The following is a 144,179-nucleotide window of genomic DNA, read 5'->3' as shown; positions in this document are numbered from 1 at the left end:
AGTCAAGTCCCCCTCTCAATGAAAATGAGCCCAAAGTGAAGGGGTACATGTAAACGTACATAAAACCCTTCTTAGAAGGCTACCCGCTCCGCTAGGTCAGGAGTGATGATGTTCAAGTCATGGCAACCATAGTTTTTCTTCACAACAGGGATGCTAGAAGGACGGATGGAAGAAGGGTATACACTAACATCCCATGTGCGAGAGTTAGTTGTAATGATCCGACTGATCCTTGTGCTTTCTAGATCCCCGTTCCCATAATTAAGACTCCACGTATGTGCTTTCACTGTTTTATGACTTGCGAGGATGATTAGTTCGGGTTTGGAAGTGTTCGGGTTGAAATCGGAACACTTAGTTCCTTAATATTGACTTTAAAAGGTTAAGTTTGACTTGGGTCAACATTTCTAGTAAAGGCCCTCATAACCGGGATTTGGCGGTCTCAATAGGTTCGTATGATGATTTTGGACTTGGGCATATGCTCGAATCGGATTTTGGATGACCCGGTAGCGTTCGACGCATAAAGTTGAAAGTTGGCGCATTGAAGGTTTTAAAGTTCTTTAAATTTGGTTTGGAGTAGGTTTTGGAGTTATCGAGGTCCGTTTGGAATTCCGAGCCTGGGAATAGCTCTGTATGGTGATTGAAGGCGCACACAAGATTTGGTGTCATTTTGCGTAGTTGAAGTATGATTCGGCACGTTCGGAGGAAGTTGGAAGAACTTGAAGTTCATAAGTTGATTCGATTTGGTTTGGAGTGTGATTCTTAATGTTGATATTGTTTTACGCGTTCCGAAGGTTCGAGCGAGTTTGTCTTATGTTTACGAACTTGTTGGTAGTGAGGTCTATTTATTACAGGACTTGGGCCATTTTGGTTCATTTATTATACTTCTTGGGCGATTTTGGAGCTTCTTAAAGAGGGGTTTTCACCTAGTACTTGTAGGTAAGTAATTTCTATATGAGATGAGTTTAATACATGTATTTTTGGCATATAAAGTGTAAAAATTATGGGTTCAATTGAAAAACCTAAATTTTGATAAAAATCGGATTTAACCATGAAAATGATGGTGGAATTGGGTAAAAATTATATATTTGCGTTCTTGAGGTTATGGGTAACATTTATCTTCGAAAATTTCGGGAATCCAGGCTTCTGGGCCTAGGGGTGAATTTTAGAAAACTTTCAATTTGGGTTGGGTAATTACTCTAATAGTTAAATTGTGAACTTTTGAACATGTATTGATTAATTTGTATAATATTTGACTAGTTTCGGATTGTTCGGCACCGAGTTGAGGCTTTAGAACGAATTTGTGGGCTGGAAAGTGAGCTTTGAGACGAGGTAAGTCTCTTTCCTAACCTTGTAAGAGGGAATTTACCCCTTAGGTGATTTAAATTACTCTTTACTTCTAATTGTGGGGGATACGTACGCACGAGGTAATGAGAGTCCGTGTGTAGCTACTAATTATGCTTATGTCTTGGTAACTTAGGACCCAAATCATGAAATACTTATAATGTTTGCACCCTACTTGTTAATTAAAGTGCCTAAATTACATTGAAACGTGTTAAGGATTTGTAAGGACCTAATTACACTTACTTGAGTTTTTGGCGGGTTACTTGACCGTTAATAGAAATTGTGCTTCCGTGTGCATTAGCCTTGTAATAACTTTTAAATCAGATATTCATGAAGTATCCTCCCTTCTTGTGGAGCGGGCCGAACGCCTCGGCAGTAGAATAGATGCATCTATGATTCATGCCGCTCGACCATCGGTAGTGTACACATTATTCTGGATCGGACCGTATGACATCGGCATAAATCATGCGTGATAATACTCAGAACCTAATTATACTTGATATTATTTTATGGCTTGAGCGGTTATAATTATTTAATGATAGAAATTGACTTAGAATTTATTATTAGTGAAAGGATTGTTATTCACTGCTTGTTATCGAGTTATATTTATTATTTACATAACTCATACTTATTTAAAATTACTGTATTTTATTGTTAGCACAAAGTAAGTGTCGATGTCGACCCCTCGTCACTACTTCTTCGAGGTTAGACTAGATACTTACTGGGTACATGTTGTTTATGTACTTACACTATACTTCTGTACTAATCGTGTAGGATCTGAGGCATGTTCATCTGGCAGTCATATCATCGCGCACCACCATTACGCCGAGGCCTAGTGGTGAGCTGCTTCCTGAGCCTTCTGCAGCACTTAGAGTCTCTCTTTTGTATATGTTTTCTGTCTACTTTATTTCAGACAGTAGTTAGAGTTTTGTATATTCTACTAGTTTCTCATACACTTGTGACACCAGGTCTTGGCACACATACTAGTAGACATTATGGTTTTTGAGTATTTATGTCACTATATTTGCCCACTCAGTTGCCTTCGTTTTATTTTATTAAATTTAATACTCTTAATCCCTTAATAAATGGAATTTAATTACTTGAAAACTTATTAAATGAGTAATCGCATGGTCAGTTCACCGTTGGCTTGCCTAGCGGCGACATTGGGCGCCATTACGACCTATAGGAGAAATTAGGTCGTGACAACATGGTATCATAGCACTAGGTTCATGTAGGTCTCACAAGTTATGGGCAGGCCTAATAGAGTCTTGCGGATCGATGCGAAGACGTCCGTACTTATCTTCGAGAGGCTATAGGGTGTTAGGAAACCACTCTTTCTTCATCTCCTATCATGCAGTTGATGTTGTGCTAAGTATATTTATCTAATTCTCTCACAGATGGTGAGAACACGCACGACGGAGGTGCCCAATCATGGAGGAGTTGCTCCCCCAGTTGCTAGAGGCCGAGGGAGGGCTCCGGCCCGTGGTAGAGGACGAGGACATCCTAGAGTTGCCCCAGTTGTGCCACCAATGGATCTAGTAGAGGATCCTATTATTGAGGAGCAGGGCGAGGTGCCCGCAGCAGAGCCAGACCTAGTGGATTTCATGTCCGCGTCGGGATTCCAGGAGGACATGGGTCGTATGTTGCGGTTCATGGATTCTATGACTCAGGATGGTTTATTTCCAGCAGACCCAACCATATCTCAGACGGGAAGGGGAGCACAGACCACTACCGCTCAGCCTCCAGGGCAAGCAACTGCCGTTTATCAGACCCTGGGAGCACTACCCGTGGGCGGGGCTCAGCCAATTGCAGTACCTATACCTGAGCCCAGACCAGCTACGGTCGGCGATCCGTAGAAGTTATTTGACAGATGGACTAGGATACATCCTCCTGTCTTTGGGGGTGAGCGGCACGAGGACCCCTCAGGACTCTATTGATCGGTGTAGGGATAGACGGCACAACATGAGGATATTGGAGTCCCACGGGGTAGACTTTACCACCTTTCAGCTGGAGGGCAGGGCTCGTAGATGGTGGTAATCTTATCATCTCGACATACCAGCAGGTTCTCCTCCCATCACTTGGGACCAGTTCACACGCCTATTCCTAGACAGATACATTCACCCTCTCAGAGGGAAGAGTTGCGATTTCAATTCGAGTAGCTCCAACATGGTGAGATATCGGTGATCGACTGTGAGGCGAGGTTCTCTGAGTCATCTCGCCATGCACTTATGATACTTCCTACCAATGTAGAAAGAGTACGTAGGTTTGTTGCCGGGTTGCACTCTGTATCTAGGCCACCATGGCCCGAGAGGTTGAGATAGGGACTTCTTACGGGCTAGTTGTGGAGATAGCTCGGAGGATCGAGGGTTTCCGTCAGCGGAGCCGAGAGCAGGCGACGAGGAATAAGCAGTTTCGATATTCTAGAGAGTTCAGTAGTGCCCCAGCTGGGGGAAGGGGTTAGTCCCGCAAGCCCACATACTAGCACCGCCACCTCCTTGGGGTGCTCTAGTGCGGCCTTATTTCAGCGCCATTCCAGATAGCTCCTACCGTCCACCAGCTATTCACGGTTCCTTCAGTGGGCTTTCAGGCCATCAGGGTCAGACTTTAGGTCAGCAGTCTGTTGTACCAAAATGTTGTTTTAAGTGCGGGGATCTTGGTCATGTGAGGAGGTTCTGCCCTAGGCTTCGGGGGATGCGGATGGTAGGTGGGTAGGGGCCGCCCTAGAGGTGGAGGGAAACTAGGTGGTGCTACAGCCATGTTCTATGCCTTTCTAGCCAGACCAGATGCAGTGGCCTTAGATGTTGTGATGACATGTATTTTTTCTGTCTGCGGTAGGAATGCTTGAGTACTATTTGATCCAGGGTCTACATATTCATATGTTTCATCTCCGTTTGCTCATTTCCTAGGTGTTCCTCGTGAGTCCTTGGGTACTCATATTTATGTGCACACTCTAGTAGGCGATTATGTTATTTTGGACCGGGTCTATCGGTCCTGTATCGTGACTAGATATAGCCATTATGAGTTTCTAGTGATGTCTTTCGGGTTGATTAACGCTCATGCGGCGTTTATGGATTTGATGAGCCAAGTGTTCATACCATATATTGACTTATTTATCATTATCTTCATTGATGACATTTTGATCTACTCGCGTAGCATAGAGGAGCACGAGCAGCATTTGAGAGTGGTGCTTCAGACCTTGCGGGAACAGAAGTTATATGTTAAGTTCTCCAAGTGTGAGTTTTGGTTGGATTCCGTAGCATTATTGGGGAATGTCGTATCAGGTGAGGGTATTAAAGTAGATCCCAAGAAGATCGAGGCAGTTCAGAGTTGGCCTCGTCCAACCATAGCGACCGAGATCAGGAGCTTCTTAGGGTTAGCGGGTTATTATCGTCGGTTTGTGGAGGGCTTCTCATTTATTGTAGCATCTCTGACTAGATTAACCCAGAAGGGTGCTCCATTCCGATGGTCCGATGATTGCTAGGCGAGCTTTTAGAAGCTCAAGATCGCATTGACTTCAGCACCAGTATTAGTGTTGCCTTCCAGTTCAGGGATGTATACAGTGTATTACGATGCTTCACGCATTGGTTTGGGTTGTGTATTGATGTAGGAGGGGCGAGTTATTACATATGCTTCACGTCAGCTGAAGCCCCACGAGAAGAATTACCCCGTGCACGATTTGGAGTTGGCCATGATAGTTCAAGCTCTTAAGATCTAGAGGCATTATCTTTATGGGGTGTCCTGTGAAGTTTACACCGATCATCAGAGCTTGCAGTATTTGTTCAAGCAGAGAGATCTCAATTTGAGGCAACACATGTGGCTTGAATAACTGAAAGATTATGACATTACCGTCATTTATCATCTGGGCAAGGCGAATGTTGTTGCGGATGCCTTGAGCAGAAAGGTAGAGAGTATGGGTAGTTTGGCATTCATTTCAGTAAATGAGAGGCCACTAGCTTTGGACATTCAATCTGTCACGACCCAAACCGATGGGCCGCGATGGGCACCCGATACCTTACTCAATAGAGTACCAACGTTATGTATCTTTCGTATCATACTATCATAGATAAATGAGCTGGAGAGGCTGTCGTGAGATAAGTAGAATAAAACATGAGGAAACACTCAACATTGGATGATCCAACATGTAATACAAACTCATACATATGACATACAGGCCTATAAGACCAAAATGATCACCCGTACACTGAACATAGGCCGACAAGGCCATACAATCTTTCATGTACATAACATATGTCTACAAGTCTCTAAGAGTAGATAAACACCATAAATGTCGAGACAGGGACCCGTCATACTAATCAATTCATGACCAAATCATACTGACCAAATAAGCAACTCTAGAGCAAATAGAGCACACCAACACCTTCCGCTGAGCTGATAGCCTACTTGGAGGACTCTCAACTTGTCCATCGGGACCTTCGGGCATGAAACGCAGCGTCCCCAGGCAAAAGGAACGTCAGTACAAATAATGGACCGAGTATGTAAGGAATAAAAATCAGTAAATAAAAGACATAGAGAAACATGGAGTAAAAGACTCAACATGTAAGTCTCAATAGCTTTGTGAATCATTTCATATTTATAATGTCATGCATGTGTATAAATGTCATACCATGCATAGGTATATGCGTTCATGACATCATCAAGCCTTTGAGGGCATCCCATCATATCATCTCGACCACTGTGGGCAAATCATCAACGTATACCAGCTAATCAGGTGGTGGTGCGTATATAACGCCATAACCTTTTCCCATATCCCATATACATATAATATACACGTATATAAATCCATCTGGTCATGGGTCAATGTACATGTATAAATGCATGAAATGCATAAGAAGTGCGTTAATAAGATTTCTCGGAATGTCATATGATCAATATGCCATTAGGATAACTATATCAACTACATATTTTTATGAGATCCATAAACAGAAGATATAATAATAAGACACATGGGGAATCAAGAATATAGACACCCCTAATATTTCTATGAATAAAGTCATTTATAAAAGTTGCGTATTTTGCTCGTTTCGTTTGTATCATTTGGATCATGCCAAAAGGAACCTTAACATACCGGGATTACTTAAGCAATTGAGACCTGAGACACATGAACCCTCTTGAGAAGGTTCAAGATTTTATCATCTTGGACATGCTTGAGACGTTTTTAACCAAAAATAAAACATACATCAAATATTCACTTGCTACAAGATGAAGTAAACACTCTATCTCTTAGATTTTGGTGATTCATGGAGACTTTATACACAATCTCTTATATTAGTGGTGTGGGCCTACTTTAGAAGACTTAGCCTTCTAAATGCCACCTTTTATATGAATGTATGAGTCATAATTTCCTAAGGCAAAAGTTGCCACGTTGATGTCCAAGAGGCTTATCCAAAGATCTTAAGTAATTACCCACCAATTTCTTAATTGATTTGTTAATCTCCCACTAAATAATAATTAATTAATTACCCACATAATTAGGAATTATCTCAAATTACTTAAAATACTACTCACTTTTAACACACTTTATACATTATATTGTCATGGTCGTGTGGTACCTTGTATGGCACTAGTCCATAAATACCGGGTATTATAGCTTGGACCGTATTTTATCTCAAAAAGTCAAACTTCGACAAAACTTATTTTCTCCGATTCGCTTACCCTCTCACCTTCATGAATTTACTTATCACTTGCTTGAAATAGCATAATACTTATAATCTCAAAATAATCTCATTCCCGAGCTTACGTCGATTAACTTACGACGAAACTTTAACGTACGAAAATGCGGGATGTAACATATCATTTCTGAGCTTTCATCAATTTACTTATGGCGTACTTTCATGTATGAAAACATGGGGTGTAACATCATCCTGCCTTAGGAACATTCGTCCTCGAATGTTGACTGATGCACTATATCATTCTCATAACCCATAGCTCTTGCGAATACTTTAATACTCTCCTTGCCATTTAGGAAACTGTTCTGTGAATAAATCCAAAGGCCAGGGCATTCCCACCTTTAGGCCTCTTTCTCACACTACGGCCTGTGGTCGGAATTCTTCCAATCTCGTAACTTTTGCTACCTTCTGTCATGCAGCATGTACGACTTTTTCCTTGTATGTGCGCCTATGCGACTCTTCCCTCCAGCTTTTAGCTAATCTCCAGGCGTCACTTTGGGAACATATATAGAACTTGACAAGATGTCGCTTTGGGCATCTATAGGTGTACCGAAGTTCTTCGCCTGGTACTTTGTCGAACTTACGAATATTGCTATATCTTATTTCGTAGACCCGGTTATCTATCCGTATGACTTTACTATATCTAGGTAGGTCATACTATACCATAACTCTTACTTCAATTTATCATTACTGAGGCCTGCTACCAAACTTCAGGTTACTCTCTCGCTGCTTATCATATATGTATAAATCTAAGTCCTTTAATGCTTTCTCATTACTGTCCATCTTAGGAATGATGGCCAAATCTCATCTCATACTTTGTAAATTTTATCCATCCATTGTTGATTGACCTCAATGTTGATCTACAATTTACCACTGATAACTTGAAACTTCTTACGTAATACATTACCACTAGGGCTTACGTCTCATCGGGGAATATCTGAAGTGACTTGCCTAATCCACCTAGGGGCGATACTATACTTCAATAACCATTTTCTTTTCATAACATTCCAACGTGACTAATCTTATGGGGGTACTCTAATCCCGTATCGTCCATAAAATCCTTTTTTTCTTCAAATCATTACTCAATCGAAGATCCAAACGTATCCTTTATCTATCACAATTACACCCTTATTCTACTACCAGGGTAGCATTCCATCTCTTTTAAATGCTATTAGTCTTGGACTCCTTTGAATTCATGCAGGCTATACTGAGTTTTCTATAACTTAGAGAAACCATTAGCTCTTTTGTTTTCATGGGCTTAATCCCGAGGACTTATCCATTGTCGTCACCTTCTCACTCACCCTTTCTTATCCTTACTCCTGTCTTCCAAAAACCTTGTCGCTTTCCCATACTTTAGCTTGCGACCTACACATATCTATTTATACTACTCCTAACCTTCCTTCAACTTGATTGCATTATAGATTTTCTTATGTTATTCTAGAACATCAAGCGAGACATTATATCGTCTCTAACTCTTCTTTATTCTCTTAACTAGACCTCTCGGTACCTAGAAACCATGGGCTGAAAGATATGCCACTGATGACACCGCTAGCATTCCCGGATACTGAATCCCAGTGCTTCTAGCCTTCTACCTGAACTATGGACTATTCACAACCTTCTGCACTTGAGTATCTCGTACGTTGTTCATATTTACCTTACTTACCTTAAAATCTCGCATCACATCTTCTATCTCTTTCATGACCTTCCTTTCACATAGGTATAATTCGCATCCACATACTGACTTCTTATGAGGCTGGTACTTTTCATAGAATATGGTTGTTGTACTCTTGTACTTCTGATACTAAGAGTGATTCTGCAATATTTTCAATCATGATCTCTATAATTTTCTAGGTCCAATAATCAGACTCCTGATTTACTTAGTTAATGTAACTCTTTAGTTTCCTCTTCCCTCTGACCAACCTTTATGTAGGCTTAAGCTATCTTCCGATCTGCGGCTCATAGTGTTAGTTATTATTTTAGCCTTTCATGGATGTTATGGAATATCCATGATACAATCTTTTAACAATTCAATCATTTGTCTATGACCTGGACTCAATTCTTTCTTTTAACTTATACTGGAGTCTTCTACGATTGTATGATTGTCAACATATATGCTGCATGGATAATACTCCGAAATCTTAAGTGCGTCCATAACATAACTAACTCTGGATCATTGATCGAATAATTCCTTTCGTTCCTTCTCAGCTTTCTTTAAATGTAAGCAATTACTTTTCTTGGTCGTTTTGCCACTTGTTACATGAATACTTGGCTCATCTTAGTGCCCACACATATTGGAATTTCATATAACCCATATGATCTTGAATATCACCTTTTGATTTTTTTTCCGTTCATTAGCCACGACAGATGCCACTTTCTTATGGAGTGCATACAATGTTGTTGTGAGACTGTTGTTGCAAGAGCATTTCCTCTTTAGGTCACTGAGCTTAGGTTAAAACCTTCTTCCTTATTTCCTCGGCTAGTCTTTTGTTGTAGTATTTAGGGAGGACCCTCTGACTCTTGTAAAGTTATGAGCTTATTACATCGTATACTCGACGGAATTTTTTTTTATGTCCTTCCTTTCCTATAACTATCCGTAATTACTTACCTTTACGCCCTTATGCTTGTAGGGTTGCTTCTGAACTGATATTTTGACTGTCTTCCTGGTGGCACTCTCTTTTATTTCTGTAACACTCATATGGTACCTTTAACTACCCCAACTTCTATCTGAAAATTTATCAAGGGTCACGATGTCATATCTGCGAGACTGAATTCCCTATGTTGGGGTTCAGTATGTTTATCTTGCATGATCTATTGATTTGTCTGTATCTTCTTGTCTAGCCATAACTAGGCTTTTCCTGAATCAACTACTAACTACTCGTTGGCCCATTCTCATATCAATATTTCGCGTAATCTTTCTTAGGTTATTTCCTTTGTCTTAACTTACGTCTCGCACTGGCTCCTTATTTATCAATAACATCCCGGACAGGAACCCTTACTTCCTTTCCTTGACGTTATGTTTGCATAATGTTCTGGAATCGTAGCATATCTGTAGGATTTGAATAAATGCAATCTTGTTCCTTTCGCCTTTTCACCGCATTCTTCCTTTACTATTCCATTAGTTACCTCTTCATCTTTGGGTTTTTTTTATTTTTTGATCTACCGTTGTCATCCACGTATCACATCTTACTTATAGTGCTTCATTAACTCTTTTCTTATTTCCCTCATAGCATTTATGTTTATCACTTTATTCTGAAACTTCAACAAGACATTCTTTTCCTTTTAGCTCTCCTTGATCCATCCCCTGGCTCTTCGGGTTGCCTAACATTCTCGCTTTACTAGGGACGGGAACTATACTAAGATAATACTTATCATTCTAGGATTCCCGCTGCCTATTTTCTGAATATTCTAGTATTCATATATGACTATACAATTCTAATGTGCACTATCTGGGTGTCTCACAAGGAGATCCATTACCACGTTTGCACTATCCTTCGTAAATGTCAACTAACGCAAACAATCCATTCACCATTTTGGGTTACTCTAACCCCAGCCGGATCCTGATATACCGTCCTTCTCTTAAGCCATATTTGTTAGCTACCATAGAGCATAACTGAGATCGGTATGGCCAATTGTACATACATCTGTTACTGTTGAAGGTAACCCAAAATGCTTATATTTCTCTGCCTTAATTATAATACTTATAATCTTCATTAACTAGGTACCACGTACCGTTATTTACCTTGATTCTATTACTTGTTGAAACTGTATCTATCTTCAGATTCTCTTATTGCTTTTCACCATATGGGTGGATAAATATTCATGTCTTAAGGCTCCTTATCAAGAAGCTTACACGTCTTAGTACACACGTTCTGCTGAAAACCTCACATTTATCCATCATAAGAATGATGCAAAATCGAGTTCCTCTAACTCAACTCTTCCACCACTATATCCAATCGCTTACCAACTGTCCTTTGGATATAGGTATCATCTTATTATGAATAAAATAAAATTTAGGGATTTAAATTTTTACAAGTGAGCACTACCACATGATCTAGAGTAAGAAGAAAGAGTGACAATTCTAAATGCCTTGTAGCCTCCTACTTATAAGTGTGGTACACAATACACCTATAAACAAGACTCTACTAGTCATGGCTTGTAGACTCCCTAGGTCAGAACTACTCTGATACCACTTTTGTCACGACCCAAACCGATGGACTACGACGCGCACCCGATACCTTACTCAACCGAGTACCAACGTAACATATCTTTCGTATCATACTATCATAGATAAATGAGCCGGAGAGGCTGTCATGAGATAAGTAAAATAAAACAAGAGAAAACTCTTAACATTGGATGATCCAACATGTAATACAAACTTATACATATGACATACGGGCCTATAAGACAAAAATGATCACTCGTACACTGAACATAGGCCGACAAGGCCATACAATCTTTCATGTACATAACATATGTCTACAAGCCTCTAAGAGTAGATAAATACCATAAAGGTCAGGACAGGGCCCCGCCATACTAATCAATACATGACCAAATTATACTGACCAAATAAGCAACTCTAGAGCAAATAGAGCGCACCAACACCTTCCGCTGAGCTGATAGCCTACATGGAGGACTCTCAACTTGTCCATTGGGACCTTCGGGCATGAAACGCAGCATCCCCAGGCAAAAGGGACGTCAGTATAAATAATGTACCGAGTATGTAAGGAATAAAAATCAGTAAATAAAAGACATAAAGAAACATGGAGTAAAAGACTCAACATGTAAGTCTGAATAACTCTGTGAATCATTTCATATTTATAATGTCATGCATATGCATATAAATATCATACCATGCATAGGTATATGCGTTCATGACATCATCAAGCCTCTGAAGGCATCCCATCATATCATCTCGGCCACTGTGGGCAAATCATCAACGTATACCAGCTGATCAGATGGTGGTGCGTATATAACGCCATAACCTTTTCTCATATCCCATATACATATAATATACGTGTATAAAATGCCATCTGGTCATGGGTCAATGTATATGTATAAATGCATGAAATGTATAAGAAGTGCGTTAATAAGATTTCTCGGAATGTCATATGATCAATATGCCTTTCGGATAACTTTATCAACTACATATTTTTCTAAGACCCATGAACAGAAGATATAATAATAAGACACATGGGGAATTAAGAATATAGACACCCCTAGTATTTCTATGAATATAGTCATTTATGAAAGTTGCATATTTTGCTCGTTTCTTTTTTATCATTTGGATCATGTCAAAAGGAAAGAAGGGATAGCCTTAACATACCGAGATTCCTTAAGCAATTGAGACCTGAGACGCATGAACCCTCTTGAGAAGGTTCAAGATTTTATCAGCTTGGACATGCTTGAGACTTTTTTAACCAAAAAAAAACATACATCAAATATTCACTTTCTACAAGATAACAAGATGAAGTAAACACTCTATATCTTAGATTTTGGTGATTCATGGAGACTTTAAACACAATCTTTTATATTAGTGGTGTGGGACTACTTAGTAGATGACTTAGCCTTCTAAATTCCACCTTTTACATGAATGTATGAGTTATAATTTCCTAAGGCAAAAGCTGCCACGTTGATGTCCAAGAGGCTTATCCAAAGATCTTAAGTAATTACCCACTAATTTCTTAATTGACTTGTTAATCTCCCGCTAACCAATAATTAACTAATTACTTACATAAGTAGAAATTATCTCAAATTATTTAAAATACTACTCACTTTTAACACACTTTATACATCATACTATCATGGTCATGTGGTACCTTGTATGTCACTAGTCCATAAATACGGGGTATTATAGCTTGGACCATATTTTATCTCAAAATGTCAAACTTTGACGAAACGTATTTACTTCGATTCGTTTACCCTCTCACCTTCATGAATTTACTTATCAATTGCTTGAAATATCATAATACTTATAATCTCAAAATAATCTCATTCCCGAGCTTACGTAGATTAACTTATGATGAAACTTTAATGTACGAAAATGCGGGATGTAACATCTCATTTCCGAGCTTTCATCAATTTACTTATGGCTTACTTTCACGTACGAAAACATGGGGTGTAACACAGTCCTTGGCTAATAGACTTGTGATGTTGGATATTTCAGAGCCTAACCGAGTTCTGGCATACGATGTCGCCCAGGCTTCACTATTCGAGCAGATCAAGGCTCGCCAGTACGACGATCCGCACTTGTTGGTTCTCAGAGAGACGGTACTATAAAGTGGTGCCAAAGAGGTTACGTTCGGTGAGGATGGTGTTCTGTGACTCTAGGGTCGTCTATGTGTCCTTAATGTTGATGTATTGAGGGGAAAGATTTTTGAGAAGGCACACAATTCTCGGTATTCTATTCATCCAGGTGCTACAAAGATGTATCGCGACCCGAGGCAATATTATTGGTGGCGGCGTATGAATAAGGACATAGTTGAGTACGTAACAAGGTGCCTTAATTTCTAGAATGTTAAGTATGAGCATCAGAGGCAAGGTGGCCTACTCCAACAGATGGTCATAAATGAGTGGAAATGGGAGCGCATTACTATGGATTTTGTAGTTGGGTTGTCGCGGACCTTGCGGAAGTTTGATGCAGTTTGGGTCATTGTCGACAGGTTGACCAAGTCAGCACACTTCATTCCGGTGGTGAACATGTATTCTTCATAAAGATTGGCCCAGATTTACATTCAGGAGATTGTTCAGTTGCATGGTGTGCTGGTCTCCATTATATCTGATAGAGGCCCTCAGTTTACTTCGTATTTCTGGAGGGAAGTACAGAGTGAGTTAAGGACTCGGGTAGAGCTCAACACAACCTTTCACCCGCAGACCGACGAGCAGTCGGAGCGGACGGTTCAGATCTTGGAGGATATGCTCAGAGCATGTGTGATTGACTTCGGAGGGCAGTGGGATTGATTCTTGCCTTTGGTCGAGATGGATCTATTTGAGGCTTTATATGGTCGGCGATGTCGTTCGCCCATCAGATGGTTTGAGCCCGGTGAGGCTAAGTTATATAGTACTGATTTGGTGAAGGATGCCTTGGAAAAGGTAAAGTTGATTCAGGAGAGACTTCGCATAGTACAATCCAGACATAAGAGTTACGCAGATCAGGATGCGCGTGATTTATCATTCATGGTGGGTGAGAAGGTTCTCTTGAAGGTCTCATTGATGAAGGGAATCATGAGGTTCGGGAATAAGGGCAAGTTAAGCCCAAGGTTTATAGGACCATTTGAGGTGTTGAGACAAGTTGGGGAGGTTGATTATGAGCTTGCCTTGCCTCCCAGTCTATCGGGAGTTCATCCAGTTTTCCCCGTGTCTCTGCTCCAAAAGTATCATGCCGACAGGTCATATGTGTTAGACTACAGCATGGTTCAGTTAGATGAGATCCTGGGTTATGAGGAGGAGCCGATTACCATTGTTGACAGGCAGGTTTGCCAGTTGAGATCCAAGAAGATTTATGTGGTATAGGTTCAATGGAGGGGTCAACCAGTCAAGGAGGTGACTTGGGAGACCGAGGAGTACATGCGGAGCAGATATTCACACTTATTCGGCACTCCATGTACGATTCTAGACACGTTCGAGGACGAACGTTTGTTTAAGAGGTTGATTGGAGTGTGATTCTTAATTTTGATGTTGTTCTACGCATTATGAAGGTTCGAACGATTCTGTCTTATGTTTACTAACTTGTTGGTATATTTGGTTAAGGCCCCGAGTGGCTCGGGCGAGTTTCAGACATGGTTCAGATCGAATTGGGCCATGTTGAAGAGCTGGGAGTTGTTGTTGCTGGTGCGACCGCTTCTGCGGAAGTTTGGTCGCAAAAGCGAGGTGAACCTCGTATAAGTGGCCAGGCAGAAGAGAGGTGAACCTCACATAAGTGGCTTGGTCAGGCTGGGCGGGAAGTCGCTGAAGCGGAGAAAGAGCGCACCTGTGAAAGCGCAGGTGCGAGTGAGAGGACCGCAGAAGCGGTCAGGGTCGCATGAGCGGTACGAATGCCGCAGAAGCGGGCTTTTTGTCTGCAGAAGCGAAGGTAGGCCAGTTGGGGAGGGCCGCATCTTTGATGCATTTTCCGCAGATACAGAACCGCAGAAGCGGCCAATTCCCCGCAGAAGCGGAAACCGCTGGGAGGCAGTGAGGTCCATTTATTACGGGACTTGAGCCATTTTGGTTCATTCATTATACTTCTTGGGCGATTTTGGAGCTTCTTAAACAAGGATTTTTACCTAGCACTTTGAGGTAAGTAATTTCTACATGAGATGAGTTTAATACATGTATGTTTTGGTAGATTCTTAGCATTAAAGCGTAGAAATCGTGGGTTTAGTTGAAAAAACTAGGCTTTGATAAAAATGGGATTTAACCATGAAACAAATGGTGGATTTGGGTGAAAATTATATATTTGAGTTCGTGAGGTTATGGCTAACATTTATCTTCAAAAATTTCAGGAATCCGGGCACGTCGGGCCGGGAGTAAATTTTAGAAATCTTCCAATTTTGGTTGGGTAATTACTCTAATAGTTAAATTATGAAATTTTGAACATGTATTGATTAATTTATATAACATCTGACTAGTTTCGGATTGTTTGGCACCGAGTTGAGGCTTTAGAATGAATTTATGGGCCGGAAGTGAGCTTTGAGACGAGGTAAGTCTCTTGCCTAACCTTGTATGAGGAAATTTACCACATAGGTGATTTAAATTACTATTTGCTTGTAATTATGGGGGCTACGTACGCACGAGGTGACAAAAGTCAGTGCGTAGCTACTAATTATGCTTATGTCTGAGTAGTTTAGGACCCAAATCATAAAATACTTGTAATGTTTGCACCCTACTTGTTAATTAAAGTGCCTAAATTACATTGAAACTTGTTAAGGAATTTCTAAGGACCTAATTACACTTACTTGAGTTTTGGCGGGTTACTTGACCGTTAATAGAAATTGTGCTTCCGTGTGCATTAGCCTTGTAATAACTTTTAAATCGGATGTTCATAAAGTATCCTCTCTTCTTGTGGAGCGGGTCGAATGCCTCAGCAGTAGAATAGATGCATCTATGGTTCGTGCCGCTCGACCTTCGACAGTGTACACATTATTCTGGATCGGGTCGTACGACCTCGGCATAAATCGTGTGTGATAATACTCGGAGCCTAATTATACTTGATATTATTTTATGGCTTGAGCGGTTATAATTATTTAATGACAGAAATTGACTTGGAATCTATTATTAGTGAAAGGATTATTATTCATTGCTTATTATCGAGTTATATTTATTATTTACATAACCCATGCTTATTTAAAATTCATATATTTTATTGTTAGCCCATAGTAAGTGTCGACCTCGTCACTACTTCTTCGAGGTTAGACTAGATACTTATTGGGTACATGTTGTTTATGTACTCATGCTATACTTCTGCACTAATCGTGTAGGATCTGAGGCAGGTGCATCTGGCGGTCATATTGGCGCGCACCCCAGTTACCCCGAGACCTAGTGGTGAGTTGCTTCCTGAGCCGTTCTGCAGCACCTAGAGTCTCTCTTTTGTATCTGTTTTCTGTCTACTTTATTTCATACAGTAGTTAGAGTTTTGTATATTCTACTAGTTGCTCATACACTTATGACACCAGGTCTTGGCATACATACTACTAGACTTTATGGTTTTGGAGTATTTATGTCACTATATTTGCCCACTCAGTTGCCTTAATTTTATTTTATTAAATTTTCTACTCTTAATCTCTTAAGAAATAGAATTTAATTACTTGGAAACTTATTAAAGGAGTAATCGCATGGTCAGTTCACTTTTGGCTAGCCTAGCGGTGACGTTGGGCCCATCACGGCCTACATAAGAAATTGGGTCATGACATTAGCAGAAGGGAACTTCTCTTCAAAGTCCTTAGTCGTAATAAGCTTTTTGGGGATAATGGTGCTCACTGTAGGAGGAGCATAATCATTAGTGCTTTCTTTGTTCTTTGAAGAACTAGAGTTTCTGGAGGAGGAGGCCATAGTTAGTAGAAGAAAATAAGGGTTTTTTCTGAAGAAGGAGGTTGAAAATAAGAGTGAGTTGAGTAAAGAAAGTCTGAGAGAGTTTGGGAAATTATGAAGTATAAAAGAGGAAGACTGACAAGTATAAGTAAAGGAATAGGCGGTTAAAATCGTGCCCATGGTTACCTCAAGAACCGGCGAAAGTATTATTGAATCGTGGGATGACGCGTGTTCGATACATTAAATGCGGAGAGACGTGCGTCTAATCAAGCGTCAAAAACTTTTCAAAAGGAGTCAGTAAATTTCCCGTCGAGAATGGTATCTTTACCAACTTCCCGATATTACAAGGATGTGCCACCAAAAAGTAGGGGGACTATCTGTATAGGGTAAAATCTGTCAATATTAAATGCTCGTATAATAGAGTAACACGTGAAACCAGAGACAAATAGAAAGCAAGTCAGGTAGAAGTCAATACCGGGGACAGCAGTCTCGGCTAACACTAGGAAGCCCCCGAAGGAAATGTTACTTATTAAGACAAATGAATACCTGTCACCCGATAGCATTCAATGAAGAATATTATGCAATATTAAATACATAATTCGTTATAGAGAATATGGAATTCATAGCCTGTCGTTACACAATATTCAATGACTCCAATAATTATTATTTAAGAGAGGCTTGATCCTAGGACCTTGTTCCCTATGTGTCACTATAATTAGGAATTCCAACAATCATTGTAGAGGAGAATTTTCTGACAATCTTATACCATATACTGTTCTAAGCTTAATAACATTTTATCTTCTTGCTTATTAATATCGTTATTACCGCTTCCGGAACCAAGATCTTTGTTGTCTTATCTCAATTTCAACGCTAAGTCTTACATTCTTATTCAATTTATTTATCATTTTTGGGATCAAATCGATTCGTTTGTCTATAAACCACGTATAAATTTAATTATACCGTCTTACGGGTAAACACTTATGTATTCAAAATTCGTCCTTTTGTCCTTCTCCTAATGAAAGTATTATTGCAAATAGTTTAAAGGACATTTTAATTATTTTATAAAAATAATAATGCTTATCAACATTTGTTTAGCCACCAAATATAAACCGTACGTGTATTATCAATTTTAACACATAAAAACATTTTTCAACAATTAATACTTATTAGTAACTACTTTCAATTACCTAATCACACTTACTTTGATAACTTACTTTTTTTTTTCTTTCCTTTCTTCTCCCGTGAGGTCAGGGTGGATCTAGCCTTAAGTGTGGGTTTTCATGAACTCAGTAACTTTTGTCTAATTTTATATTTGTATTAAGAAATTCTACTAAATATCTATAAATATTGTATCGTGAACTCAGTTATTATTGCATGTATAACTCGAGGTCATTGTAGAAACTTATGAACTTTAAATTTTGGATCCGCTTCGTGTCCGAAAAAATTATCAGACGAACATATTTAAGAAGATCAACAGCTGTGTACTGCAAATCAAGCTGTTTCATTAATTGTTGATACCGTAAACATTTTGGACTCCACGTCTTCACCAAGCAAAGATTGCAAAGTCCAACAAATATGAATATTAGCATCCAATATGAATTTGTTGCGACCAAACGTGAAGTAAGAATGTGTTTGAGAAAAAAATGCAACCAATTTTTTTGGAGAAATTAAGAAGGGAAAATGTATAAATTTGTCCAAATTTAAACCTCTAGAAAATATAAATAACTTTTAATACCTTTGGATTATATTTGCATAATACTAGCACACGATTTAATGAATTAATATAATTAGTGAGAATTTATATAGTCGCTCTAACTTATTTAGTATTGAAGAGTTGTTATTGTTCTATTAGAAATTACACAATTTTGTCATAGGTTAAATTTTAATCTACTCATACCTTTGTTTTTAGTTTTTTTATATTTGTCGTTATTATTAATGAAGCTCCAACTTGCAATAGGTGGACTAGACATCACAATTCTTCGAAAAAAGTTCATATTTACCCACTCAATTTTTATTATAGATTAAAATAATCCTCAAGTTAGAGCTGCATTACAATCAAGAAAAAAAAAACTTTTATAATGATAGGGATAAAATTAGATAATTTTTTAATAAAAGGTAAAATTACTCAATTTCGTATATCACATAAGCAATTGACCCGTTTTCCAGCAATGTATACGGGTGAAATCGAGTCCGTTGGACATCTCGGTTCTCGATGAAGTAAACGGAGAAAAGGCATGGCCGTAAAGAACCAGAATCGGGGCAAGGAGCCCTCGAGTCGGGGTCCGGGCAAAACACCTGCCCTCGGAAGAATCGGTGCCACGTCCCCAGGTCCGATTAGAATCCCAAAACTTCGGAGAGCATTACTAGATAATCGAGCACGACTAACAAAGGGCCGTGATATCCGTGCCTAGTCGGATGTCACGGCGTGAATCTCGGCACAAATTGGCAGAAAATCAATGATTAGCAAAACGAAAGATTTTTACCTTTTATGGAATTGTACTTAGGGTAAAAACTCCCCTACTATATAAAGGGGAGCCAAACTATTCATTAGATACATTGTAACACGCATATCAAGACAATATACTCTTATTTTCTCTGTTATTCAAAGTTCTTACTTTTGTTCATCAGTTCTTCATTATTATGAGCCCGAGATCAAAGGCAGGCATTTCATTAAGTTGTTACTGAGTCTGGGGTCACAGTCCTTAATTGGTTTGACAATTTATTACAATTTATTTGTTTAATCTAACGTTATTTATCATTTGTATTGAATTATACGCATATCCTTAAAACTACATATAAATTCAATTGTTATCCGCTTTTTAGGGTAAACGGTTTGGCGTCCACCGTGGGGCTAAGGATAATAGTAGCAGTTTGATACAGATTTTCATAACACATCTATTTTACACTTATTCTTTGAGCTTCTAATTTCAGGTCAAATTAAAAATGTCAAACTCTCAATTTGCCCATTTGAACGTTCATGTTGAGTCGGCCACCACGCGAGAACAACAACATGGTGCCCAGCAACGAGGGGACCCATGTTGACCCCAACGGAGTCCCAGTCGCGGATCCGATGGATGCTAGCTCACATGTGGCTATCGAAGCAAATTTACCTATTGACCCCGAAAACAACATTCACATGGGAGCCCAATCGATAGCCCGGAGTTACACACGACGGCGAAGATGATGGGATCAACTTGCGGGTGATCTTCGAAATGTTACAGGCTCAACAGGAAGCGATAGCCTAGTTGCAGAACCAAAGTCGTGCTCCCAGCGGAGTTGAGTCTGAACCATCCCAGGAAAACACTCGCAGAAATGAACCGGCCACAAAAAGGCCGATTGAAGCTGAACCCGGGACCAACCCCGAGATAATAAAGGTGCTCGAGGAACTGACAAAATGAGTGAAATTCGGAGAAAACAAAATCGAAGCCAACGACAAAAAAGTGGAGACCTATAACTCCAGGGTTGATCAAATCTCAGGAACACCACCAATACTGAAGGACCTGGATTCCAAGAAATTTGTCCAACAGTCTTTCCCTCCGAGCGCAGATCTGAAGCAGATCCCAAAGAAGTCCCCTATGCCTGAAATTCCAAAGTACAATGGTACAACTGATCCAATTGAACATGTGACCTCCTACACGTGCTCCATCAAAGGGAACGACTTGGAAGATGACGAAATCGAATCCGTTCTGCTAAAAAGTTCAAAGAAACCTTGTCGAAGGGAGCTATGATATGGTATCACAACTTACCTCATAATTCTATTGACTTGTTTGATATGCTTGCAGATGCCTTTGTAAAAGCGCACATCGGGGCCATCAAGGTCGAGACCAGAAAGTCAGAAATTTTCAAAGTAAAGCAAAGAGATAACGAAATGCTCAGGGAATTCGTGTTGAGGTTTCAAATGACACAGATGGATCTGCCTCCGGTCGCGGGTATTGGGCTGTTCAGGCATTCACCCAAGGACTCAACCCCCAAAGCTCATTGGCTTCGCAACAGTTGAAATAAAATATGATAGAATACCCGACGGTAACTTAGGCTGACGTCCACAACATGTACCAATCAAAAATCAAGGTCGAAGATGATCTACTCGGGGGGCCCTCCGGATCCGTTTATCCCGTCAAAACTAGTGACATATCCAAAAAAGTTGTGATCATGAACCAAGATCGAGTAGAGATAGGTATCAACCATAAAATAGAGATCGTAGGGTTAATGGGTCCGGACTCAACCCTATGAGAAGTGAAAGAAGGAATAACCGAGGTCATAATAACCGGGGATTCATGAGTAAAAACAGTTTCGACAGACCAATCGGGTCTAAGAAAGCACCAAGGTTTTCGGAATACAACTTCAGCGTCGATGTTATCGGTATCGTATCTGCCATCGGACGCATCAAAGATACTAAGTGGCCTTAACCATTGCAGTCTGATCCTGCCCAAAGGGACACCAATCTAATATGTAAGTATCATGGCACTCACGGCCACAGAACCGAAGATTGCCGACAACTGAGAGAAGAAGTAGACCGGTTATTCAATAACGGGCACCTCCGAGAATTTTTGAGTGATCGAGCCAAAAATCACTTCAGGAACAGGGACTCCAACAAACAGATCGAGCAAGAGGAACTTCAGTACGTCATTAAAATGATCATTGGTGGATTTGACGTCCCTTAAGCATCGATGCTAAAGCGCACTAAGGTGTCCATTACAAGGGAGAAACGGATTCAAGATTATGTACCAAAGGAAATCGTATCTTTCAACGACGAGGACGCTGAAGGCATCGTGTAACCACATAATGATGCACTGATAATATCTGTACTCATAAATAAATCTCGAGTTAAGCGTGTGTTAATTGATCCAGGTAGCACGACAAATATCATCAGATCAAGGGTCGTGGAACAACTGGGTCTACAAGACCAGATAGTGCCTGCAGTCCGAGTTTTAAATGAATTTAACATGGCATGTAAGACTACTAAAGGGGATATAACCCTGCCAGTAAACACCGTCGAAACTGTTCAAGAAACAAAGTTTTATGTGATCGAATGAGATATAAGATACAATACTCTATTCGAAAGGCCATGGATTCACAACATGAGAGCAGTACCCTCGACACTACATCAGGCGTTGAAATTCCCCAACACCGGGAGGGGTCAAGACTGTTCACAGAGAATAACTGGCCGCAAAGGAAATGTTCAATGTCGATGAGGTGACCCCGATATACGCATTCTCAACATCAAAGAACCTGAATTCGGCTACCAAGGAAGAAGCCAAATAGCAATCACCGACGCCGGCCCCGACCAAACTAGAAAAGTAGAAGACAAGTGAGGATGGTGATTACGGAGTCCCTAGGTTGTTCATAGCCCTTGATGATTCCGATGCCACCAAGTCAACGGTTGAAGAGCTGGAGCAAGTCAGATTGAGCGAGCATTTGCCCGATCGGAAGGTATACCTGGGCACGAGGCTAACTCCCGAACTCAGGAAAAAACTCATTGAATTCCTGAATAGGAGGTTGGATCCCGCCAGAAATGACTACCCACAAGCTGAGGTTGGATCCGAATTTCCACCTGGTTAAACAGAATAGGAGGCCTTAGTCTGAAGTCAAGCATGCATTCATCAAAGATGAGGTATCCAAACGCCTTAAAATAGATTCCATTCGGGAAGTTAGAAAACGTAGTAATAGTGCCTAAAAAGGGAAATGAATTAAGAATGTGTGTATATTACAAAGACTTGAACAAGGCATACCCTAAGGACTCTTTTCCTTTGCTTAACATGGATCGCATGATCGAAGAAATAAACGGCCATGAGATACTCAGCTTTCTCAACGCCGCCGGGTACAACCAGATCAGGATGGACCTAGGAGACCAAGAAAAGACTTCCTTCGTCACTAAATATGGCACCTATTGTTATAACGCAATGCCATTAGGACTAAAAACGCCGGTACCACTTACCAACGCCTAGTAAATTTGGATGTTCGAAGATCAAATAGGAAAATAATGAAGGTTTACATTGACGACATGTTAACTAAGTCCCTGCGAGCAGAGGACCATTTAGAATATTTGCAGGAAACCTTCCACATACTGAAGAAATAGAATATGAAATGCACATTCCGGGTCGAGATCGGGAAGTTCCTCAGATTCATGGTGTCCAACCGGGGGATCGAGATCAATCCCAACAAGATCAAAGCTATAGAGGACATCACCGTGGTGGGCAATGTCAAGGTCGTTCAAAGGCTAACCGGGCGAATAGCCGCCCTGGGTCAGTTCATTTCAAGATCCTCCGATAAGATCCATTGGTTCTTCTCGTTATTGAAGAAGAAGAATAACTTCTCGTGGACCCAGAGTGCCAGCAAGCTTTGGAAGAACTCAAACGGTACTTTTCGAGTCCACATTTGCTTCATACTCCGAAGGCAGACGAGCAATTATACTTGTACTTAGCGGTATCCGAGATAGCGGTAAGTAGAGTCTTAGTCTAGGAAGAAGAAGGTACGCAATTTCCTACATATTATCTTAGCAGGACTCCAGGCGAGGCCAAAATGAGGTATCCTCACCTAGAGAAATTGGCGCTCGCTTTGCTAAGCGCCTCCAGGAAGTTAAGGCCATATTTTCAATGTCATCCCATATATGTCGTAACTACTTACCCATTAAGGAACATAATGAACAAAATCGAGATCTCGAGACGGTTGGCCAAATGGTCCGTGGAAATTAGCAGGTACGATATCAAATATCGACTCCGAACCGCCATCAAATCTCAAATTTTTGTAGACTTCGTGGCTGACTTCACGCCGGTCTTAATACCTGAAGTCAAAAAGGAATTATTGTTAACCTCGGGGACCTCCTCGAGGATCTGGACCCTCTTTACGGATGATTCCTCGAATGCAAAAGAACCCAGACTCGGCATCGTGTTGAAGCCGCCTACGGGAAACATAGTTAGGCAATCTATTAGAACTGTGAAATTGACTAACAATGAGGCTAAGTATAAGGCCATGATTGTTGGTCTCGAATTGGCTAAGAGCCTGGGGCCGAAGAGATCGAAGCTAAATGCGATTCCTTCCTTGTGGTAAATCAAGTCAATGGGACATTCGAAGTAAAAGAGGAATGAATGCGAAGATAATTGGATAAACTACAAGTGACGCTACATCGATTCAAGGAATAGACTCTACAGCATGTGCCCCCAGATCAAAATAGTGAAGCCGATGCTCTGGCTAACTTGGGGTCATTGGTTGATGACGATGAATGCAGCTCGGGAACGATCGTAAAACTCATGAAATCGGTAGTGGAAGAAGGCCATGCCGAGATAAACTCGACAAGTTTAACCTGGGACTAGAGAAACAGGTATATAGATTACCTGAAGACGGGGAAGCTTCCCTCGGATCCTAAAGAATCAAGAACTCTGCGCACGAAGGCAGCCAGATTTAGCATGTCCAAAGATAATACTCTGTTTAGAAGAACGTTCGATGCCCCACTCACCATGTGCTTGGGGTCGGGAGACATCGAATATATTTTGAGGGAAGTTCACGAAGGCACCTACGGAAACCATTTGGGGTCAGAATCGTTGGTTCATAAGATAATTAGACCGGTTATTATTGGATCGACATAGAGAAAGATGCGAAGGAGTTGTGCAAAAATCTGAGGGCCATTAGAGGCATGCTCCAATGATCCATCAGCCCGAGGAGTTACTACACTCGGTCATGTCGCCCTAGCCGTTCATGAAGTGGGGAATGGACATCGTCGGTCCCCTACTATGGGCACCCGGTAAGTCTTAATTTATACTATTTATGACTGACTATTTCTCTAAATGGGTTGAAGCTCAAGCGTTCGAGAAAGTCAGAGAAAAAGAAGTCATCAACTTTATTTTGGACCACATCATATGCCGGTTCGGTATACCGGCCGAGATAGTATGTGATAACGGTAAGCACTTCATAGGCAGCAAGGTAAGCGAATTTTCGAGGACCATAAGATCAAAAGGATCTTGTCAACACCCTATCACCCTAATGAGAATGGTCACGCGGAGTCTAAAAACAAGACCATACTCCAGAACCTTAAGAAAAGGTTGACCTGCGGGCATACCGTACGACCTCAAAGTCTAGTACCGAGGCCACCCTATGTTTATTGGTCTATGGTACTGAAGCACTAATACTAGTCGAAGTAGGAGAATCGAGTCTCAGGTTCCAACATACGACCGAAGAGTCAAATGGTGAGGCTATGAGCACGAGCCTGGAACTATTGGATGAGAGGTGCGAGGCTGCCCTCTTCTGGTTGGCCGCCCAGAAACAGCGGATCGAAAGGTATTACAACCGAAGAGCCGACCTCCAACACTTCAGTATCGGGGACTTAGTGTTAAGAAAAGTGACATTGAACACCTGAAACACGAGCGAAGGGAAGTTGGAACCGAATTGGAAAGGTCCATAACAAATTATCAGGATTACCGGTAAAGGTTCGTACAAACTCTAAGCAGGGAACAATGCACAACTACCGAATAACTGGAACGTGACCCACTTAAAACGATACTACTGCTAAGGTACAACCTCATTCATTTTTTTTTAAATATATTACAAATTGGACTAACACTTGCAGGCAACAACCAAAGGATGATGTAGTTGTTAGGCCTGAAAGCACACGTCACACTCTTTTTCCCTTGAACCGGTTTTTTCCCAAATGGGTTTTCTGGCAAGGTTTTTAACGAGGCAACAATAAATTGTGCTAACTTAGAGTCGAAGATCGGTTTTACATCGGAGTCAATGGTTACAGCAATAGTATCCAAGTCCACTCAAAGATCGATCTCGAATACTGGAGGCCATCACACTCGGGTCATGATTTTTAGCAAGGAAGGAAACTTTATGCTTGAACAAGGCTCGATGGTTAGGATTCATTGTAAGGGCTAAGCGGTCAAATGAACTGTGCTCGCGTAGGTCACCCCGGTCATAATACGAGCTTTTATACAATCTTGTACATTACACATAAATGAAAGAAACTTTCTACTTTGCTAACAAACACTCTTTGCTTCTTAAAAGTATCGAGCCCAAGGGCTACTCTTACCTGAGACCTATCGAGCCCAAGGGCCACCCCTGTCCGAGCCCAAAGGGCTAACCCCACTCGGGGACTGCCATCCTTGATAAGTTCAAACAGCTCGGGTTATCAAAACCTGGAGGCACAAAACCTATTAGGCAATGCCCAGACCTAAAAGGCTACGACCATCCTAAAAATGATTTAAAGACGTCTGAAGCCCGTAATCAAAACATAAGGCCTTCAACAAAATTCCAAACATGTTCAAAGGTTACCCTCGGCAAAGATATAGTCTAAAAATATTTAAACGAGCATCTCGGGGAAAGCTTCCGATCACTCCGAGCCCCCATAAGTTTCAAGCAAAACTTGTTTCGAGGACAAGTCTTGTTCGGAGCTCCGAAAAATGACTTATTACCATGTTTGATTCCTTGCTAAGTTATTTGAAATCTTTGTGATTAGGATGCTAAGAATAATTGACTTCAAAATTGCCAAAAAGGGAAAAAACTTTATACATTCCGGAATGTCTTTACAAAGGCCAATAAAAATGACCTCAACAAAATAAATGTACAAGATACAAAAACAAAGACAAAAAAAATCCTAAGGCATCTACGCCTGATATTCACCAGGACCCGACTCGTCACCAGAGCCGTTGACGCCTTCTTCATCTTCGGGTTCTTCGGAGCCTTCTTCATCGTTGGGTTCATCTAGCTTTTAGGACTCGACCTCAAGTATTTTTACCTCCTTGATCTTGGCAAATAGGTTGAAGCCTCGGGCATGGATCTCTTCGAGTGTCTCCCTTTGAGACAACCGCTTCACGTACTCAACAGTGTCTTTCAGGCGGGCCTCGGATGCCTCGATATTGGACCTATACTGGGCCACCATCTCTTCAGCATCGGCGGAGGTTGTGCGTATCTGAGCCTTTATAGCTTCACATTCACTACCGAGGGCATCCCGTTCTGACAGGGTCGAGTTCAGTTGAGCTCGGAGTTCTACGTTCAGCTGGGATCACTTATCGGCCTTCTCTTTTGCCACTCGAAGCTGAACTTCCACCGAAGACAACTTGATATGGGCAGTTTCCATTATGGGTGTTTATAAAAACCCAAAAACCCGAACCAAACTGACTAAAAACCGATACTTTTTAGGTTTGGTTTGGTTTTGGTTTTAAATTTTAAAAACCGATCAAATTTGGTTTGGTTTTGGTTTTAATAAAAAAATAACCGAAAAAACCGAACCAAACCGACTATAAAAGTAGCTATATAAATTTATTATTACAACTATATATATGTATAATTTTATATAAAGTTTCTAAAATTTTATGGTACATATTAGTCAGTTGTATTTTTAGTCTAGTTCTTTGCTATTATAATAATCTAATTATTTGCCTTCTAGTTTGATTGGTAGTTTTCTTTTGCTAAGTACAAGAATTTATTTCATGTTAAAAATAATCGATTTTTAATTGAGTACTTAAATTATTCATCACTATTTGAGTCAATTATCATCAATATAACTTGGTAAATGATATATTTCTCAAAGAGCAATTAGTTTGATAGTGTTACGTTGAAAATATAGTCGCCGGAATATGCGTTTGGTAGTGTATGTCTCATATTTAAGAAAAAATCGATAAATAACCAAAAAAACCGAAAAATCGACAAAAATCGAATCGATAAAAAACCGAATTAATTGGTTTGGTTTGGTTCCAAAATTTGAAAAACTGACTTACTTGGCTTGGTTTCTTTTTAGGGAAAAACTGACCCAAACCGAACCATGAATACCCCTAGTCTCCTTCTCCGAGTCCAGCATGTCCATTTTGTTTTTCCACCCGTCGCCCATCACTTGGATCTCATCCATCTCCCTACGGAGTTGGTCGATCTGGTCGATCTTTTGTTGGACCTGCGAAGTATTGTTGTTAGCCTCTACGACCGGACCTTCGTTTCTAACTTCAAAAACTTTTACCTTTTCCACCAAGTCGGCATGATCCTTTTATCCACATCTAGATCGGCTTGGAGGTTCTTTGCTACCCCCTCCTGTTGCTCGCTAAGAAGCTTGTACATGTCCCTTTTCTGGGAAAACTCCTTAATCTCGAACTCGATTTGATTGAACTCGACCCGGTACCGAAGGAAGCTCTTGTGATTAGGTCAAAGGCCTACAAAAGGATGAAAAACATGAGAAGTATAAAAACCTAAGTAAAGACTCGAAGGGTTATAATGATGCCTTACCCGATTCAGGGTCTGCTGCGCTTCGTTGAGCAGGCATGGTACGTCCACCTCTTTAATCTTTGCCCGGTCCTCTTTAGTCACTAGGCATGAGACTTGCTACTCCCACGGGAGCAGAAATAACCCGGGCATCCTCCGGGATAGTGATGATTATTGACCTCTTGCGGCCGGGATCTACACTTGGGGCAGGGAATTGGTTGACTAACTTCGGGCTCAAATTCAGCCCACCGACTTCTGAAGACAACTTCTTTCTCGCCACTTCCAAGTCGCTCAGCTCAGAAAAATCCTCCAAGACGGACGAGTCCACACCGTCAAAAAAGGAACGAAGGGGATCGCCCGCGTCGTGAGTCCCTTCGTTAGACCTCTCATTTCACCCTCGGGGGATATCGGCATGTGGGCTACGAAAAATTTATCTTCCTCGGGCTCATCTCTGAGCCGAAAAGCTCGAGAGCTAGAACTTTTCATTGGCTTACTGACCAATCTTTTCTTTGGCTTCTTCTTCTCTGAGCTCGGGGAGCCCGGAGCCTTCCTTTTCTTCTTTCCTCCTACTGTAGTCATAAGCTGCCCTAGAGCGGAGGGGTCAATGGACGGATCCTCGTCCCCTACTGAAGGCCTAAGCTCAATGGTCTTAGTCAAACCTTCAAAAGGAAAAGTGAAGAAAAGAGGGTAAATACGATGCGAATGGGAGAGCCAGATATTACCTATTCGATGAAGGGTCTTACCGTGAGAACGAGCCTCCCAGCGGCCCCTCGAGAGTTTGCGCCATAAGCGTTCGGAATAAGGCATCTAAGAACATATGCCCTCGATCCACTCCTTGAGCCGAAGGATAGCGTTTGGGACCCGAGTGACGGCTGCACTACCACAAATACCAGTGAGAAAAGAGGAGATGAAGGTAAAATAATGTTCAAAGGGAAACTATACTTATGAGATGTGTTCCACTTCTCGGATAATGGCATGAGTTCGGAGGGAACCAAGTCTTCGGTCTTCACCCGAACGAAACATCCATGTCAGCCCCGATTACGGTCCTCATCGATGCTAGAGAATGGAGCTTTGGTGGCCTGACGTGTGAGCTTTATTAGTACCCCTCGGAAGATTCGGGGACTGTATAGGCGGAGTAAGTGATCGATGGTGAACCGACGGGATTCGGTCTTGTTTACGAAATAACGAAGGAGGATCACGATCCTCAATAGCGACGGGTGGTTTTGACTGAGGCATACGTCGTACCTCTGTCAGAAACCCAAGATAACCAGGTCCACCGGGCCTAATGTGAAGGGATAAGTGTAAACCCTTAGATACCCCTCCATGTGGGTAATGATGGCGTCTGCAGACTCGGGGACTACTACGTCCTTACCCGCCCAGTTGCAATCCTCTTGGACTGCGGGGAAGACGTCTTCGGTAATGGAGCATATATACCTTGATACTCCTTCACCCCGGCCTTGTACCGACGAGGGCTTCTCAACCTTAAAGTCATAGGTAACCGAACAACCCCCGGGGACGAACATTTTCAAGGGAGGCTCAGCAGTTGGTTCATCGGTAGCCACGCCAGAAGCGGGCCTCTCGAGGACGACCACATTGGGAGTGGTCTCCTCGATTTTAGCGGTCAGTTGCGAAGAAGAAGAAATGACTTGTTGGGGAATAGATTTGGAAATTTTAGCCATTGTTATCTAGAAAAAGCTTGAAAAGTATGAAGAAAGGTTGAAAGAATAAAAGTCAAGTGCGCTGATTTGGGTAAAAATCATGTAAAAACTTGCAACTTACTAAGAAGTCTTGAAGAACAGAGATAAAAAAAACATTAGAGTGTGAAGAAGGGTAGTGATATCTTGAAAACTCGAAGGTAGAATGTAACGACCCGGCCAGTCGTTTTGAGTATTACAACCCCGTTTCCCCATTTACTTCTCAAATTGGGCTTTACAGTTGTTGTGTGACTTGCCGGGGCAATTGGTTCGGGTCCAGTGAGATTTTGGAATGAATTGGAACATCTAGTTCCAAGGTTTAAAGCTTAAGTTAAAATAGTGACCGGATGTCGATTCTTCGTGAATATGTGGTATCACATTAAGAAAATGAGCTCCAAATTCCTATTTTATTGAAGTATTAGATCCGTATTGAAATTACGGAGCCATAGCAAAAAGAATCGTTAAATTCGGACATCGTATGTGAGAGTTATGCCTATTTCCGTGTCGGGAATAATTTTTCATTGCCGGGAGCGCCCAGGGTAGCGTGGGGCGCTAGCCCTGGCGCTGGAAATTTTGGGATGCTGGAAACTACGCCACAGGAAGCGCCCACACTACCTGTGACGCTCGAAGCCGCTGAGGGTCTATAAAACGGGGTTCTTGCCATTTTTACTCATTTTTGAGTTTATGGAGCTCGGTTTAGGCGATATTTGGGCGATTTTCACGGAAAAATATTGGGGTAAGTGTTCCTTATCCTATATTGATTGTATTTCATGATTCCATACTCATTTACATCATGAATTAATGAATTTATAGAAGAAAAATCAGATTTTTATAAAATATTTCAAAAATATAAAATAAAGATTTTAAGGTCAATCCGATGTCGGAATTTGATAATTTTTGTATGGTTGGACTCGTATCGGAACGGGTGTTCGGATTTTGTAACTTTTGTCATGTTTCGAGATCTGGGTATCATGGGCCATTTTTGAGCTAAATTTCGGTTTTTATGGAAAATTAGCATTTTCATAGGGAATTGATTCTTATACCTCGTGTTGATTGTATCAAATTATTTTGACTAAGATTCTAGGCGTTCGGAGGCCGAATCAAGAGGAAAAGGTTTATTGGAATAAAGAATTTGCTTGGATTGAGGTAAGTAACTATTCTAATCTTAGAGTTGAGGGTATAAACCCTGAATATATGTATTTTGTGAATTGTTGGGAGGTGACGCACATGCTAGGTGACGGGCGTGTGGGCGTGCACTATAGAAATTGTAACATAATTGTTTGTGTAGAATTTTATAGTTAAATAACCTTAGTATTTTCCATACGGTTTTATGTGTTAAAGAAATTGAGCTGAAAAGCATATTACAAATCATGTTGAGGCTATGTGCCATTATTATTGGGACCCACAGAGGTCATATTACTGTAAATTATTGTGTTAAATTGAAAAGTCATACTCAGTCATATTCATTTCATTGCATATCATAACTCAGTTTTATGACTCTATTTTGATGCATAAAAAATGTTTTGGGTCGAATGCCCTGTTTTACTGAGATGCCCGAGTGGCTTGAGAGGTTTATGACTGAGTGAGGCTGAGGGCCTGATTTATGTTGCATATTTTTGGGATCGGGCTGCACGCTGCAGCATTATGCATATTTATGGGATCGGGCTGCACGCCGCAGCATGTTGCATATTTATGGGATCGGGCTGCACGCCGCAGCATGTTGATATCGGCCGAGGTCCTGGTTGTGAGGATATTAATACCATAGCGCGTGAGTTGTCCGCGTAGCACGTGAGTTGACCGTGCGGGTCCAGGTATTTATACCATAGCGCGTGAGTTATCCGCGTAGCACGTGAGTTAACCATGCGGATCCAGGTATTGATATAATGGAACGTGAGTTGTTCGTGCAGATTATAGCGCTTGGGATGAAGGATCCCCTCCGGAGTCTGTACACACCCCCAGTGAGCGCATGTACCTACTGAGTGCGAGTGCTGAGTGATGAGTGCCGAGTAATGAGTGACTGGGAGGCATGAGTGATTGTGAGGTATGCCCGAGTGGCACGAGTGACTGTAAGGTTTGCCCGAGGGGCTGTATATGAGTGATGTTATGCCCGAGGGGCTGTTTATGATTTTTATTTGAAAGAAAGAACTACTATTTTGAAATCATGATTTGGCTAAGCATTTTGTCTCTGAGTTACTTCTGGTATTATTTGCTTTATATTGTTATGGATTGTTGTGAACTATTGGTTTTGGACCCGACTTGGTGGAAGCTCGTCACTACTTTTAACCTACGGCTAGGTTTGTTACTTACTCAGTACATGGGGTCGGTTGTACTGATACTACACTTCTGCACATTGCGTGCAGATGTTGGCTATTGTTGTTGCTGTGCTCGATGGTTGCGGGACTTGAAGATATACCTGCGTTCCTGTTGTAGCTGCCTCTTGTTCAGGGTAGCCTTAGATTTATAAAAGCTCTGTTTATGTATTATTCAAACAGACTATGTATTTATTTCATTTTCGCTTTGTATACTCTATTCTTAGAAGCTCATGATTTGTACTACCAGTTCTTGGGGAGATGTATCGATTTTAGATATTTTCTTTTAATTAATTTCATTGGAATTGGATAGTTAGAAATTGGCTTACCTAACGGGTTGGGTTAGGTGCCATCGCGACTAGTGGGTTTTTGGGTCGTGACATAGAAGCTTGGCCAAAAGGTAAAGAATGAACAAATGGGGAAAGTATTTATAGAGGTTTCGCGCCGTTTCGCATTCGGGGATGACATGTCGATGGCTGACACGTGTTTGAAATCATAACGACACAACTGACGGGACATTTCAGATTCTTTGTCATTTCTGCCACGACGTATTGAAGAAGGAATCAAAGTGCATCTCAGCACCTAATTTTTGACTATATTTAAATTTTTATCACCTTCTACTATATAAATATTTTCAGAAATTTAATATATATTTTTTAGCTTTGTTACACTATATATATATATATATATATATATATATATATATATATATATATATATATATATATATATATATATATATATATATATATATATATATATATATATATGGTAAAGATTAATAATAATTTAAAAGGTCAATTATTACTATTAGTATTGTTTTTATTTTTATTTTTATCTTTATTTTTAAATAAAATGAATTAAAAACCGAAAATAAATAAAAATTAATTAAATTTTTTAATTAATTTTAAAACAAATTTCGGATGGGAATTAGAAAATAGGAAAAGTAGAAATATAAAATTAAAAAGTAAAAGTAAAAGTAGGTGAAAATTATTTAATAAAAAAAAGTAAAAGAAAGTGGAAAATTAAAAAAAATAAAAGTAAAAGAATGTGAAAATTTAAAAAAATTAAAAGTAAAATAAATTTGGAATTAAAAAATAAAAGTAAGGGTATCTGATTTTTTTTATTAATAAAAGTAAAAGTAAATGGAAATTAAAAAAAAAAGTAAAATAAGTGGGAAATAAAAAAAGAAAAGTAAAAAAGGTGGGATTTTTAATATATTAAAAGTAAAAAAAGTGAGAAATTAAAAAATAAAAGTAAAAGAAAGTGGAGAATTATTATTATTTATTTTTTTTAAATGAGAAGTGGGAATTCTTTTTAAATAAAAAATAATAATTAAAAAAAATAAAAAATAAAAAACTGAAAATTCCGAAATTTTTTCTATAAATAGAAGAGAAATGTGATGGAAAAAAAGAGGGAGAAAAAAAAAGGGAGGAAGGAATTGAGAGAAATTTATTTTCTTCTTTTAGGATAAGGAAATTTCTACTTGTGTCATTCTTTCTTCGTCTTTCTTTCGAAAAAACCAGCAGCTTCACCACCCAAAAACAACCTTTAAACCTCCATAGAACAGCCCTTTTAATACCATAAACTACCATCCAAACCCAGTCGAAACAGTGAGATTTTTAGTTGAGGTCGTCGGCGAGTTTCGATGCTCCGTTTGAGGTCTTGCGTGCGGTCTGAATGAGTTTAAGATTCAAAGCTGTAAAATCGTAAAGTTTCAGATTCAACTTTTGAGGTCCACTTCTTATCTTGTTTTGATTAATGATATGAGTTGCTTCTTTTTCTTTGGTGTTCATTTATATATTGAATGAATGAAATTATTCTCTGTTAAACATGCCAATTTTTGAGCTTCCTCTTTTTATATTTATTTTAGTTCATTAGCATGTTCTCTTAAAAAAAGATTCATCCATGAATGGTTTAATTAAATTTGCTAATTGATAAGTGAGTTGTGATTGTTCATAAAAAAACTCTTATTAAAATGGAAGCTCAAGCAATGTTATGTCTCTATTTGGTTGTCATTCATGTGTTAATAAATGAGCTTTAGTAGTTTCATCTTTATTTTAAATTAAACTGTCAATTGTCTAAAGTATAGAGTTAAGTTGTTAAACAAGTTTAACTAGAATTATGTCACTAGTAAAGATCCAATGTTTGGGCCTAGACACATTGGTTGTCGAAGGAAGTGGAGTAGTGAGGTTACTATAAGCTAATGAAGAAAGTTATTTTATTTTTGGGCCAAAACTTGAAATCTGCTAGGCCCATTAATCTCATACAATGGCCCCTTTTTGTAGTTCTTGAATAATTAATTTAATCCATTTCATGTTTTTCTACAATGACATACTCTTATGGCTTTACAAATCTCAAATTAGTTTAAGACAAATAATTCATAAACTTCGTAGCTTGCTTTAGGCGCGATTAATAAATTATCGTGGCCATGGGTATGGTTCCCATGGCCATGGGTATGGTTCCCGTGGCATGGTCATGATACGTAAATCCCAATTCGAGTGCGCGTTCCACGCGACTTGACCATAATTTCAAATAATAATAATAAACATGTTGTAAATCGCGCGTACGTTTCACGTGGCGCGGTTTGCAATGTGTACCAAACGATAAGTGTACAACATCGTAACTTGTTTAAGAAATAACTCCATAAATACTAAAAATCGATTTAAATACATAATTAAAAGCGGTCAAAGGTAAAATGCACAATAGGTTTAAAACAAGTAATAAATCAGATAATTAAAAAGTAAAAAAATAATTTTAAAAAATCAGATAATTAGGCCAAGTATTAATTGTTAAGCGACCGTGCTAAAACCACGAAACTCGGGAGTGCCTCGCACCTTCTCTCGGGTTAACAGAATTTCTTACCCGGTCTTCTGTATTCGCGAACCATAAATAGAGTCAATTTCCTTGATTTGGAATTTTAAAATAAATCGGTGACTTGGGACACCATAACTTATTCCAAGTGGCGACTCTAAATTAAATAAATAATTCTATTTCGATTAATGTCACTTTAATTGGAAAATCTCCCTACCCCTATCCCCTGGGAAAAAGGAGGTGTGACAGCTCTGGCAACTCCGCTGGGAAAACAAACCCAGAACTTCTGGTTCAGGGTTCAGAATTCGAGCTTAGATGACTTTTATACTTGGTATTTATTTATTATCTGATTTTTTACGTGTTTGAGCCTAATGTGCTAATTGCTGCTCTTTACCGCTTTAATATTGCCGTGAATTGTATATAAACTGTTACGAAAACCCTTTATTCTCTCTGAATCTTCTAAATCTTCAGGGAAGCGTGCGCTTCGCGTGACTTCTTTTCTGTTAGGGTCATACCCTAATTTTTGAACGAGGATCGAACAAGTTGCAAAGTCGGTGAAGCTTCTGTATTTTCGGTACCCTGTCCCACTTCGGCTCGAGTTGTCCGCTCGGATAAACCAGGTCTAGAACAATACACCCTAGGATTTAAACTTAGAATAACATAGCCTCATGCCGAATCCCTAGTAGGAACGTTTGTTTGCATCATGTGCATTTGACTTTGGGGACTCAACACAGGGGTTGGGTCCGTCTAGGACAGATATACCCAATTTAAAAAGACCATCCTGATTCATCTTACGTGCTACTTGCGCATTTGTTTGTGTCGGCTTGCATGATGATCGGCTTCTAGAATAGGGAAAGAAAATAAATTTTTTTTAAAAAAAGGAAAAAAAACCAAGAGTGAGAGATAGGTATTTTAAAAAGAAAATCTGAAAATCTGCCTAAATTTTGAAAAATAAAAAACAGAGAAAGGAAATAAGCCAATATTTTCAAAAGTCATGATTCTCTTGTTCCGTCAAAACTAACCGAACTACGTGGGTCTGATTCTCAACGGATATGAGATACGTAGGCAAACCTCATCGGTTCCGACCCACAATTTGTGAAAAATCCAAAAATATTTTCCTTTACTTCGTTCTTTAGAAAAGTTTTTCTTTGAGACTCCAATTTTAAAATAAATTCAAAAATATTTTCTTTTCTTCTAAAAATTCAAAAATATTTTCAAAAGTTTAATATTTCCTTTCTTCTTTAGAAATTTTGTTTTCGAAATTCCCAAATTAAAAAAATTAAAAAAAATCGAAATTAAAAAAAAAATATATTTTCTACCTTTTTAGAAGTATTTTCCAAAATATTCTTTAAAAAAAAATCAGAAATCAAAAATCAAAAAAGTATTTTTCTTTCTTTTTTAGAAGTCTTTCTTTTCAAAAAATTTCAAAAAAAAAAAAATTAAAATTAAAAATATTTTTTTTCTTCAATTATAAACCTTTATTTCAAAAAAATAAAAGGAATTCAAAATCCAAAAAAAAACGAGTTAGTTTATTTATTTTATTCCTAAACTGACCGAACTACGCGGGTCTGATTCTCACCGGATGTGAGATACGTAGGCAAACCTCATTGGTTCCGGCCCCAATTTTTAAAAATCCAAAAAACATTTCCTTTAATTCATTCTTTAGGAGTCTTTTCTTAGAAAAATCCAAACAAATAAAAGATAAGAAATTTTTTTAAACCCAAAAATATTTTTTCTTTGTAGAAGAATTTCATTCGAAAAAAAAATAATCAAATTAAAATCCAAAAAATTATTTTCCACCATTTTTAGAAGTCTTTTGCCGAGAAATTCAAAAAAAAAATCAAAAATCAAAAATCCAAAAATGCTTTCTTTCCTCTTTAAAAGCCTTTCCTTCGAAAATTCCAAAAGAAAAAAAATTAAATGCAAAAAATATATATATATTAAAAAAAATTATATTCTTTTTCTAAACGCTTTCATAGTTTGAGTGTTGTAAAAAGTAAGTAAAAAAAAAAGTTAGTTTATTTACTTCATTTTTAATTTTCCTAAACTACGTAAAGATCTGATTCATGCGACGTCATGATACGTAGATAATACCCATTGGATTCGATCATAGCCATAAACAAATTGAGTGAAAAAATAAACCGAAAAAAAAAGAATTGAATGAAAAAGAAAGAAAAGAGTGACAAAAAAATAACAGAGAAAAAAAAAGAGAAAGAAAAAGAAATCAAGATAAGAAAAAAAAAAAAAAAAAAACCATCAAAAAAAAAAGTCTCCTGAGATGGAATCAGTTCACCCCTGTTGGTGAATCATTCTCGAGCTTATTCTAAAAGCAAGTCAGGCTAGGTCTACTGCAGCCATTAGCCCCGAACAGGCCAACCCCCGAGTCCCCTTGCACCGAGCTGATGCTAGATGTAAATACCACTCCGGAGCAGTGGGACATGATACTGAAGATTGTTGGACTCTCAAAAGAGAAGTGGAAGAAAAGGACCCTAATATGATGAACAATCCTCTCTCTACTCACACCAATGTGCCATTAGTCGGAATGATTTGTGAAGATGAAGATTTTGATCCGGCACGGAATGCCATTGCAGCCATTGCCGAGACAAAAGAAAACCCAAAAAGCGGTCTCCAAGCCTTAAAGTTTCCCATCAGACGGGAGTCTCGGTAGCCAGTATTGCTATCCTTTCTGCGTCTCAATTATCTCAGGGTGTGATCGAGATGTTTTACTTTATTGTCTTACTTTTCGATGTAAACCCTTCTATCTTCAAAAAATTTTATAAAAAAAAAAAAAGCAAAAAAAAAAAAGAATAAAAAAATCAAATGAAATTAATATTTCATTGTCTAGGAATTTCTATTTTTTTTAATCTTGTCACTTTTCTTATTCTCTTTTTAGTTTTGATTCATGCAGATTTTTTTAATAACATGACATGCTTGCGGACTAGATCCTAAAACTCTATCAGACTTCGAAATAATGAATCAAGAAGCAGAATGCAATAAAAATGAGGTTAAGAAAATAAAACAAAAAATCGGAACAATATGAGAATAAGCATATGCCAAGCCCGATTGAAACCTGCAGAAGTTGAAATTCCCTCTCTCCGGGTCATTGTCGAAGCCGAGATTGAGGATAAAGATTGGGTCACGAACCAATTGGAATAATTGACACTGATTGATAAAAAACGATTGGCCGCAATTTGCCACGGGCAGTTGTACCAACAAAGAATAGCTCGTGTCTACAACAAGAAAGTGCGGCACAGGAAATTTGAAATAGAACAACTCATTGTGAGACGTATCCTCCCACCTCATGAAGAAGCTAAAGGAAATTGGCTCCAAATTGGAAAGGTCCACACATTGTAACGAGAGTACTGCAAAAGAGAGTGTTGTACCTGGGAAGCAACAAAGGAAATGCCCATGAAACAACTGTCAATGCAGATGCTGTCAAAAGGTACTATGTTTGACCCTCTATGTGGTATTAATGTTCTATGGTTGGGATGACGAAGGCTTTCATTCTCGCTATCCAAACATCATTAACCCTTTGCTAACCATTTTGAGCTGGTTACCTTTCTTTGATTACCCTCTCTGGAAACTGAAGAAGTTATTAAAAAAACAAGAAAGAAAAAAGAGAAGAAAAACAAAACAAAGAAAAAAAAAAGAGAAAGAAGAAGAAAAAGAAAACAAAACAAAAATCCAAACAAGTTCATGTTCCTTAAACTACCTTCGACTTGATTCTGAAAGGATACGTAGGCAGTCTCTCTCTGGGGTTTAGTCACACCAAAATAAAAATTCACAATTCCCCAAAAGTGAATCTGGGGCAGATGTTATAATGGGTTGGCGATGGTTTTGACTGAAAGGTTCCAAAATTATAATTTAATCCAAATCCTTTTTCACCCAAGTCCTTTTCAAAGTCCTTCCGATCAAGCAACGAGAATATTCAAGAATTGAAGGATGCAACCACTTGGATCTGATACAACTAAATGAGAGAAATAAAATGAGAGAGTCTTAATGGTAAAAACCTTCACGGGCACCGTAAGGCGATGGTAAATAGAAAAATTAAAATGAGAGTCTTGTTAGTGAAAAATCGCAAAGAGCACTATAAGGCGATGGTAAGAAGATAAATGAGAGAGGTCAGCTGGTGAAAACCCGCAAAGGGCGCCATTGATCGAAAAGGGGATCCTCACAACCATCGGCATCGACAGAGTCCTGGCAAGGTTTCTCAATTTTGAGGTATAAGTTATGATGAATTTCTGAGAGTTGGACGGTTTACGCAGATCAGACATCTAGTCCAAGAGGCATGTCATGTTCATTGAAGTCCGCATACACTCCAGATAAGTCCGTTTTTTTTTTCTCTCTCCCCGAAAGGGATACCTCTTGTTTAAATTCATTTGTCTATTCCATTGCTTGTTTTTCTTTGAATCCCTTTCGGTCTAACTCTGTTCCGAAACTAAGACAAAGAAAGGATGGCAAGATTGATTTACAAGGTTTTTGTCTGATACGAGCCAATATTCAAGAAGGCACCCAGCCTCGGCAGGTGCATCGAGTCGACTCCGACTGGTCATGATGGCCGATGTTTCAAAATCAAAATTCCTGAAAAGAAAGGAAAATCAAAGTCGAATGCCCACAAAGGCAAAATAAAGTTGAAAGATTAAGTCCCACGTGACTAACTGTCATGGCAAAGTCTGGAAAAGCCAAAGTTTCTCCAGGGTCAGAAGTGCAATCGATATTCAGGAAACAACCAGCTGTAGCTGAAAGGGCCGAGACCAAGTTACTGAAACAACCAAGGCCACAAAACAAACCACCGTTTCAAACTGACAAATTATTTTTTGTTTGAAAAAATAGGAAACAGGTGCAATACAAAGCAACCTTGCAAGAAACAGGTGTCAGCCAAAAATAAACCGCGCGGAGACTAAAATAGCTCTGCAGCAACAACCACTCCAAAAAAAGGAAGTCTTCTCCAAATTCTTTCCCGGATTTTACTCATTCTATTAAATAAAAGAAAAAAGAAATTCAAAATCATGGTAGTATAGGGTCTCCAATCCCTAGTCACTTTTCCAACATAGGGTCCCCACTCCCTAGTTGATGATTTTTGGACATAGGGTCTCCACTCCCTAGTCTCTTTTCCAGCATAGGGTCTCCACTCTCTAGTTGATGTTATTTTAGACATAGGGTCTCTACTCCCTAGTCTCTTTTCCAACATAGGGTCTCCACTCCCTAGTTGATATTTTAGACATAGGGTCTCCACTCCCTAGTCTCTTTTCCAATATAGGGTCTCCACTCCCTAGTTGATGTTTTAGACATAGGGTCTCCACTCCCTAGTCGCTTTTCCAACATAGGGTCTCCACTCCTTAGTTGATATTTTTAGACATAGGGTCTCCACTCCCTAGTCGCTTTTCCAACATAGGGTCGCCACTCCCTAGTTGATGTTTTTAGACATAGGGTCTCCACTCCCTAGTATTTTTTCCAACATAGGGTCTCCACTCCCTAGTTGAATTTATTTTGGACATAGGGTCTCCACTCCCTAGTTGATTTTATTTTAGACATAGGGTCTCCACTCCCTTGTCTCTTTTCCAACATAGGGTCTCCACTCCTTAGTTGATTTTATTTTAGACATAGGGTCTCCACTTTCTAGTATCTTTTCCAACATAGGGTCTTCACTCCCTAATTGATTTTATTTTAGACATAGGGTCTCCATTCCCCAGTCACCCTTTCCAACATAGGGTCTCCACTCCCAAGTTGATTTTATTTTAGACATAAGGTCTCCACTCCCTAGTTTCTTTTCCAACATAGGGTCTCCACTCCCTAGTTGATTTTATTTTAGACATAGGGTCTCCACTCCCTAGTCTCCTTTCCAACATAGGGTCTCCACTTCCTAGTTGATATTTTTAGACACAGGGTCTCCACTCCCTAGTCTGCTTTTCTAACATAGGGTCTCCACTCCCTAGTTGATGATATTTTAGACATAGGGTCTCCAATCCCTAGTCTGTTTTCCAACATAGGGTCTCCACTCCCTAGTTGATTTTATTTTAGACATAGGGTCTCCACTCCCCAGTCGCCCTTTTCAACATAGGGTCTCCACTCCCTAGTTGATTTTATTTTTAGACATAGGGTCTCCACTCCCTAGTCGTCTTTTCTAACATAAGATCTCCACTCCCTAGTTGATTTTATTTTAGAAATAGGGTCTCCACTCCTTACTCGTCTTTTCCAACATAGGGTCTCCATTCTCTAGTTGATTTTATTTTAGACATAGGGTCTCTACTCCCTAGTCGCCCTTTTTAACATATGGTATCCACTCCCTAGTTAATTCTATTTTAGACATAGGGTCTCCACTCCCTAGTCTCTTTTCCAACATAGGGTCTACACTCCCTAGTTGATTTTATTTTTAGACATAGGGTCTCCACTCCCTAGTCGCCTTTTCCAACATAGGGTCTTCACTTCATAGTCTCTTTTCCAACATAGTGTATTCACTCCCTAGTTGATTTGATCTTAAATGCAGGGTACACCACTCCCTGATATCTTTGCCAATATAGGGTATCCCATTTATTTTTCCAACATAAGGTACAACAATCCTTAGTTGAGACATCCTTTTGACAATAAAGGAACACCATCCAAAAAAATCAGCATGACTTTTTTGGGGTACACCACTCCCGACCTTTTATTGCTTTCAATAAAGAAGTAGTTTAGAATTTTGTTACAATAACTCACAAAATTTTCCTAGTGCAAACTGGGGCAGAAAAATTTCGTCCGTTTGTTTGTTTTGGTATCTGAGTAGGTTTTACCTCAAGGCACAGGGTTCGAGATGACCAAAAGAAGAAGTCCCAATTCAAAAAAAAAAAGTGAATCCAAAATACAAAAGTAGTTGAAAAGATGTGGAATGCTCAAGACATAACTGAAGCCACGAGGATTTGAGTCTCGTTTTGATTAGAAGAAGCTATAGAACAATGAACTAGAACCTACAGCTAGCGAGCATCAAGGTTTAGATAAGAGTCTGTATGAAGAACCAGTCAAGACTCAAGATCAAGTTTCAGAAGACTCATAGATAGAAATCTTGTAACTCATAACTAATAGGCTTGTTTAGTTTCTTTTTTATTTTGATATAATAGCGGGACCGCGGATCGGAGCCTCGACGGAACCTCACTCGACTCCTCAACTCATCATTCCACCATTTCTCCTTGAACTACACGCGACCCGATTCTCCTATAACTCGGGATATGTATGTTGTCAAAATCAGGACTCGGTTGCACTCTATCTTTTATTTCTTTTCCTTTTGAATAATGGTTTGGTCACAAATTAGTCACATGGCTCACCTAGTCTTTTCCTGAAAACTCTTCATGTTTCCAAGCAAAGAGGGCCAGCTGTGAGCACCTAATTTTTTACTATATTTGAATTTTTATCACCTTCTACTATGTAAATATTTTCAGAAATTTAATATGTATTTTTTAGCTTTGTTACACTTATATATATATATATATATATATATATATATATATATATATATATATATATATATATATGGTAAAAATTAATAATAATTTAAAAGGTCAATTATTACTATAAGTATAATTTTATTTTTATCTTTATTTTTAAATAAAATAAATTAAAAACCGAAAATAAATAAAAATTAATTAAATTTTTTAATTAATTTTAAAACAAATTTTGGATGGGAATTAAAAAATAGGAAAAGTATAAATATAAAATTAAAAAGTAAAAGTAAAAGTAGGTGGAAATTGTTTAATAAAAAAAAAGTAAAATAAAGTGGAAAAATAAAAAAAATAAAAGTAAAAGAATGTGGAAATTTAAAAAAATGAAAAGTAAAATAAATTTGGAATTAAAAAATAAAAGTAAAGATATCTGATTATTTTAAATAAAATTAAAAGTAAGTGGAAATTAAAAAAAAAAGTAAAATAAGTGGGAAATAAAAAAAGAAAAGTAAAAAAAAATGGGATTTTTAATATATTAAAAGTAAAAAAAGTGAGAAATTAAAAAATAAAAGTGAAGGAAAGTGGGGAATTATTTTTTTATTTTTTTAAAAAAAATGAGAAGTGGAAATTCTTTTTAATTAAAAAATAAAAATAAAAAACTGAAAATTCCAAAATTATTTCTATAAATAAAAGAGAAATGTGAGGGGAAAAAAGGAGGGAGAAAAAAAAAGGAGGAGAGAATTGAGAGAAATTTATTTTCTTCTTTTAGGATAAGAGAATTTCTACTTGTGTCATTCTTTTTTCGTCTTTCTTTCGAAAAAACCAGCAGCTTCACCACCCCAAAACAACCTTTAAACCTCCATAGAACAGCCCTTTTAATACCATAAACTACCATCCAAACCCAGTCGAAACAGTGAGGTTTTTAGTTGAGATCGTCAGCGAGTTTCGATGCTCCGATCCGTTTGAGATCTTGCGTACGGTCTGAATGAGTTTAAGATTCAAAGCTGTAAAATCGTAAAGTTTCAGATTCAACTTTTGAGGTCCACTTCTTATCTTGTTTTGATTAATGATATAAGTTGCTTCTTCTTTTTTCTGTGTTCTTTGGTGTTCATTTATATCTTGAATGAATGAAATTATTCTCTGTTAAACATGCCAATTTTTGAGCTTCCTCTTTTTATATTTATTTTAGCATGTTCTCTTAAAAAAGGATTCATCCATGAATGGTTTAATGAAATTTGCTAATTGATAAGTGAGTTGTGATTCTTCATAAAAAAAAAATCTTATTGAAATGGAAGCTCAAGCAATGTTATGTCTCCATTTGGTTATTTAGTCATTCATGTGTTAATAAATGAGCTTTAGTAGTTCCATCTTTGTTTTAAATTAAGCTGTCAATTGTCTAAAGTATAGAGTTAAGTTGTTAAACAAGTTTAACTAGAATTATGTCACTGGTGAAGATCCAATGTTTGGGCCTAGACACATTGGTTGTTGAAGGAAGTGGAGTTGTGAGGTTACTATAAGCTAATGAAGAAAGTTATTTTATTTTTGGGCCAAAACTTGAAATCTGCTAGGCCCATTAATCTCATACAATGGCCCCATTTTGTAGTTTTTGAATAATTAATTTAATCTATTTCATGCTTTTATGCAATGACATACTCTTATGGCTTTACAAATCTCAAATTAGTTTAAGACAAATAATTCATAAATTTCGTAGCTTGCTTTAGGCGCGATTAATAAATTATCGTGGCCATGGGTACGGTTCACGTGGCATGGTCACGATACGTAAATCCCAATTCGAGTGCGCGTTTCACGCGACTTGACCATAATTTCAAATAATAATAATAAATATGTTGTAAATCGCGCGTGCGTTTCACGTGGCGCGGTTTGCAATGTGTACCAAACGGCAAGTGTACGACATCAGAACTTGTTTAAGAAATAACTCCATAAATACTAAAAATCGATTTAAATACATAATTAAAAGCGGTCAAAGGTAAAATGCACAATAGGTTTAAAACAGGTAATAAATCATATAATTAAAAAGTTAAAAAATCAGATAATTAGGCCAAGTATTAATTGTTAAACGACCGTGCTAAAACCACGAAACTCGGGAGTACCTCACACCTTCTCTCGGGTTAACAGAATTTCTTACCTGGTCTTCTGTGTCCGCGGACCATAAATAGAGTCAATTTTCTTAATTTGGAATTTTAAAATAAATCGGTGACTTGAGACACCATAACTTATTCCAAGTGGCGACTCTAAATTAAATAAATAATCCAATTTCGATTAATATCACTTTAATTAGAAAACCCCCTACCCCTATCCCCTGGGAAAAAGGAGGTGTGACAGTGCATATGTCGTTTCACGTCGTTTCAATAAACTTACTCTCCGAGAAACGAGGGGACTATCTTTATATGGGTGAAACCGAGCCCATTGGACACCTCGGTTCTCGATGAAGTAAACGGAGCAAAGACGTGATTGTAAAGAACCGAAATCGGGGCAAGGACCCCCTCGAGTAAGGGTCCGGGCAAAACACCTGCCCTCGAAAGAATCGGGACTACGTCCCTCAGGTCCGATTCGAATCCCAAAACTTCGGAGAGCATTACCAGATAATCGAGAATGACTAACAAAGGGTCGTGATATCCGTGCCCAGTCAGATGTCACGGTGTGAATCTCGGCACGTATCGGCAAAAAATTAGTGATTAGCAAAACGAAAGATTTTTACCTTTTATGAAATTGTACTTAGGGTAAAATCTCCTACTATATAAAGGGGAGCCTAACTATTCATTAGACACATCCTAATACATATATCAAGGCAATATACTCTTATTTTCTCTCTTATTCAAAGTTGTTACTTTTGTTCATCAGTTCTTCATTATTGTGAGCATGGGATCGAAGGCAGACATTTTATTAAGCTGTTACTGAGTCCAGGATCACTCCCCTTAATTAATTTGACAATGTATTACATTCATTATCTGTTTAATCTAACGTTATTTATCATTTGTATTGAATTAATTTGTATATCTTTAAAATCACATATAAATTCAATTGTTATCCGTTTTTTAGGGTAAACAAGTTAAACATGCGAATAATATGTTAAGAGACCACTTAATTACCCTAAATATTATTCCTTATTATTAAACATATAAATGAATCAACCATTTGACCTTTCTTCAGGCATGAACAAATGTGCAAGAATTGTTTCCTTATTTAATTTGGAAGTAATAATCAATTCGACCTTTCTTTGACGAACCTTCATATAGTTTGAAAGTGGATTAGTCAAATTATAGTTTTTTAAGGGTAATTGAGTAGTTTAAGAAATTATAAAAATGATTAACGGCAAAGGGGTCATAACAGTTAGTGGAAATGGGACCCACTAGACTGAACCTGCCGCAGAGTCAAAGCTATCGGTCTGACCTGGCCCCACATCACGATTTCACGTGCTGAATGCTTCAGCCCCCTAGTCAATCTTCCCGCTTTGAAAGACGTGGGAAGTGGGTCCCATTTTGCCACAGTCATCTGACACCTGTCAAGAAACACCACGCTCCCATTTCCCAAATTTGTTTACACTAATTTCTTTTTTTGCTCGTTGAATAATAGAATCATTTCGTTTGTTTGAACTTAATTATATTTTGTTTGCAGTAAATTGATAGTCAAGTGTAAAATTTACTAGTTCATGATGAATTATCGTAATAGAATAGAATATTTTTTATTATATATTTCTTTTATTTTTATTTTTATTTTTTTAACTGAAAAAATATGATCAATAAGGCTTTGTATAACCAACTCCAACGTATTTCGAATCTGATTAAAAAAATAATTTTATGAGTTTCATTTTCATAAATTCGTATATTATCAAATCATTTTTAAATAAATATAAATAATAGCTCATAATAAATTAAATTCCTAACATAAGATTTAGAAAAGTAAAAGCTAATACAATAAGTAAAAATATATTAAGCAAGGATTTTGAATCAAGGATTCCTTCTCTCGGCGCATGTTAAGCAAGGATCGCTAACATACGCTGGTAGGGATGGCTCGACAGAAGAAGAGGAACTCCATAGCTAAGATGAAGAGCATGGGTGAAGAAGATAAGGTAGATGAAGATGATACTAGGCTGGTTACACCGGAAACAGGAATTCCCCAAACTCTTGGGTCGATTCAACTGATCCATTGGATGAAAGGAATGGGTAGTGCTCCAACTGTACTGCACGGACAGGAGAGGAAGGAACCAACGGAGCTGGTGAAAATTCAAGCTCTGGTGGTAAAGACACCTACAAATCTAGTACAAAATGAGACTGATATGGCTAAAGCGGCAAGGAAATTAACCTTCTCGACGGGTGTAGGGGTTCCACAACCAACCTTAGCTGAAGTTGTCCAAGATAATAGATCTATACAACAAGGTTTGAAGTTAAATTATTATCCTCATATCATTAAGGACGGAACGAAAATGGTTAGACTGAACTATATAGAAGTGGATGAGCAGAATATGAAGTGGAGGACAAGCTTAATTGGATATGTAATAGGCGGATCTCCTCAATTCAAGGAGATGCTGAAGTTTGTCTATGGGGTATGGCAATTTGTATCGACTCCACAGGTATTACTCCATGACGAAGGTTACTTCATCTTTAAATTTGATTCTGATGATGATAGAGATCTAGTGCTTCGAAATGGGCCATACACCTTCAACAATATGCCAATGATTTTGAAACAATGGGAGCCAGAATTCCAAATGAGCAAGAAAACTACAAACTATATCCCAGTATGGGTAAATTTCCCTGGGTTGCCTATACAATACTGGACGGTGGAGAATCTGGGAAGAATTGCAAGCTCGATAGGGAATCCAATTTGTACAGACAAATTAACGGCTCAAGAAGCAAGGATATCATATGCACGCATGTTGATCGAAATGGATGTGTCTCAACCATTGCCTGAAACAATGTTGATAGAAACTGTTGATGGTAAACATAGGGAGCAAAAATTGAGTTATGACTGGCAACCATCTTTTTGTCAAGACTGCCTTCAAATTGGGCATGGTACATGGGAATGTAGTGCTCCAGCAGAATTAATAAAGCAACCTGGCCCTGCTCCTAAAGGTCAGGCAGGAAATAGGAAGCAAGGTGAACAACATAGAAGGGGAAGGAAACAAGTCACTAAGTGGATTGCTAAGCCAAAGGCAGACATGGTAACTCCGGAACAAGAAGTAAAGGCTGAACCAAGTAATGAAAATACAACTATATCAGTAGTGATAAGGCAAGAAGTAGTTTCTAGTGAAATTGTACAGAATGAAAATGCTGAATTCTAGGTAGCCAAATCTAAAGAGAAACAGGTGCAAAGCCCTAAGGTAAAAACATCAATAAGGAATGGTCTGTCTGAGGAGAATATTGAAGCTATGCTACATCAAAACAGATTCAGTGCACTAAGAATTCAGGAAAGAGAGGATGCTAGTCAGGCATCTAAGGAAGGAAGAGTACCCCTTGCCCACCCTCCATGATTATTAGCTCATGAATATTAGAGGGCTTAATAAGCCCTATAAGCAGAAAGAACTCAAAGCCTTTTTGCTTCAAAATAAAATAACAGTGCTGGGGTGCCTTGAGACAAAAGTGAAAATATGGAATGAAAAAAGAGTTAGAAGGAAAATAGGAAATGAATGGGAAGTGTTTGCAAATTATACACATGCTCTTAGTGGAAGAATATGGATAATGTGGAAGACTCAACAAGTAGACATTAAAATAATACATGCTGGAGCCCAACTGGTGCACTGTGAAGTCTGGGACAAAATCTCAAATTTTAATTGTTGGTTAACTTTTGTGTATGGGTATAATACAATAGCAGAGAGACAGGAAATATGGAGTCAACTAAGATAGATTAACAATACTATGGTGGAGGCTTGGCTTGTGCTAGGAGATTTTAATACTATGCTCTCTGTCACTGATAGAATTAATGGAAACCCTGTCAGCCAGAATGAGGTGGAAGACTTCCAAGCTTGTGTTGAGGACACTAGACTGGGATTGTTGAATAGAAAAAGCTGCCAATGATCATGGTGCAATAAAAGGGAAGCTACTGATAGAATTTACATCAACATTGATTGGGCCTTGGGGAATCCTTACTGGTTCATGAAGTATAGCAACATAGAGGCAGTGTATGATAATTACGGGGTTTCTGATCACTCACCCATAATAGTGTGTACTGAGGTCACTAGAAACTATTTGCCTAAGCCATTTAGGCTGCTTACTGTGCTTCTACAGGAGGATGAATTCAGAAAGATGGTTCAAGGGGTGTGGACTCAAAACATAACTGGATATACTATGTATTCAGTCTGGCAGAAATTGCAGGTCCTAGGAAGCAAAGCAAAAGTGATGAACAGAGCTTATAACTCAGTGGAAAAGAGGATTGAAAACCTCAAGGAGCAACTGCAGAAGGTGCAAAAGGAAATTGATGATGATGTATTCAATAATACACTTATTCTAGAGGAGAAAGAGTTATTAATGCAAGTAGATAAATGGGAAGGTATCCAAGAGAAGGTATATAGGTAGAAATCAAGGGCAATGTGGATATCAGCATGGGATTCTAACACAAAGTTTTTCTATGCTCAGCTGAAAGCAAGACAGGCTAGAAACAGAGTGTCTACCATTTGTAATGATCTTGGGCAAAAACTGACTGATCCTATATTGGTAGAACAAGAGTTCATATCATTTTTCAAAGGCTTGCTAGGAACAAGAGCTTCTGAATTGCCCTGTCTTGATATTATAATAGCCAGGAATGGACCTTGTTTGAATAGAGAACAACAACAACATCTTGTCAAGAGTATAACTGAGATGGAGATTGAGCGGGGGCTTAAAAATATGCCAAGTGATAAAGCACCTGGCATTGATGGTTTTCCAGTTGAGTTCTTCAAGAAATATTGGAATATTGTTGGACAAGAAACTATGAAGGCAGTCAAGGAATTCTTTGAGACAGGGAAACTATTAAAGAATGTCAATAGTATTACTATTACATTGGTGCCAAAGGTGACTAGTCCCTCTTTTGTAAAAGAATTTCGACCAATAGCATGTTGTACCACCATATACAAGCTCATTGGAAAAAATTCTTACAACAAGGTTAAAAACAGTGGTGGATATCATAGTAAGACCAGCTCAGTCAGCCTTTATAGAAGGAAGAAACATACTGGACAATATAATTATTGCTCATGAGTTGGTTAAGGGGTATAACAAAAAAGGAGTCTCGCCTAGGTGCATTATAAAAGTTGACATAAGAAAGGCGTATGATTCAGTTGAATGGCTTTTCTTACGTATGGTCTTGCTGGAATATGGGATACCTAATAAAATAGTGCAGTGGATAATGGAATGTGTGACTACTGTGAGCTATTCTATACTAATTAATGGTGGGCTCACTAATAGATTTTAAGCAAGAAAGGGGTTGAGACAAAGGGATCCAATGTCCCCCTACCTGTTTGTGCTAGTGATGGAATATCTGAGTAGAACATTGAAGACTCTTAAAGACATCCCCGACTTCAATTTCTACCCAAGATGTGCAAAGTTGAACCTTACTCATATCTGTTTTGCAGATGATCTGATAATGTGTTGCAGATCTGACAAGATTTCTATTCAACTAATGCTGGATAAGTTCAACCATTTCTCGAAGGTGACTGGGCTCATAGCAAACTTAGACAAGAGTTCTATCTATGTAGCTGGAGTGTCTCAGGGATTTAAAAATATGATTAGTGCAGATTATCAGTTCAAGATGGAAGCCCTACCATTCAAATACTTGGGAGTGCCTTTATCATCAAGAAATTTAACAATTCAGCAATGTATGTCATTAGTGGAGAAGATAACCAACAAAATAAAGTGTTGGACATCAAAGTTTCTATCTTACAGTGGAAGACTACAACTGATAAAGAGTGTCCTATTTGAAATGCAAACATATTGGGGGCAGATGTTTCTGTTTCCAAAAAAGATCATACAACTAGTGAATACTGTGTGCAGAATATTTATATGGACTGGCAATCAAAACCCTTCAAAGAGAGCATTGATTTCATGGGATAAAATATGTATGCCTACTTCAACTGGTGGACTAAATGTCATTAATTTCTTATGGTGGAACAAAGCAGCAATTTGTAAATTAATGTGGGCTATACATAGAAAAAAAGGATGCACTTTGGATTAAATGAATTCATGTAGTTTATATAAAAAAGCAAGACTTCACTACAATGAGCACTCCTAGTCAAGCTTGCTGGCTGGTAAGGAAAGTATTTGACATAAGAGATTGGTACCTGAGTATAGACTCCTTTGCCAACATTAACAACTATTGTAGGAAAGGGCAGTTCAATATTCAGAAGGCTTACACTTTAGCGAGGCCTCAATTTCAAAAGGTTCACTGGAAAGCCTTAATACTGGGTTCAACTATACCTAGATATAACTTCATCTTATGGCTAGCACTTCACCATAGAATCACCACTGTGGATAGGCTGGCAGCTTGGGGGATACATGTAGCAAGTGGATGTGTATTGTGCAGTAGTGGAAAAACAGAAATAATGGCCCATCTCTTTTTTGAATGTCAATACTCAAGGAATATCTGGAGTATACTACTCAACTGGTTGGGAGAGAGACATCAAATTGGACTTTGGGAAGAGGAAGTCGTATGGTTGACAAAAAGAGCAAAGAATGGTAGACCTCGTAATAGCATATTGGCATTTCTGTTTGCAGCAGTGGTATACCATATATGGACAGAAAGAAACATGCGCAGATTTCAGGGGAGAAAGACTGAAACCAAGAGTAGAATTCGTGACATTGTCCTCAACTTCATATCAAAGGGCAACAAAAGACTAAATGGAAGAAGATTTTAGAAGGAGTGAATAGCTTTCCTCTATGAATAGTTGATATTATAAGTAGTAGAGGAACTATGGAGATGTAAATAATAGTGTTTTCTGGTTTTTTTTTTTTTTTTTTTTGGCTAACTCTTTAGTCCAAAGGAGTTAGAGATGCTGTAATTATCTTTACTGGTTGAATAAAAGTTTTGATATTTGAGCAAATATATATATATATATATATATATATATAAAAGGTAAAAACTTTTGAACGGTATGTGTGATTGAAATCTTTTTCATATTTAGCAATTATAATAATTTATGTCTATATTGCCCTTATTATAGACCCCTACCACCACCAGGTACATTAATAAATTACCAAAAAATATCTCCGATATATATGCATTTTTTAGTTTTGTGCCAAAAATATCCTTATTGTCGTATTTTCTCCATGTTCGTTAAACAATTTTTTTAAGAAACGTTTATGCAAAAGAAAAAAAACTTTCTGAGTAATTGCAGTTTTCCCTATTTATGAGTCACTTTGCTATCGAAATTTTTTGAACCCTTTCTAAAATTTTCTACAAAAATACGTTCTTGTTTATTTCTAAAAGGCTCGTTATCTTCAAATATTGAAAAGCTTACCTCAAGATTGTTTATATGAAGCCCAATATATTTAAAATAATAGTAAACGAGAACACTAACTAATGGAGAATTCTCAAACACCACCTTAGATATAATAAGGCTTTATATCTAGTAAATTAAAACTAACATTAAAATGAAAGAAAAAGGAAAAAGGGAAAGCTCAGATGCGCAAGTTTTCGTCCATAGGACAAGGGCGGAGACCCAAATCACCGCATTGAGCGCAGATAAATCATCATAGCAAAACCATTGGAATGCACCAGCCGGGAATCGAACACGGATGTGTACCGTGACAAGGTACTATTCTACTACTAGATCACTAGTGCTTCTTGTTTGTGACATCTTTCAGCGTTAATATGTGATCTCTTTAAGCTTAAAGGCGAAGCTAGAATTTGAAATTTATGAGTTTGGAATTATAGTTATTTTAAGTTATTGGGTTCTAAATTATTAATAATAATAATTTGTGCATATTCAATGAATTTCTTAACATAAATATAGAATTTGGACCAAATTTAATCGGACCCATAGCCGAAGGGCTAGCTCCACCCCTATAGTTACAGTGGTAGTGTAGTACCTTTAACAGATTAAAATAGCACGGGCTAGCCAGTTTTCACACTAGTAATTGAAAAATAGCCAGCGTTTGCAAAGTCATTAAAAAATAGCCATTATTTCGGTACAATACGGAAATTTCTAGCATAATATACTGGAGATTAGAGCACATCTGTATGAACTTCCAGCATATTATATTGGAACTCCAGCACACAGAAAGTTCCAGCATAATATACTGGAGATTGGGGCATCTATGTATGAACTTCCGGCATATTATGCTGGAAATCCAGCAGACGGAAAGTTTCAGCATAATATACTGGAGATTGGAACACCTGTGTATGAACTTACAACATATTATGTTGGAACTCCAGCACATTATGAAACAGCATGTTATGTTGGAAGGTCACATGTAAAAAATTCGAACTCCAGCATATTATGCTGGAATATTTTTCGCATTTTGTACAATGTTTTTGTTCAGATTTATCTTTACATGAAAAGTGGCGAAATTTCGATTACTTTTGAAACTGTAGCTATTTTTCAATTACCACATATAAATCTGACTATTTTTAAATTTCACCCCTTTAACCGTCTAGGCAACAAGTTTCTCCCTCATTTGTAAAATCCCATCATATATAAATGTCTACTTAGTGTAGTAGAAAACTACATTATGCAGAGGCGTATCTAATGCAGAAGCTATGTAATTGAACCCATAGCTTTCGTTCGTACCTTATGTTTTTGCCAAAAAGATTATCAAATATGTACAGATAATAAATTTTAAACTCATTAAATTAGATAAAATGCAATAAAATTGTAAATTTGAACCCATAAAAATTAAGTTCTGAATCCGCATCCGACCGGGTGGAAGCTGTGTTGACTGAAATTAAGCCAACGGTTTGGCCAATGTTATGATATGCTTTTTCCTGCAAATTCTGTAACCATTGATATAAGTGCATATCAGTGTACTATTACTATATCAGTGTTACTATTACTATATGAGCGCCATTTACTGTTGCCACATTCTCATGTAGATCAGCATATAATTAAGGCCTTGAAACAAATTAGGGGAAGTTTTAACTATGATTAAATTTAACCTTAAATTGGAGCTCTACTAATGAAACTCGAGTGTGAAAAGAGGTCCACATTTATTCTTAGGTTCTAAGTTTTAAGTTTTAACTATGGTTAAATTTAACCTTAAATTGGAGCACTATTAGAGGTCTATTGCCTAACATATAATAGTAACGTTAGAGTCAAGCTTTAACCAAAGACAAAGTTAATTAATTTTAAATACTACAATAATAGATTCAATCTTTTTTTTACTAAATCTATATGTAGAATGATTTTTATCCCATAAATGAGTTAGGTGTAGGCAAACTAAATTCATCAAAAAAAAAAATGATTTCGTCAAAGTAAAATTTGATTTGGGTTTAGGCAGAAGTCCTTCCTCTCTATTGATTTCGAAATGTTTTAGACTCATAAAATATTACATAATCAAATACATTTATACTTATCACTTAATGAGTTTTTAAAAAGCTAATCTAACGTTAAAAAATCAATATAAATGCCAAAAAGCTCACACGTAAGTTTCTAGTTATTTAATTGTATATACCATATCAATTTCTAGGGTTATTGGGACCAAAAATGTATTTCAATAGCAATATATAAGAGATTTTCGGGTTGGGAAATAAATCTCCAAGAAAAAAGAAGCACCTCCACAAGGAAGTGGCGTCCTGCCACCGGTTCTATCATTGGTCATGTGAAACACATACATAAAGTGCGCGATACAATTTCAACTGAATATTGGCTTGCTTCGCAAGCAAGAATTGTACTTCGTGAAATCATAAGATACTTTTTCAAGTTATTCAATCGAGATAAAGCTTCGTACTGTATTGACATTGACAACTAATGTAACCCTAGTCTGGTACTCGGCCTATGCTTAGAATGTTGCCACATGCAGTTTGATAACTATAATAAAGGAGTTTGTTGGAGCCGATAATTAAATGAAAGACATGCAACACTTACTAGAATACCTTGCAAATCATGATTTTAAGAAGGATCAGCTCACTTATGCAAATTGCAGTTTGGCTAAATTTGTCATTCATGATTTTAAGAAAGATGTGGTATTACTATATCCATTCACTTATGCAGATTGCAGTTTGGCTATATTTGTCATCTACATGCACAATTTGTACAATATAGTGAAAAATATAATAGTGTCACTATCTTGGATAATTACGAAAAGATAATTAATGTCATATCACGTGTCGACAAATTTAAAGATTATTGGTTTGATCGAATACTGGTTGATGAAAGGATCAGTACCACGTGAAATAATTGATATACAAATATTTAATATAGTTATCGTGGATCACAATTTCAAGGACTTTTAGGGGTGCTGATACTAACAGGACATGCACCAGTACACCAAAATACAAAAGAGATGCATTACTACTTATTAAAATTTAATAAATAATTTAATATATTTTTTCTCATATATGTATGAGATAATTTAAATATTTCTTAGTACCAGACTTATCCGTCCAGCTTGAAAATATTGAAAATTAATTTTACAATTTTTTTTTCATAATATATTGCATGCCTTGTGGATTATACTCACCTTTGATCCTTTCGAGAGGTACTTGCTCGGGCAACTAGGTGATCCTTACCATATATATATATACATAGAGCAGAATCGTGCAACAGACTTACTTGCAAAGCATGTCGCTCAATAAATTGCTCTAAATTCACTTTTTATGCTTTTGTCACGGCCCAAAATTCTACCAATGGTCGTGATGGCGCCCAACTTGCTTGGTAGACAAGCTATCAGTCAACAACAACAATTTGATCCAATTATTAATTCATTGACTGATTCATGACATAAATGACAACGCGGAATAAATCTCAAATCAAAATCAATATACATAAATCAAAGACATGGTCTAATTACTACCACAACTTCTAAACAACGCCCAAAACCTAGTGTCGCATTGTCACGAGCATCTATCAAGAGTAAGTAATCTCAACCAAATAACAACATTTGTTCGAAAATTAAAATACATAGACAGATATAAACGAGTAGGAAAGAGAGACTCCATGTGCTGCGGGTTGAAGCGAGTAATGCAACTCACCACGAAATCTCCAACAAAATACTCCTACTCAGCTCAAAGGGTATTGCTAATATAGCCTCAAAACCTTCACAAGAATGTCTTGAAGAGTAGTATGAGCACAGTATTTTAGTATAGGGGCGTAAACAAGATTTTTTTAAGCGGTGTCAATATTTATAAAAGTGCGAAGAATAAATAATATTATTTATCATATTACCTAACAAGAAATAGCCTTAGTCCATTAATTCTATTGACTTTTAAGTTAGAAGAGGTCACGAGTTCAATTCTACCTATCTACAATTGTTAACAATGGAGGCTCTCTCAAATATTTGAGCAAAAAAAATGATCTAGTTGAGGTTTGAACCTCCGACCTCTTGCAACAAAATTAGGAACTTAACTAGCATGTCAAACAACAAAATATGTTAAGTGGTATCATTTACTTTACCTTATTATTTTCATATAATATTACTACATATATCTCGTAAAAATTTCCAACGACACTGCTTCGTTCCACATGCATTCCTCCCTGACTTAGTAAGTATCAAGCCTAGCCTCGCATCCCTCCATAACTTAGTAAGTTTCAAGTCTAGCCTCAAAGAAATAGTAACGAGTATCGATACTAACACTTACTATCAGCTCAAGCATATAAAAACATAATTAAAACATAAAATAAGACATGATATCAATCAAGTCCTATTTCCTAATGTATAATAGTAATACTAGAATCGAACTTTAACGAAAGATAAAGTAACCTAATTTAGAATAATACAATAACAGATTTAATAATTTTTCCTTCTCTTTTATCTACCCAAACTATGATGGCTGAATGTGTATCCCATAAATTAGTTAGGTATAGACAATTAATTCATCAAGAAAAAAAAAAAAAAAAACAAGTTGGAGATAGCCCAAGGCAATAAGTCAAGTGGGTCCCACCAAATGTATACCGCTTTTATGAGAATACCCATTTTATACACAAAGTTCTGATCTTTTACAGCCCGAGTGGGTCCACCGCCGACGCCTTCGCCGTCCACAATCACCAATCACAGCAACCTATCAAAGTCGTAAACTTCCGAATCTCCGATCGCCGGCGACGTCGACGACGGGGTCCATTCCTTCTCCCCTTAGATCCACCAAACCAAAGCTTCCTCTGCACAAATTTGCAAATTTGTCTCCTTTTTTTTTGGTTCTAGAAGCTTCCTGAAAATTATCAATCTTCGTTCGTCTCTGTATCTCAAATTAGCTCATCAAATGAACGAAGTGCTAACAGCCGCTGATGCATCTTCGAGTGCGCGGTCGTATTCATCGCAGCCGTCGATTTCACCTGCTAATGTCCCCCTCGTTTCAGCATTCCTTGCCTGTGCTATTGCTCAGTTCCTCAAGCTCTTCACCACCTGGTAAAAACGCCCGTCATATTTTTACTTCTTATGATATGTAATGCTAATTTTATGAGTTCGTCGGAACCTAGTAGCTTTGGCTCAAAATATATCTGTTAAAAAATTCATTTAATAAGTACGAATAATAGATCTCTAACCTAGTAAATTAAACGAACTGTCGTAAAATCCTGGTCTCGAGCCTATAAAGTTCAACCTTTGTCCGCCTTGTATTGACAGAATCAAGGTTGTCTTTTTAGTCTTTATCTGCTTATGCTTCATTATAACTCAGTAGCTTTGGCTCAGCGGTTGTATATGCGTTAAAACTCTGTTCCAACTTCCAATTTATGTGATAATCTCCCTTTTAGTGTGTTCCAGAAAAGAAATATTTCTATATTTAGAAACAATTTAACTTTAAACTTCCTAATTTTCCCTTAATGAGATGAATTATAGCCTCCCTAATATTTCTGACTTGTTTTAGACCACAAGTTTCTAAAGTCTTTCTTTTTCTCTTAAACCAGTTGTCCAGTTAAAATGCACCACATAAATTGGGATGCAGGAGTAATAGATCTCTAACCCAGTAAATTAAATGAGGTGTGGTAAAATCCGGAACTTGAACCTATTAAGTTCAAATCTTGGATTCGCCTGTGTATCGCCTTTAGTGACAAAGTCGAGCATTGTCTTTTTAGTCTTTAGCTGCTTATGCCTTTTAATTCGGCCTTTCTTCTTAAATTTTATTTCTAGGCATAATGACTAGTATCAAATGTAGTGGAAGAGTTAGTAGATGAGGTTTCATTAAAGAAAGAAAGATGATGCCTTTCATATTGTTGTCTGTGGATATGTTCAAAAAAAGTTGTTGATATTATAGCAGTCATTATATTGTTTAAACTGCCTTTGAAACTGGAAGTTGCTGCAAATTGACGCCGACTGGGCGAGCGATTGAGGTTTAGGTTGTTGAATTTCTAGAGAAAATAGGATATAGTGAAATACTGATCCTCAAGAAAGTTCGAAGATATTGATTGTTTGAGAAGATCAAAATAAAATTTATAGGAAGGTTTTGAAACCTGCTAACACAATCAGTTAAAAGAACGGTAGATAAAAGGATAATGACCCCTCCATATCTTTTTTCCAATGATGTAGGTGTCCAATCAATACGCACACCTCTACTAATACACTGCACAGCATGCTAGAGTGTGCAAGCATAGGTGCTGGATAAACTTGCCCATCTAAGTTGGGGCGGATGGGCTCACATTGAGTATTGAAGCAGGGTTGGGATCTCTAAGTTTTTATCCTATGTCTTAATCACTAGCCATCCCCTTGGTGATAATGATCCTTCTGTATCTAGTATGTTGTTATTTCAGTGTTTAAGCTTTAGTAAAGCTTTTAGCTTGGTGGATACATCTCCCCTGACTCAAATATAAACAATTGGTTTTTTCTTGTCACGCCCCGAACCTGGGCCTGGACGTAGCACGACACCCGGTGCCTGACTACATGCAGCCGGGCGAACCAACTGGCTGGCTGAATCAACATGTGATATCATAACATACTGATTACGGAAGATAAATTAACATATGCTGATATACTGAAAGTCTGAATGATATAAATCAATATGCGGAAACACTAACATAAGTCTGAAGTATATTGTAGCCAACATTGCTTAACATGAAAAGCCTGTGACTCTGTCTAACTGTTACTCTAGTCTATGAAGCCTCTAATGAAGTAATGAAAACACTGACTGTTCGTAAATTTCTAAAATACTGTAAAGTAATGATAATGCACCGAAAGAACTGGGGCTCACCAAATAGCTCGAATCCTAACGCTCTAAATCGTCAACCTGTAAATCATTACCTGCATCGGGCCCCGGGCAAAACGGGACGTCAGTACATTTGAATTGCACTGGTATGTAAAACAACTGAAAGAAAGAACTATAAATGCTGAAACTGAAACTAAATTGAGTACTGATAATTGAAGTGATAACTAATATCTGATAACTGAAACGATAACTGTTGAAACTGAAACTGAAATGATACCTGATAACTAAAAACTGAAATGATACCTGATAACTAAAATGATAAAGGAACTGATAACTGAACTGAACAAAGGAAGTAAGGATATGAATACTCCCTCTTCTGAATGATGAACAACCTGTTTATGTGACGCTTCACAGGCCCGGTCCTAAGTAGGCCGGTCCTAGGCGGGCCCGGGCTTCGCGGGCTTCTTGTTGGAACCGGTCCGGGACCGGGACCACGAACTAACGGTCCCGTGTTAAGTGGGCCGGTCCTGGGCCCAAACGGTCCTAAGCGGGCCCAAGTGGATACTTTCTATTTTTTAAATTATTTTTATACAAGTTAGAGAAAAAAATGGTAATAAAAATATCTAAGGCAATTCCTAGTAAATTATATTATAAAATTGTCACCTAAATTTTTTAATTCAAATTTAAAGACAAAAATATTGTAAAGAGATATTCAAAGCAATGCGTTATAATATATATATATATATATATATATATATATATATATATATATATATATATATATCTTAAAATGTATATATAGTATAATATAGTATATATATATAAGCTATATTCGATATATATATATAAGCTTATATATATATATACTATACTATACTATACTATACTATATATACATCTTACTATATTAAGATGTATATATAGTATATCGTAAGATGTATACTATCGAATATGGCTTATATACTATGTATATAGTAAGATGTATATATATATATATATATATATATATATATAGAATATATATATACTATATTATACTATATGTATAGCTTAAGATATCTATATATACATCTTATATACTATATATAAGATGTATATATAGTATAGTATATATATATATAGTATAGTATAGTATAGTATAGTATATACTATATTATACTATATGTATAGCTTAAGATATATAAAAAGACAAAAATATTGTAAAGAGATATTCAAAGCAATGCGTTATATTTTTATTATAGCATTAAAAAATCATGGCAATATCTTTCTTAGTCTTCCTCTCCCCTATGGAATGAGCACAACAAGGTGCTAATACCACCATTGAGAAGAAAAAGAAACTAATCAAGATGTGCCAAAATACAAGTTACATATTAATTTACATGGTATCTCTTACAAATTTCATAAATCCTTCAAGGTCCGGAGGAATTTCCGTTGGTGGTGGCGGAAATGAAGCTTGGTCATCACCGCTTCCAGGCGAAGCATCATCCTCTGCAAGTTCAGCTAGCATTTCTTCGTAAGCTTCGTCTACCTCTGGTTGTGATTCAGCAAGTCCAAAATTTCTTCTTTCCGAACGGATCCAATCTCTGAAAAGTATTGATTTTTCCAAGCTCTCCCTCATAGACGCTTTATAATCACCGAGTTGAAGTCTTGCTTGACTGAAAGCGCTCTCTGATGCCACTGTTGAAGCTTGAATAGTTAAAATATCTCGGGCCATCCTTGAAAGAATCAGAAAGTGTTTTTCTTTGTCCTTCTACCATTCCAAAATATTAAAGGAGCCGTCGGGTTTCACTTCCTCAATTCCCTGTGACAAATAAACTTCAAGCTCATTTAGTTGTGAAAAATCACTAGTACTAGAACCTTGAGAACCCCTGAACCCTGCCCAAGCACTAAGTGCTCTTACTCCCGCAGTTCTTTTAGATGATTGAGAACTAGAAGAAGAAGGAGTTGGAACATTTGGTCTAGCATGATCTAATGCAACTTGCTAAGCATTATAAATAGTTTGAACATTTATTTTAATTGAGGCTATTGCGTCCGCAAGTTTAGACAACTCCTCATCTTCAAGTGCTAAACCATTATAAACAGTTTCATACCAAAATTGAGGACCTCCTAATTTCATAGTAGGATTTAACAATGCAGCAACACCATAAATAGGGAGAATAGGGAAAAAATATTTTTTAAATTTTTTTCTCATGGAATCAATAGCAAGTTGATAAATTTTACCACCCTCTGAAAAATGATCAAACAAATTTGCAAGTTCTGCAATATAAACTAAAAAGTTAGAAATAGTAGGATAATATTGCCCAGAAAATTCATTTGTAGCAATATGAAATTTTTCTAAAAAATCTACAAGCATTTTAACATTAGCCTAATCCGCATTTGTAAGGTGCTCATCATCATCACTTACATGAGCATTAAACGTTGAGTTTATGGGGTTTCTATATTCATATGCAACAACTAAACTTTCATACATGTAATTCCATCTAGTTGGACAAGGTTTAAGAACCTTTCTTTCTCTTGGGCCAAATTCATCGCATCTTTTAAAATATTCTCTAAGTCTACTTCTACGGTTTGAATAAAAAAACTAATTAAGAGCCATTTTAACCTTTTCAATTTCAACATTTAAAATTCGCATACCATCACCCATAATTAAATGGTAAATATGACAAATACATCTAACATGAAAAATGTTACTAAATGTAAGATTTAGTGTAGTGGTAAGCAAGGCTACAACATTTGTGTTACTAATAGCATTATCCATTGAAACTGACATTATTTTATCACTAATGCAAAAATATCTACAAATATCCGTAATCGTGCTAGAAATAAACTGCCCTGTGTGACGTGAATTAATTATTCTATAAGCAATAATGCGCTTTTGCATTATCCAATCCTCATCAATCCAATGACTGGTAACAGTAAGGTAATCACAGTCATTACCACTTCTACCAATATCAGTTGTAATAGCAACACGACAATTTATATGAGTAAATAAATAGCGCAAATATTGTTCATATTCATGTTTATATTTATAAATATCACTCTTTACAGTTGTGCGAGGAAAACCTTTATAAGTAGGATTATAAACTTTTCTAATATAATGCACAAAGTGAGGGTAAGAAGGAAAACTATAAGGTAAGCACATAACAGTAACCATTTTTGCCAATTCTTCCCGATTTTTTTTTGGATCATAATATAAAATACCACCGGTAACAGTGTTAATTCCCGGTTGAAATTGATTTGACCCGGTACTAAAGTCAGCCTGACTAGGTGCACTTGTCCCCTTGGCCAAAGCTTTCATACGAAAATATCTAGCTTTATCTTGAGGGTGTAGCAATATGTGTCTAGTCAAACTTCCCGTCCCTCCCCGACTTCCAACATATTTAAAAACTAACTCTTTGCCACAAGTTTTACACTTAGCCCTATTTTTTCTCTTAGTTGAGTAAAAAATGGCCAAACAAGAGATGTTTCTGTCCGTTTAGAAGGTTGTCTAGAAAAAGTAGGGGCAGTAATAGGAGGGTCAGACGGGGATCATTTGGATTATTATTAGTTGGGTTAACTTCAGGAGTAGGACTAGTGGGTGTATCGTCATCCGGTTGCGTTTCATCAAAATCTATTTCTTCATCATCATTTTCATCAATAGTTGGATTACCATAAAGAGCATTCATATATTTATGGTTTAATTGTTCACCGGGTGCAATATTATGGCAAAATTGACTCTTGGTAAATTGTAATAAACTATTATCGCTATCAAGAATAGGAGGTGTAGGACGGGTAACACGTTTGGGCCGGGGAGCCGGGGGAAGTGGAGGAGGAACAGATTGGCCACTAGATTCACCACTCTTGGATTTTCCCTTATTTTTACTAAACATTTTTTTTAAGGAATAAGCCATCTTAATTAATCAAGCAAAGTAAATAAAACAAACAAAACTATAATATTAAAACTTAAGAGTTGGAACGAGTTTACCGAATTGACGAATAACTTGTTGAAAAATAATTATGTAAGCAATTATAGAAGAATATTAGAGAGATTGATGATTTTGTGAGAAAAATGAAAGAATGAGGGGGTATTTATAGTTGAAAATAGGGAAAAAGTGTAATTATAAAAAGTTTGGGGTTAAAACAAAATTTGGGGGGTTAAATGGCTATTTTGCAAATAGCCAACGGCTATTTTGGCAGACCAAACGGCTAGTTTTTAAATGGCCAAACGGTCAAATTTTTTTTTTTTTAAAAAATTATCTGTTGGGCCCGGATAGGACCGTTTAGGACCGCTTGAACCGGCCCACTTCTCAGCCGGTCCCGGCCCCAAACGATCCCGGTCTCGCGGGCCTCGCCTATGAGACTGGCCCACTACCCGGCCCACCACCCCACGGTTCCGGTCCTATCCGGTTAGGACCGTTTAGGCCCACCGCCCATGTGGGCTTGCGGTCCTGGGCTGGTCCCGGTCCTAACCGGCCCACATGCCACCCTTAATGTGAATAAATAAACTGCGGTTTCAGGCCCAATATATATGTGCACAAGTTGCGGCCTCAGGCCCAAGTATACGTATACATAACTGCGGCCTCAGGCCCAAAGATGCATAAAGCATAAACTGCGGCCTCAGGCCCAAATACAGGTGTTCAACATTTAGGGATTTAAAATCAGGAATTGAGAATCATACTGCAATACATGATACTGAAATACTGAACCATACTGAGTTACATGATACTGGAATGCTGAATAGAACTAGAATGAGACATGTATTCATGAACTGATTATGAGAACTGAAGTTTCAACTGGTTATGACATGCTTAGTAATCTAGACTGAGACTCATGGGTATCAAACACAAGTCTATATTGATTACGCAATGAGCTCGCAACGTTTGGAATGAAAGTCATGAATGAATTATGAAGCTGGAGAATAGAAGTTCTGCAACTATTCAAGGCACTTGTGTTTTTCGAAACTTCTGGTCTTTTTCTCTGCTGGAAAAGGTGTCTGATCCTATATTCAGGTCCTTTATGCGATCATGGCTTAATTATATTTATTTCCCTCTCTGTCATGCTAAAATCACCTAGTCTCATCATGATCTACATAATTCTAATATTTGCTTTTACTATCAACTTTCAAATGCTAAAGGTAAAGTTCCATAACACTTAATATGCCAATACCAACGATATTGAGTTTCTTTTGGTATTGTAAAAGCAGTAGAGTGATAAATATACAAGTCATATTTAAAAGGGGAGGAGCAGGATAATGCCAGTGGACCATGTATCCCAGAACTTAAAATACGGCATGACCTAACCAAAATAAAAGCACCATTGTGTATGTTACATGAACAAAAGAACTGTTATGCGCACTGTGAGATTAATTTTTCCACCTATTATCTTAGTAAGAATTATAAGTGCATTTGTTTCACATTTTAACGGTTGAATAGGTTGGGGAAACTGAAGGATAAAATTTCAAATGTCACAGTAGGACTTTTAGCTTACTTAATACAATAGGGAGGTGCCTTTTAAACTTCACCATCCACACAACCTATATAGAAAAGAAGGAACTCTGATGATCTTCCAGTGCAAAATGCAATAATGAAGATTTACGGAATTGCAGCGGAAGTATGTGAATAATCTACTTGCATGTTTGTTGTCTATATGAGTATTGATATGCTGAAAATTGGCTCACATGGGATGAATTGCATGTTCAACGTAAAAATTAAGTGATATGGGCCAATGGCAGCCCATATCATTATATATCAAGGTCCATTAGGAGGGTGGAGAATTACTGGTTGAATAACGTCACTTTACTGAACATAACTGCAAAAGAAAATGTTGACTAGTCCCCCTGTTCTCTTCTTTTTGTTAGAGGAAAAATTTGAATTGCTAATACATAGTTGAAGTACGATAGAGTAGTTTGTAATCTGAATTAACATTGCAGAACTGCAAAAGAGGATATCTGTGAAATCTAAATGTCATTTTTGGTCTGTTTCTAATTGAACTGGGATACTTAATTACTGTTTTATCGATGTCTAGGTTCAGAATACAGCTTCTTCTCAGTTGGAGGAGAAGCTGAAATTATGTAACACAATCTTTAATGTGTAAAACTGAAAATTATTGTAGCTGTCTTTGCTTGGAGTGAGAGGATGGGTTCCTGGAAGAAATGTAAAAGAGAGTGGTTCTTTCAGAAAAAGAAAAAACGAAAGATGTAAGAGAGAGCGCTAAGGACTATTATCCTTTAATTGGCTAAGGACCTTTTTTTTTTTTTTTTTTTTTTTTTTTTTTAACGTTCTTGAGCCCCGAGGGTTTTTCGGAAACAGCCTCTCTACCTTCATAGGTAGGGGTAAGGTCTGCGTACACACTATCCTCCCAAAACCCCACTTGTGGGATTCCACTGGGTGGTTGTTGTTGAGGCTAGTTGGAGGTTAACTACTTCCTTGGAAATTAGATCAACAAGGCCCCTTATGCTTCCCTTTCGTCAAAACAAACATAATGTTAAACTAGCTAAATGAAGGGTGGAGTGAGTCGTAGTTTTATTTGTTATGACAACATAGATTGAAGGTGCATGATAGCATGTACTCGGATCTTATGATAGATGTTCATTCAGGTGGTTGTTATTGACAAAAAAAGTAGAGAAACATGGACTTTGTGTGGATTGAGCTTTGAATTTCAAGAGCTTACTTATTCATGATTACCATGTTTTCTCTTACCTTTTCTTTCTATTTCTTGGTTAATTTTTGAATATGCCCTGTTAGATTTTGCAGGTACAAGGAGAGGAGATGGGATTCAAAAAGGATGCTTAGCTCAGGTGGAATGCCATCATCACATTCAGCAACTGTTACTGCTCTGGTAATGGCAGTTTATTTACAAGGAGGAGCTGGAGGATCTGTCTTCGCAATTGCGGTGGTTTTGGCATGTGTTGTGAGTAATTCTTAACCAGGTTTTGTCCTGTTTTTTTTTTCTTCAAATTTTCTCTGCTGATGTTTTCCTTATAGAGACATGACTCAATTTTACCTCAACACGAGAACAAGGAGAAAAAGAAAAAGACAGTCAGTGTTCACTTGCTTTTTATTTGCTGACACTTTGTCCTGATCTTGATGAATCACATGATTTTCTGTTACAGTTTTTTCTGTTTATCCAAGTAAAAATTCCTGTTTCACATAATTATTGTTACCTTTGGCAACTTCCTTGTCTTGATTAGCTTCTTTTGCATCTGAATGCTACTTAAATATTTTGATGTATGAACAGAAGAAAGCAGATGAAATGTCATACATCCTGGTTATTTGCTTCTTCGGAAGAGAGCGCATAGCCTGGGAATTCATATGCACGTGCATACATACATATACGTGTAACATGCATGCTTCTTCAGAAGAGAGCGCCTAGCCTTTAAATGTGTGTTATCTGGGGGTGGGAGAGAGCGAAATAAAGGATTTATGTATATTGCCCTTAGATGTCTACAACTTTATCCAAATGCCGCTTCTTGTATCAGTTTTTCTTCTTTATATTTTGCATAATGAACTTTTAGTTTTCCCTCATTAACCTATATGAATTTCCTTTATTACAGGTAATGTATGATGCTACTGGTGTTAGGCTTCATGCTGGTCGCCAAGCTGAAGTAATTTTTCTTTCCCACCTTGTTTATCATGTTTTTATTATTTTACTGATGGATGATTTATCCGATTAGAAAGAACTTTTTCTTTAAATCAGCCTCGGTATTTCAAAGTTATTCTTCATTCTATGCTTAAACAATTTGGTTGGTACCGTCTGATGATTTTTCCGTATTTTACAACTATGTGGTTGTAAAATAGTTGTGGTAGTCGATATTGGCACTTGCTGGTTTGCAGTAAAATTGCTTTGAAGTTTCTACTTATGCACAATAAGTGTTAAAATTGGTGGTTTGATGCAGTTGTTGAATCAGATAGTCTGTGAATTGCCTCCTGAGCACCCTGTTGCCAATGTTAGACCTCTCCGAGATTCACTTGGACACACTCCCTTTCAGGTATGATTGCCATGATATTCTGGTTTATACTTTTCTTTTGCAGTTTAAGAAATTGAGGATTACCATTCTTCATTTCCATTTGGTGACGACAATAATCTGAGAAAAGATAGCATTTTTTATGTACCTCATTTTTGGACACATCTACAACCAATATGTCACTTAATGAGAAACTAACATGATAAAACCATTCAAATTAAAGAAACTAGTGTGATAACAAAGTAAACTGTGTATTCCTTGACTGGAAGTTAACAGAGTAAATTATGTTTTCCTTAACTGGAAGTTATTGTTATTGAGATGAATGCAGGTTCTTGCTGGTGCTTTGCTGGGATGTATAGTGCCATATCTGTTGAGAAGCTCAATCTAGAGTAATCTTTATTATTTCCCTTCAAACAGTAAATATCAAAAGCTTTCAAGCTATTAAAGCAGGAATCAACGTCACTACGAAGCCACACCAGGTAACTATGGAGAATTACATGTGGATTTATCCTTTCTTCAACCCGTTGGTAAAAGGGGAAAAAAAGGATGAAAGGGAAAAGTCGGGTGGTGGGGAAATGGTGTAGATTGTTCGTGATTGCGACTCGATTAATTACTTGTACTTTATTGATTTATATTGAACTTGCAAACCATTTTTTTCTATTTGTTGAATAGTTTTGCTTACTTATGAATCAATCTTTAAAATGAATTAGGATCTGAGACGAAAACAATTGCACATTCGATACATTTCACAATCAGAGACAGGAGCTAGAATTTTGAGTTTGTGGGTTCTGCATTCTAGAAAAGTCAAGCTTACTAGATTCTGGTTAAGTTATTGGAGTTTGTATTGTCTTTACTAACTCATGAGTGAGTCGAATAAATCATAAACTTGATAAGATTTGAGAATTAGTGTGACCACAAGATGACAACTAGAAAAGGCTAGAGAATGGTAGTACTATAGACCAGCAGTAGGGAGGCAGGATTGTCATGAATAGGAAAAAATAAAAAAAGTAAATTCGTAAAGAAGTTAAGGGAATTCAAAATCTAATATATACCGTATAATTTTTTTTGGTGAATCCCCTTTCGCTCCCTAGCTCCACTACTGTAGACCAGCACCAAATCAGTCGAACAATGATGACCATTGTCATCTGATGATTCTTTCAGTTTAAATTCTTTGCGATTTGAAGGATATAAGACTTCTTGATTACGCCAAAAAGAGTGTTGACGGAATGCTCCTACCTCATCATACTTGCCCTTATCTTACCTTAAGAAGAAATAGGAGGTACGAAGCATTGGACTGTATTCAAGAAATGTATATTACGACATACAACGTCAAGGAGTGACAGCGATTCGCTTGATTGATCAAGACGAATGAAATGTGCTTAGACGGTCTACAAGAGGAGCTAATAAATGTGTCCCTTTCCCCTTTTGATTTTTTTTTTCCTCGTGAAAAATCTGGAAAATTTAGTCGTTCAATGTTAATTTTCCTCTAATAGGAACAATCTTGAGTAGTACAGGTGTTCAATAGAAACATGCCTTAGATAAGGTGTTTGAGAGGAAAATCGGGACAAGTTTAGGGCCCGCATATTATTTTGGCCAAAAACTAAAATATGCCTCCTAGGAAATAATCCAAGAACGAAGCGATTAAAATTGAAGTTACAGTTTCACGAGTTTTAATCTTAACGACATCACCATGCATACTAAATTACAATTTAGTCCTTTTCTACCATGTGAAATTAAAAAATAGCCAGATTTATAAGTGGTGGTTGGAAAATAACCATAGTTTCAAAAGTAATCGAAATTTAATCATTTTTCATGTAAAGATAAATCTGAACGAAAATACTGTTCAAAATTCGAAAAATAGTCCAACATAATATATTGGAGTTAGAATTTTTTACATGTAAACTTCCAGTATATTATGCTTGAACTTTCCATGTGGTAGAGTTCTAGCATAATGTGCTGGAAGTTCATACACAGGTGCACCAATCTCCAGTATATTATGCTGAAACTTTCCGTGTTGCAGCAAAATAGTGACTATTTTTTAATGACTTTACAAATGCTGGCTATTTTTTAATTACCAGCCCGAAAACTGGCTAGTCCGTACTATTTTTTATTGTTTTTTGCTATATAAAAATAATTTCATAAACAACAACAACAACCCATTATAATCCCACTAGTGGTGTCTGAGGAGGGTAGTGTGTACACAGACCTTACCCCTACCCAAGGGTAGAAAGACTGTTTCCGATAGACCCTCGACTCGTTCCCTCCAAGAACTACCCACCTTGCTCTTGGGGTGACTCGAACTCACAACCTCTTGGTTGGAAGTGGAGGGTGCTCACCACTAGAGCAACTCACTCTTGTCTAAAATTTCATAAACAACAGCAAAAGCGAAACAAGCACGAACTATCGTACGTGTTCTAATCGACCAAGAAGAACCGGCGAGTGCACAAATAACCGTTTTAGGACTCCTATTTAAACAATAGCCGGAAAATTTCTCAAGAGCTACATTGTCTAAAAAAATAATTTCCCAAGAGTTATTATGTTAAACAACTTTCTAAAACCTAAAAAGAGGATATTTGCGTAGTTCAGCCGTAAATTCCTAAAAGGAAGCAGCCGCAGTTGCTTTCTCCAAAACGAAAAAATGAGGGGAAAAGATGTGATGGATCGTCTTCTCCACCGACCTTATCACAACTTGTCCAATTAAAATTTATAGTGTAAGTTTCTTTTTTATTAATTTATTTATATTATCCAAAGTCTTTTTGGCTAGACTCTACTAGTACTTTATGACAAACTTGCCATGCTTAAGTATTTTTTATTATGTGTGAATTTTGCTTACGTATAGTTAGGGGGCAAACGGGCGTGTCGGATATGGACGGGTTAAAATGGATAATGCAAAAACGAATAAATTATCCGACCCGATTCATATTTAATACGGATAAAAAATGAGTTAACTGGCGAATAATATAGGTAACCATATTATCTATGACTTCTTGAATATGATCTTGAGAGAATTTTTAGTCTCCTAAACTTGAGAAACCCTCAATTTGAAACTTTATAAATGTAAAAGTTAAACTAATTAGTTATCCATTCGTTATTCATTTTCTAAGTGGATATAGTTCTTATCCATATTTGACTTATTTTAAAAAGTTCTTTATCCAACTTATTTTTTAATGGATAATATGGATGGATAACTATTTTCTTTTAACCATTTTGCCACCACTATATATAATTATGGGAAAGAGAAAGTTCAAGTAAACAATTGTGATATCTATATAGAGTAGAACATTTTCAAAACATGATTCGAATTGTGATCTCTTGACTTCTTGGACTTGGACTGTTACAATTTTATGTTGAATTATTTAGGCCAAGGAACGAAATAATATTCGGTCGATTTCAATTCGATTTTCGAAGAAGAGAAAGATATAATTTATGTCCAAAGAGGTTTTAAACATCTTCTCTTGTATTAATATATATCCAAATCATATGATAACACAAGTTTCATTCCTACACTCAGAGCATGAAATCAAGCACCCCATGACATGTATATATCAAAACTCAAAAGGCGTAGTTAGTTGGTAAGATTATTAAATGAGTTGAGCTTAAATTAATAAAGAATTCATATAGCCAATTTCAACTTATTTGGGACAACGACATAATTATTGTTGTTTCTGCCGCATTGAATAATCTGATTTCTCAAGCAAAATCTATTAATTGACAGAGGCGGATTCAGAATTTAAATCTTATGGGTTCAATTTTAACATTTTTAACATTGAACCCATTATATTTTTAAAGTTATGGGTTCATATCTACTATTTTTACAATTTTAATGAATTTTTACATACAAATTTTTACTCCGCTTCAAAAGTTATGGGTTCATTTGAACCCGTAGCCAGTGAGCTACATCCGCCTCTGTTAATTGACATTCATAAACAATAAAACAAAGTATAGACCCATTGTGATTCGGTTCTTTCCCAGACCCGCGCATAGCGGAAGCTTAATGCACTGGGCTGTCCCTATGCATATTGCGAGAAGCTATATTAATCTGCCACAGCCAATGCAATGAAACAATAGGCAACTTGAGACAGACCAACTTACCATTACATACAAGTGCTATTACAAGGTTCGGTGTCGAACTTTTACTATTAAGTGAAAATTAAGGTAGCAAAATTCGACTGGTCTACCATAATTTTCAACTCCTATTTTTCTTGCTTTCTTATTTGGTTTATTCTTTTATAGTTTTGTTAATTTAGGGTTTAGGAGTAGCTGATAAATATTATCTTTGTTAGTAGGTGTACGAATGAATAGGATAAAGACAACTAGTGGCGGTTTACAATTCTTAAACCACATGTGAAACATAAATATATATGTGACAATTCACTAATATTTAAGTAAATATTAAATTTGAACCCACAATTTTAAAGATACAATAAGTTCAGCGCCAATATGGGTGAATATAGAGGATAAGTTCTATATTCATCTAAACCCAATACCTTTGGCTCAGATCCTGTATGTGTTTAAAAAAATCACTAAATAAGTAAAAATAATATATCTCTAACCCAGTAAATCAAGAGGGCTGTGGTAGAATCCTGAACTCGAACCCATAAAGTTCCTGAATCCCGTCTTTGAATGCTAATTAACAACCCATCAAATTTAAATCCAAGATCCGCTTCCGAAGATAACCAACTTAAGTATCTCATTATCTTCCTTATAAATTACACTAACAATATTTTTATATTGTTAGTTACATAAAGACAACCAATTTACCACATACTTTTCTCTTTTCATCTTATAAATATGAATTAATTGGCCCCCATTGTTCTAAAACTCCACTACCACTTCTCTGCTTGAACATCATCACTCCTATTCCTACCATTTGTCTTCCCCTCAAGCCCTCTTCCAACATCTTTATATTCATCAAATAGAGGATCAAAAGAATCTCTTATATTTCTCTACCACAATTCCATTTTCACGGTTTAAGCTGCTCCTATTTTGCTTGTTGCTATTACGGGAATCGCTTTTGCTTTCTTTTCCTCTAGCTACTGAGATGTTTATGGACATGATGACCAAAATCTCCCAAGCTCTAAAGCTTTTGCTCATTGCTACCCTTCTTATCATCACCCCTCTGTTATCCACATCACTAAGAACTACATACCTCTCTTTCATTGTTCACCTTCTCATCATTGCACTCATTTCCTTCTCCAAATCTCCAAATCACAAGAAATTACCTTCAGCCACAAACATAACCACTAGTCATGAACAAGAAACTGTCCCTAACAATAAAAATCTTAGTGTTATGACCAATAATATTACTGATTTTAATAAAGCGGTTGAAAAATGTGTTTCAGAGAAAACTGTTGATGTTGTAATGCAAGAAGTTGGAGTGAAGAAATGCCCTTCAACACCAAGTTTGTTTTTCATAGGGGGTGGGGAGGAGATTAATGAAATGGAAGGGGTTGTAATTAAAGAAGAAAAAGGTGAAGAAAAGGAGGAGGTTATAAAGGGGGAGATTAGTAAGGAGGAGCTATTTTATAAAGCAGAGACATTTATTGGCAACTTCTACAAACAGTTGAAGATGCAGAGAGAAGATTCATGGAAAAGACTTTATGATTTCTATCACAAAACAGCTTGTTAAGCAGCGAATATAGTGTTGAAGTAATAATTAAGTAAATAAAAATATGCTCTCTTTAATAACTTAAAGTTTTAGTTGAGATGATCACATCTTCAACATGATATCGAAGCAACTAGAGATCTTAGATTCGAGTCTCATTATATTTGAAGATGAGACTTCTATCCATTTTGGAAGGACAAGCATAGTCGTGATTTTTACATGCAAAAGGCTGGCAGACAATCCATCAAAGACTCGCCAAGTATAATAGGTGTTTACTACAACAACAAACCCAGTATAATTCTACAAGGGGGTCTGCGGAGGGTAGTGTGTACGCAAACTTTATCCCTATCTTATCAAGGTAGAGAGGCTGTTTCCGAAATTTGGATGCTTCATTTTGTGATTATTTAATGTATTTTATTAAGCTTGTTAGCTTGGCATATGTAATAATAGAATTTTAATACGCCTGGTGTTCATTTTTGGTGTATATATATCTTTATACAAATTAATTACTTCATGAATGTGTGTTTATGTAGTAGTAAAAGATAGTGTTGATATTTACTTTGTTATTTGTTTCTCCTACACTACCATATTCTGAAAGAAAAGGAAAATACGTGATTTTACTTTTTTCCACGTTTGTATGCAATCATTGTAACAAAACAGTGGTGATTACAATAGTACTTTGCATTTATAACTTCAAAATTTTAAATCTGGTTCTTAATAAGTTGATTGACAATAATCTTTAATTCTATATTAGTACGATAAGATAAGGTATCTATCGCAAAGTGTAAAATGAATGATCCAAATACTGATAGCAACAGAACATCGTCAACTTTTGGTAGTAATTTGTACATATCATATCAAAGGTAGCCCCACCTGCCATTGGACTAATTCACTTTTAGACTATTTGATTGGAATGTTATTGTCATATTCCTCTCTGAATGTTCTTTTCATTGTAAAAGTTGAACAACTTTTTTTTGCTTTGGACTAATCCACATTTTAGACCGAATCAATTGAGTTGGCTCACATTTGGTGTCTACGTTACTCAATGAATACATAAAATATGACTTTATATATACTGGTTTTTAGTTCTTACCGAATCTTTACACCAAATCATATTACATATGGAAAAAGGGTCAAAATTGCTGTTGAATTATATGAAAATTTTCATGGTTTAAGTTTTAGTGTTTAGGTCAGATGTGTCTTTGCCATTAATGGTTCATATTTGTCCTTATTTCCAAATGATAGATTGAATAGATCAGCATGGTTTTCTATATATATTAACATGGGAAAACTTTTCCACCTAATAGGTCATGGAATCCCACTGCAAATAGGAAATTAGGAATGTATACTGCATTTCTTGGGCAACAGCGGGGCTCATGTACATAAGGTATTTAATTTGTACACAAAACTACATGTTAAATTTCTAACCTGAATTGGCCAGAGCTCAGTCTGCTTTGGTAGGTGCTGATGTCTTTTGCATTATCGCGTAATAAGTGGTGCACTCTCTACTGTTGTATATTTTCCAAGTAGACTTATGACAATATTTCAACCAATATTCACTTTGCAGCACCAAAAGATGATAGTTGCATCATCGGCAAAGAACCTGGATATATATATATATATTCACTTTGCGGCAACCAAAGATGATTATTGCAACATCGGCAAAGAACCTGGATATATATTCACTTTGCAGCAACCAGAGATGATTATTGCACCATCGACAGAGAACCTGAATATATATTCACTTTGCAGCAACCAAAGATGACTATTCCACCATCGACATAGAACCTGAATAAGCTATACATTCCTCTTTGTGCTGTCTGCTTCATCCAGAAATGGAACATGGGATATTTATAATTAACTGACCTTGGATTCTTGCAAACCCTGAATCATTGCTAAAGCTGCTGAATTCTCTGCATCTTTTACTCGTGACTTCTCGTTTCCCGTCACAGAAAGCACACTTTCACCAATTGAAACTTGCACAGAGCATGTAAAGCTCCTATTGTGAGCAGGACCTATCTCTTTCTCTATTCTGCAACCATCAGAAAGCAAATATTAACGAGACCAAATTCATACATTTATATGTGACTGCAACAGAAACAGAAAAACATGGCAGCTGGATACTGAGACAAACAACCTCAGAAAGAATTGCCAAATGAAGATCTTTCCTGTACGAAACGGCACGCATATTCTGTTAGGTGATTACATTTCATTTTATATAGCTCATAGCTGTAAAAGCACACCCTGTTGCTAGTCCAAACAATCCATTTTATATGGAGTGGTCTCAAAAGAAAAATTTTCTCAAAATATTAAACCTCAGACATTTCAAGGTATATTTAGAAAGCAATACTTGAATAAATTCATTTTATGCTGTCCGTCCAAAAAGTATAAGCAGCATATATGTGTACGTCGATGAATGACATAATTCTAAATCTGTCTTAGTGCTCTTATTTATCTATTAACCCATTCCATGCAAGATGCAATCAAACCTTAAAGTTATTTCTAGTAGAGAAAATTGGTAGTTTCACAGCTCAATATCAAGTCACAGTTTGATCTTGCGGCAACAATCTCTTGCCCTAATTTCCAATACTGAAGTGACAAACAGATATACAGACAACATTAAGAATATAATACTAGGATTCCCTGGTACAACATGTTAAGCATGTTAAACTTGATAATATAATTTGTGCTTGCAGCTACAGATTCAGTACAAGTGCAACGAGCACTAACTTTTTCCACTGGACAGATATCTGATAAAAATGGCACTAAGTTTACTCATGAGAACAACTACACTCAAAGTAAAAGGTTAACCTGTAACTTGGTTTGGACCATTTCTTTCTTCCACAAAGCTCATTCAGTTTCTGCTTTGCTCCTTCACTCTCTTTTGTTGGGTCAAATTCGACATCCATCTTTATTTTCTGAAATGGAGAAAAGTCAACATTTGTCTTTTTTTTCTGAGATGGAACAAGTTCAACGTCCATCTTATCATAAGGGTCATAGAACAACTCTTTAAGAGCAGCCTTTGCAACTTGAAGCTTTGCATTCTCTTTGTGCTCAGAAGAAGCTGATGCAATAAATTGTCCATCAACATAGACGCTAGCAATGTTTTTATCTCCCTCTTTCCGATGTTCTACCTCAACTTGTTTTCCATCCTTATTGCAAAGTCCAAATAGCATTGTTACAGGCTGTGGTTGTTCTTTCAACATATTCAGCATGATGATAGGCTCGAGTAGGCCTCTAAAGATCTAACACAAAAAGGCAACTAAAAAATCTAAACATCACGAAATCATTTCTATTTGAAAGGCAAGAATGGACCATTTTTAGGTAAAGAAAATAAAACTGAATTCCTAAGACCTTGATGAAATCTCTGAAATAAGTCTACTATTGGAGGACAGAAAGAAATGCTACATCTGTTTACTGATGTGGGGTCAGGTGGAAGCTAAAACGTTAACCGCTCAAATTTCGAATTGGCTTTCATGATTTTTCATTTTGAATTAATTGCCAAATTTCCACAATGTAATACCTCATTATTTCTTCCCTTCCCCATTTGATTTCCAATGATACAAACCCAAAATATGAGAAGCCCTTCTTCATGCAAACTCACTTTTTATTTCTCAATATCTGTATAAATTCAAATTTCAACTTGTAACCTTGTTTGCTCTCTCTCTCTCTCTCTCTCTCTCTCTCTCTCTCTCTCTCTCTCTCTCTCTCTCTCACACACACACACACACACACACACCCCCCTTTAAAACCTTGCTAATTCAAATGAGTAATCATACATCAGAACAAACATAAAACGACATTCCAAATACCAGCACAACATTTAATTGCACGGATAAGAGTTTCAGTAAAACACCCAAAAGAATTACAATTAAAATTCTTGTTTTAGGAATACATCTTAATCGTTTCTTTCAACATTGGAGAATGACACATAAAAAGCATTACCAAATATCACTCCTGCCTGCAGCAAAATTACCAAATATGAAACAGGAGTATGGCTTGAGTCAGTTCGATGCAAAGTTTACAAAGATAACTAGGTGTTTGTGAAAACATGTTCGATAAATAACAGTTAAAACCCCTTGTATACTAACATTGAGCCTGTAAATCGTAAGCACTTGCTAATAGCCAACAAGCCTGTGAGACTCAACTCTTTAATTCCACATAATTACATTTTCAAGCTATATTAGAAATCCAGAGAAATAAATATAGAGAATGAGCATAGCCAACCTAACTATTTCGGTTTTAGGCATAGTTGATTAATTCGTTAATACTTTACATACAGAAAGGAAAAAGAAAAGAGAGCTTTTACAAGATCCATGGCCAACACAAACTTAAATAGTAAGAAAGAGACTGACCACCCAGAAAGCATTGACATCGAAGCCACAATCCACATATACAGCTCCCATGACCGACTCCACAATGTCTGCAAGATTTTTTGGCGCTTTCATCACTCCTCCATAGAACTCCATCTCCGCCTCATGTTGCACTGCTATCACGAATTCTTTCACCTATGCCCAAATTCAAAGTCCCTTCTATTACAATTCCGCAAAAGAACTATTGCAATTAGTTCAACGGATCTTGTGCCAAGGAAATGCGCAATGACACACTGTTACTGAAGGCAAATGAAGTGCCATATGCTATGGCTAACTGGAATTTTCACTATCTTAAACAAGTACGGCTTTCAAAGTTTGAAGACTTGCACAAGGAAGCAAAAGGGCCATACATATTGGACAAGATGCAACAGCCCAATTTTAAAACTAGACAATCCAAACCAAAGGACTTAAATTTTCGGAAACTTGGTTTTATATCCATATAGTAATTGGGAGGAGTTCCCCCAAGTTATTAGTTTTCTACTTTGTTTTACTTTTGTAAAGCTAGTTACTTTGTAAAGTGGAGGAGTCCTCACAGCTTAGATGGTTAAACTGTACTTTGAGCACTCATCTAGATGAGTGTGTGTGTATATATATATATCTAAAGACCTTAAAGCGAAAAGGGGAAGGCATGTCTCCCCTTCTTTTATAATATGAAGTGGTAAAGTGTCATGTTCCCTTCCTTCATGTATTTAAGTTTTTATGGGACATACATAAATTACCCCCTAAACAATGTCTGATCAGTAGGTGGATTTGTTAAAAGTTTTTTAAAAAGTTTTAATTTCTATACACTCTAACTCTTTATAAGATGCTTAATAGATAACTCCAGGCTATCTGCTACATTATGCATATAAGTTATTCTTTTTGTTTCGTGTAGTACTTTCCTTTTAGTCTGTTTGGAAAAGAATATCACATTTCTATATATAGTAGTTTATAAGTTTTAAATTCCAATATTCTCATTTCCTTAATGACACTCCTTGTGGAATGAAATGACCTGTACACGTCTTGTTTAAGACCATAAGATTCAAAAACTTTTTAACATCTTTAAACGCTATGCCCAATCAAACTAAGAATAATAATAAATAAAATGAAAATAAAGGGAATAAACACTTTTAAAATGAGTATTTATGTACCTTTTCATCGAGGATCGGTGAATTGCGGCGGAGGTAGTTGTAGAGACCGTGGCGGACGGCGACTCTAGCGAGCTTTTCGGTGCTGACGTTGGCGGCGCGGAGGTCAGTGAGCTTACCGCAGTCGACGTCCGGGTAAATCGAGAAGAAATAACTGGAAATGGCTAAGCCGAGAGCTGCGTCGCCGACGAAAGCGAGCCGCTGGTAATTATTAGAAGCTGAAGAAGAATTACAGGAAGTGTGAGTTAGAGCTTCTTCTAGAAGCTTCGTGTTCTTGAATCGATACTTCAATAGTTCCTCTACTGCCGTTACGTATGTCGCCGTGTTTGTGATTTCTTCCGCCGGTAGCCTATTTGCTTCCGTCATCATCGCGCAATTTTCCGGCGATCGCAAGTATTGACTGTCACAGCTGAAATGTAATAGCAACTGCTTTTTGTTTTTTTTGTTTTAATACTATATATTTGGTTATGGGTATTACCTAATACAATATATATTTTATACCAAAATAGTGGTATTAACTATTACATATTAGATGTGGGATTAACTACCTCCAGAGATTTTTAATTCCTAGATATCTCGTTTTGCAACTGAACGACCTTAGTTTATGAAATTGAAGTTATGGAAGCTTTGTCAATTTTGTACTTGTCAACTTGATCTTGTTGTTCCTGACAACAAATATGCATGAACCATTTCACAAAGAATGTGTGCAAATAGTCCAAAGTATCGATAATTAGTTCTCGGTCTTCCGGTAAAAAAATAATATAAATGAAGGAATATAGGTATACTATTTTGTGGTGGGAATTGTAACTTTTCATAAATTGCATCTTCTTCTCCCTCTGAATTTCTACAAAAGAGGTAATTTATATGTTAACAAATAATTTTATTTATATATTTGATAGTATTATAGTAATTTATAGCACAGAGCTAAGATTAAGAAAAAAAATTAAGTTTCAATTTAAGATCAGGTTGAAATCCATTTTGACCGCATAGCAATACAAACATAATATAAGTCTCGAGTGTAAGTAAAAACATTTGGTCTATCCTGAAGGTCATCGAGGTAATGAATGGAGTTGGCATGTTTTTATACTATGTACTATGACATTCAGGGGCGGAGGGAGAGAATTAGTTGCGGATTCGGACGAACCCAATAATTTTTGCTTAAATCTTATATTTGTATTAGAAAATTCATAAAATATGTATAAATATTTAATTGCAAATCCAATAACTAAAACAAACTATGGGTTCGGTAATAAATTCAGAACTCATAAACATCAAATCCTAGTTCCGTAGTTCCGTCTCTGGTGATATTCCCCACCTTTTGTTGCTAAGCTTAACAACACAACATATCCAATAAAATTACACAAGGGGGGTCTGAGGAGGGTAGTGCGTATGTAATTTTACCCCTACGTTTGTAAGGTAGAGAGGTTGTTTTCGACAGACCCTCGGCTCAAAAAGAGAATGCAAGGGATTAAACTTCCATGAATGATCCCTCAATTTAATATTAAAACTTGTCACCCATATAATATTTCTATTAAAGCAAAATGAAAGGAATTCATTAATCAGGGAAGTCTACTCAGTAAATGCACTGAGCTTTCTCACCTTTATATCTCATCAAGGAGAATTAAATCCATATCTGCATAAATAAAGTTTGCTAGATTGTCTAAAAACATTATTGATCTCCTTTTTGTAGCAAATAATAACGTTGCCAATCTCCAAAATTCACAAAATACGCTATGGCAATACGCGTAAAGATAGGCATTCCTATTATACACCTTAAATACTCCAACCAAGCCACCAATGTGGGACTCAGTGAAAGATCCAAGGAAGTCTCAATTAAGTTCTAGTTGTGTGAACTCAGTGAATTCACCAGCATATGATCAAAACCTCCAGCCTGCAAAGAAACCCGAGACACACTAACATTATGGATCAACTGCTGTAGCCACCTCCTCGTTGTTGGATCCTCCTGACAAGCACAATGGGCACACTCAATCAACGATACGAGGAAAAAGAAAAGGTCTAACACCAGAAAAAGAATGCTTCATGTTTTATGGGAGAAGCAGGTTGGGGGTGGGAAGCTACTTAGATTACAAGCATTACGTACACGAAGACAACTGCTGAAGGTGGTATCTCTAAGCATATCCGGAAGACAATTTCTCAGTGCATCACATGCCCTACCATAACCAGTGCATATCAGTTTTAGCCCATAAAAAAGGGCAGACACGAGAGGGCTGTGATATATTACACATAAGCAAGCTGAAAGGAAAACTGGGATGGTGATATACAGAAAACTAACCTAACATTATCTGACAAGCGAAGATAGCACCTAATTATGTGTTTCAGCAGTCTTGATGAAGGCTGTTCAGCGAGTGCACCAACCATATTCCCTAAAACTTGGGCTACTGCAAAAAACCTCTGAGCTGTGGCACAGATGTAATCCAGACCCACATCATCTAGAAGGATTTTTTGCACTATGAAAGTTGCAACCTGTCAGCATGCGCAAATTAGATGCATGAAAATCTGATCAACAAGGGAGGATATGGTCGGAAACTGTCATTGAGGAAGCACTCACTGTTTTTGACAGTTCACTCCCCATCTCCATCGTACGCAAGCACAGGGGAATTATCTCTGTCGATAGGAGAAAGCTGATAACTTCAGTGTCATCAACCTGCACAGAAAAAATCAAAAGAAACAGAGTACCCTGAACTTTAGAACAATAATGGATTAAGGCAGGGAAAGATTCCATAAACAGCATCTTGAGCTCCTGAAATTATAACTAATCACGGTTTCCTTCTCATAGACTGTCATTCCCAGTAGATATGATCATGAACAAAACCTTAATAACACTAACACTGAAAGAGAAAAAGATGCATGAAATTCAGCAGACTTATTACCTTCACCAGGGCACCAATGACACCTAAGCTAGTAAGCCTCAGATATTCAAAAGGTCTTGACTTGCTTGTTGTATTAAGAAAAGGGTACAAATACAACGGAATATGCGCTGCAAAGTACGAAACAGTCAGAAGGATTTATCAAGGAAAGCAACAAAAGATCACAACTATGATGGATCACAATTATGATTATCATCGAACTGAGGTCGATCCAGATCTCGGAAACACATCAACAATATAAACTCCATCTATTTGGTTCTTTTTTACAATATGTATTAGTTTTTGAAGGTTACAAAGCATTTTACATGAATAATATGGGGGCCGGGATAGTATATCTAGGACTGTGTTGCACTACCCAGTGCTTCAATGAACCTAAGGCCACAAACATGTAATTTTCCTCCTCTTTATGGACATCAGCGACTGCCGAGGCAGGACAGTCTCTATAACTTGACAGCTGTGAATTCCAAGAAAAATGTATAATTTTTTTCCTGAGTAATGGATAACATACATCCAAGTATAGTGTTTTCATGTGAAAATCAAATTCCAGTTCTCCTCTAAAGACTTATCAAGTGAATGTCAAGTGATACTAATTTGATACTATTTGGGTTTTATTTTTTGACTGTCTGTGTTTGACAAGTAAATAAGAATTTTATTAAGTGAAAAGCACGAAGCAAGTGCCTGTGTATAAGAGATGTAACTATGAGGGGTTTTTAAGAATATTTTTTTTTGTTTTGGGATAAGGTAAATGAGGGGTTTTAAGAATATTTTTTTTTGTTTTGGGATAAGGTAAATGAGGGGTTTTAAGAATATTTTTTTTTGTTTTGGGATAAGGTAAATGAGGGGTTTTAAGAATTGTATCTGTGACATTGTTAAGAGAAACACTTTGCATTCATGAACAACTGCAAATCAACAGAAGTAACGATTTACATAACAACATAAAACAACTTCTAGCGTTCCTGCACTTGAACAAATATAAGAAACAAGACAATAACAATGCTGTCAAGGAATTATATCAACTGAACAGGTTAATGATCCGTATCAAGCAAAGACAGGCCAATCATGTATCCATATACAATAGGATGTTTATGGATATTGTCATCTTCTCTCCAATGACATTCCACCTAAAAGAGCAGCCAGAAAAGGCTTTTTTTGTATATCAAAAAGGCCAAGCTGATTGCAATTGAGAAACAGCTACAACAATTTAAAAGAAAAAAGAAAAGAAGAAACAGAATCTTTACCATTGAGGAACAACATTCTGGTGTCAGGGTGAGAGGCTACACACTGCAAAATACAAAGCAATTGAAGGCAGTTTCATTAGGAAACAGTATAAGATTTGACTTGCAAAAAAACTAAATAATGGAGGCATACTGTGAATAAGATTACCCTGAAAAAGCAGTTACACTACTATTAAAACCTGATCTTTGACATGCAATTTGCTCCATGTAATAATAAAACTCAAAACTTTTTCTTTGATCAGGTAAATAATAAAAACTTAAAACTACTTCACTATTAACAGGTATTGCCAACTAATATTTATAGCATGTCAATAAAATGAAAATTTGAGCACCTTCCAGTCCAGTGCATAACCACTCCTTCACCTTTCTTGATACATAAACCACAATCCCACACCTATACAATTTTCTATATCCTACTGCTGAGATCTAATCATTATTAAGAAATCATATAATGATAATAACTCATTACTTTAAAGATCACCAACAAGAATGAATAATAGAAACAGTATCAAGAAAAAAAACCACAAGGAAAAGAAGTTTCTATACCTGAAGAAGTGCTAGTGCATTACAAACTCTATTGGATTGAGCAGGAGACAGGTTTGGTGGTGACAAAACAGGGTAGATGGAAACTATCTCCTGCAAACATGCAAAATAACATTTAAAAAAGATATAGAAAAAGCTAGAGACTTCCACAAAAGAAGTTTAAGAAATAAGAATCAAATAGTTGGATTGAAAAATTCCACAACAGAAGTTTAACAAATAATAATTAAATGGTTGGACAGAGAATACAAGTCTGGTTTCTCGCCATGGTAAAAGAGCTAATTTAACTGAACCAATAATGTGGTTGGGCATAGGTACAAAAACAGTTAAATAGAGAGTAAATTGAAATGACATCCCAGCACAAGACAGAATAGTTTCTCCTCCTAGTGGTGCATTTTTTGGGGGGAGGGGGCTCCTTCTAGTGGTGTTTCGGCTCCCTCTTCTCCATCTACCTCCACAACAAACAAGGAAAAGCACGTTAGGATTCTAGTTTTAAACCCCCCTGTATATTCATTTCCAATTTTTTAGCCCACAATCATTTTCATTTATATCTGTTCCTACCAATCTAAGTTGCACGGACTCGGGTGTGGGTATCCGATACGGGGACGGATCCGAGTATCGGATTCGGCAAAATCTAAATTTTAAAATTCGGGGGTGCGGATCTGGATATGGATACGGGTGCAGGAATTCGGCTAATAAAAAATAGAGCTATAAAAATATTGTAAATTTTGAGAGATATTCTGTGAAAAACTTACATGAATATTGTAGAATTCAGTCTTTCATTCTCCAAGATGGACATTATTCTTTCATTATCCTAAATCTGTTTTATTTTTGATTTTGAGAAATCAAATTCTCAATTTTTCTCCCAAATTTGTCGATGGACTCCGGTCAAAGTGTCCGAAGTCAGTTGACCGAATCCGGGACTTATCCCATCCCCGTCTCGTATCGGGACGGGACGGCACTAAAATCGAAGAGTCTGCGCAACTTAGCTACCAATAATAAGCCAATCCAACATGCACAAAGAAAATGTCATACATTGTCTAGTTTCAGAAATTGCTATGAGCTGAGTCCAAATACAATGGGGAAGAAACCCATGGGCCGATGAAGAACTAGCTCCCACCGCCTCCTCAGCCAGAAAAATTTCACAAACATCGTAAGACTCTACAACCCTCCCAGCACAAGACAGAATAGTTTCTCCTCCTAGTGGTGCATTTTTTGGGGGGAGGGGGCTCCTTCTAGTGGTGTTTCGGCTCCCTCTTCTCCATCTACCTCCACAACAAACAAGGAAAAGCACGTTAGGATTCTAGTTTTAAACCCCCCTGTATATTCATTTCCAATTTTTTAGCCCACAATCATTTTCATTTATATCTGTTCCTACCAATCTAAGTTGCACGGACTCGGGTGTGGGTATCCGATACGGGGACGGATCCGAGTATCGGATTCGGCAAAATCTAAATTTTAAAATTCGGGGGTGCGGATCTGGATATGGATACGGGTGCAGGAATTCGGCTAATAAAAAATAGAGCTATAAAAATATTGTAAATTTTGAGAGATATTCTGTGAAAAACTTACATGAATATTGTAGAATTCAGTCTTTCATTCTCCAAGATGGACATTATTCTTTCATTATCCTAAATCTGTTTTATTTTTGATTTTGAGAAATCAAATTCTCAATTTTTCTCCCAAATTTGTCGATGGACTCCGGTCAAAGTGTCCGAAGTCAGTTGACCGAATCCGGGACTTATCCCGTCCCCGTCTCGTATCGGGACGGGACGGCACTAAAATCGAAGAGTCTGCGCAACTTAGCTACCAATAATAAGCCAATCCAACATGCACAAAGAAAATGTCATACATTGTCTAGTTTCAGAAATTGCTATGAGCTGAGTCCAAATACAATGGGGAAGAAACCCATGGGCCGATGAAGAACTAGCTCCCACCGCCTCCTCAGCCAGAAAAATTTCACAAACATCGTAAGACTCTACAACCCTCCCAGCACAAGACAGAATAGTTTCTCCTCCTAGTGATTTTACAGGATACTTTAAATTTTAACAATTTGAATTCCTCACTAAACCCCAATCAAAGGTCATTAAGATGTTTTATTGACAGCTTTGCTGTAAAAAGTCATTCAGATGTTTCCATCAGTCCTCGCTTTTAATAGTGCACAGTGTGAAGCATTTGTAACCACCGAAGAAACGTGCACAAACAGAGAAGAAATCTGGAATTACAGTACGGAATGTTACTTTTAGCATGCAGGTGCATCTTGGAAATGAGATCAACTCTAGAATTATGATGAAACATTTCTCGGAGTACCTGTAGGAGTGCAGCGATAGTACCAAATGAATTCCACAACAAGGGAGCCAAATCCTGGAACAGTTCCCTCTTCTGGAAAAAGAAAAGAAAAATAACAAATCTTTTTAGGTAAACCTTAAAAAGATTTATGTATGCCCTTAGGCACGGCCATACATAACATCAGATTTGTATCGTTATTCCTTATGAATGAGTGAGTTCCCTCAACTTGAATCAACATTCACTGAGTTAAACTCATTAGATAGCTGTTGAAATGACTGTAATAGCCCTAATTAGCACTCACTTGATCTGGAATCTTAAACTACCAAAATAGAAACTACTTTTAGAGAAAGTGTGCAATGACTATCATCTGAATCAAAGACAAGAATATACAAAGTGGGATAGTTTAGCTGCTACCCCCTACTAACAAACAAATCAAGAAATCTATCAATTGGAAAATTCCAACAATACTCATGACCCCAAACTTGTTAGCCTGACAACTGTCAAATTGTGCTACTGAAGCTAGCAGCCATGTAGATGCTATTTGAGCTGTGAAAGAAACATATAAAGTTAAACAAAAAATCTAACAGCTTGCACACAAAAAAATGCCTTAAGGTACATTTGGCAGTCGCTGGGTCATTTGGCATCAGAAATTTTCCGAATCCAAATTGCTCACTTTTTACAATTCGACCAAGTATCTAAAAGTTATCAAAACCTACTATTTTTGTTCTACTAATATTCTCAACAAGCATCTAATAAGTACATTTGGCAGTTGTCGACATTAGTTACTATCCCAAATTTCCGGAATCCAGAAGACCAATGGCTCATAATTGAATTCAATTCTCTGAAGCGACAAGTGTCTATTAGTTACTAAAACCTACAATATTCATCCTTCAGCTACTATCCTTAACAGGCATCTAATAGGTAGAATTGACAGTCAGCGACATCAGTCCCTATCCCAAATTTCCCGAATCTAAACGAATCCAAGCTCATTTTAGAATTCAATTCTCTGAAGCGGCAAGCGTCTATTAGTTACCAAAACCTACAATATTCCTCCTTCAGCTACTATTCTTAACAGGCATCTAATAGGTACATTTGGCAGTGGGCGACATCATTTCCCATCCCAAATTTCCAGAAGCCAAAAAACTTAAATACCAATTTCCACGTTTTAAAATTCAACTTTATGAGGCAACAAGCATATACATTCAGGGGTGGAGTTTGGTTATAAATAAAGTTCTAGTGTAGTGGTGAAAGGGGTTTCAAAAGTTGCTTTAGGTTACATATTCAAATCCCAACTAGTAATTTTTTCTCCGTATATAAATTCCTCGCTCCGCCACCGCGTATACTCATCAAAACCTACCATTTCCTTTCTCCTACTATTCCCAACAAACATCTAATAGGTAAATTTGGTAGTCATCAACATCTTTTCCATCCCAATTCTCGGTGAATCCAAAAATTCCAGTTGCTCTTTTTTTTTTCCTTTTTACAATTCAACTCACTGAAGAGACAAGCAGTCATCAAAACCTAGTATCTCCATTCTCCTACAATTCTCAAACTTTAGCCCTAGGACATCAAAAAAAAAACTCCTAAGCTCTTAAGTTATATAAAATTTTACGGTGTTCCAGAACTGAATTACACAAAAATCATGCCCACGGAGTCGATAGAATCACGCGATATGTCGGTAAAACGAAAACATGAAAGCAAAAACTTTTAAGAGAGGAAAAAAATAAACCTTGGAAAGTTCTAGAAGAGCATTTTCTCGAAGATCAGGATTGCTGAGATCAAGCACAAGCTGTTCAGCGGATTGCATTTTGCGATCCTTATCGGCCGGAGCTCCGACTGAAGGGGAAGAGGATGCTGCCGCTCCGCCGCTGCCGAAACCGCCAACGCCGATTGAGAAAGACTGAGGTAAGTTTGCCATATCAGAGGCTCAACTGAAAGCTTTATTGTTTATGTTTTGCCTTTTCTTCTGTTCCGAACTGAACGAAGATGAATTTCACCGTTTGATTTAAAACCGTGGCATCATAAATTATGAAACGTGCCATTCACGTGCTTCTTCCCTTCTACTACCTCTAAACATTTCAATTTTCTTTTTTTCTTTTTAAATTATGACGACGATGTTTAGGCTAGCTTTATCATTCAATATTTCATAATTATAATAAGTTTCTTTTTAATAAATATTGATTTGAAATTAAGTTTGTTCTGATAAAACTTTCAATAACAGTTATTGTATTACTTTTTAGGGATTTTTAATCATGTTTGGTTTAGATCTTCAATCTATTATAAAGAAACGTAAAATGATCGCGTTTAGATTTCTTTCTAATGTTGCAATAACAATTGTAAGTGTGTATTATAGATAACTTGACGATTGAATTCTCTTATACAATCAAAGTTTATTTCTTCTTTTTATGCATTTCTTCTTTCTTTTTTAAGTTTTCTTGATTTTTATATCGCCTTAAAATTTTAAATTGGCCTGAAAAAAAATCAGTATTTGATACACTCATTTTTATATTTAAAAAAAATTAACCCATGATTGCCAGGATAACATAACCCCTAAGCATATATTTTAGGCCTCAATATTATTCATATTACTATAATATGTATGAAATTATGTACTTGTGATAAATGAAATCTTTTTAATCATTTGTTGCCAATTTTCACCAATCATTAAGCATATATTTTTAAAATTTATGTTATTTTGAAATATGACTAAAGTAATTATGGTAGGCAATTAAAATTACAGTTACTTCCTATCTTTTTGTCTGATTCACTCTAAATTGAATAAATCTTGTTAACAAGTTTGATTTTATAATATTTTCTTCATTCTTTGAGTGCCTTTTGTAGATATTTTCCAAGCTCGCGCTAATTAGATTATTAAGCGATGATTTGTTAAAGCATTGTCTCAACCTTGAATATTTTCTAAAGGCCATTTGTAACCATGACATTGATGGTTATAGCTTATTATTGGAATTTATGCGCTAAGAACAATTATATTTCGCATACTTAATCACGTAAAGTCTTAATTCCTTTTCTAAATACTTATATTGCTTATAGAATAATTTTAATAGTTTTTATCGTAGTTGTCTCAGTTGAAAAAAGAAGTTTTCAAAATCAATTTAACAAAATCTTACCTAAGATAAGGAATATCTCAAGGAAGATTACATGAATTGATTATATTGTCAATTTAAAAATAAATTGACTACAAAAATATGGGATCTTTACACAAATAGCAGCCAGATTAATTATTTACGTTTTCTAGCCATTACATAGATTATACATTAATTATACACATGTAATACATAAATTATGTATATATTATATATTCACCGTTATTTTTAGTTTAAATGGTAGGGTGGGCGGCTATTTGGGTTAATTCTTCTAAAAATATTAATAAACTAAGATAAATTTAACAAAATCTTACCTAAGATATAGAATATCTCAAGGAAGATTACAAGAATTGATTATTATCAACTTACAAATATATTGACTACAAAAATATTAATAAAATACTTTATTTTATATTTTAAAAATCCATAAGAATAAACTTAAGATAATATATAAAATTTTATTATTAAATAAATTTAAGGCCTCTTTGGATTTAACGTCAAAATCGGTTGGAGGTAGCGAAAAATTGACTAAGGTTACTACGGAAGCGCGACCTTGACATTTACGACGATTCACCCAGGTTTCGCACTAACCGAGAGTTGGTACTTCCTGTTCTTCGTTTAATATCTATGTCTCCCTTGTTAGTATCCAATTAGTTTGCATTAGTTTAAGCCTAATTCTTGATTGCCTATAATTATTTTAGTGCATCTGCCTGGATATTTTTCTTGCTAGTGACTGTTTAGGAATTTTTAGACTGTAATTTGATTTCTTTGTAGCTGTTCTGTTGGCCTTCTTTTAGATATCTATTGTTATCACTAGTTTAATTCTTGCTTGTCTGTTTGTCTTATCTATATACATTTCTAGTGGTTAGAGTTGCAAGTGTTAGACATGTCTCATTTAGTTTAATCCTTTGTCTGTTTTAGCGACAGTTTTAGCGTAATTTTTTGTAGATTATAGTGGATGGGGTGAGTGGGGGGGGGGGAGGGGGGACAAAGGTGGTAAGGGGGTCTCTGGGCTGAGAGTGGGGTCCTGGAATATAGGAACTTCGACGGAGAAGTCTATAGAGTTAGCGAAGATCCTCCAGAAGAGGAAGATCAACATAGCTTGTGTCCAGGAGACTAGATGGATGGGGTCGAAGGCTCGAGATGTTGATGGGTTTAAATTGTGGGTCTCAGGACGCGGCATGGTAAGAATGGGGTAGGTATCTTGGTTGACAGAGATCGTAGGGAGCTAGTGGTAGAAGTTAGGACGGTGAACGACAGACTGATGTCTATTAAGCTGGTTGTGAGAGGGTCTACTTTAAATGTGTTTAGTGCTTACGCACCTTAAGTGGGTTTGGACGAGGAGATTAAGAGGCGTTTCTGGGAATAATTTGACGGGTTGGTACATGGCATTCCGCTCACCGAGAAGTTATTCTTAGGATGTGACTTCAATGGTCACATTGGGGCAACATCTGGGGGGTATGACGGTGTGCATGGAGACTTGGCTTTGGAGTTAGGAACGGATGAGGTACTTCATTGTTGGACTGTGATAAAGCCTTTGATTTGGCGATTGTCAACTCGTATTTTCCGAAGAGGGAGGAGCACTTGGTTACATTCCGGAGTTAATTGGCCAAGACTCAAATTGATTATCTACTCCTCCGAAAGTGTGATAGGGAGTCTGTGCATGGATTTCAAGGTTATACCAAACGAGAATCTCACGACTCAGCATAAATTATTGGTGATGGACTTAGAGATTGTGAGGAAGAGGAGGAAGAGGGTCATGTATGGTCAACACAGGATCAGGTGGGGTGCTTTGACTAGTGAAAAAGCGCAGGAGTTGAGGGAGAAGTTGTTGGCTATGGGAGCCTAGAAGAGCAGTAGGGATGCGAGTTGTATGTGGACCACGACAACTGAGTGTATTAGAGTAGCTGCGAGAGAAGTGTTAGGGGGGCTCGAAGGGTTTCTCCGGCGGTCACAAAGGTGACTGGTGGTGGAGTGAGGAAGTACAAGAGAAAATAGAAGCCAAGCAAGCGGCGTACTTGACGTTTATAGAGAGCATGGGCGAGGAGGCGAAGAGGATGAACATGGAAGGGTATACGAGGGCTAAGAAGGAGGCGAAGTTAGTGGTTACTACGGCTAAGACTGCGGCGTTTGGGCGTTTGTATGAAGAGCTTGGGGCCAAAAGTAGGGACAAGAATCTATACAGGCTAGCCAAAGTGAGAGAGAGGAAGGCTCGTGATCTGGATCAAGTTAAGTATATCAAAGATTAGGAGGGTAGAGTTTTGATGGAAGAGGCTCAAATTAGACGAAGATGGCAGACATATTTTCATAAACTCCTGAACGAAGAGGGTGATAGGGACATTGAGTTGGGCGACTTGGAGCACTCCAAGATGCATCGTGATTTCGGGTATTGTAGGCGCATAAGAGTAGTGGAGGTCGATGGGGCTATGCATAAGATGCACAGGGGTAGAGCTACCGGGCCTGATGAAATACCTGTGAAGTTTTGGAAGAATACGGGTAGGGCAGGTTTGGAGTGGCTCACTGGGCTATTCAACGTCATTTTTAGGCTGATGATTAGAGGTGGAGTACGATGATTCCTCTGTATAAAAATAAGGGTGATATCCAAAATTGCAATAATTATAAGGGGATTAAGCTGCTAAGCTATACTATGAAAGTTTGGGAGAGGGTGGTTGAAGTGAGGGTGAGGACCAGTGTGTACATTTCTGAGAACTAGTTCGGTTTCATGCCGGGGCGTTCGACTATGGAAGCCATTCACATTGTGAGGAGATTGGTGGAGCGGTATAGGGAGATGAAGAATGACTTGCACATGGTGTTCATTGATATAGAGAAAGCATATGGCAAAGTCTTGATAGAGGTGCTCTAGCGACGCTTGGAGGCTAAAGGGGTCCCAGTAGCCTACATTAGAATTGATTAAGGACATGTATGATAAAGCCAAGACTCAGATTAGGGCAGCGGGAGGAGACTCAGAACACTTTCTGATTATGATGGGGTTTCACCATGGATCAACTCTTAGTTCATTCATATTTTTCTTGGTGATGGACGCATTGACGAGACACATTCAAGGTGATGTGTCATGGTATATGTTATTTGCTGATGATATAGTTTTAATTGACGAGACGCGGGGTGGTGTTAACGAGCGGCTAGAGGTTTGGAGGCAGACTCTAGAGTCTAAAGGTTTCAAGTTGAGCAGGACCAAGACGGAGTACATGGAGTGCAAGTTCAGCAATGGTACCTAGGAAGGGGATATGAAGGTGAGGCTTGATACGCAAGTCATCTCCAAAAGAGGTAGTTTCAAGTATCTTGGATCTATAATATAAGGTAACAGGGAGATTGATGATGATGTCACACATCGTATCAGAGCAGGATGGATGAAGTGGAGGCTCGCTTCATGTGTCTTGTATGACAAGAATGTGCCGTTGAAACTTAAAGGTAAGTTCTACAAGGTTGTAGTTAGACCAACTATGTTTTATGGATCAGAGTGTTGGCCGATCAAGAACTCTCATACCCAGAAGCTAAAAGTAGTTGAGATGAGGATGTTGAGGTGGATGTGTGGGCATACTCGGTTGGATAATATTAGGAATGAAGTTATTCGGGAGAAGATGAGCGTGTCCCCTGTGGAGGATAAGATGCGGGAGGCGAGGTTGAGATGGTTCAGGCATGTTAAGGGGAGAAGTATAGAGGCCCCAGTTAGAAGGTGTTAGCGGTTAGCCTCGGTAGGCAGCATGCGGGGTAGAGGTAGGCCTAAGAAGTCTTGGAGAAAGGTTATTAGGCGGGACATGGCGCAACTGGAGCTGACCGAGGACATGACCCTAGACAGGAGGGTGTGAAGGTCAAAGATTAGAGTAGAAGGTTAGTAGGTAGTCGAGCGTTTCTCTTTGTCTTACTCAGTTCGCTATCATTAGTGTTAGTAAGTTATCTTTTATTCATAGATGATTATTATTACCTAGAGTTTGACTGCATTCTTGGATTCGATCTTATTTCATCTTCATGTTATTCCTACTTGTTACAATTACCTTTTCTTTTTCAGTCGTTTTCTAGCCGGGGGTCTATCGGAAACAACATCTCTGCCCTTCCAGGGATAGGGGTAAGGTTGCGTGCATCTTACCTTCCCCACACCTCACTTATAAAAAACTAATGGGTTTGTTGTTGTTGCTGTTTGTAAATTTTTGGCTTTATTATGCCACGTATTCTATTAAACTGACCCTATTAGATGATAGGCTTTAGTTGAAAATGGTAAAAAAAATGTTGAATTGTGTTTTAAAATTTAATGAATTGTATGTGATTTTTTTTTTGTGTGTTCGCGCGCATGGCAACTGAAGTACAAAATAAAAGGACAAATAATGAATTAAGAACAACAAAATCTTCATATTTCTCCCTTTTAATTCCCTCGGTCAAGGGTGGTAGTTTTATGTATTATATATCGAGGAAATGACGTTCTATAGCCCTTCAAAAAATTTATTAGCCCATGTTTTTCTAATTGACCCGAAATAGTCTTTAGGCCCAATTTATTGACAAGTTGTAGCCACTTTTCTCAATACATAGATTTTCCTCCTCTTGGACCCCTGACTTTTCTCTACCTAAGTTATAGTTTCCTTTCGAGTATAACTTTTTTTCTCTTTCTACGTCTCCCAAGTTAGTTCCCTTCCCCATAACTTTTACTTTTCCCCACACCTTTTACTTTTCTCTCTCTTCCATTTGCATTTATATTTTATTTATTTATTTTGGTTACTTGGTAGTTAGCAAGTGACTTTTACAAAGACACTTGTATAATTTTTTCACTAGCACAATTTATTTAATATCCGTCCATTTCCTTATATTCATTTCTTTTCTTATTGATTCATTTTGTAATTTTGAGCTGTTACTTAAAAAAACATAATAATTTTGCTTCTTCTTATCATTATGTACCAATGTTTGCTTCTTATTATTATTTTTGTTTATGTGATTGCTTGTTCTTCATCATCCTCTTTTTCGGGTCCTAATGATATTTTATAAGTACAAATCTTTTGAAGTTGGTATTGGTGGTGAGTTAAAATTTTAATGGTGTTTGGAAGATACAATGCAATTTCATATAAAAATTTTATATACACAGTATATAAAAGTTGTATATGCACCGTTATATGTATATAATTACATTCTGTATAATATTGTTATTATAAAAATTGTATATAGACTGTTTTACAATGTATACAAATTACATACACACTATTACATTGTATAAATTTTGCATATAAAGTGTATCCTGTATTTTTCAGTGTATATTATAAAAATTATATATAAACTGTTATAAAATGTATAAAAATTATATATATATATATATATATACACACACACACACACACTATTACATTGTATAAATTTTATATATAAAGTGTATATATATATATATACACACACACACACACACACACACTATTACATTGTATAAATTTTATATATAAAGTGTATCCTCTATATTTTAGTGTATGCCCGATGTATCGTTAGTGTATATTCATGGCTCCGACTTCTTTGCAGCAACCTTACAAATGTATGCATAATGTATATATGTTATATAATAGGTGTATGTGTACGATTATATAATTTATATACATTATTTATACAATGTAAATGTTGTTGGTCGTTTAATGGTGTTTTGCTGGCCATGAACTCCATGACTCTTTTGGGATGAATTTTTGTGCATTTGCTGTGAAGAAGTGAAGGGTGAAGTGTATTTGTGCAGGTAGTTATATAATTAGTGTATCTCATATATAATAAATTCATATTTAGTATATCTTTTATATAATCTGTGTAACTGTATACACTTTGAGTTTTTATAAAGTATACACTAACTATATATACTACACAATATGTATATATTGTGTATGTATACTACATAATATTTATATATAGTATATACAAATTATATACATAATTTATACACGATTGATACATATTGGCAAGTGTATTTTTGTATAAAAATTATATATAACCCATTAGATGTGTATAGAAGATGTATATTTTCAATTATATAGTATATAAAAGTTTTATATATAGTATTTCCTGAGTTTGACAATGTATTCTTAGTGTATTCCGAGCGTGTTGTATATTTTAAGTGTATAAAAAATATATATATTCTTCAACAATGTATAAAAAAGTGTCTATACACTCTATACTAGTGTATAATATGTATAGTACGTGTACAATCCATACATCACCTTCTTTCTCTTCTTGTTATATCATGGGTGTTTTACTTATGCAATATTATATTTTTCTAGATTGGATCACTAAAAAAAAAAAAAATTTGTAAAAGATAAAATTGGGATTGTAATTTGTGTATAATAGGAAGAAGTTTGGTGGTTGTGGAGAAGACAATTGGTTTCTCTTTTGTAATTTGGCGAAGTTTTTTTTTTTGCAATTTTTTTTAGTTTCTCTTTTGAAAAATATTTTATTTTTTTTGAATTCACCAGCTCTTTGGACTTTTGACCGAATTATTCTGTTTGTGTAATTAAAAAAAACTTATTTGACTAAAATAGTTTTATACTTTACATTGCTTTGGACTGGAGATATATTACTTATTACTGTAAATGAGATTTCTAAGATAAAAAATCACTTGAAATACTTGACATGGTTTAGAATGCGACTAGTGGGATTTCTATTTCACTGGCTAGCTATGATAATTAATTTTTGGCTTCAACTTGCATAATAGATTTGTGGGCTAGAAATTGTCAAAAGTTTTAGCCGAGCAGCTAAAAGTGAAATTGCCTCATTATATAACACATACAAAGCTTCAAAACAAAAGACTAAGGGCTCATTTGGCCATAAAAAAAATTCACTTTTTTTTCGGAAAATTTTCACGTTTTTTCGAAATCAATGTTTGACCATGAAATTTTCAATTTTCACTTGAAGATGAATTTCGGAATTTTTCGAAAATTTTAAAAACTCCAAAAAACTATTTTTCAAAATTTTCACTTCATATCACTCATAAAAATTCAAAAACAGCCCAAAATTGTATTCATGTCTAAACACAACTCTAATTTTCAAATACCATTTTCACTTGAACTTTTTTTCCACTATTTTCCGAAATTTACAATTCTTATGTCCAAACGCCCACTAAGTGGATCAAAGCAATTTAAGAGTAAGGGGCACTTAATCCTGTTGTAAAAATATGTTAATAAAGAAAAGAAAAATGGGAACATAGTATACAGCAATTCACAGTAAAACAATTTTGACATAACTTTCTGGTAGGCGAGATTCGAGTTTGAAGCAACAACATTCTTCTCTTGTCATTGCTGCTTCATTCTTCTCTTGTCATTGCTGCTTCATTCTTCTCCCTTATGGCACAAAAGTTCAGAAAGGCGGCACTTACTGCTTTCAGCATCACAAGCATGTCACGCAAATGGCTCTATGCGATGAAGTTTATACTGATCTCATTGTCTCTTCGGATACTCCCTCGGTCCAAAGATGGTGGATCCAATTCTCACGTTGGTGCTGCCCATTTCTATCTGCAGCATTACCATAGACAATCAAAACAGGACCAGTTTCTTAACGCAGCTTATATATTCTTTGTATGAGCAAAACAGGACCAGCTCATTTTTTTCATAATTCATGCTTACTTCAGGAACAACACGGACTATACAAATAGACAACAAAATATATTCGGAAATCCATTGGCAGAAAAAGAAAAATGAATTACATGGTCATCTCGAACATTTGCAACTGATTCATAAACTTCTTTCGTCATTTTGGTTGAGATTAAGTCGAGGAAAATATATTTTTGCATTAGCACGCTAGAGGCCTTAAATTAAACTCAAAGGACAATCAAGAGATTGATGGACTGTCCGCTTTCACATGATAAAGCAGCAGTAAAATGAAACTGGCAAAGGAAATTAATCAGAAGAAGTGATTCTTTCAATCAGAATTATTATTTTTTGGATGAAAGATATCAGATTTTTATGAACAAGGTAAGAGAATACCAGCTTACCGCTAGCTCAAAGTCAGTAGACATGCCCATTGATAACTCACATTGAGACTCCCCCATACCAAGCACCTTGCAAACTTCAGTTCTACAGTTCAATAGCGTCTATTGCATTACATCAAGAAAAATGGTGATCAGCAATTTGGAGAAATGGGAAATTTGATGAAGGACTCAATATAAGCATTTTTGTCATGAAGCTTCCAATATGCATGACTCAAGTCCATTCATTCGATAACAAACTTCTTAAGAATTCCATATAAGTAAATAACTTAGCACAAGAAATGCATCCGTCTATTATACGTAAAGTTAAAAAAAAATAAAAAAAAATAAATAAAAGGAAAGTGAACTTCCGATAACTATGAAGAAAATTGTTATGGTGACTATTATCATTGCCCAAAAAGACCTGCTTTCAGTAGTTTACAAATATTTTTCCTTTGCATCTTTCATTACAGGGTGGGACATCTTCAAATGGCTTAGAGAGCTTGGAATTTTTACAAGTCATCTACAACTAAATTTCGGATTAATTACAGAATATCACCTTGAAGTTTTCTGGGGTTGAAGTGTAGTCAGGCCTTCCAATTGTCATTAGGCCAGAGAAATCAAGGTTTGGGCAATCCAGCTTGACATGTTTGGCCAGCTCTGTGCAATTTGATGGATCAATACCAGATTTTGCTGTAGATAGTTAAATTAACTAATTCATCAGTTCCTTGGAAGTAGGAAGAATGGGGAAGAATGGAGGCCTTCCTTTGTTGGCCTTGAACGTCATAAAAACAAGCATTGTACGGTTCAATCAAACATGCATTACTAGCAGTGAGAAAAAAGAACTAACAATTCAGAGTTTCAAAATTAGCGAGATTTCATCTGCATTCTGCAAGTTTAACCGGAAATCCGAGGACTTGAAGCAATGTGTTAGAAACCTTTCATAACCTAGAGCCCGTTTGGATTAGCTGATTTGAAGTAGCTGATAAGCATCAGGTGCTGAAAAGCACTTTTAAGTACTGCAACTGATTTAATAAATAAGCAGTTACGTGTTTGGATACAAGTGCTAAAATTGATAATAAGCTGCTGCAGTATTTGATAAAAAAGTGCTGATAAGCTTTTTTTCTGTTAAAATGACTTAAATAACCTTATAATTGTTTATACTTATAAATGCGTAATTTCTTCAAAATTTTAGATTCTAGATCGATTCAAATATAAAATATTCTATCTGTCATTTGATTTTAAATGCAACTGTGCTTAGATAAGATAATTTTTATGATAAATATAATTTATTTTATGATAAGCATATAATCATAAGTTATAATAATTAATAAATTGACAAAAATTTCTCAGTAAAAAATAAACCTAAATAGGACAAAATATTTGAAGAGAAACAAACATTATCTTCATCACCACAACACTTAGAAAGCAATACACCAAAAAATTGATATGTCCTCATTTATTACATGCAGTTCAAAGATTAATACACAATTACATTGATACAAATATGCAAAGGAATAGAGGATTCGCTTATCTTAAATAGTCAATGAGAATTGCAGACTTGAAGAGGTGTGTGTGTGGGGGGGGAGGGAGGGGGAGGGGGGTTAGGTTGAAAAAATACTTGAGGCAACGATTATCGATCTAGGAGTTTTGTTCTAAAAAAGAATATTTTAAGGATAAAATAGTAAAAATCTTGGACAAACTTAAAGTGCTTATAAGCTAAAAATTCATAAGTTGGGGGTGACCAGCTTATGGCTTTTGGCTTATTTTTGACTTATAAGCACTTGGCTTATAAGCACTTTTAACTTTACCAAACGCGTAGATAAGCCGAAAAGTGCTTATAAGCTAGTTTTAGCCAAACACCCTCTAGGAGGAGGAAATAAGATTCTGCTCCTAATACCAAAAACCTAATAGCATGCAGAATCTTATCGCTAGAGTCATCGCAAGCCCAACTAGTCTCTTTCAGGATCTGTAAGCAAGAATGAGGAGGAAATATACTCACACTCTTCTCCACTGGTATTTACTTGAACCAAAACCTTCAGAGGTTGCCTGCCAATGCTTGAAACCATACGATCAAGATGATTTGCAAGCTGTAGATTAGAAAAGGTATTATATGATTGATCAACTCTGTTCGATTCCAACAATAATAAGCATTCAACGAGACTCTAATCTAACAAGTCAAACTTATTAAAGCTTCAGGTTGTGTCTGACAATGACCAGAAGGAACTCAGAAGGAAAACGAATGAAATAGCACACTCCTCCGTGCTCAGTTTATAAACCGACAGTGTTTTCCCTTTGATATAACTATTGATGTAATGATAACCATGTGGAGCTAACTTTTATTGATTTCAATGCTTGTTATCCTGCTGAACTCTGAAAGTAAATTAAAAATCATACTGCTGCTAACTTAAAGGAAATAGAAGCAGCATGTAACATTTTCAAGATTCAACAGAAAGACTACTCCTCACTCCTCAGGTTCAATCAAGCATTAAAAAAGAGGTAAAGTCTTTACCTTCTGATTATCAACACCATGAACCATAGCTAGATTGGGAACAGCAGCTGCAACAATGGAGGTAAACTTTACACAACTGTAAGATGATGTTTATCCCATTTACAAATACAAGAAGAAATGTTTCCTGAGACTAAGCCCGGGGGGGGGGAATTTAAGGTAAAAGTACGTAACTGAATCTTTTCATAGAAATAAACCAAAAAATCAACAGCCAAGCCAATAAAGATTGACTCAAGAACCAATTTCATTCTGAGCTCCATTATAGATTTCAAAAGAAGATAATACATTTGAGAGAAAATACGCAGGCTTGTAGTTCCCCAAGTTAAGCATCGAAAGGCAATTTGGCCCTATTTGGATACTAAAAAGAAAAGCTTTTATACTCGAGTCAGACAATTCGACCTTATCTTACAGACAATTAGCACAAAGAAACAAACTTTTAGTTGGAAACAGTTAGAAGATAATACACTGACGGAAAAAAATGCAGACTTGCATTTTAGAAACATCGCAACTGGAAAAGAATCAAATGAACTAAATACAAGATCCTATGGAAGCTGGATCATAACAAAACTAAATTCGCACATATATTTGAATAAGCTCGTACTCAGGAGTTGCTTCACTTTGTTGCTCTGCAAATGCCCAATATAATGCCATTCAATGTCCTCAGGAAGCTGCATTTCAAGAACACGTACTCAATATTGCACCAAAAAAAATAAAATCAACTACTCAATTACTCCTTTCTATATTAGAAAAAAATTATTATTACACCTTTCTATATTAGAAAAAATTAAATTTTAATAAGATTGATTTATAGTCACACAAATATATATACAACTTATTTTAAAACACAATTTTCAAAAGTTTCTTTTTTCGTGCTATGCCACACAAAATGGGATGGAGGGAGTATGTTTCAATCCCAAATTAACTCAGCTACATGAATCCTTTATATCTATTCAGCTCCATTTACATCCAATTTTTTTTCCTGTAAACAATTTGTCACAACCTAAAACTCAATTAGCGTAACCACTGCTGAAATGGAGCAGATGAGTACCTCGGGAGCCTTCTGGATAATCTCTTGGACGTAATTTTCACCGAAACATCGGTGACCAGCATCATAAACTTGGTTAATTAGAGAAATAGGCTTAGTCTTGCTCACGGCCACCACTCTCACGTCATCAGCGCGGCGGCCGGACCTTTCCGCAGCTTGCCGGACACGGTGGAACACCGACCGGAGCGCCGTAACGGCCAGACCCTCGGCAGCCGGAGCAGCCATCGCTTTGTTTTCTCTCTGTTTGATTCCTGATTCTCTCGCGCGCTAATCATTGTTTATTATAGTTTCTGTTTATAATCACCAAAAGAATGGTAGGTAATTGTTTACGTCAAGAAATGGACGCCACACATAACAAGTACAATAAAACCTCACCATTTTTTCTATAGATTAATTTGCATTTGAGAAATTTATTTCATTGAATATTTGAATATATAAAAAAAAATTAAATGTTATAAAGATTAAAAAAAAAAAAAAAAGATATTCATATTATTACCAATTAATTTTTTTCTAGATACCTACGGCAGTGGGGGATGTGGGTATTTGATTTTTTTTTTTTTTTTGGTGGGTCGACATAGAAATCAAGTTTTAGACCTTGCCAAACTTCTTTATCACTGTAGAAATCACTGGTCGCCTGCTCATTTTGTAAATGTTTAGGGATTTTTATTTTATTTTAACAAGTTATTGGATATTCAAATTATGAAAATTTAAGCTTATGGTATTTGACAAGAGTGAGTTGCTCTAGTGGTAAGCTTAGGGTATTTGACTTCAGGTTCTATTGTTCTTGCTTAAAATTTTCTATTTGTTAATATTGGACTTGTGTGAGTTGGTACCTCCCGTTTTCCAATTTTCCTTTGTTGTGTTAGTTAAATTGTTGACAACTTAGTTCGTATTAGTTTATTCACCGTATTAGTGTGCCTGTAGTTGCAACTTGTCTTCTTCTGGTTTGGTATGTTATATTGTGCGTGATAGTGATTCCCCTGGTCGAGTGAGGTCATGTCCTTGGGGGGAACGGGGGGTGGGGCAGGAGGTAGGGCAGGGGTTAGAGGGGGTGGGGCGGGAGGCAAAGGGAACAATGGTGTTTGTAGGTTGAGAATTGGGTCATAGAACGTAGGTACATTGACGGGTAAGTCTATAGAGTTGCCGAAGATCCTCCAAAAGAGGAGGGTCAATATAGCGTGTGTCCAAGAGACTAGGTGGGTATGGTCGAGGGCGAAGGACACAGACGGGTATAAACTTTGGTACTCGGGAGTCTAGAAAGGTAAGAATGGAGTGGACATCTTGGTGGATAGGGAACTTAGAGAGTCTGTGGTCGAGGTTAGACGAGTGAATGATAGATTGATGATTATTAAGTTGGTGGTTGGAGAGTGCACCCTAAACGTCGTTAGCGCATATGCGCCGCATGTGGGCCTAGATGGGGAGGTTAAACAACGCTTCTGGGAGGGGTTAGATGAGATTGTGTGTCAGGTTCCGCCTATTGAGAAGCTATTCATAGGAGGGGATTTCAATGGGCATATTGGGTCGACTACAGATGGTTATGGCAAGGTGCATGGAGGCTTCGGTTTTGGGGAGAGGAACGGAGGAGGTACATCGTTGTTAGACTTCGCTAAGGCTTTTGGGTTGGTGATTGTGAACTCTAACTTTCCAAAGAGGGAGAGGCATTTGGTTACTTTTCAAAATGCGGTGGCGAAGACTTAGATTGACTATCTTCTCCTCATGAGAGGTGACAGAGGAATGTGCAAGGATTGCAAGGTGATTCCGGGTGAGATACTCGCAACGCAACATAGGCTCTTGGTGATGGACGTTGGTATTATGTTAAAGAGGAGGAAAAGGTCTACTCGAGAAAGTCCGAGAATCAGGTGGGGAGCCTTAACTAATGATAAAACCCAAGAGTTGGAGGGGCGGTTGTTGGCTATAAGAGCTTGGAGGAGCAGTGGTGACGCGAGTACTATGTGGTCAGCGACAACAGATTGTATTAGGGAGGTAGCGAGAGAGGTGTTAGGAGTCTCGACGGGCGTCTCTGGTGGGCACAAAGGAGACTGGTGGTGGAATGAAGTGGTTCAAGGTAAAGTGGAAGCTAAGAAGGTGGCGTACCTGAAGTTAGTGGGGAGCATAGATGAGAAGGAGAGGCGAGCATGCATGGAGAGGTATAATACAGCTAGGAAGGAGGCTAAGCTGGCGGTCACAGAGGCTAAGACTGCGGCATATGGTCGTATGTACGAGGAACTGGGGAAAAAAGGTGGGGAGAAGAAGTTATTCCGGCTGGCCAAGTTGAGAGAGAAGAAGGCTCGGGATTTGGACCAAGTGAGATGCATCAAGGACGAAGATGGTAGAGTATTAATGGAAGATGCCCAGATTAAGAGGAGATGACAGACTTACTTTCATAAACTTCTGAATGAAGAAGGGGATCAGGATATTGTGCTAGGCGAATTGGAGCATTCCGAGAGTCACCGTGACTTTGGGTATTGCAGGCGTATCGAGGTTGATGAGGTCATGTGAGCTATGCGTAAGATGAGTAGGGGCAGAGCGACCGGGCCAGACGAGATTCCGATGGAATTTTGGAAGTGTGTGGGAGAGCAGGTTTGGAGTGGTTGACTAGGTTGTTTAATATTATTTTAAGGCGAAGAGGACGCCAGATGAGTGGAGGTGGAGTACGATGGTCCTATTGTATAAGAACAAAGGTGATATCCATAGTTGTAACAATTATAGGGGTATTAAATTACTGAGTCATACCATGAAAGTGTGGGAGAGGGTGGTTGAAGTGAGGGTAAGGATGACAGTGTCTGTATCCGACAACCAGTTCGGGTTCATGCCGGGTCGTTCGACTACAAAAGCCATACACCTTGTTAGGGGGTTGGTGGAACTGTACAAGAGAGGAAGAATGATCTGCACATGGTCTTTATTGACCTAGAGAAAGCATATGACAAGATTTCTAGAGAAGTTCTCTGGAGATGCCTGGAGGCAAAAGGTGTATCGGTTCCCTATATTATGGTGATTAAGGACATGTATGATGGGGCTAAGACTCGGGTTAGGATAGTAGGAGGCGACTCTGAGCATTTTTCGGTTGTAATGGGATTACACCAAGGTTCTGCGCTCAGTCCGTTCTTATTCGCCCTCGTGATCGACGTATTAACACACCATATTCAAGGGGAGATGTCGTGGTGCATGCTATTCGCCGATGACATAGTTCTGATTGATGAGTCGCGAGCCGGTGTTAACGAGAGGCTAGAAGTTTGGAGACAGGCTCTTGAGTCTAAGGGTTTCAAGTTGAGCAGGACGAAGACGGAATACTTGGAGTGTAAATTCAGCGCTGAGCCAGGGGAAGTGGGTGTGGATGTGAGGCTTGAATCATAGGTCATCCCGAGTAGAGGCAGCTTCAAGTACCTTGGTTCGGTTATTCAGGGGGAAGGGGAGATCGACGAGGATGTCACACACCGTATTGGGGTAGGATGGATGAAGTGGAGGTTAGCATCTGGAGTCCTGTGTGACAAGAAAGTGCCACCAATACTCAAAGGTAAGTTCTATAAAGCGGTGGTTAGACCGGCCATGTTGTATGGGGCTGAGTGTTGGCCCTTTAAGAACTCACATATCCAGAAGATGAAAGTAGCAGAAATGAGGATGTTGAGGTGGATGTGCGGGCACACTAGGATAGATAAGATTAGGAATGATGTTATTTGGGAGAAGGTGCGCGTGGCTCCCATTGATGACAAGATGCGGGAAGCGAGGCTTAGATGGTTCAGGCATGTTCAAAGGAGAAGCCCAGATGCTCCGGTACGGAGGTGTGAGCGGCTGGTTGTGGAGGGCACGAGAAGAGATAGAGGGAGGCCTAAGAAGTATTGGGGAGAGGTGATCAGACAGGATATGGCGAGGCTCCAGATTTCCGAGGACATGACACTTGATAGGAAGATGTGGAGGTCGAGTATTAGAGTTGTAGGTTAGGATGTAGTTGAGTCTTGACTTACTTCGTACCATTGTGGGACTAGCCACGTAGGGTTTTGTCTAGGATAGCTAGTGACAATGTTGTATTTTACTACTTCGCTTTTCAATGCATGTCCTATTTACTAGCTATCGTTTTTGATTTGCATCTTTCTTCTGCATTTCGTGGTGTTCCTATTTTTTGTATGATTGTTGTGGTGATACTAATATTGTCTCCTCTTGTCATTTTGTCTTTTTGTTTTTTTGAGCCGAGGGTCTTTCGGAAATAATTTCTCTACTCCTTTGGGGTAGGGGTAAGGTCTGCGTACACACTACCCTCCCCATACCCCATTGGTGAGATTCTACTGGATTGTTGTTGTTGTTGTAATTTTTTTTAATACTAATATACTATTAATAAATTAATAACTAGTTGTACAAAGATTTAAACTGGAAGGCATAAAAATTACTTACAAAATTATTAAAGTTATGTCTCCAATAAAATAATTAATAGAGTGATTTTTTATTTTTATTTTTATTATTGTTATCATAAAGTAATAAATACATAGATACTATTATAAAGGCGTATTCAAAGAGTATAACGTTATAACGATAGTTATTGATGTCATACATGAAAAGTTTTCAATAAAACGTGTTCTAGAAAATTGAAGATTCATTGCTTATTTGTGGTCGTAATTGAGTGATTAATGTTCCGTCGAGCTTATATTGTCCATCATTAATGATTTGAGTTTTGTTAAGCTTATAAAATTTTCATTGAAAAAGACAACACTGGTTTATTGATTTTTGAAGGTTTAAGATGAGTTTAACAATTGAAATTTGTCGGGGTTGTATTAAAAAGTTGTAATAACCCAACCGGTCATTTTGACTTTTAGAATCCCGTTCCCTAAAATAAAATTTTATGTATGTGCTTTTATTGATTTATGACTTGCGGAGATGTTTGGTTCGGGATTTGGAAGTGTTTGGATTGAAATCGGAACACTTGGTTTCTTAAGTTAGCTTTAAAAGGCCAAGTTTGACTTCGGTCAACATTTTGAGAAAATGACCCAGGAATCGTGATTTGACGGTTCCAATAGGTTTGTATGATGCTTTCAGACTTGGGCGTATGTTCGAATCGGGTTTTGGATAACCCGAGAGCATTTTGGCGCTTAATAGTGAATATGAAGATTTAAAGTTCTTTAAATTTGGTTTGGAGTAGGTTTTTGAATAATTGAAGTACGTTTGGAATTCCGAGTTTGGAAATAGTTCCATATAGTAATTTAAGACTTGCACGCCAAGTTTCGTATCGTTCCGAGTAGTCTAAGTATGTTTCGGCGCGTTGGTAGTAAATTGAAGAACTTGAAGTTATTAAGTTTGAATCAATTTGGTTTGGGGTATGATTTTTAGATTTGATGATATTTTACACGTGCCGAGAGTTCGAGCGAGTCCGTTTTATGATTTCAAACTTGTTGGTATGTTCGGGCGGGGCCTCGGAGGCCCAAGCGTTAATCGGACGAGGCTCGGACTAGGTTGGAAATTTAGAGCCAAGCTGAAGCTCCCCAGTTCTGTCAGAATCGCAAGAGCGGAAATAGGACCGCACCTGCGAAGGCGCATGTGCGCAGAAGAGGAGCGCAGGTGCGGTAACGGCGCAGGTGCGACGTGGGACTCGCAGAAGCGAGCCGCTGACCGCAGGTGCGAGCGAAGCCGGCTAAGGGAAAACCGCATCTGCGAAGGCATTTTCGCAGATGCGGAGCCGCATATGCGAAAATCACTTTTGGGCATAACCTTAAAATGGGCGAAGCTCAGTCCATTTTTATTCATTTTTCTTCCATGTTTGGGCGATTTCAGAGCTCTTTGAGAGGAGATTTCAACTAGCAATTTAGAGGTAAGTTAATTCTACACCCCTTGAGTTGAATACATAGATTATGGGTAGATTATAACTAGAAAATCTTAGAAATCAAGAGTTTAGGTAAAAAACCTAGATTTTTATAAAAACGATATTTTAACAACGAAAATGGTTATGGAATTAGATAGAAATTATATATTTGAGTTATTGAGATTATGGGTAACGTTTTCATCCGAAAATTTACGGAATCCGGGCACGTGGGCCGGGGATGAATTTTAGGGATTTTACCATTTTGGATAGGGTAATTTATTTAATAGATGAATTTCAAATTATTGAGCATATATTAATTATTTTGTATAATATTTGGATAATTTTGGATTTTTCGGCGCCGAATCGAGAATTTTACGCGACGCGGTAATCGGAAAGTAGACTTTGAGACAAGGTAAGTCTCTTGTCTAATCTTGTGAAGGGGAAATTTTCCCATAGGGATTAAATTAAATAATTATTGCTAATTGCGGGGGCTACGTACGCACGAGGTGACGAGAGTCCGTGCGTAGTTACTATAAATGCTAAAGTCCGGGTAGTTTAGGACTCAAAGCATGAATTACTTGTGTAAATTATTTGATGTGTGTATGGTGAATTGTTAGATAAGGATATTAAAAGATGAAATTCTCATATGCTAAATTTTTGTTTAGATTAATTAATTGTTGAAATAAATTGTTATCTTCTCGAATAAATTTTACAATAAATATTCTTATTCCGGAGGTACATAAGAAAATGTCCTCCTTTCTTGTGGATCGGGCTGAACGCCTCGGTAGGATATATGCATCTATGGATCGTGCTGCACGTCCCTCGGCAGTGTACACGAAACTCTGGATCGGGCCGTACGACCTCGGCAGAAATCGTGCTTAATAATAATAAAAATTACACGATACTTGGACAGTTTATTGCAGCTTGTAAAGCTATTTGATAAATTGAAAATTTATTGAGATTGAATTGCAGCCTGTAAAGCTTTTTGATAAATGGGAAATTTTTATTGAAATTAAAGGATTTAATTAATAGATTGGAAATTGTTGCATTTGAAAGATTTTTATTATTTCTGCTAATTGAATAAAAAATATTGTTAACTCTGTGAATCATGCTGATTTGAATTATTATAATTTATTTCATTTATTATTGTTGACCCTTAATGAGTGTCAAAGTCGGTCATCTCGTCTCTACCACTTCGAAATTAGACTTGATACTTACTGGGTACACGTTGTTTACGTACTCATGCTACACTTGCTGCACTTTTTGTGCAGGATCTGAGACATATACTAGTGGAGGACCTATCATTGCACATCCTCGTTATCCATGGGCGTAGTGGTGAGCTGCCTTTCTGAATCGTCCTGCAGCTACCAGTGCCTCTTCTTGTATTATTTTTATTTTGTCTATTTTTATTTCAGACAGTATTTGAAGTTTTGTATAATCTACTAGATGCACACATTGGTAGGATTTGGTGTCTTATTATTTTCTTGGATTGAAATTTCATCGATATATGTTTAATTTATTAGTTGGCTTGCCTAGCTATAGTGTTAGGCGCCATCACGGCCTATAGGTGAAATTGGGTCATGACAACATGGTATTAGAGCACTAGGTTCACGTAGGTCTCACAAGTTATGAGCATGCCTAATAGAGTCTTGCGGATCGGTACGGAGATGTCTGTACTTATCTTCGAGAGGCTATACAATGTTAAGAAACTACCTTTCTTCATATTCCATCGTGCAATTGATGTAGTACTAAATATCCTTCTCTTATTCTCTCACAGATGGTGAGAACACGCTCTAATGAGGTTCCAGACCAGGGAAGAGTTACTCCCCCAGTTGCTAGAGGCTGAGGGAAGGCTCCAGCCCGTGGTAGAGGGCGAGGACGTCCCAGGACTATTCCAGTTATTCCACCAGTGGGCCCAACAGAGGATCCCATTATTGAGAAGCAGGGTGAAGTGCCCGTGGTAGAGCCAGCTCCGGTGGATTTCACATCTGCACCGGGATTTCAGAATATTATGGGTCGTATGCTGTGATTCATGGACAATATGACTCAGACCGGTTTATTTCCGGCAGACCCAACCACATCCCAGGCGGGCGGGGGAGCCCAGACCCCTACCACACAGGCTCATGGACAAGCAGCTGCCGTATATCATACCTAGGGTGCACTACCGGTGGGTGGAACCCAGCCAATGGCAGCAACTACACCTGAGCCCAGGCCAGTTGCAGCCGCTGATCCTCAGAAACTATTGGACAGATGGACTAGACTACATCCTCCTGTCTTTGGGGGTGAGCGACATGAGGATCCCCAGGATTTCATTGATTGGTGCAAGGATAGACTGTACAACACGAGGATATTGGAGTCTCATGGGGTAGACTTTGCTACTTTTCAGCTAGAGGGCAGAGCCCGTAGATGGTGACAGTCTTATGTTCTTGGTAGACCAGCAGATTCTCCTCCCATGACTTGGGACAGGTTCACTCGTATCTTCCTGGACAGGTATATTCCATCCTCTCATAGGGAAGAGTTGCAATTTCAGTTTGTGCAGCTCCAGCAGGGTCAGATGTCAGTGACCGATTATGAGGCGAGGTTCTCTGAGTTATCTCGCCATGCGCTTATGATACTCCCTACTGAGGCGGAGAGTGTGCAGAGGTTTGTTGCGGGTTTACATACTGGCATTCAGGCCACTATGGCTTGAGAGGTTGAGATAGGTACTTCTTATGAGCTAGTCGTGGAGATAGCCCGCATGATAGAGGGTGTACGCCAGCGGAGCCGAGAGTAGGTTACGAGAGATAAGCGATTAAGGTATTCTGGAGAGTTCATAGGTACTCTGTCTGGGGGCAGAGGTCAGTTCGTGAGAGAGCAGTCCAGGAGGCCCCCATATCCAGCACCACCGCCTCCTCGAGGTGCTCCAGTGCGACCTTATCTCAATGTTATACCAGAAGGTTCTTATCGCCCACCAGCTATTCAGGGTCCTCCTAGTGGGTATTCAGTTCCCCAGGGCCAGACTCTTAGTCAGCAGCCCATCGCACCGAAGAGTTATTACGAGTGCGGGGATCACAGTCATATGTAGAGATTTTGCCCCGGGCTTCGGGATAGACCAGTACAACAGGGTCAGCAGCCTATGCTTACCGGACCAGTTGCTCCACCAGTAGTCCGAACACCAAGAGGTGAAGGACAGGTGGGTAGAGGTCGTCCTAGAGGTGGAGGTCAGCCAAGTGGAGGCCAACCAGTTGGCGCTCCAGCTCGATTCTATGCTTTTCTGGCTAGACTAGATGCAGAGGCCTCAGATGCCGTGATTACAGGTATTATTTCTGTTTGAGGCAAAGATGCCTCAGTATTATTTGATCCGGGATCTACGTATTCATATGTGTCATCTTTATTCGCTTCATTCCTAGGTGTTTCTCGTGAGTCCTTGAGTACTCATGTTTATGTGTCCATTCCTTTGGGCGATTCTGTTATCATGAACCAGATCTGCCGGTTTTGTATTATTACATTTTGTGGTTATGAAAGTAAAGCAGATTTCTTATTGCTCGAGATGATCGATTTTGAAATTATTCTGGGTATGGACTGGTTATCTCCATATCATGTTATTCTAGATTGTCATGCCAAAACTGTTACCTTGGCTATTCCATCTTTGCCTAGGCTGGAGTGGAAGGGTTCGCCTGTTAATTAATTTAATCGGGTTATTTCTGTTATGAGGGCTCAACACATGGTTGAGAAGGGTTGTTTAGATTATCTAGCTTATGTTCGGGATACTACTACAAAGACTCCGGCTATTGATTCAGTGCCTATAGTTTGGGAGTTCTTCGATGTATTTCCTTTAGATCTTCCAGGTATGCCACCTGATCGTGATATTGGTTTCTGTATTGACTTGGCTCCAGATACCCAGCCCATATCTATCCCACCGTATCGCATGGCTCCGAAAGAATTGAAAGAATTGAAAAAACAGCTTGAGGAGTTACTAGCCAAAGGGTTCGTCAGACTGAGTGTATCGCCTTGGGGTGCACCGGTATTATTTGTGAAGAAGAAGGATGGAACAATTGCGGATGTGTATTGATTATCGCCAACTGAACAAAGTCACTATTAAGAACAGGTACCCGTTGCCATGTATTGATGATCTATTTGACCAGTTGTTGGGTGCTAGGATGTTCTCTAAGATTGACTTGAGGTCGGGGTACCATCAATTGAAGATTCGGGATTCAGATGTTCCGAAGACAACTTTTCGGACTAGATATAGTCATTATGAGTTTCTGGTGATGTCCTTCGGTTTAACTAATGCCCCGACAACGTTTATGGATCTGATGAACATGGTATTCAGGCCATATATTGATTCGTTTATCATTATCTTCATTGATGACATCTTGATCTACTCGCGCAGTAAGGAGGAGCATGAGCAGCATATGAGAGTAGTGCTTCAGACCTTGCGGGAACAAAAACTATATGCTAAGTTCTCTAAATGTGAGTTTTGGCTAGAGTCTGTAGCATTTTTGGGGCATATTGTATCGGGTGATGGTATTAAGGTTGATCCCAAAAAGATTAAGGCGGTTCAGAATTGGCATCGTCCCATTTCGGCGACTGAAGTCAGGAGTTTTCTGGGTTTAGCAGGTTATTATCATCGGTTCGTGGAAGATTTTTCATCTATTGCAGCACCTTTGACCAAATTAACCCAGAAGGGTGCTCCGTTCCGATTGTCCGGTGATTGTGAGGTGAGCTTTCAGAAGCTCAAGATAGCATTGACTACAGCACCAATGTTAGTGTTGCCTTCCGGTTCGGGGATGTATACAGTGTATTGTGATGCCTCACGCGTTGGCTTGGGTTGTGTACTGATGCAGGAAGGGCGAGTTATTGCATATGCTTCACGCCAGCTAAAGCCCCACGAGAAGAATTATCCGATACATGATTTGGAGTTAGCTGCGATTGTTCACGCTCTTATAATTTGGAGGCATTATCTTTATGGGGTGTCATGTGAAGTTTATACTAATCATCGCAGTTTGCAACATTTGTTCAAGCAGAGGGACCTAAATTTGAGGCAGCGCAGATGGCTGGAATTACTGAAAGATTATGATATTACTATCCTATATCATTCGGGTAAAGCAAATGTGGTTGCAGACGCCTTGAGTAGAAAGGCGGAGAGTATGGGTAGTTTGCCTTTCATTTCAATAGAAGAGAGGCCATTAGCTTTGGATATTCAATCATTGGCTAACCGACTTGTGAGGTTGGACATTTCAGAGCCCAACCGAGTTCTTGCATGTGTTGTAGCTCAGTCTTCACTATTTGAGCAGATCAAGGCTCGTCAGTATGATGATCCATACTTAATAGTTCTTAGAGAAACAGTACTACGAGGTGGTGCCAAGGAAGTTACTATTGGTGCGGATGGTGTTCTGCGACTCCAGGATCGTCTATGTGTTCCTAATATGGATGAACTGAGGAAAACAATCCTGGAGGAGGCACACAGTTATATATCTATTTGTGGGTGGCCGGAGTTGATTTGGGGGTCCATTGGTAGGCCCAATTAGGATGTGTATTCTACACCGAGCCGAATCGGTTGGCTCCATACTGCTATTGTTGAGGGATGTGCCATTTGGTTGTTGTTGAGCTTATTCGTGTTCTTGAATTTTCTGTGAGTTACTCTTCTATGCTATGGGGAGTTGTGATTCGTTGGTTTTAGGCACAAATGGTGTGGTTCTGTTGTGATCTTATAGCGGAATTTGAGCAAGATGAGTAGTTGGGTATTGCATGATTGATTGCGTATTGGCTATGTCCTTTTGAGTTTTAGGTGGCATTGTGTCGTTGTCTTCTCCATGGTTAGGGTAATGCACTTTAAATACTTGATGTCGGATTACGCATGGTTATTGATTTTGAGCATGGTGGCTGAGGTACTTCATATGGACCAGTTTTTGGATAGGGTCGCTCGTTGCAGCAGAGTTAGGTGTCTAAATTGCCAGCAAGTTAAATATGAGCACCAGAGGCCAGGTGGCCTACTTCAGCAGATGACTACACCGGAGTGGAAATGGGAACGCATTACTATGGACTTTGTAGTTGGGTTGCCACGGACCTTGCAGAAGTTTGATGCAGTTTGGGTCATTGTTGACAGGTTGACCAAGTCGGCACATTTCATTCCGGATGTGACTATGTATACTTCAGAGAGGTTGGCCCAAATTTTTATTGAGGAGATAGTTCGGTTGCACGGTGTGCCAAATTCTATCACATCAGATAGAGGCCCTCAATTTACTTCACATTTCTAGAGAGCAGTAGAGAGTGAGTTGGGGACCCGCGTAGAGCTCAGCACAAACTTTCATCCGCAAACCGGGCAGTTAGAGCGGACAATTTAGATTTTGGAGGATATGCTCAGGGCATGTGTGATTGACTTTGGAGGTCAGTGGGATCATTTCTTGCCTTTAGCCGAGTTTGCTTATAATAACAGTTACCAATCCAGTATCGAGATGGCTCCATTTGAGGCTTTATATGGTCGGCGATGTCGTTCGCCCATCGGGTGGTTTGATCGCGGTGAAGCTAAGTTATATGGTACTGATTGGTGAAGGATGCCTTGGAAAAAGTAAAGTTGATTCAAGAGCGACTTCGTACAACACAGTCCAGACAGAAGAGTTATGCGGATCAGAAAGCGCGTGATTTATCATTTTTGGTAGGTGAAAAAGTTCTCTTGAATGTTTCACCGATGAAGGGAATTATGAGATTTGGGAAGAAAGGCAAGTTGAGCCCAAGATTTATAGGTCCATTTGAGGTGTTGAGATGAGTTGGGGAGGTTGCTTATGAGCTTGCATTGCCTTCCAGTTTATTGAGAGTTCATCCGGTTTTCCATGTATCTATGCTCCGGAAGTATCATGCTGACCTGTCATATGTGTTGGACTTCAGCACAGTTCAGCTAGATAAGAGATTTGGTTATGAAGAGGAGCCAATTGCCATTGTTGATAAACAGGTTCGCCAGTTGAGGTCCAAGAGGATTTCTGCAGTAAAAGTCTAGTGAAGGGTCTAACCAGTCGAGGAAGCGACTTGGGAGGCCGAGAAAAATATGCGGAGCAGTTATCCACACTTATTCGGCACTCCAGGTACAATTCTAAACTCGTTCGAGGACGAACGTTTGTTTTAGAGGTGGAGAATATAATGACCCAATCGGTAATTTTGACTTTTAGAACCCCGTTCCCTAAAATAAAACTTCCCGTATGTGCTTTTATTGATTTATGACTTGCGGGGATAGTTGGTTCGGGATTTGGAAGTGTTTGGGTTGAAATCGGAATACTTGGTTCCTTAAGTTAGCCTTAAAAGGCAAGTTTGACTTCGGTCAACATTTTGAGAAAACGACCCCGAAATCGTGATTTGACGGTTCCAATAGGTTCGTATGATGATTTCGGACTTGGGCGTATGTTCGAATCGGGTTTTGGATAACCCGGGAGCATTTTGGCGCTTAATAGTGAAAAATCAACTATCTGAAGATTTAAAGTTCTTTAAATTTGGTTTGGAATAGGTTTTTGAGTAATTGAAGTCTGTTTGGAATTCCGAGTTTGGAAATAGTTCCGTATAGTAATTTAATACTTGCACGCCAAGTTTCGTGTCGTTCCGAGTAGTCTAAGTATGTTTTGGCGTGTTGTTAGTAAATTGAAGAACTTTAGGTTATTAAGTTTGAATCAATTTGGTTTTGGGTATGATTTTTAGATTTGATGATGTTTTACAAGTGTCGAGAGTTCGAGCGAGTCCATTTTATGATTTCAAACTTGTTGGTATGTTCGGGCGGGGCCCTAAGCGTTAATCGGACGAGGCTCGGACTTGGTTGGAAATTTAGAGCCAAGCTGAAGCTCCCCAGTTCTGTCAGAATCGCATGAGCGGAAATAGGACCGCACGTGCGAAGGCGCAGGTGCGGTAACGGCGCAGGTGCGACGTGGGACTCGCATAAGCGGATTCGCAGAAGCGAGCCGCTGACCGCAGGTGCGAGCGAAGCCAGCTAAGGGAAAACCGCATTTGCGAGGGCGTTTCTGCAAAAGCGGCTTATAAGCCGCAGATGCGGAACCGCAAAATCGGCTTATGAGCCGCAGATGCGAAAATCACTGTTGGGCAGAACCTTAAAATGGACTAAGCTTAGTCCATTTTTATTCATTTTTCTTCCATGTTTGGGCGATTTCAGAGCTCTTTGAGAGGAGAATTGAACTAGCAATTTGGAGGTAAGTTAATTCTACACCCCTTGAGTTAAATACATAGATTATGGGTAGATTATAACTAGAGAATCTTAGAACTCAAGAATTTAGGTAAAAACCTAGATTTTTATAAAAACGAGATTTTAACAACGAAAATGGTTATGGAATAAGATAGAAATTATATATTTGAGTTATTGAGATTATGGGTAACGTTTTCATCCAAAAATTTATGAAATCCGGGCACGTGGGCCGGGGATGAATTTTAGGAATTTTACCATTTTGGATAGGGTAATTTATTTAATAGATGAATTTTAAATTATTGAGCATATATTAATTATTTTGTATAATATTTGGATAATTTCAGATTTTTCGGTGCCGAATCGAGAATTTTACGCGATGCGGTAATCGGAAAGTAGACTTTGAGACAAGGTAAGTCTCTTGTCTAATCTTGTGAGGGGAAAATTTTCCCATAGTGATTAAATTAAATAACTATTGCTAATTATGTGGGCTACGTACGCACGAGGTGACGAGAGTCCATGCGTAGTTACTATAAATGCTAAAGTTCGGGTAGTTTAGGACTTAGAGCATGAATTACTTGTGTAAATTATTTGATGTATGTATGGTGAATTGTTAGATAAGGATATTAAAAGATAAAATTCTCATATGCTAAATTTTTGTTTAGATTAATTAATTATTGAAATAAATTGTTATCTTCTCGAATAAATTTTACAATAAATACTCTTATTCCGGAGGTACATAAGAAAATGTCCTCCTTTCTTGTGGATCGGGCTGAACGCCTCGGTAGGATATATGCATTTATGGATCGTGCCGCACGTCCCTCGGCAGTGTATACGAAACTCTGGATCGGGCCGTACGACCTCGGCAGAAATTGTGCTTAATAATAATAAAAATTACACGATACTTGGACAGTTTATTGTAGCTTGTAAAACTATTTGATAAATTGGAAATTTATTGAGATTGAATTGCAGCCTGTAAAGCTTTTTGATGAATGGAAATTTTTATTGAAATTAAAGTATTTAATTAATAGATTGGAAATTGTTGCATTTGAAAGATTTTTATTATTTCTGCTAATTGAATAAAAATTATTTGTTAACTCTGTGAATCATGTTAAATTGAATAATTATAATTTATTCCATTTATTATTGTTGACCCTTAGTGAGTGTCAAAGTCGGTCATCTCGTCTCTACCACTTCGAGATTAGGCTTGATACTTACTGGGTACCGTTGTTTACATACTCATGCTACACTTGCTGTACTTTTTGTGCAGGATCTGAGACATATACTAGTGGAGGACCTATCATCGCACATCCTCGTTATCCATGGGCGTAGTGGTGAGATTCCTTTCTGAGTCGTCCTGCAGCTACCAGTGCCCCTTCTTGTATTATTTTTATTCTGTCTATTTTCATTTCAGGCAGTATTTGGAGTTTTGTATAATCTACTAGATGCTCATATACCTGTGACACCAGGTCTTGGCACACACATTGGTAGGATTTGGTGTCTTATTATTTTCTTGGATTGAAATTTCATCGATATATGTTTAATTTATTAGTTGGCTTGCCTAGCTATAGTGTTGGGTGCCATCACGACCTATAGGTGAAATTGGGTCGTGACAAAAGTTGTATATCAAATTTGGAGTTGATTTGAATATATTATGAAGCAAAAATATTTAGGTAAACCTCTACCCATCGTGTTATGGTGCTCACTAGGATTTTGGCCAGAAATCTCGACGTTCATCTGAATTTTCAGCAAAAATATCGAAAAATCTTGTTGATCCGTTAGAATTCGTGGCAAAATCCTAGTGATCACCATAATTATATACATTGTGTCATGGTGATCACTAAGATAGTGCAAAAACTTGACTAATACTATTAAATATAAGTTTTAGCAATTGCCAGCAACATGTTTTAAAACTAATGTACGAGGAACTGGGGGATAGAGGCGGAGACAAGAAGTTATTTCGACTAGCCAAGGCGAGAGAGAGGAAGGCTCAGTATCTGGACCAAGTGAGGTGCATCAAAGACAAGGACGGTAGAGTATTGATGGGATAGGGTCAGATTAAGCGGAGATGGTAGACGTACTTTTATAGACTTCTGAATGAAGAGGGGGATCAGGACATTGTGCTAGGTGTCGCGCCCCGTTTTCTCGCGAAATCGGGCTTCGACATGTGACAAATCTTTTAAGGAGGTATTAAAAGAGGAGAGTCGCCACCTAACGATTTTAAGGTACGTTAGGGCACCTATTTGCAAATAACTCTTTTTGACTAGTCAACGCCACCAAAGATCGGGTAAGGGCTCAAGTTACCTCAAAGAGAAGGTGTTAGGCACTCCTCGAGGTCCACAACTGTGGGTCGCGGTCGAACTTAAATTATATGGATTAGTCTATGTGATTAAGTAAACAAAGAGAGTACAAACTTTAAGGATTTTATTACAAAGAGATCTTGAATAAGGAGGTATAACTATTTTTTTCAATCTAATAGAAAAGAAAGGAAAGTGGGGAGGTCCTAAGTTTTTTAGCCTAAAGGATCACCCCGTGGAACATAAATAATATTTCGTAATTCCCTTGAGATAGGGTGTTACTCATATTATCCAGCGGGCACATACTATCATCTCCTGCTACCCGATTACTATGTTAAAGTTGTTTACCTAAGAGCGCTCTAATTCAATTCTAAGTAGTACCCTACGCGTGCATTGCTCGTCCCATACCTATGGTCCAGGAGGTTTTGAACCTTTATTTGGATGGTTCTAGACCTTATATAGGTTGCTCAAAAATGTAAAACTATGAGACAAATAAAATACATATTGGACTTCGAATATGGCAGTTAAGGGCTCAGGTTAGCCTCCACACTTAAGCAACAAATGCACGCGAAACAGGTTTTCATGTTAGGCCATTTCAGAATTAAGAACCTTAAGCCCTATAGACATGATTTCTACGTGACTATGCATTAAAACATACAAGATGTTTCAAAGTCTAGGCGCTTCTTATCTCCAAATTATACGATTGTCGCATGCTAATTTGAGATTGCAGATTTCAGTTATTTAACCTATAGATGTTGTGTTTAGGTGTGAATCACTAAGTTACAATGAAATCTATTGGAGGAAAGCCCAGAATTATTCATGATTTCTAACAATAGCATACGTGAAACAAATGTTTGAGCGATTTAACATTAACAAATTATGGCGAGTAATTATATCCTATAGGCAGGATCTCTAACGTTCAGCACGTAGAGAGCTGATTTTATCGCCATACCTTAATCCTATAGGCATATTTTCTAGGTGACAGTGGCAAATGGAATAGTCAGAATAATGTAGGCATGATTCTTAATGAATGCTGACGCGAATTGAAATCAATAACATTTATTCCTATAGGCAGGTTTTCTAGTAGCACGTAGCAGTAAGCATAATTGCAACACTTTGAATTCATGTTCGCTAGCAGACTATGTGTATGTGTGTGTTTCCCCTAATGGCATGATTTCTATAATGCACATAGTGATGGAATAACATATATATATATATATATATATATATAACAAGTAAATCATTGAGTCATATAGGCATACTATCTACCCATTTGGTATGCAAATATTAGAAATCTACCCATTCCCCACTTTACTAACACCCCATTAATGAATAGGATATAAATATTATACAAATAATGACAATAGGGCCACAACAGGCCCAAATGAAATACCCAGCACTGTCTGGGCCTTCAGCAATTCTCATACAGCATACCCAGACTTCTAACAATGAGCCGTATTCATCAACACAATCCCAGAATCCATAGAGGAGCCCAAAGTCAATTCATATAACCATATTGACAAGCATTGTATCATTTAAACCAACCGACTTAGATGTACAACAAATAATAGGAAGAAATGGGTTGAATGGGGGTAGTTTAAGTTTCAGGGAATGATTAAGGACCCAAATCCTAGTGTGTCAGAGTTCATAAGGGCCTCAAATGGACCCCGAGCAGTGCTCACACTAGGAGGTCATCAGTAAAGCCTATGTAGCCTTGACTTTTAGCCGGCTAAGAATAAGAAGTTCAGAATAACATAAGTAGTAAATGAGGAGAATGGATAATGGTTGAGGGACAGAATTGGGGGTACACTTATAACCTAAAGTAGACATAGCCAAGTTGAGCATACAGAGCAACTAATCAAGAAAGCAGTAGGTTCAGCATGATTTCCATACATAGCAAAGTATCACATAGACAACCACATTTTGAAAGAGTTGGGGAAGAAATAGGTTTGCATGGGTATACAGAGATTATCATGTACAAATGCATGATACTAAACCAGTTGAGACCTAAAAGGTCCAAATTAAGATAAGTATGCATCCTAGTATCATAATATAGACATATTAACTCTCATCAGGAAACATGACTCCATTGAGACATGATAGGGAGCACGCATAATGACAAAACCATATGTGGGAAGGGTCAGGGGAGAAACAAGTTTGCAGTCACAGATGCACAATACAAATAAGTTAAAACCTAAGAGATTATGCTAAACATACATCCTAGTGTCATGCTAATCAGTATTTAGACATGATGGGGGATGCACATTGTGACAAGCCAAATAATCACTGAAAGAACAAGATATCAGATGAACCATAGACATGCTGGGGAACATATTAGCACAGCAGCAAGATCATAGAGAATGGTCTTAATACAAATTGAAACACATTGCACATGCAAGACAAACATTGCAGAGATTCAGAGCAGTGTGAGATACCAACTTCATACCAAATAGCACATGTAGGGATTCTAGGATTGACACAATAGACTAATTAACTAAAGAAGACCTACGTTATGCCATAAAACAAAATGGTTCAAACAGGGCAGGGAAAATAAGTTGAGGTTCAAATAGGGCAGGGAAAAAGACACATAGGGATGAAATTGCAAAAGTCAAGTGGCTTACCAGTTAAATGGACAACAATAAAGAACAAAAGATCCACAAGAACCCAGAAAACCTCGATGTGTCAAAGTTCCCAAGAGTTTCGAAAGAACCCAAGGCAATGCTCGTACCGAGAGAAAGTTCGAACAGTAGACTCTCAGTGGCCTTGGCTTTCAGCCGACCAACACAAAACACAGAACATGATAATCAAGGAATTAACAGAGTAAAGCTTCAAATTTTAGTGAGATTGTATCGACTAGGTCCTTTTTCAAAGGGGAATGGGGAATGGTTTATATAGTGACAGAAATCGAACAAGTAAACAAGGAAAACTATAAAATCAAACATAAATAAGGAAGTATTACCATGCAGAATCAATAAAAATCGGATTAGGAAAAAAATAGGTAAACCCTAGTTGACAGAAATCAAAGATTGGCCGGAAATCTTGGCTAATCGGACCCATATAGCCATGGTCTTGATGATATGGACTAGATATTATCCAGATTTAAACGGTTGAAGTGAATGGGCAGAATGAGAGAGATGGTACTTGCCATGTTTAGACAAGTACTAAGTAATACCATGGAGAAACACCCAGTAACGGAGAAACACTAGTATGGTAAGTGAATGATGGGAGAATCCCATTATCGACGGGATTAGGGAAAGATTTGGAGAAGGCGGGGATTAGGGTTTTCTGGTGGGAGGATGAGCGTTTTGATGGAGGCTGGGTAGAGACAATGGGTCTCTAGGATTAGGGGGTTGGACTTAAGATAAGGGGTTAGTTTATTAGGGGTCGTTGATCAATTGAGATCAATGGCCAAGATGAAAGAATGGGGTTGGGCGGGTCTTTTAAATGGGTTACCGACCGATTTATTTTAAAAAAAGTGGTTTGGTTTTGGGCTTGGGGTAATTGGGCTAATTCTGGTCCGAAAATTGGTTAAAATTAGGCTATTATTTAAATACCCAAAATTTAAAACAATTTATAAAAAATGCTTGATAAATAAATAAAAAACATTATTTATGTACTAAAATGATTAAAAATAATAACTTTGTATTAAAAAAATATAAAATACTATTTTTACACAACTAATATAAATAAAGAGCATTTCTGTACAGATATAGGCTATTACTGCAAAATTACGCAAATAGCTTAAAAATATTAATGTAATTATATAAAATAAAGTAAAATATTTGAAACATGTATTATAGGTGCAAAAATAATAACTTTAAATAGTTAAGTCATCATAAAATAATTTGAAGGAGTAATTAATAAATATTCAAGCAATTTAAATACAGACAAATCAATCTTAAAGCTCTAAATTTATAGAAAAATGATTGTATAGATTTGTAAACTAAATAATGATGTAAAAGTGATGCTTTGAAAGTATATATATTTGAGAAAATATGAGGGCAAAATTGGGTATCAACAGCTGCCCCTCTTTACCCGAGAATTGTGAAAGAGTTGTCGGGTAAAGAAAATGATGACCAATTTTGGATGAATTAAATGAGGGATGATGTGATTTGGAAAAAATGGGGGGTGAACCCTGGTTCCTGATTTGCCTACATATCCTTGGTGTTACGAGAATCAAGTCGCGTGTAGTTCTGGATCCAACGATGAACGAAACCGATGGAGTTGTTAAAGGAATGGTCATATGTTTCAGAAAAGGCTCTTCTGGGGTAGGACAATATCGAATGAATTGTGGAGTCATCGATGTGAATCTGAAACGTTATGGATGCATCACTAAGCAAATATATGAACGGTCATAGAGTAAAAGGCGGGTAATTAATGGTGGTTGGTTACGTTTGAAATAATTGTAGGATGTGAGCATTGAACGGAAACCGGAGCAAAGATTGCTCCCGTTGGGAGAACGGTTACTTCCTGAATTACCTGCAAACTTAAAACACGATGCATGCAAGTATATATGGATTATTGCGAAAATTTAAACATGATGTAGATTCCCTTCGGACCATGAAGGTTGTCTTTGGACGGTGAGGATGGTGTCCTTAAACCATGACGTCCTGGGCCATGAATCATGTGATAAGGGATTCGCAAGCCATGAAATGATGTCCTCGGTCCATGAGAATGGTGCCTCTGAACCATGACGCCTTTGAATAATGATGTGCACTTTTAAGAGATCCTCGGGCCATGGAATGATGTCTTCCGGCTATGATAATAATGCCTTCAGACCATTACGCCTTCGGACAAAATGGCGATATTTCAGCCCATGAAATGCAGAATATGATGTTTGGTTGTATGCGAAGATAAGACAAGACAAGGCTTAGTATTGGGTAAGATGAGGGCAATGCTTAGCCCTGGATGAGTAGAGGATAATGCTAGGTCTTAGATGGCGTAATAGAGATAGAATTTAATCATGAGGAAAAGGCAGTGCTTAGCCTTTGTGGAATTAAAGAGGCAATGCTTAGCCTTATGCAGGAAGAGGAGACAATTCTTAGTCTCACGCAAGTAAGGGAAGCGGTGCTTAGCTTCATGCAGGAAAGACAGTCCTTAGACTTATGCAATTAAAGAGGCAGGGCTTAGCCTCATGCAAATAGGAGACAATGCTTAGTCTCATACAAATAAAGGCAGTGCTTAGCCTTATGCAGTTAAGGAGGCAATGCTTAGCCTCATGCAAATAGAAGACAATGCTTAGTCTTATGGGGAAAAGGCAATGCTTAGCCTCATGCAAATAGGAGACATTGCTTAGTCTCATAGGGAAAAGGCAATGCTTAGCCTTATGCAATTAAGGAGGCAATGCTTAGCCTCATGCAAATAGGAGACACTGCTTAGTCTCATGCAAGGAAAGGCAATACTTAGCCTTATGCAATTAGAGAGGCAATGCTTAGCCTCATACAAATAGGAGACAATGCATAGTATCATGCAGGGAAAGGCAGTGTTTAGCTTATGCAAGAAAAATGATGAGTGACAATGAGAAAGTAAAGTATTTCTTAGCTGGAAGTGTTTGCGTTTGGTAACTTGTCGTCATAAAGGCAATGATTTGATGTATCTGTGGGTATTGTTCTCTTATCGTGCCTGTATCCAAAGAAAACATCGTGAGTTTTGTGGGGGAAGGTTGGTTTGTGCTTTTGTCTTCTGTTTTGCCTTTGCTCTTGTCTTGAAGTCCTGTTTGAGTTACCCTGGATAGCATCTGGCTTTCATAGAAATAAAATTTTTGAAAAATATGCATGCATTTGATAAATATAGTTATTTGAAATGTAGTAGTATGTGATTTCAAATAATTTAAATGAACCGGTGAATGTGACATATTTTAGAGACATTGCGACCTCATTGCTTTAGAATTTTGAGGGTTCTACCCAAAATTCTGTCCCAGTTTAAATGCAATACATTGGATGTTCCGTGTATGACGATGTCGGCTGAACTTGCTTTAGAATTTTGAGGATCCTCCTCAAAATTATGCCCTAGTTTTCTGATCATGGCAAAATGAAGATTTTATTAAGATGTGACCGAATCCACATGGCTGCCTACGTATCCCCTCTTAAATGGGAATCAGGTCAAGCGTAGTTTAGTTACATCAGATGAAGAAATGTAAACAATCCTAAACATAGTATCTCTTGACTGCGTCTGAGTTGATAGGTTTGGCCAAAATTTTCCGTCCATTTCTGCAAGTATAAGTGCCTCTCCTGTTAGTACTCGATGAGCCATATGGGGCCCTTGCCAATTGGGTGAAAATTTCCCTTTGTCTTCATCTTGATACGGGAAGATCCGCTTTAGCACCAACTGCCCTAGTGTGAATTGTCTAGGCTTGACCCTTTTGTTGAAAGCTCTGGCCATTCTGTTTTGGTATAGTTGACCATGACATATTGTACTCATTCTTTTTCCAAAGGGCTAATTGCTCGTATCGGCTCTGTATCCATTTTGCGTCGCTGAACTCGACTTCTTGTATGATTCTCAGAGAAGGGATTTATACTTCGACAGGGATAACCGCTTCAGTACCATAAACCAATAAGTAGGGAGTTGCCCCAGTTGATATGCGAACCGTGGTACGATACCCGAGCAGAGCAAATGGCAACTTCTCGTGCCATTATTTGTAATTATCTACCATTTTCCTCAGTATCTTCTTGATGTTCTTATTGGCGGATTCTACAGCCATGTTCATTTGCGGTCTATATGTCGTGGAGTTCCTATGCTTGATCTTGAATGTTTCACACATGGCTTTCATCAAATCGCTGTTTAAATTGGCGGCGTTGTCAGTAATGATTGACTGAATCACTACCCTCATGTTACGTTGTCTCATTAAACCATGGCCCAAAAATAATAATACTGAAAAGAAAAATGTAAAAATAATAATAAATACGAAAAGCAATAATGCATTAAAAAAATCTTTAAAACGTCAACAAGTGCGGCTTGATGACTCGAGCAATTATTTCAAAACAGACTACTAAAAAATGTCTCAAATGCTCAAAACTATTTTTTAAAGTAATTCATGCTAATTTGTCAGGCTACCCATGAACTTGACGGGTCCTTGATGGTGCAACGGTCCAGTTCTTGAGAACAACTCCCTTCTCCACGGTCTGAATAATAAGGCCTTCCTCCTCCTCCTCCTCCTCCTCCTCCTCAACTATCGCACTGCAATCCATGTCTTCATCATCCAGAAACAAATTCCTTATGCCATCTAAAACTTCATCTTCTTAGGACCCCCACATCATGTTAGCTTGATGAAATGACTGGTGCAAATGTGGTACTGGTTGTTCTTGAGGGTAATAAGGACCACACCATGGTGGCGACCAATTCTGACACTCTTGCTAGGTGTATTCATACCCAAGCCCAAAAGTTGTGCCATGATGCTTTAGTTGTATCGGTTTGGTGATCCCCTGGAGATTCTTGCTGAGACCCTTGTCGGGTTCATACCCTGTCCATGACAGTATGCTTTCTATCTTACTGCTTCACCAATTGTCTTTCTCAATTGCATTGACGTGCTCGATGCGATGGTATGTTTCTCCACCCAACTTCTTTTTATACTCGACGGCCGAAACAATCTGATTGGTATAAATGGGATTACTTCTGTCTCCATAGATGACCACTTCCTGATGGTTCCACTCAAACTTCACGGCCTGATGTAGAGTAGAAGCTACGGCCCAAACGTCATGTATCCAAGGTCGTCCCAATAATAGGTTGTAGGTAGTAGATATGTCTAACACTTGAAACTCAACATCAAACTAGGCTGAGGTTGGTCTCCCAAATTGTGGCCCTTTGAGACCCATCAAATGCTTTTACATTCATACTTCATGCTCGTATCTCGTGCAAGCCTTTACCCAATCTTTTCAGAGTAGTTAGTGGATATATGTTGAGACTTGAACCCCTATCTATCAGGACTCTGGCAATGAATTTTTCCTCAAAATGCATTGTGATATGCAATGCCCTGTTGTGACTTAGTCCTTCTGGTGGTAGCTCGTCTTCATAAAAAGTGATCTTGTGGATTTCCAACACTTGCCCTACCATGTTGGCCATTTCTCCACTGGTGATGTTACTGGGTATATAGGCTTCATTCAACACCTTCATCAGGGCATTCCTATGTGCCTTAGAGTTTTGCAGTAGTGGTAAAATGGATATTTAAGTAGGGGTTTTGTTCAGATGATCAACCACAGAATATTCTCTTGCTTGCACCTTTCTCCAAAGGTCATCTGGGCCAGTCTCAATGACAGGCGGCTTAGATGCAGCTTCTTTGCTCATTTCTCCCAAATGCTCAGGTGTATAGACCCTACGGTTTTGGTCATGCCTTGCGCTGCACCTGTTTCTTCCATTTTTGCTTTACTTTTCCTTCTTGCTTCCGCAACATAATCCCATGGTATAGCATTAGACTTATAAGACAGCGTAGGTGCTACCATCACGGTGAATGATGTTGTTACTTCAACCTCAAATGGAGTTGGTGCAGCTACCTCAACTTCAATTGGTGCCTGAGTTTGTACCACGATAAGTGTGAGAGTGACTGGAGATGTTTTAGGATTATCCCCTTCTCGAATGAGTCCAATTGACCCTTCTGATTCCCATTCTTCATCGGTCTCTATCACGTTTACCCCTTTACCCCTGTGTTCAGGAAGAGGATTGTTACGGACATTGGGTGCAACATCTTTTGCCTGTATGACTTTGGTGTCAATTAATGTCTGAATCTTATCCTTCAAAGTACGACACTCATCAATAGTATGACCCTTCATGCATGAGTGATAGGCACATGTCTTATTTGGGTTAATCCACTGGAAAGAGTTTTTCATAGCAACAACAGGAATGGGAGTGACATAACCAGTAGCCTTTAGCCTCTCGTATAGTTGGACTATGGGTTCAGCAATTAGAGTGTATTGTCTATGTGGTCTACGGTCAAAATTTGGTCTTGGGTTTTGGTAATTTTAGTGGGATGGTGGTGAGTGGCAGTATGCTGGTTGGGTGTTATACGTATGGTAAGTGGCGGCAAGTTGTTCGTATTTGGGAGGTGAAGGCTGATATGTGGGTGAAGGTGTTTGGTATGTGAGAGGAGACTTTGGACCTTGGGATACCATTACTGTACCCACTTCTTTCTTCTTGGAGATACCTCCTGACTGCAAAGCTTTATTTCTGGCTTGGAGTGCTTCAAAGTTTGTCACCAATCCGCTTTTGATCCATTCTTCTATTCTTTCTCCCATCTTGATGATGATAGAGAATTTATGGTTTTCAATAACCATCAATCTTTTGTAGTATTACGGGTCCTGAACTCTGACGAAGAACTTATTCATCTGTTCTTCTTCAAGTTTCGGCCTTACTTTTACGGCTTCAGACCTCCACCGAGTAGCATACTCACGGAAAGTTTCCGTTGGTTTCTTCTGGAGATTCTGAATGTAGAAAACGTCTAGTGCATTTTCTGTGTGAAACCTGAACCGATCCATGAATTCTGATGCCATGCTCACCCAATTATCCCACTTCTTTGGGTTTTGACTGATGTACCAAGTCAAGGCGTCTCCGGTAAGGCTCCTCATGAACAGCTTCATACGGATTCGTTCATCCTTGCCAACCCCTACAAGTTTGTCGCAATACGTTCTCAAATGCACCTTCGGATCACCAGTTCCGTCAAATATTTCGAACTTAAGAGGTTTGTAACCCTCTGGCAGTTCTATATCTGATTGAATTCAAATCCTCATAATTCAAACCCTCAATGCTTTTGCCACCTTCGACACTTTGAACTCTGCCAGTAAGCTTCATGAGTTCTTCCTCCATGTTCTTGATGAGCAGGTCCTTCTCAGCGGATTCGGGTATATATAGGGTCTGTTATGGGGTATAGGGTAAAGTTTCCACATATATGGGATTGCTTTTATGGACTTCGGGAATCTGGGCGTAATGGTGGTCATTGGTTGAGTTTCGTGGATCAGGAGTAGGTTGTGGTGCATTCTGAGGGGTGTGGTATGTGGTTGTTTGTGGGTATTGAGTTGGATGGTGATGGTGTTGTTGAGGAGTAGGTACCGGTAGAGGGTTGTGGTTCTGAGGAGGTGTGGCATGTTGATGTGGCGCAGGAGAATTTGGTGGTGGGTTTTGATTCTGCGTGTTTTTGGGAGGTGTTGGGTTTTGGGCGTTTGTGTTTTGTTGGTTGATATCAGGGACGTTTAAGGTGAGTGAAAGGTTTGCCAAGTTTCGGATCTGCTCAAGTTCCCCTTGTAGCTCCAATATTTTTTGTTCCAGACGTAGGACCAATTCATTATGTGCTGGAGTACTCCGACTGTCCGAAGTTTCAACGTTCTCTGCATTGTCCTTTCTGATACCGCTTAAATCATCTATTTTTCCATTCCCTTTGCTTTTGCCTTTAGGATCACTTGGTGGAGGAGTAGGTGGAGGACCTATGGATCTAGTATGATATACAGATGATGCCAGTATGCACGAACCAACCTTGGGGAATGGGAATAATCAAAAGAAAGAAAAACAAAAGGTAACCAAATGAGTAAGGGTTATTGAAAGAATGCTTGCAATATTGAACATGCTCTACAAAATAATGTAACAGAATCACGTCCTAATTTGGTGGACCTCGTTGTGCCCGAGGTATGCCTAAGCGACACATAGACTTGGAGAAAATTGACGCTAATAATTGTGTCATTTCATTAATGCGAAAATGAATCAAATCCTTACTAAAACGACAATAATAAGAAAGTTGCTAATGGCATTTGCCTTATTACATTCGATATCTAAAACTAAGCTAAAAAGTAGTAAAGAACATCATTTCCTAATCTACTTGATCCCAGAAGGACCTTCCTCGTGCTTGGATTTCTTGACTCTATCAGTCAGATTCCCCAGGTCACGCATATCCAACAACACGTAAGCCTTTGCTAGATGCCCCCTTCACTGTCATCCGTGTTCTGACAATCTGAAAGCCTCTTTCTCATCTTTCCCTCAAGCTCCATCAACCCTTGCTCCAAATATTCTAATTTTTCTATTAATTTAGTGGCAGTTTCCCTCCATTCGTTGATTGCTTACATATCCACTTTGTGTTGTTTCAAATGCCTAGCTTCAGACTCGAAAACCCTCTTGCACAGTGTCCTATACTTGACTTGTGCTTCAGCAGCGTCATCTATAACCCTATTTTTCATATTAATTCCTGGCTTGACATCCCCCCCTATATCATCTACCAACCATGATGGGTAGAAGTACACATGGCCAACATGATACCTATATGGCTCGATAGTATCTTTATCCATAATGACCTTTTGATTCCACATATGTTGTGCCTCGAACTTGAACGGAATGATGTTCTCTTTAAAATCTGCTTTGTATTGGACCATGTTAGAAACCCGAGGTATAATTTGTTTTCTTCCCACTTGCCTCATTACCCTTATAAGAGCATAAAGATAGATCCATCTTAACCCGATCAACACTAGATGAGTAGTTTCTCTTGATCTTATGATGAATTCACTGTTAGGGAACCATTCAAACATCCAATGTACCTTTTCGTCAGTCAAATTGCTGAAGAAACACACCGAGCTCACAACACTTCCAGGTTGCACAAACCTATCTAGGATAAATATCATTCTCTTTGGATGATGGTAAGTTATGTAGTCATTCAATGGTCATCGCAAAAGCTCTTGGCGATATTCACCTCTCTGGAAATGTTCTAATAACCAAACTTGCAGCAACAAATTACAACCCTCGAAGTGTCCATATCCCTGCTTGCCTAAAGCGCGATACATTTCGGCCAAGATCATGGGGATGATAGTATAAGTTTGTCCCTTGATTCCTTCCATTAGAGTCCTAGAGACCATGGCTAAGCGAGTGTGGATCCTTCCCCTTTTCATCAGAAATATCAGCGATCCCAAGAAACAGACAATGAACACAAAAACTCGACGGTGTGTCCAACCTAAGGAAGTGATGGCAAGTTCATCATGATAAAGGCGATATGACTTGCTATGCCCATAACGTTCGTAAAGAAATTCAAATGGGATATATGACTTCTTCAAACAAAGCAACTCATCATTTTTCTTGAAAACCAACATTTTCAGAAAACTGCGAGGGGTGTGATTCTCTGGCACTAATAACCCTGGACTATCCCACGACAGCTTAGCGAAACCTCCTATTTCCTCTAAGAGAGGAGTCATTTCTATGTTACCAAAGCGGAAGGCATCTCTTTTCTCATCCCAAAACATAATGGTGGCCTCAATTAATGCCCTATTTGGCCGAATGTCCAATAAGGAAGGTAAATTACCAAGGACCCCTTTCACGTGATTCTTGTCACTAGGTGAAATGTTCTTCCACCAATCAAGCAGCAAAGGTGAGATGTTTTGGACTATGCCGAACCTGGGGACTTCGTGCTTCATTTTCTGCAAACAAATAGAGTTATCTATTTCCCCCTCCGGATCTGACTATTTACACATTAATGATCAACATGCCGACATGTTTTCTCCAAATAATGCACATAACGTGATGATGTCCATTTGGATTATGGAAATTCCATCGGTCTTTGGACAAGGCTTATCTTAGTGGATTATCACGTGGACAACGTTCTAACCCACACTAGGTTTGACATGATGTATGCACAGTTGATATTGGAGTGAGGTTTCTAGAAGGGTCTAGACCGGTACTCTCAAGTGGATAACTTGAGAGGGAAAGGCACGGGACCATCGACTGCACCGCTGATCGACTAGTTTACCGCAAGTAAGCCTTTCCAATTTAAAAGGGTAATTTTGGAAGAGTGCGGATATTCATCAAGTGTCGTTGTGTTATTAATCGGGCACGAGTGAAATATGTTGTGGAGCATACTTTATGCAAAGATAATAACACGTTGCCAAGTATTTTTATGATAAATACGTAAAAGCAATAAATACAGTATTAAGGTAAAACATAAAAGACGTAAAAAGAAAGACAAAAGAAGAAGTTAGTTCATGGAATATAGGGAATGTAATAAAGTAAGCAAGGGAGTAGGGGAGTAGGGGTGGGAGAGACATGATGTAGCAATCTTTAAACAATTGAAGAGCAATTTAGAGCAAATAAAGGTGAATAGGAAATTGATATGCATGTTATAACCAATTTAAGCAAAGGAAGGTGGAGCAGGGAAGGGATGTGCATATTACAACGAATTTAAACAAGTAAAAGAAAAATGGGAGAGGGATGTGCATGTAGTAGCAAAAAAAATGGAAAAGGGAAGCGCATTTATATCAAAGAAGACTAATCCATATAAGCCAAATTCGCTATGGTAAGAGCCTAAGTGTAAGTCTCCAGCAGAGTCGCCATGATGTCGCTCCCCGTTTTCTCGCGAAATCGGGCTTCGACATGTGACAAATTTTGTAAGGAGGTATTAAAATAGGAGAGTCACCACCTAACGATTTTAAGGTGCGTTAGGGCACCTGTTTGCAAATAACTCTGTTTGACTAGTCAACGCCACCAAAGATCGGGTAAGGGCTCAAGTTACCTCAAGGAGAAAGTGTTAGGCACTCTTCGAGGTCCTTAACTGTGGGTCCCGGCTGAACTTAAATTATATAGATTAGTCTATGTGATCAAGTAAACAAAGAGAGTATAACTATTTGTTTTCATTCTAATAGAAAAGAAAGGAAAGGGGGGATCCTAAGTTTTTTAGCCTAAAGGATCACCCCGTGCAACAAAAATAATATTTCGTAACTACCTTAAGATAAGATGTTACTCATATTATCCAGCGGGCACAGACTATCATCTCCTACTACCCGATTACTATGTTAAAGTTGTTTACCTAAGAGCGCTCTAATTCAATTCTACGTCGTACCCTACGAGTGCACTGCTCGTCTCATATCTATGGTCCAGGAGGTTTTAGACCTCTATTTGGATGGTTCTAGACCTTATATAGGTTGCTCAAAAATGCAAAACTAGGCAACAAACAAAACACATATTGGACTTCAAATATGGCAGTTAAGGGCTCAAGTTAGCCTCCACGCTTAAGCAACAAATGTACGCGGAACAGGTTTTCATGTTAGGCCGTTTCAGAATTAAGAACCTTAATCCATATAGACATGACTTCTGTGTGACTATGCATTAAAACATACAAGAGGTTTCAAAGGCTAGGCATTGCTTATCTCCAAGTTATATGATTGTTGCATGTTGATTTGAGATTGCAGATTTCCAGTTATTTAACCTATAGGTGTTGTGTCTACGTGTGAATCACTAAGTGACAATGAAATCTATTGGAGTAAAGCCCAAAATTATTCATGCTTTTCTAACAATAGCATACGTGAAACAAATGTTTGAGCGATTTAACATTAACAAATTATGGCGAGTAATTATATCCTATAGGCAGGATCTCTAACGATCAGCACTTAGAGCTAATTTTATCGTCATACCTTAATCCTATAGGCATATTTTCTAGGTGACAGTGGAAAATGGAATAGTCAGAATACTGTAGGCATGATTCCTAGTGAATGCTGATGCGAATTGAAATCAATGACATTTATTCCTATAGGCAGGTTTTCTAGTAGCACGTAGCAGTAAGCATAATTGCAACACTTTGAATTCATGTTTGCTAGCACATTGTGTGTATGTGTGTGTTTCCCCTAATGTCATGATTTCTATAGTGCACATAGTGATGGAATAACATATATATAACAAGTAAATCATTGAGTCATATAGGCATATTATCTACCCATTTGATATGTAAATATTAGAAATCCACCCATTCCCCACTTTACTAACACTCCAATCGTTTGTACAAAGTTATTACAGGCCCATTAATGAGTAAGATATATATGTTATACAAATAATGACAATAGGCCCACAACAGGCCCAAATGAAATACCAGTAATGTTTGGGCCTTCAGCAATTCTCACACAGCATACCCAGACTTCTAACAAGGAGCCGTATTCATCAATACAATCCCAGAATCCATAGAGGAGCCAAAAGTCAATTCATATAACCATATTGCCACACATTGCATCATTTAAACCAACTGACTTTGTAACGACCTGTCCGGTCGTTTCGAGAGTCATAGCCCTGTTTCCCCCATTTATGCTTTCTTTTGTGCTTTTCAGCTATATTATGTTATACCGGTTTAGTTGGTTCAGGTCCAGAGTGGTTTCAGAGTGGAATGAGACACTTAGTCTCTTATGTAAAACCTTAAGTTAGAAAAGTCAATCGGATGTTGACTTATATGTAAACAATCTCGAAATTTAATTATGATGGTTCCATTAGTTCTGTTAGGTAATTTTGGACTTAGGAGCGCGTCTGGAATGTAATTTGGAGGTCTGTGGTAGAATTAGGCTTGAATTGGCAAAATTTAAAATTTGGCGATTTTCGGTCGGCAGTGGAAAATTTGATATCGGGGTTGGAATGGAATTTCGGAAGTTGGAGTAGGTTTTTAGAGTCAGTTGTGACGTGTGTGCAAAATTTGAGGTTATTCGGACGTGGTTTGGTTGGTTTCGGCATCGGTTGTCGAATTTAGAAGTATAAAAGTTCTTAGGCTTGAATCTGAGGGCAATTTGGTAATTTGATATTGTTTTGAGTGATTCGAAGGTTCGACTAAGTTTGTTTGTTGATATATGACTCATTGGTATTTTTGGTTGAGGTCCCAAGGGCCTCGGGGTGATTCTAGGTGGTTAACGGATTTGTCGAAGTTGGAAAATGCAGTTGAAGCTGCTACTACTGCTATTTTCGCACCTGCAGAAGGAGGAGTCGCATGTGCAAGGTCTCTGGTGCGCATGGGGAGTTCGCAGGAGCGGGAAGTGCTGGGCTAGGCAGGATGTGCAAGTGCAAGTTGGAGGTCGCATCTGCGAGCCCGTAGGTGCCAGTCCTGGGGCGCAGATGCGGAAAGGAGGAGGTCAAGGTTGGAGCGCAGGCAAGAAGGATTTGGCCGCACTTGCGAGCCCGCGGGTGGGGGGTATGGGGCGCAGGTACGAAAGCTGGGAAATTAAGTGGAGTTCGCGATTGCGGCGCCTTGACCGCAGGTGCGGTGGCGCATAAGCGTGAAATTTTTTGCATGTGCGAAAAGCCTGGGCAGAAACCATAAATAGAACCCTTCGCGAATTTGGTTCATTTCCATCATTTTCAAGTCGGCTTTTGGAGCTTTTGGAGTGATATTTGAAGGGTGATTCAAGGGATATCAGTGAGGTAAGTTGCTTGATCCCTAATACTCGTATGTATGATGATTTTCCGTTGTTTAATCTTGTAATTAGTGAAAATGAGGGGTTAGGGCTCTGGATTTTGGAGAGTTTAATTTAAGAATTTGAAGGACCAAACGATGTCAGATTTTGATGAATTTGGTATGGTTCTACTCGTGAGTGAATGGCTTTCTAGTTTTGTACATTTTGTCGGATTTTGAGATGTGGCCCCCCGGGGGCCAGGTTGAGCCAATTTCGGGTTTTGAGTCTAATTTGGTATTTTTCTTGTGAAATTAATTCCTTTAGCATAAATTGATGGTATTGTACTGATTGTGAATAGATTCGGAGCATTTGGAGACCGAATTGAGGGGCAAGAGCATTTCGGAGTAGGAGTTCTACATTGTTGAGGTAAGTAACAGTTTTAAATCTGGTCTTGAGGGTATGAAACCCGAAGTTTGGTATAATGTGATTGTTTGAAGGTGACACCCATGCTAAGTGACAGGCGTGTGACTGTACACCGTGGGGGATTGAGACTTAGTCCGTCCCGGGAGACTGTGAAGTCTAATAGCCTTTATTTGTGTTTATATGCATTCCTGTTTTTACTAGAAATTGACTGCCTTTCATGTTAGAAGTCATGCTTAGGCTATATTCCGTTCATGGTAGTTATACTGAGTCAGAGAGTACATGTTTACCCCACTCTCTGTTATTTGTTTTTCCCCCTAATGATATACCGTAACACTTTGATTTGGGCTCTTTTCCCTTTCTTTATTGAGAGCTATGAGACTAGAGAGGTTCATGATTGAGTAAGGCCGAAGGATTGGTTGTGAGGTATTGTTCTATGGCACGTGAGTTGTCCGTGCAACACGTGAGTTGTCCGTACAGATCCTTATGTTTATACTATGGCATGTGAGTTATCCGTGCAGCACGTGAGTTGTCCGTGTGGATCCAGATATGATATTATAACACGTGAGTTATCCGTGCTTATAGCGCTTGGGCTGTAGGAACCCCTCATGAGTCTGAACTCCCTAGTGAGCGCAAGTACCTATTGAGGGCTGAGAGCCGAGAGTGTGAGGTTGAGATGGGTTTAGTGACTACTGCCTTAAGAGGTTATACCTGCTTTATTTATTATTGCACTTGGTTGTTATCTGTTGTTGTTGTAAAAATTCTAGAAGATTCATATCTGTTTTACATGAGCGCGAACTGTTTTGACTTATACCAAAGGATTTTGAAAGCACGTTCACTCTTTGCTGAAAACTTATAAAATGAACTGTACTGTATAGCTCGTCACTGCTTCTCAGTTCCTTATTTATTTCTGTTACTTGTTGAGTTGGTTGTATTCATGCTGCACCTTGCACTTCATGTGCATATCCAGGTGTGTTTGATTACGGAGGTGATTGAGTCCGGGAGGATCGAGTACCAGAGACTACGAGGTAGCTGCCAGCATCCGCAGGGCCTTGTCTCTCCTTCTATATATTTCTTTCTGTCTTATATTGATACTTAGACACTGGTTGTATTAGTTTAGTTATCTAGATGCTCATGACTTAGTGACACCCCGATGTCGAGCTATTTTTCTGCACTTATGTTTATATTTGGGTTTTACCCCGTATTTATGAAAACTTCGAATATTTTAAATGTTTTAATTCACTTATGTTAAAAATTTGAAAGAGTCTTGGAAAGGTAGGCTTGCCTAGTACCACGATAGGCACCATCACGACAGTGTAGTTTAGGTAGTGATAGATTGGTATCAAAGCCTAGGTTACATAGGTCTCACGAGTCATAAGCGGGTTTAGTAGAGTCTTGCGGATCGGTACAAAAACGTCTGTACTTATCTTCGAGAGGTTGCGGAACCTTTAGGAAAAATTCCACATTCTTGAATTCTTGTCGTGCGAATCTGTTGATTCTAATAACTAAACATTTGTTGTTTCATTCTCTCACAGATGGTGAGAACTCGTGCTACCGTTCAGGAGGGTCAGCCACCAGTACCGCCAGTCAGGGCCGCGAGAGGCCGAGGTCGCAGTAGAGGTTGTGGTAGGGGCAAAGGTGCAACTCGTACAATAGCTGGGGCAGTACCTGCAAATACACCAGTTATCCCAGATCAGGACCAGGTTCCAGTTGTTGATGCTCCACCTCAGGCACTACTTGTGCCTATTATGATTCCAACCCTTCAGGAGGCCCTAGCTCAGATTCTAACAACGTGTACCGACCTTGCTCAGGCGGTCTCTATATCGACAGTCGCAACCACTTCTCAGGCTGGGGGAGGCACAAGCACTCAGACTCCCGTCGCTCGCACACCCGAGCAGGTTGTTCAGGGACTCCAGACACCGGGGGCACCACCAGCCCAGATGGTTGCAACTGCACAAGATTATGTGGTTCCTGCTATGCATGAGGATGATCAGCGTAGGTTGGAGAGGTTCGGGAGACTCCAGCTGCCACATTTCAATGGCACAAAGAGAGAGAGAGGATGCTCAGGACTTCTTGGACAGGTGTTAGAGGATACTCCGTACTGCTGGTATTCTCGAGACTTGTGGGGTCTCATTCACTACTTTTCAGTTTTCTGGGGCTGCATTTAGATGGTGGGAGACTTACGAGAGGCGTAGACCTGTTGGCGCAACACCCCTTACTTGGCAGCAGTTCTCCGTGATCTTTTTGGAGAAGTTCGTGCCTCAGTCCCGTAGAGAGGAGCTGCGCAGACAGTTTGAGCAGCTTCGCTAGGGCGATATATCTGTGACACAGTATGAGATGCGATTCTCGGAGTTGGTCTGTCATGCTATTTGGTTGGTTCCCACAGACAGGGAAAGGATCATGAGGTTTATAGATGGTATCACTTTTCAGCCACGGTTGATCATGACTAGAGAGAGGGGGTCTGGTGCTACCTTTGATGAGGTTGTTGACATTGCTCGGCAGATTGAGATGGTTCGTGGTCAGGAGAGGGTTGAGAGGGAGGCCAAACGACCTCGTGGTCAGGGTGGATTCAGCGGTGCTCCTTTGGGGGGTCAGTTCCAGCACGGTAGAGGTCGTCATTTCAGACTGGCTCAGACAGCCCAGCCATTTCACCATGGTGCATCATCTGGCCATGGTTCTCACAGACATCAGCAGGGCCAATCTTTATTCAGTGCACTACCAACGTAGAGTTTTCATCATTCCCCGCCCACTCAGGTATCCTCAGGTAGTTCTTTTGGGCATCAGGAGCAACAGTTTCGTCAGAGGAGGGGTTGTTTCGAGTGCGGAGATTTTGGTCACATTATGAGAGATTACCCTAGGCTATTGGGTGGGACTCCACAGCGGAGTACTCGGCCGATAGCACCCGCACTAGTTCCTCCACCACCCGCCCAAACAGCTAGGGGCGGAGCCCAGTCAGCTAGGGGTCTCCTTAGAAGGGGAGGCAGATCAGGGGATGGCCAGGCCCATTTCTATGCCCTCCATGCCAGACCAGATGCTATTGCTTCAGATGCTGTGATTACAGGTATTGTCTCGGTTTGTCACAGAGATGTCTCCGTATTATTTGACCCTGGTTCCACGTATTGAGATGGATAAGATTCGAAATGAAGATATTCGGGAGAAGATGAGCGTGACTCCTATGGATACCAAGATGCGGGAAGCGAGGCTTAGATGGTTCAGACACGTACGGAGGAGAAGCCCGGATGTCCCGGTTAGGAAGTGTGAGCGGTTGATTTTGGCGGGTACGAGAAGAGGCAAAGGGCGACTTAAGAAGTATTGGGGGAGAGGTGATTAGACAGGACATGCCATGACTTCAGATTTTTGAGGACATGGCCCTTGATAGAAATGTGTGGAGGTCGTGCATTAGGGTTGTTGGTTAAGAGGTGGCTGAGACTAGTCTGATAGGGTTGTGTCTCTGACTGCTGGTGGTTAATATTGTGTTCACACTATTCTCCGTTTTCATTGTGCCGAGCTTTATTTACTGGTTATTGTTATTGCTTTATATCTATTTTCTGGTTCTTATGTTGCTGTCATTATCTCTTGATTTTTCTGTTGATGGTATTGATATAGTGTTTCTTTTCGTCGTCTTGAGCCGATGGTCTTTCAGAAATAACCCCTTTAGCCACTCGGGTAGGGATAAGGTCTGCATACATATTATCTTATGCAGAGCTCACTCTTATAATTTGGGTTGTTGTTGTTGTTATGATTTTAGTGGGTTGTTGTTGGTGGTGGCGGTGGTGGTGCTGTTAGATTTTCAAAACTTTTCTTAATGGATCAAAAATTAAACGGTGGCACTAGTCCTATTTGTGCAAATCTCCCTCTAGTAAAAGTTTGTCTTAGTATTGGCCCAACCCTGATCGACAGCTAATTTCCCAATTTCACGAAAGGGTCCTAACTAGGGTTTCTCATTCGAACCGTATCGGAAAAGGGAAGAGTAAAATCGAGACCGTAGAGATTAAGCCAAATTCGGCGGTTTGCGATGGATCTAGAGGTGGTGGGCCGCCATGCCCTCCTCTTCGACGACGACGCCATGGCGGCGTTCGTCAACTCCGGCGACGCTCTTGTCGAATGGAACTCTCTCCAAATTGATCGTTATGATGTCCGCCACCTTCTCTCCGCACCTCCACCTTCCCGCCGGCGGTCTCACTCTTCTACGTCTTCGAATCTCGTCGATGCTTCGATTCAGTTCGAGCTCGATCATGAACGTTACCTCGATCTTCCTTCGCCTTCAGATGAACCAGGTAAACTTAACTCTTATTTCCTTCCTTTTTTTTTTAATTCTAACATTGCGTGGATAACTTTTTCATGTATTTTATTTTGTTAATAGTGTTCTGTGCTAATTTAGCGTAAATAATCAGGAAGCTAACAATCCGATAATACGTAATGATTCGCTAGCTGATGTTAATATCGTTAAGTGGTTTATTGGGCTAAATAAGTTTCAATAATCCTGGTGTGTGCTCGTTGTGTTAGATTCATTTCTTTTGTGCAATTCATATCTTTATGCTAAGTTTGTAAACTTAATATGCTGGATCTGCATCTGTAATAGCTTGTTGCGGTAGCTATATATGATGCTTCTAAATAGGATTTGCTATGCATGGACTTCCCAGGGGAAAAAAAAAAGTTTTGCTTGCTGTAGTAAACTGACCTGATTGACATTGCGAAGCATAAAATAGTATTATAAAACAATCTTGTTGTATAGTTGAGGGTTCATCCTGCACCTGTCTTTGGTTTTCTGGTCGCTGTGGAAACTTCCTCTGATGGTACGCCTTTCTGTTTTAAATAATATTCATTTGCAATTGGACAGCTGAGAATACGATTTATTGTTATGGAAATAATGTTGTTAGCAAATGTTTTTATAGGCAGGCAGTGCTTCCTAGAGATGATATTTTGGTGCTGGCGTATCTTAAAATAAGGTAGACTGAGGAAATGTAGCATGCTGGCTGCCTAGTTAGTGGCTGTAAAATGTTCTTTTTGCAACGTGTTTTAAGTTACTGGACCTTTTAATTACACATTTTCTGTATCTCACAACGAGCAAGATCATCTTTACTTATCCGTGCAAGTATCATTATTTTAACCTAATCTTGTTCTGTCTGGATTATTTTTCCTGTGGCTTTGCGTTAGTTATGTTGCTCTTGATCTTGGATAATACATAAATATTAATATGATTTAATGATTTCTTCCTTTAGAAATGGAAGAAGACGAAAAGTCGGTGGATGCTGGTGCTTATCGTGCTGTTGGTTTCTCATATGGACCTACTGATGATTCTGCTGACAGAAAAAGTTCTGAGGTGGGCCAGGAAAGCTCTGAGTTTCGTCCCTCCTTTCCAGTGCCGGAAAGCCTACTTCAATGCTTGGTAAGCTTATGCTCTTCGATTTGGTTTTTTGTCGGCTTTCATAAAGCTTGGATATTGTGTTTACATGCTAACGAGGTTTTCCCCATGTGGCCAATGCTACTAGTTGTCCAAAGCTTATGTTATTCTAAGGCTCACCATGTCTAAGTTTTCAGATGCTCGGAGCAGGGATGGAGTTCTTTTCATCTAAGGTTGCCATTCACAGGCACCTTGTTCCCTTTTGATGCATGACCAAGGGGCAGTGCAGGTGGGATTAGGAATATTAAGAAGTTATCTTTATAAGGACAATTTGTTGCTAGTTGAGAGGGATCTTCTCTTAATTTACTTAATATTGCTCTTTTAATTTCATTAATGGGCACACATTTTTGTGGATTGATATGTTTGAAGCTTTGATTGTATCTAAGGTTCTAGCTTATTTTTTATCCAGAATTGTGAATTCTACATTTTAATGGGCTCTTTGTTGCTTTCTATCTTTTTGCAGCCACCAACGGAAAAGGTACATCAGATAATTGCAAGGACTGCACTGTTTGTGAGCAAACATGGTGGGCAGTCAGAAATTGTTCTGAGGGTAAAGCAGGGAGACAATCCAACATTTGGGTTCTTAATGCCTGACCACGATCTTCATGCATACTTTAGGTTTCTTGTTGATCACCCTGAACTTTTACAATCTGGTAGTGATGTGAAAGCTCAAAATGAAGGAGGAAAGGATTCCAATGAGCAGAAGGAACATGATGGTCGTGGTGGTGCTTTATCTTTGCTTGGTTCTGTATATGAGTCCGGAGAGGACGAGGAGCTTGCGAATGGGGATGATCCTGGATCCAAAGTTACCAGTGCAACACTTGATACCTTGAGTGCCACAAATGTTTCCAGTCCTCTTGAAAGGGCTGATGGTTCCAAGGAATTTGAAAAAGATGAGAAAGAAAAAAACGAGAGAGTTTCTACAAATTCATTTCGTTCTATTAAAGATAAAGAAAAGGCTGCTGCACTGAAAAAGAATAATTTGATTAATGCTTCCAAAAGCGGAATTAGAACTAGCATGCAGAAGGAAGATGACGGTGGTTCTTCTGCTGCATCTAGAAAGACAAATGCAGAGGTGTCTGGTCTAGGAGCGGTGTCGAAGACTGGACCTTTGGTGGAGCCTCCATCTGATCTGAAGAAATTGATTAATAAGATTGTGGAGTTCATTCTGAAGAATGGGAAGCAGTTTGAGTCAACTCTTATGGAACAGGACAGCAAACATGGCAGATTCCCATTTCTCCTTCCAACCAACCAATATCATCCTTACTATCTAAAAATACTCCAGAAAGCTCAAGAGGTGAAAGCTCTTTCTCTGTCTGGGAAATATATGTGTTGTCCTGCAGTCACATGGCTTAAGTTTTTTATATAAATTTAAATTTGAGCATATTATTTTATTTTCCTGAACTTAAAGCACTCGCTTCTTTCACAATGTATTAACACAAAACCAATGAGCAGTATTTTTCTCTGTGGTTTTGGTACATTGGTGTAGCTGATGCATGTGTGGAATTGCTTTAACATTGTGTCTTTTGCTCTTCTCTTTGTTGTGCAGTCAAAAGTCCATGGATCAGAAAAAAGAGCTTTGAAGGAAAGTGATTCTCCCTCCAGGTCTGCAGGGTATGATCTGCCATATGTATCTGATAAGAAAGAGAAGTTTAAAATGGTGATTGGTAAATCCAAGAAGGAAATGCAGGACTCCCTGACCAAAACTTCAGAGCAAGAGGTTGGAGTCAATGTGGACGCTGCTGCTGCTGCCGCTATCCTTCACGCAGCCACTAGAGGTATCAAGAATCCCAATTTGAATATCATCTCAGGCTCATCTAAGAATGGTGATAGTCAGGGTCACAGCAGTGAGGGTGGCCAAGCCTCAAGTTTCCTCAATGTCCCTCCATTTAGTCAGAGGTCTGACCAGAGGATGAAAAATAGTGTTTCGATTCCAAAGGCGAAGGAAATCGCGAAGTCTGCTGCTGCAGAAGCTGCGAGTGAGGCAGACTCCTCTGAAGCACACTTGAGCAAAGAGCAGAAGCTGAAAGCAGAGAGGCTGAGAAGGGCAAAGATGTTTGTGGCCCTGATAAAAGGTGGAGCAGCTCCTGTGAAAAGAGATTCTTCACATGGAGGGTCAGTGGAACCACAGGAATCTGCCTTGTCAGGTTCCGGCACAGAGGTTAATGCTGCTACTGGAGAAAGAGAAGGCAGTGCAGCACCGTCAGAATTGACTGCTCTAGGGAGAGAAGGCAGTGCAGCTCTGTCAGAACTGACTGCTCTAGAGAGAGAAGGCAGTGCAGCTCCATTAATTAATAATGCGTCGAATGAAAATGAGAAATCTGAAATAAAACATAATGCTGAAGAGAATGAGCGGCGATCAAGAAGGAAATACCGGTCAAGATCTGATAGACCCGAAGAGGAGGATGAAGAGGAAGAGGGAGAGGAGGAGCAGCGGTCCAGAAAGAAGCACCGCTCTTCAAGAGAAGATGAAGAGGAAGAAAGTGGAGATGTAAGGGATGATCGACGATCCAAAAAAAAGAAGCATTCACGACGTCATAGACACAAAGATGGTGGCAATGCATATGAGGATGAAGATGATGAAGATAAACGATCAAGAAAGAAGCACCGCAGACGGCATTCCTCTCCTGAATATGATAGTGATGAAGATGATAAACGATCAAGAAAGAAGCACCGCAGACGGCATTCCTCTCCTGAATATGATAGTGATGAAGATGATAAACGATCAAGAAAGAAGCACCGCAGACGGCATTCATCCCCTGAATATGATGATGATGATGATGATGAGCGAAGAGATGCTGAGAGACATCATAAGCATGGAAGGAAAAAGCATTCAAGTCATCGGCCTTCACGTGAAAATAAGAAAGATGATTATGAAGAGGATTATAATCATTCCAAGAAGAAAGATAGATCTCATAGAACCTCCCACCGGAGTAGAGATAGACGCAAACACATGATAAAGCATTCCAGTGATGATGAGTCTGAACATGAGCATAAGCGCCCAAACTCTTCAGATAATGAAAAGCAGCACTATGGCAGGGCCGATAAGATTGTAAAGGGGACCAAAGAAAGAGAAGAACTGGCCAAAGAAAGAGAAGAACTGGAAGAGGGTGAGATCGGTACCAAAGTGTCAGATCAATCAAGAGGAAGTCTGCGAGGTTCCGTCAGCAGAGAAGCTTCAGTGGATGTATCTAGTTCCCATCAAAGAGCCGCATCTCAGCATTCTGAATCTACTGAGATATCAGATGATCTTAGGGCCAAAATCCGTGCAATGTTAATGGCAACTAGGAAGTAGTTGATGAACTGCCAATATTGGCACATTACCCTGAAAACCCCTTGCAGTGTAAAGGGCATTGTAAAAGTCCTTGTTGAATCTTGATATACTATTAATCCTGATTTTCATCCTCCTTTCTGCTATTTAAATTTCTGCCTCCTTTGTGTGACCTTCCTATATTGGTAAGTTTAGTTGAAGAATGGATTCAGTTTCAGGGTACTCTCCCTACTTTTCCTCGCTATGCCGATTCAATATCTGAGTTCTCTCAAGTTCTTTCAGTTACATTGAGTTCATTCATCTGATCAATGGACAAAAGAAAGAACTTTTCATAAATCGAACGTCGCCTGCATATAGTTGTTATCAAGAGATGTGGTGAGATGAATGGGATCACCTTGACCTTTAACCAAAGTTCTCGGGCTTGAGCCATGAGAAAGGATATTGGGATCACCTTGACCTTTAACCAAAGTTCTCGGGCTTGAACCATGAGAAAGGATATTCCTAGAAAGGAGCACTTCCCCTATGTAACCCAAATCTAGATTAGTTGGACAAGCAAGTGGATTTTGAATTTCAAATGATTAAAAAATATATATAACTGTGTATGATAAATCTAGTTTGGCAACATAAAAATGTAAACTAATAACTAACATGGTATAACCGAATAAATATATAGTTTAGTGTAAAAGATTGTCCACTGGACGATAACATTATACATTTATACGACATCAAGTCTCCAATTGAAAAAGATCAGTTCATGACTTGCGTTTTATTTAAACTCTAAAATAATTCGGACATGAGTGTTATTAGTTGCTACCAAGAGTGTTGACAATATTTTTTACTTTACATTAATACTCAGTCAAACATAATTTACTTCAGCTTCTAAGAAACAATAAATTTGCAAAATACTTCAAAAGAGTAATAAAAGAGGAATTTACATGTAATACAACTTATTTAGAACTTAATTAAATAAGTTACAACTATTTTTAGAAAATTATATAACATACAATTTACTTTAAAATCTACAACTTTTCATATCCCTAAAATCAATCCCTTGAGATTCTCTCGCCTAAAACGTATCCTAATATATCTCTCATGAGATTTTCTCACCTAAAACGTATTTATCCGTATTAATTTCCCCCAATTTCTTCATTAAAAGATTTGTGCATATCCTAATGTCCCTAGTCTCTTTCCTCCCTTTTATTACATATATATGTATAAGCTGTCCCCGAACGCGTAGAAAACAATATTTCACCTTGTCCTTCGTCCACCCGCTGCAAAATTCTTATACGTATCTTCATACTCTATTATTGTATATTTCTTATCACCCAATTTGACTTCTCCGTACAATTACTATATATTATGCATTAATGTATACAATATATTATATATACAGGATATTAGTTGTTTATATATGTGTATATAGTATAATATAAATTAAAGGTAGACAATAATAAAATTATTGTATGTTGGATTTAAAAGTGTTACGAATGTTTGTATATTATATAATTACATATAATATATGATATATAAGTACTATTGCATATTGTATATTGTATATTATATATATATATATATATATATATATATATATATATAATGTATAATTGTTAAATCTAATAACTCATCATATTTAATTTCTTGATGATTGACTTTCTCTAATTAAAATGATGCCAATGGTGATGAATTGACCGGAGGAAAATATTCCCGGTAAGTATACCAAAATGGAGAATGTAACCTAAAGCATTTATAGTAATAGCCTATAATTAACAAAATTGAGAATTTCAATGGACTAATTATGGATATGTTTCGGAATTAGATTCCTTTTTTTAGGTTCTTCGTTGTATTTTAGGGTATATTTTTTTTAAATAAATTTATCATGTTTATGTTGTAGAATATATTATTTTTTTAATAGTTATAAATTATGAATTTTTTATGAATTCAAAGGTAAACATGAAAATTTCCCGGAATAAAGGTTGTTAGAATGTGTAACAACTTACAAAAGCAACCAAAAAAATAAATAAACATTCTCTGTGTTCTATTTTAGTCTTTAATTTTTATCCACATCTTGCTCTTATTACTTTTAATTGCTCCAAATAAAATTGTCTTGGTTGAATATTGGTGTCTTAATTCTTTTAAAAGAATATTAATTTAGTAGAATTTCAGTTTAGGGAAAAAGACAAAAAGAAAAGATACTTTGATGAAGAAGAGCAAAGTTCACAGTGTTGAGACTTGAGAGATAACAGCAAAAACCCAAAGCTAAGGTAGTGTTTACCAGAAAAACGGATGAGTTAAATTTATACGTAGTTCTAAGGGTATGTGGTATAACTTGACACAAATCGTAAGAGTAAGTAGAAATATCGAATATTGACTATAAAGAAAAGATACAAACCGAGTTGAAAGGAAGATGATTTATGAACAAGCAAAATGAAATTATGTATAAAGCTAAAAAAGATAATCTCTTAATATGGGAATGTATCAACAGTATTTGAGTTACAGTGTATTAATGACCTGATTCTTCTACAGAATTAATAGCCATCCCTCTTATAGTGGAGGGGTCCTATTTTAGATATAATAAAAAATACATAGTGGGGAACCCATGATAAATCAACTTTTCCCTAATTTCCGCCGAGATTCTCTCTCTTAGTGCGGCTTTAACGACTGTTGTCTCTTGGCTCGATCTTGATTGGACTCGGTATTGGTCGGTATTGGTCTCTAGCTCTGAAGCTTGATACCATCGCTTCTCATCATAGCTCGATTTGGACTCGAGCTAGATAATGACGTCGAGCTCGGTATTTAATCTGACCCCAAAACTCGAAGCTCGTTCGTGCCTTCTTCAAATCTCACCTCGATATTATGAAGACGCTCTTCGGTCCATCTTCACCAATCGTACAAAGGTCGAAACCGGTTTTGACTGTATACACATAGTCCCTTCGTTTCTCGGGAAGAATGTGGCGAGAAACGATATGATTTTCCAACGGCTCGATTAGATATGTATTGACGTTTGCATCGATCCCGACCATGACGTACATGATAGCTTCCTTGTCAGTTCAGTTTACCAAGGCATTAAATACGTGTCAGACGGTGGTCGGCCACTGCTGATATTGAACCGACGTTGTTCAATCTATAAATAGCCCCCCTCCCCCCACCCCCCTTTATTTTTTTTTTAATTTTTATTATACCATTTATCACTTTTACGTCTTCAACCTCCAAATGTTTCTAAGTTCTTTCTCGTATCTTCTGAGTTCATCTGTAAGTCTGTGGTTTTTACTACAAAAATCTTTCTTTTATGATTTTCACTGCAAAATCTTTCTTTAAAACACCACATCTTTGTCATCTCTTTCTATTTTCGATCTCTAAATCCAAAATGACGAAAACATCTAAAACCGTTCCTTAAAAAAAAAACTTCTTCTTCACAGTCTGCCGTCGACAAAATACCGGTGGAGCCACGGCCTGAGAAATGTGTTCTCGGGGCGTGTGTTCTTACCTTCGATTTTAAGGTTGATAAAGCCTCATC

The 144,179-nt window shown here is 38.2% G+C and overlaps 9 protein-coding genes across 12 annotated transcripts; 6 read left to right on the top strand and 3 right to left on the bottom strand.

The window, feature by feature from the left end:
* Nucleotides 1-46,467: 46,467 nt before the first annotated feature.
* LOC138897032 (uncharacterized) lies at nt 46,468-49,627 on the top strand. Its single transcript, XM_070182986.1, has 4 exons — nt 46,468-47,619; nt 47,740-47,886; nt 48,683-48,958; nt 49,031-49,627. Exons 1-4 carry the CDS (start codon nt 46,468-46,470, stop codon nt 49,625-49,627), a joined length of 2,172 nt encoding a protein of 723 aa, XP_070039087.1.
* A 271-nt stretch (nt 49,628-49,898) lies between these two features.
* On the top strand, nt 49,899-51,279 carry LOC104102838 (uncharacterized). Its single transcript, XM_009610679.2, has 2 exons — nt 49,899-50,244; nt 50,615-51,279. Exons 1-2 carry the CDS (start codon nt 49,899-49,901, stop codon nt 51,277-51,279), a joined length of 1,011 nt encoding a protein of 336 aa, XP_009608974.2.
* Nucleotides 51,280-56,474: 5,195 nt separating this feature from the next.
* On the top strand, nt 56,475-67,254 carry LOC104102835 (uncharacterized). The gene is made up of 5 exons (XM_009610675.4): nt 56,475-56,923; nt 65,384-65,540; nt 66,184-66,234; nt 66,526-66,618; nt 66,923-67,254. The coding sequence occupies exons 1-5, from the start codon at nt 56,778-56,780 to the stop codon at nt 66,980-66,982; spliced, it is 507 nt and encodes a 168-aa protein (XP_009608970.1). The 5' UTR covers nt 56,475-56,777; the 3' UTR covers nt 66,983-67,254.
* A 4,011-nt stretch (nt 67,255-71,265) lies between these two features.
* LOC104102836 (ribonuclease 3-like protein 2) lies at nt 71,266-78,328 on the bottom strand. Of its 3 annotated transcripts, XR_687777.4 has the most exons (5): nt 77,703-78,328; nt 76,555-76,707; nt 75,011-75,444; nt 73,628-74,231; nt 71,266-71,816 (listed from the first exon to the last, which is right to left on the bottom strand). XR_687777.4 is itself a non-coding variant. In XM_009610676.4 (4 exons), exons 1-4 carry the CDS (start codon nt 78,066-78,068, stop codon nt 74,057-74,059), a joined length of 1,128 nt encoding a protein of 375 aa, XP_009608971.1. In that variant the 5' UTR covers nt 78,069-78,328; the 3' UTR covers nt 71,266-74,056. The 3 variants fall into 3 exon arrangements, 2 of the variants coding, with proteins under 2 accessions (XP_009608971.1, XP_033513756.1); XM_009610676.4 differs by having other exon boundaries at nt 71,266-74,231; XM_033657865.2 differs by having other exon boundaries at nt 71,266-74,231; nt 75,011-75,351.
* On the top strand, nt 71,636-72,223 carry LOC117278387 (uncharacterized). Its single transcript, XM_033657866.2, has one exon. The coding sequence runs from the start codon at nt 71,636-71,638 to the stop codon at nt 72,221-72,223; it is 588 nt and encodes a 195-aa protein (XP_033513757.1).
* A 926-nt stretch (nt 78,329-79,254) lies between the features above and the next one.
* LOC104102837 (uncharacterized) lies at nt 79,255-86,690 on the bottom strand. The gene is made up of 9 exons (XM_009610678.4): nt 86,381-86,690; nt 84,673-84,744; nt 82,369-82,458; nt 81,826-81,868; nt 80,591-80,697; nt 80,269-80,364; nt 79,993-80,183; nt 79,801-79,870; nt 79,255-79,662 (listed from the first exon to the last, which is right to left on the bottom strand). Exons 1-9 carry the CDS (start codon nt 86,567-86,569, stop codon nt 79,540-79,542), a joined length of 981 nt encoding a protein of 326 aa, XP_009608973.1. The 5' UTR covers nt 86,570-86,690; the 3' UTR covers nt 79,255-79,539.
* An 8,075-nt stretch (nt 86,691-94,765) lies between these two features.
* LOC104089944 (uncharacterized) lies at nt 94,766-99,517 on the bottom strand. Its single transcript, XM_070182015.1, has 7 exons — nt 99,243-99,517; nt 98,796-98,862; nt 98,198-98,244; nt 97,688-97,775; nt 96,245-96,378; nt 95,713-95,811; nt 94,766-95,233 (listed from the first exon to the last, which is right to left on the bottom strand). The coding sequence occupies exons 1-7, from the start codon at nt 99,462-99,464 to the stop codon at nt 95,159-95,161; spliced, it is 732 nt and encodes a 243-aa protein (XP_070038116.1). The 5' UTR covers nt 99,465-99,517; the 3' UTR covers nt 94,766-95,158.
* Nucleotides 99,518-100,580: 1,063 nt separating this feature from the next.
* LOC138897031 (uncharacterized) lies at nt 100,581-100,937 on the top strand. The gene has a single exon (XM_070182985.1). The coding sequence runs from the start codon at nt 100,581-100,583 to the stop codon at nt 100,935-100,937; it is 357 nt and encodes a 118-aa protein (XP_070039086.1).
* Nucleotides 100,938-135,769: 34,832 nt separating this feature from the next.
* On the top strand, nt 135,770-140,801 carry LOC104114092 (uncharacterized). Of its 2 annotated transcripts, XM_070182014.1 has the most exons (5): nt 135,772-136,267; nt 137,213-137,379; nt 137,532-137,623; nt 137,858-138,691; nt 138,944-140,801. In XM_070182014.1, exons 3-5 carry the CDS (start codon nt 137,600-137,602, stop codon nt 140,687-140,689), a joined length of 2,604 nt encoding a protein of 867 aa, XP_070038115.1. In that variant the 5' UTR covers nt 135,772-136,267; nt 137,213-137,379; nt 137,532-137,599; the 3' UTR covers nt 140,690-140,801. The 2 variants fall into 2 exon arrangements, with proteins under 2 accessions (XP_009622750.2, XP_070038115.1); XM_009624455.4 differs by lacking the exon at nt 137,532-137,623 and having other exon boundaries at nt 135,770-136,267.
* The last annotated feature ends 3,378 nt before the right edge of the window (nt 140,802-144,179 follow it).

Source organism: Nicotiana tomentosiformis, chromosome 8 (assembly GCF_000390325.3).
Source record: "Nicotiana tomentosiformis chromosome 8, ASM39032v3, whole genome shotgun sequence".
NCBI classification, from domain to species: domain Eukaryota; kingdom Viridiplantae; phylum Streptophyta; class Magnoliopsida; order Solanales; family Solanaceae; genus Nicotiana; species Nicotiana tomentosiformis.
This window is presented reverse-complemented; position numbering and strand designations above follow the sequence as displayed.

Coding starts and splice junctions, on each gene's coding strand:
- LOC138897032 (XM_070182986.1), top strand. CDS start 46,468: ATGGCTCGACAGAAGAAGAGGAACTCCATAGCTAAGATGAAGAGCATG. Junction 47,620..47,739: donor CTAAGCCAAAGGCAGACATG/GTAACTCCGGAA, acceptor GCTGAATTCTAG/GTAGCCAAATCTAAAGAGAA. Junction 48,959..49,030: donor GGGAAGGTATCCAAGAGAAG/GTATATAGGTAG, acceptor TTCTATGCTCAG/CTGAAAGCAAGACAGGCTAG.
- LOC104102838 (XM_009610679.2), top strand. CDS start 49,899: ATGGAATATCTGAGTAGAACATTGAAGACTCTTAAAGACATCCCCGAC. Junction 50,245..50,614: donor AAATTTAACAATTCAGCAAT/GTATGTCATTAG, acceptor GAATTCATGTAG/TTTATATAAAAAAGCAAGAC.
- LOC104102835 (XM_009610675.4), top strand. CDS start 56,778: ATGAACGAAGTGCTAACAGCCGCTGATGCATCTTCGAGTGCGCGGTCG. Junction 56,924..65,383: donor CTCAAGCTCTTCACCACCTG/GTAAAAACGCCC, acceptor TAGATTTTGCAG/GTACAAGGAGAGGAGATGGG. Junction 65,541..66,183: donor CGGTGGTTTTGGCATGTGTT/GTGAGTAATTCT, acceptor CCTTTATTACAG/GTAATGTATGATGCTACTGG.
- LOC117278387 (XM_033657866.2), top strand. CDS start 71,636: ATGTTTATGGACATGATGACCAAAATCTCCCAAGCTCTAAAGCTTTTG.
- LOC104102836 (XM_009610676.4), bottom strand. CDS start 78,068: ATGATGACGGAAGCAAATAGGCTACCGGCGGAAGAAATCACAAACACG. Junction 76,708..77,702: donor CACCGATCCTCGATGAAAAG/GTACATAAATAC, acceptor ATTTGGGCATAG/GTGAAAGAATTCGTGATAGC. Junction 75,445..76,554: donor ATGTCAATGCTTTCTGGGTG/GTCAGTCTCTTT, acceptor TTTTTGTGTTAG/ATCTTTAGAGGCCTACTCGA.
- LOC104102837 (XM_009610678.4), bottom strand. CDS start 86,569: ATGGCAAACTTACCTCAGTCTTTCTCAATCGGCGTTGGCGGTTTCGGC. Junction 80,698..81,825: donor CAGAATGTTGTTCCTCAATG/GTAAAGATTCTG, acceptor CGTACTTTGCAG/CGCATATTCCGTTGTATTTG. Junction 80,184..80,268: donor GGAGTGAACTGTCAAAAACA/GTGAGTGCTTCC, acceptor GCATGCTGACAG/GTTGCAACTTTCATAGTGCA.
- LOC104089944 (XM_070182015.1), bottom strand. CDS start 99,464: ATGGCTGCTCCGGCTGCCGAGGGTCTGGCCGTTACGGCGCTCCGGTCG. Junction 98,863..99,242: donor TTATCCAGAAGGCTCCCGAG/GTACTCATCTGC, acceptor CTTGAAATGCAG/CTTCCTGAGGACATTGAATG. Junction 97,776..98,197: donor ATGGTGTTGATAATCAGAAG/GTAAAGACTTTA, acceptor TCTAATCTACAG/CTTGCAAATCATCTTGATCG.
- LOC138897031 (XM_070182985.1), top strand. CDS start 100,581: ATGATTATTAAGTTGGTGGTTGGAGAGTGCACCCTAAACGTCGTTAGC.
- LOC104114092 (XM_009624455.4), top strand. CDS start 136,006: ATGGATCTAGAGGTGGTGGGCCGCCATGCCCTCCTCTTCGACGACGAC. Junction 136,268..137,212: donor TTCGCCTTCAGATGAACCAG/GTAAACTTAACT, acceptor TTCTTCCTTTAG/AAATGGAAGAAGACGAAAAG. Junction 137,380..137,857: donor AAAGCCTACTTCAATGCTTG/GTAAGCTTATGC, acceptor ATCTTTTTGCAG/CCACCAACGGAAAAGGTACA.